The following is a 144179-nucleotide window of genomic DNA, read 5'->3' as shown; positions in this document are numbered from 1 at the left end:
CCATCCATAAGAAATTACGCAACTCTTTGACAAAGTCCCTCACAGGCTACTTCTGGGGAAACTGGCTGCCTGTGGTCTGAACAGATAAACACTTCTTTGGGTAAGGAACTGGCTAGAGGGCCGTGCCCAGAAGGTTGCGGCGAATGGAGTGAAGTCCAGCTGGTGACCCGTTTCAAGTGGTGTCCCCCAGAGGTTGGTACTGGGGTCCATCCTATTTAATGTCTTTATTGATGACCTAGATGAGGGCATTGAGTGCACCTTCAGTAAGTCTGCAGATGACACCAAGCTGGGAGGTGGTGTCAATCTGCCTGAGGGTAGGGAGGCTCTTCAGAGGGATTTAGACAGGCTGGATCACTGAGCCAAGGTGAGTAGGATGAGGTTCAACAAGGCTAAGTGCCGGGTCCTGCACTTTATCCACAATAACCCCATGCCGCACTATAGGCTTGGGGATGAGTGGCTGGATGAGTGTGAAGAGGAAAGGGACCTGGGGGTGTTGGCTGATGCTTGGCTGAACATGAGCCAACAGTGTGCCCAGGTGGCCAAGAAGGCCAACGGCATCCTGGCCTGCATTAGAAATAGTATGGCCAGCAGGAGCAGGGAGGTAATCATCCCCCTCTACTCAGCACTGGTGAGGCTGCACCTCGAGTACTTTGTTCAGTTTTGGGCTCCTCACTACAGGAAAGATGTTGAGGTCATGGAGCGTGTCCAGAGAAGAGCAACGAAACTGGTGAGGGGTCTGGAGCACAAGTCTTAGGAGGAGCGGCTGAGGGAGCTGGGATTGTTTAGTCTGGAGAAGAGGAGGCTCAGGGGAGACCTCATTGCACTCTACAACTTCCTGAAGGGAGGTTGTGGTGAAGAGGGATTTGGCCTCTTCTCCCAGGCAACGAGCAGCACACGGGGTAATGGCTGCAAGTTGTACCAGAAGAGGTTTAGATTAGACATAAGGAAGAACTATTTCTCTCAGAAAGTGGTCAGGCACTGGAATGGCTGCCCAGGGAGGTGGTGGAGTCGCCGTCCCTGGCAGTATTCAAGAGGCGTCTGGATGATGTGCTGTGTGATGTGGTTTAGTGCTTGTGGTGGCAATGGTGATGAGGAGACGGTTGGACTAGATGATCTTGTAGGTCGTTTCCAACCTTGTGATTCTATGATTCTATGATCCTATGACTCTTATGTCTGAACAGATTAATGTAGGAATTCTTACACAGAGTTACTGGATAATAGGATGGAAGGTTTACACTTTTTACACTTCCTCCAATTCGCTCTCCAGGAAAAATTTATGGATGCTGATTTTTGAAGTGGTCTTGACTAGGGCTGTGACCCAAATCAGAGCCTGAGTCTGGAGGTAGCCCCATTCAGAACAGACTTCTGAAGGAAAACACTACTTTTCCACCTACTTTTCCTGAATTCTGTAATGATGGGTAGAGTCACTGGCATCTTAATGAATTTCATGGTTTGCAAAAGCAGGGAACATTCCGAGCTCTTATTGCTTGTGGCTGCAGTGACTCAGTAAATGCTGAATTTGTAATATTTCTGATGAAATATGACACTCTTAAAACCAAACCAAACAGATAAGCAAAATGAAACAAACTGACATCTGATGAGAGAGAATGATGATGACTGAGACTGAGTCAGAGAAAAATAGTTCCCTGGCTGCCTGCTTATATGCGTGTGCATGTGAATCCTTAATTTACTGAGCATGTAAAATTTAAGTGTCACTCCTAAAGAAAAGAAGTTACCTAGGGAAAACAGATGCTTGTACATCTAAACATTATACATCCATCTTCTAACACTCTTTAAAGCATTTGTTAGGAACGCATTGCCAAAATGACAGATGAAATTTAGTGAATATAAGTATAACATGAAGTACTTGTAAAATTAAAAAAAAAATGATTTCATATGAAACTGTTGAGCTCCAAACCACATATGAACATGATTGCAGGTCTATAAACATTTCAGTGATATTTGCTGACCAAAAAACAAGCTAATATTAGAAACCGAAATTACTAGGAAAAAAAAAGAGTGTCATATTGTTACTGTATGGATTTCTGATTCACTTGAACTTCAGCTACTGAACAAGAACTACATCATAGACAAAATACAATAGAACTGAGAAAGAGTTCAAGAAAGGGTGAGAAGGATGGACAGCATTTGTAGCAATTCCCTTATGAGAGATATCTGAATATTCAAGGACTTGTCAAGCTGGCAAACATGATGGAAGTGCTACAAAAGTCTGCAAAACCAGGTCATGAAGAGAACAAGAAGACTTGTGAGAGCTTGTTGTTTCATGAAAACAAAGCAGCTGCAGAAACAAGAACATCGGATTTTGTTTGTTTGCTTGTTATCTCAATTATCATCTGCCTCTGGTATTTCAAATTGGCAGCAATGAAGTCTAGAGCAGAAGCCTTCAGGCTATGAGAAAGGATTTTAGGGCACTGGAGTTGATAGTTGAGTAGCTCAGGTGTTGTTTTCCTCAGTCATTTCAGTGGATCAGATTGAGATCAGATCAGGAAGAGAAGGAACATAAAAATCCACCTGATCAATATATGGCTATGAAAATGGTGTAATTGGAAATTGGAAAATTTTTCAATTTTTTTCTTCTCCCTGGTCCCTCCCTTCCCCCCCTCAGCCCCGTGGGGTGGTTTATTCAGTACCAGACAACACATGGGTTCCAACTGTCTCAAACGAGAAAAAGAATTCTAGCCCAGGAGCCCAGGCTGGGCTCATTGTGAGGGCTTAAGCTAGATCTGAAGAGGAAAGAAGATAAAACTAGACTTGATAGAGATGAGCCTTTGGGCAACATGCCTGTATTAGGGTGAGACCAATAGCCCATCTGAAGTGCATCTACATCACTTGTGATAAACTATCAGGATGGCCTACCACAATCAGAGGGGCTTGCATGCTAGTGAAATCCTTCAAATTTCTCCATGGTATGCTGGGTACAATGAAGTTCATCTAAAATGATTCTACAGCAATGTACAAAGCATGAGGAGCAAGGAAGAGCTAAAAGCCTTTGCTCAGTCCCAGAGCTCTGACATCATTGATATAAGTGAAATCTGGTGGAAAGAATCCTGTGACGAGTGTGCTTCAGTGAATGGTACAGACTTTTCAGAAGGGACTAGCAGAGTAGGAGCAGTGTGGTCTTAGCATTGTATGTAATGGAGGGGTTGGATTGCATCGAGCTGTATAGTAGTAGCAACACAGTTGAGAGCCTCTGGATAAGGATTAAGGGACAAGCAAATAAAGAGAATATCATCGTGGAAGTCTACTACAGGTAACCCTGCCAAGATGATGATAATGATTAATTATTCTTTAAATAACTAAGAGAGACATCTAGATCAGCTGTCCTTGTCCTTATGGGCGACTTCAGCTTGAGGACTTTGAGGTTTCCCCTTCCCACATGATTGTGAGACAGCAGATGATCCTCATTGCTTGAGGAGCATCTCCCCCACACCCTTCCTGTAGGAACGGCAGAGTGCAACTCCACCAATCAATACCCTTCCCACAGTCTCGGACGTTTGTCAGCCTTTCTACTTTCTCCTTTAGCTCTACCACCAGGCTGAGCAGATCATCCACCTGCTCACACCTTACACAGCTGGTATCCCGGCTGCCCTCCTGTAGCAGTGACAGGACCAGGCATTCTCTGCAGCCTGAGACCTGAAATGTGGCATGGACATTCATGCTCTCAGTCTGGGTCTCCACATCCCTTTTAGCAGCAGCTCGCCCCCGTGTGGTGACCATGGCCTGCACCTCGGTGCGTCCAGAGAGAAACGGCCTGCTTAAGTGATCTTTAAGCGCTAAGTGGTAAGCCCCCTCCTATATGGCAAGATGACCCACCCTACCTGCTCGCTGATCCGCTTGGGGTTTGCCCTGAAAATCACTCATTTCACAGCAAGATAACAACTATCCCCACTGTGTAGTCACACGAATAGGTGGTTAACTATTTCTCCTCATTTGAACGGCCCACATGATTCACACACCCTGCTCATTTCTGCTCCCCAAAACTTTTTCTAGGCAGGGGGTGTGGATGCAGAGCCATTGCCCTGGTAACACCCACTTCATGACAGCCGCTCTCGTGAGAGCTGCTGGGCTGCTCCGTTATCCCAGGGTTTCCTGGATGAAGGAACCGATCAAAACCCCTCAGTACCATGCGGTCAGTCGCTGAGCTTCTGGCCAGGACAGCTCCAAAGCAGTGAACTCAACAATCAACGTTAATAGGGAATACCACACAACTGATACAAAAAAGTCCAGGTGATTCTTAAAACACCTTGATAACAACATCCTGGTACAGGTGCTAAGAAGTGAAGAAATCAAACTCTATAGCCAGATTAAGGATATAGAGCAGATATGTTTATTCCAGTGGTGCGCATACGCTGGGTGCAAGGGGGATAGATCCACCTAACTTGCACACCATCAGGAAAGAGTGTGCTACAGATATAGGCCGAACCAATACATAATCAATTGTTTTCCAGGAATTTGGATACGTATCTACATATCTACTGGGGTCCATCTTGTTTAATATTTTTATTGATGACCTAGATGAAGGGATTGGGTGTACTCTCAGTAAGTTTGCAGTTAGTGGGGAGGTAGTATCAATCTGCCTGAGGGTAAAGAGGCCCTTCAGAGGGATCTAGATAAGCCGGATCACTGGGCAACAAACAGGACCCAAGGAAATGGCTACAAGTTGTACTAGAGGAGGTAAGGTTAGACATAAGGAGAAACTTTTTCTCTCAGAGAATGGTCAGGCACTGGAATGGCCTGCCCAGGGAGATGGTGAAGTCGCTGTCCTTGACAGTGCTCAAGAGGCATCTGAATGAGGAGCTATGAGGTATGGTTTAGAGGCTTGTGGTAGCAATAGTAGTGGGAGGACTATTGAACTAGATGATCTCGCAGGTAGTTTCCAACCTTGCGATTCTATGATTCTATGATATCCATTTCATTCCCGAGAATTCATTAGCATTCAGACCCTTCCCCCTCACACATGCATAGTGGGTCACGGGATGAAGAATCATAGACTTCTTTGCGAAGGCTTGCAGTCTTCCTTGCTGTAAACTTCTGACCCTGTGGGAGAGGCTGCCCTCAAACTGCTTTCTGCTTGCCCTGTGGACAGCTGAAAGCAAGGTCAGATGACATGGGAAGACTACAGGGATGATGCTCACCTTAGTGGGAAGGTAATTTGTGTAGCCAAAACTGGCTAATACTACAGGGAACAATAAAAAGGCTTTTTACAATTAAAAAAGAAAAAAAAAAAGGCTAGAGAGAAAATTGGTTGATTATTTGATGAGAATGGTCATCTTACAAATAGAGGAATAAACAAAATAGAGATGTTTAATGTCTTATTTGCCTTTGTCTTTGACACTGTTGATGGGTTCTGGCACCCCAGGTGGGATGGAGGGCTGTCATCACAGTAGAGATCAATTCCCAGTCAACTCTGAACTTGTGTGGAATTTATTGCTCCACCTGGATTCATACAAGTTGTTGGGAGCCAATGGGATTCATCCCAGAGTATTCGGAGAAGTGGCTGATGTCATTGTCAGGTCTCTCTCAACTATTCTTCAATGGTCTTGGGAATCTGGAGAGGTTCCCATTGACTTGAAGCTGGCAAAAGTTCCAATTTTCAAGAAGGTTGAGAGAGAATACTCTGGTAATTACAAGTCTGTCAGCCTCACTTCAGTGTCTGGTGAAATTATGGAGAAAATTATGCTTGAAGTTATTGAAAAACACCTGAAGGACAATGCAATGCAAGGACAACAAACATGGTTTCATGAGGAGAAGATCCTGTTTAAATAACTTAATTTTCTTTTGTGATAAGGTCACCCATCTAATTGACCAAGAGAAGCCAGTTGGTATAACCTTTTTGGATTTCAGTAAAGCTTTTGATGCTGTTTCTCACACTATCCTTCTGGAAAAAGTGGGCTGCATACAGCTAAGCAAAAACATGTGATTGGTGAGCAATTGGCTGATTTGTCAGGCTGAAAGGATTATAGTAAATGGAGTCACAACAGTCTGGTGGCCAGTCACTAGCAAGGTTCCCCAGGGTTCTGGTTCAGGGCCAGTTCTCTGTGATGTTTTCATAAATGAAATGGATGTAGGACTAGAATTGACCAATGTCATTTACTTGGACTTGAGCAAGGCCTTTGACATGGTCCCCCACCACATCCTCATCTCCAAATTGGAGGGATGTGGATTTGATGGATGGACCACTCGATGGATAAAAAACTGGTTGAAAGGCCTCAGACAGAGGGTGGTCATCAATGGCTCTATGTCCAGGTGGAGACCGGTAATGAGTGGCGTCCCCCAGGGGTCTGTCTTTAACATCTTTATCAATGACATCAATGATGGAATCGAGTGCACCCTCAGCAAGTTCACTGATGACACCAAGCTGAGTGATGCGGTCGACACAGTGAAAGGAAGGGATGCCATTCAGAGGGACCTCAAAAGGCTGGAAAGGTGGACCTGGGTGAACCTAACGAGGTTCAACACAGCAAAATGCAGAGTTTTGCGCTTGGGCCAGAGGAATCCCAGGCATTTATACAGACTGGAAGGAGTGGTCCTTGAAAGCAGCCCTGTGGAGAAAGACATGGGAGTCTTGATAGATGAAAAACTTAACATGAGCCAGCAATGTGCCCTTGAGGCTTGGAAGGTCAATGGTATCCTGGGGTCCATCAGAAGAGGGGTGGCCAGCAGGGACAGGGAGGTGATTGTCCCCCTCTACTCTGCTCTTGTGAGGCCCCATCTGGAGTATTGTGTCCAGATCTGGAGCCCCCTATACAAGAAAGACAGAGAGGTGTTGGAGAGGGGCCAGAGGAGGGCCATGAAGGAGATCAGGGGACTGGAGCATCTCCCCTGCAAAGAGGCTGAGGGAGCTGGGCTTGTTCAGCCTGGAGAAAAGAAGGCTGCGGTGTGACCTCATTGCAGCCTTTCAGTACCTAAAGGGAGCCTACAAACAGGAGTGGAATCAATTCTTTGAAAGGGTAGATAACTGCAGGACAAGGGGAAATGGTTTTAAGTTTAGGGACAGAAGATTTAGGTTGAATGTCGGGGGAAAATTCTTTACAGAGTGGTGAGGTGCTGGAACAGAGTGCCCAGAGAGGTTGTGGATGTCCCATCCCTGGAGATGTTCAAGGTCAGATTGGATGGGTCTAGTATTAAGTAGGGAGGTTGTTGGGCCTGCATGTGGCAGAGGGTTGGAGATTCGTGATCCTTGAGGTCCCTTCCAACCCTGGCCATTCTGTGATTCTGTAATATAAGTTATTTGAGTAAGTTTGCTGATTATACTAACCTGGGAAAAGGTATTCACTGCATTGAGGGCGGAGAGGCCTTTCAGAGAGATCTAGACAAAGTAAAGAGCTAAGCAATCACCAGCTGCATGAAGTTCAATAAAAGCATGTGGCAAAGCATGTGTCAGATTCTGCACCTGAGAAGAGCTAATCTGGCTATATATACAGACTGGGGGATGTGATCTTCATCTTACTCTCAAAGGGCAGTGGAAGATGTCAAAGGTTTACGTGCTGGTTCAGCCCAGTTCTGTGACTAGCGGGGTGGAGGGATTCTGCAAAGTCTGTGCCTCTGGAAAAGGGAAACAGGGGACCCCAAAATATTTAAAAACAGTGGCAATGATCTGAGGAGAAACAAATTAATTTACTAAGTATAGTATCGGAATGCAAGATAGCACACTATAATACAATATAATTAGAATTGAAGGTAATAAATCAAATGTAATGAAAGAGGGAATGTCTGAAAGGTGGATAGGCCTCACAATAACACTGCGGTGAGATGTGCAGTCCAGTTGAGCAGCAGGGAGACAAAAGAAGAGCAGACAAAGAAGAGTGCATCAGGTGATCTTGCCAGGAGTTATATCTCTCCTCTGACTGCAAAGCCCCCTGGGGAATGTAGTTCTTCTCTTCCAGACAGGTACCCAGAACTTGAGCATTAACGGTTAAAACTCCCAGTGCACTATATGATGTTATGATGTGGAATACTGACAACCAAAAATCATAAAATCATGACAGAAGGACACGCAGAATTCAGACTTAAGAAGTGAGTGATTTCAGAATATGGTTTTGGTTGACTGATGGAACTGAAATACAGTAATTAAGTAGCAGACCTCTGAACACTCATGGGAATATCACTGGGTATTTTCAGAATACTTGTTTTGAATTAAATATTATCAAAACTTTCTTTTCTTACCGTTAGACATTATCAATACATACACATGATATATCATTGCTTAGAATCTTGACTCTACTAGTCCGACTTTGACCAAATTAAGCATTCTTGTTAGGTTTTTAATGAATAGCATTCATTGGGGAAAAGGTTATCGGAATTTTTGTATATAGTGGGATACTGGAATACACATTTATAGGTACACATAGACACATATGCCTCTGTCTATCTATTCATTTGCACACTTACATACTTCCATGCATGAGCTTTTATTGATAACATAAGATATTTGGATAGATCATTAAATGATAATGAGGGAATCACAAAATCACAGAATAACATCACAGAATCACAAAATCACAGAATTGAAGGGGTTGGAAGGGAGCTCCAGAGATCATCGAGTCCAACACCCCTGCCAAAGCAGGTTCCCTACAGCAGGTTGCAGAAGTAGGCATCCAGGCAGGTCTTGAATATCTCCAGAGAAGGAGACTCCACCACCTCCCTGGGCAGCCTGTTCCAGTGCTCCATCACCCTCACTGTAAAGAAGTTCTTGTGCACATTTGTGCGGAACTTCCCATGCTGCAGTTTCCAGCCGCTTCCCCTTCTCCTGTTTCCACACACTGCTGAAAAAGACTCTGGCCTCGCCACTCTGCCCCCCACACCTTAGATATTTATAGACCTGGATCAGATCCCTTCTCAGCCTTCTTTTCTCAAGGCTAAATAGACCCAGTTCACGTAGCCTTTCTTCATAGGCGAGATGCTCCAGGCCCTTCACCATCTCTGTGGCCCTCCGCTGGACTCTTTCCAAGAGATCCCTGTCTTTTTAGTACTGAGGAGCCCAGAACTGGACACAGTACTCCAGATGAGGCCTTGCCAGGGCAGAGTGGGAGGATCACCTCCCTCAACTTGCTGGCCACGCTCTTTTTAATGCACCCCAGGATGCCATTGGCCCTCTTGGCCACAAGGGCACACTGCTGGCTCATGGCCAACCTGTCGTCCACCAGGACACCCAGGTCCCTCTCTGCAGAGCTCCTCTCCAGTTGGTTATCCCCCAACCTGTACCAGTGCGTGCAATTATTCCTTCCCAGATGCAAGACTCCACACTTGCTTTTGTTAAACCTCATCCGGTTTCTTACTGCCCAGCTCTCCAGCCTTTCCAGGTCTTGCTGAATGGCAGCACAGCCTTCAGGTGTGTCAGCCAATCCTCCCAACTTCGTATCATCAGCAAACTTGCTGAGGGTGGCCACTATCCCCTCATCAAGGTCATTGATGAAGATGTTGAACAAGACCAGACCCAGCACAGACCCCTGAGGAATACTGCTAGTTACAGGTCTCCTACCAGACTCTGCACCACCAACAATGATCCTCTGTGCTCTGCCAGTCAGCCAGTTTTCAACCCACGTCACTGTCCACTCATCTATCCCACACTTCCTCAGCTTTGTTATAAGGATGTCGTGGGGGACGGTATCAAACACCTTGCTGAAATCAAGGTAGACTACATCCACTGCTCTTCCCCCATCCACCCAGCCAGCGACAACATCATAGAAGACTACCAGGTTGGTAGAGAACTTAAAGAAATCTAAGAAACTTGGTGACTTATGAAAATTGCATGAAAATTGGCAGATAACCAGCTTTTACTTATTTGAGCTACAAAAACCTTTTTACTGTTGTGCTGGTTATGCTTGTCACTTCCATTTGGTTCTCATTTTGACTATAATTTATTGTTTCTTTCTGGATTATGGTGCTGCTACTTATACTGATAAGCAAGGAAACTTGTTGAAAACCAGAATGATCACTGGAATTATTAGGTTTCATAGATGTTAGCAATGCAAATAAAGTCAGTGTGCCTGATAGCCTACCTTTACTTTAATATTGCACAATAATTTATGTAATAATAATTTACTACTGTACAAACAATACATCAATATTTCATAAAATGCAATTATGCTGAGAACTGAAATTGCACATTATTGCTAACTATCCACAGCACAAAATAAAAATGCATGCAAATAATTTTAGGAAATATGCAAATGTTATCATCTTTCTGACTCAAAATTTTCATTTAAAACAGCAGGGGAAAAGGGAGCATCTACATGACTTCTCCAGTCAGTTACATTAAACATTTGCCAGCCAAGGTGTAATTTTAAGTTTCAGTCATTAATTAACATAAGAAATGCAAACAGTATATCTAAAATGCAGGATTTACTATATACATTCAAGTCTAAATTATTTTGCTAATTAATGACTTGTTGAAAATTTAAATGTTTCAGTATATTTGGTATAAAGGAATGGAGCTTATATGGTTGTAAGCCAGTTTATGACATGCATTCATAAATCCCCACAAGGTCATTATTAAGCACATACCATAATACACACTTCATGAGATTTTTATGTGAAACGCAGTTTTTAATTATCTAGCACAAATCATATTGAGTGGAACATATATTATTTGACTTTAAATATCTTACATTATCATTGTGGGCATCTTAGTCACTCTTGGTTTCTGCTCACTTCATGGAGGCATAGGTACTTGTTAAAGTGCTATTTATCTGACTAAATGTAGACGTCAGAAGAAATTCTTTTCATTAAAGAATTCTGTATTTCTCCATTAACTGTGGGGAAAAAATAAACTAACAGAAACAAACAAAAACAAAACAAAACAAACAAAAAAAGTTCAGCAGCACATATCTACACTGTAAATGTCTAAAGTAAAATTAATAAAGTATATGTCATGTCAGAAACGAGAGTTGACAAGAATTCCTTTAGAAAAATATACCTTGTCTTTACATAAAGACTTCAAAGAACACAGAATTCATCATACACCTTGAGCAGTTACATCATGGCTGACCACAGTACAAAAGGTTTCAGTACTCCTATTTTAGGGGTCTTCGTAACTTCACGTAGATGGGATTATGCCTAACTGTCAGCAGATTACAAGCTGCTTCAGTCCAGTTCCATGACTAAAGTGGCGGGGGGACCCACACCCTGGGAAAGGGGAAAAGGGAAAGGAGAAAGGCAAAGTGTAGGGAGACTGGCCTAAAAACAAAACAGCAGCAACAGTTTGAGGAGGAAAGCTAATTTAGTAGAAAAGATAACAGAATGCAAGATAACACAATATAATTGGAATTCAGGCTAAAAATCAAATAAAACTGGATTAAAATTTGAAGGCCTTACTCTAATGCTGAAAGCAAAACACACAGGCTGCACAACACAAACTATAAACCATTCTATGATTCTATGAAAATATCAAAATCTTGACATAGAAGCATGGAAGCATAGAATGCTTTGGGTTGGACGGGAGCTTCAAGATCACCTAATTCCCATTCCACTGCCATGGGAAGTATACTCTCACTTTGCCCAAAGCATTGTGCAACCTAGCCATGAGCACTTTTGAACAGAGCACCCACAACTCTGCTTCAGTGCTGCAGAGCAAATAATTTCATTCTGGTATCTACTTAAACAGTTCAAAACTAAAAGAGGAAAGATTTAGATTAGATGTTATAGGGAGAATTTTTATGCAGGTGGTGAAGTTGTGGAGTAGGCTGCCCAGAAAAGTTGTGGATGCCCCATTCCTGGAAGTCTCAAGACCAGGATTGATGAGGCCCTGGACAACCTGATCTAGTGCCTGATTTTGTGCTGGCAACCCTGTCCATAATTGGAACTAGATGCTCTTTAAGGTTCCTTCCAACCCAAGCCAAACTACAAGTCTATAACAATACAAATCTACCTTCCTATATTTAAAGCTGTTACCCCATGTCCAATAATCGCATACCCCATCTATCTTGTAGGTCCCTTTTAAGTACTAGGAGGACACAATGAGGTCTCCCCAGAGCGTTTTCTTCTCTGGGCTGAATAACCTTGACTCTCTCCCTTCACAAGGGAGCTGCTCCAACCCTCCAATTATCTTTGTAGTCCTCTTCCGGACCCACTCTAAGAGGTGTCTATATTTTGCTGTGACCATCAGAGTGGAGTGGAGTACTCCATGTGAGGTCTTGTGAAAGCAGAGGGGAAAAATTAGCTCCCTCAATCTACTTGCCATGATTCTTATGTTTGATTATCTTTTAGGGCTGTAATCATGCATTGTTAGATCAAGTTCAAATTTTCTTCCATGAACAGGGCCAGTTCTTTCTCCTCAGGCTGTTCTCAATCCATTCATCCCCCATTCTGTATTCATGTTTGGGATTTCCTCAACTCAGGTGCAGGAAAGGGTGGTTAAGTGTAATGGTACATAACAGCTTAAATATGACTGATTAATTGATTACAAACATAAAAAGAAGTGGGTGGGAAAAATGGATATAAAAATTACTATGAAAATACATGAAAAATGTGGTTTTTTTGAACTGCTTCAGTTTTCATCTTTGTGGAAAACATCAAAAAGGTGCTATTGCTGTAGTGAAAGAGATCTGGTTTTCTCTTCTCATGCTCACACACAATAAATTACCTTCTAAAACATCTGCTTTGCCTTTGAAATTTTGACAGTAATGCTCTGATAAGTTGTAATTTTATGTCATAAAGCACACATGCTCTTTCTGTACAGTTTTTGTTCATTGACTTTAGTTACTGTGGAATTCAATTAAGTGTGGAAAAATTCAGCAGATGTCATGTATTTAAAACTACTGTGATTCTGTATTTCAAAACTCTGAGACTCAGACAAATATTAAGTTTACTTTTTAGAGAAATTCTTTTTATATAAGTGAAAATCAGGATTATCTGCTCATGCTGCCATATCATCGTGTCTGTTACTGAAGCATAATGAAAATACATTTTCATTTGTGCTAAGTAATGTAAGGTGTTACAGTTTTTCTATGCAATATAAATTGCAGCATTTATTCAGTTTGGAAATATGTCTCAATTTTAGTCTGTAATTAATACAGTTCATTTTAATTAATAATCACTACATTGATATATTGATCTTAAATTTAAATGATGTGATGTGTGCACATTTCTTAGAGAGATGCTTAACAAAAACTGAATAAATACCAGTACTATGAGAAAAGTGTTAGCAAAATATTTGCATATAAAGGTTTATTCCATGCCACTGTCAACAATAGAGAGATGCACTTTTTTGTCTAATATTTTTTTCCATATTCCTTAGCTCTGAGACGTCATACGGATATTTCCACATGATGGGGAGTCATCAACAACTAATACAGAGCATTTTCAAAATTGTGCTTCATTTCCAAAATTGAGCCCTCTCAGAAGGCACATGAACAGCCCATCTGCTGGCCTTCAAACACATATCTCTCTGTCTGGAAACTTTCTAGATATTGCAGTAGACAGTAAGTCTGTTCCATACTCATTACAGATACTGATCTGACAAGAAACTCTACTTATGGTTAAACCTGATGATGTAAGCACAGACTCTTCTCAGCAATTTTAAACAGTCAAATAGTTAAACCCTTTGAAATGTAACATGAAATCTCCTCTAACAATCCAGTGACTAGTCTCGGGAAACAATAGATGTATCTAAAAAAGATTAATTCAGTGGTTGCTGCTTAAATTTATACTGCTCTACTGTGACTCAGCTCTGTTATATGCAAGAGTGCTTTGCTCTCTGTGGGTGCAGATTAGGAAGCATAAACTGAAAATCTGAAAGGTGAGAACTACTTTTGTATTATAAGATAAATAAATGTGCTTAAATTCTGAGTCTTTTATATTGTGTTTATAAACAAGCAGAGCTGTTTTCTGTTGGCTACATTTGGCTAATCAAAAGATTTGTTGTAAACAGAATATGTCTTAAAAAAAATAATCCAAAGAGATGAAGTGATTAAAAATGTCAGATTTCTTTTATCATAGAAAAAAGAGAAAAAATATATAATTTTGAAAATAAAGCTTAAATCAGCTCTTTTGCACTTACCTTAGTTTCATCTTGCTGACAACTGATTTGCTATATGAAAAAATATCACAAAGACAGCTATTAGCATTGGTAAAAGGTCACTGTTCTGAAATGCAAATAATGTGTGTCTGGAATCTGGTGCAACTAAAAGAAATAGTTAATTGTATGTCTTTCAGCTTTCCAATTGTTCAGATCTAGCCACTACTGCTTCACAAAGTTACTCTCTACTATGAAAGACTGTAAATACGATGTCATCTTATTTTTGCCTTCATAAACCCTATTTTTTTTTCTGAAGAAAATCTAAGGAATGAAAAATAAAAATGTAAAGAAATTGACTTCAGTCAATCTTCATATATTATTCAATAGTCTTCTGTGCATATGCAGTATCTAGATACTCTAATTAGCTATTTGGGGCAGAGAAAGTCTGGTTTAAAATATTGAAAATAATAGGTTTCAGAGTGCAATTAAAGATAATTATGAGATTAGTATACCTAGTGCGAGGTGACAAGCACCTCAAGCTAGTGTGAAGTGATAAGCATCATATCAGTTACAGACACACACGTTATTTAAGCTGAGATAAAAAATAGTATACTCCAGAGTGATTTCTTCAAATTCACTTTCATAGGTATCTATGTATCTATAAAATGTATCAGTAATTTCTATAGATATCACTTATTTAGATATCTATCTCTACATAAATATTATATAAAAATAAATAATATAATATTTAATTTTAATATAACATTATATAATAACATGATATTATAAATATTATATAGAATATCTATTATATAAAATTATATTTTTATATATTTGATTATATAATATTATGTATTATATACAGATATACATTGAAGTGATTTTTTTTTACTTAATGTTTTCTTGTTGAGATAAATTTTAATAATCAAAGATAACTATTTTCTTGATAAACTTGGATCTATCTAGATAGATATAAAGATACATATATAGAGATAGATGATATAGATACATACATAGAAGTATAGATGATACAGTTCTTACAGATACAGATAGTAGTGACAATAGTTGTCTCCAACAGTCCACTACTACTATAAATATACTGAAAATAGATGCAATTATTTTTGTCGTATGTTTTTTACAAATATTTACAATTATCTTACTATATTGTATGCCTATGCATACTAACTAATGGAAGAGAAATACTTCAGTTTGAACCTTACTAATCTTAATTGCAAAATGAGGTTTAAATACTATCTATATTCATTACTTTTCATCCGTCAATTGCATTTCAATGAAATATGCCTAAAAACGGTGAAGAAACATTGTCAAATTCCACCCAATAGGCACGCATTAATTACATATTTAAACAGTTCTATAAATTTGGAATGCAGTGTTTTGCTTTGTATGGGAACTGCTGAATCATGGCCTGAGACTCTGCTGGATCACCTGAGATGAGCAATGAGTCAGCCAAGGGAGCACAAATGAAGGCAATTCACCTGCCCTGCTGGAAGGGGTGCAGCCTGACCCATTTAAGAGCTGACTGCCACTGGGAAAGGATCTCTTCTGGAGATCCCTTTCTCTGGAGTTTTATAACAAGCCCAGGATACAGGTAAGCGTTCTATCTATTCTGTTTTGGTATAATAACTGCATAGCCAAGTTCTGTGGTATATTTCATAACTACACCATCTGTACATTCTTTGATTATATACTCAGTGAGCCAGGCAGACCAAATATACCAAAACTTATGTCCTTTCTATGGAATTTCTATAAATGGGTCGGGGGGGTGAACATCACCCCCTTAAATAAAATCTATCCCCAGAACATCTCAGGTTTTCTTGTTACCAGTTAACAATGGTAGCTGGCAAATGGTGTCCCCTGCATACTATGGGGAAGACTTCCCCTTTCTGCATGATGGAATACTTTCAAGGATTAGGCAGAGACATCCTCGTTACAAAAGAAAGGCAGTTAGCTGCCTCCACAGTGGCATGGCCACTGTTAAATGACTGAAATCAAGTTGAAATAAGATCAGACAGCTTAGAAAGTGAAAATCAGCTATTAAAAGATAGCATTGAAAAACTGGAATAGGAATTTAATGTATTAACAGGGGAAAGACCAACTTTACATTCCCTGATAGGTCAGGTCTGCAATATTTCAGTAGATAATAACCACACCTCTGAAGTAATGGACTTGCTTGAACAGGAAAATAAAAGCTCAGACTTAGAGGTTCCACTTAACAGAGTTCTAAGGAATCCATCTTATATTATAACCCAAAAGACAAAGAAAGTACAGGATAGCTGGGCAGGGTGCCCCCTGCCCAAATGCATTTACATGAAACAGGTAGGCCATATACACCAACAGAACTAATGGATGTGGTGAAGTGATTTCAGTGGAGGCCAAAAGAGAGTGTACCCACATGGTTATTTAGATTATGGGATTCAAGGACTAATGGGCTAGTATTAAAGCTAGCCACTATGATGGTACACCCTGCCCTCAGGCATAGACTGTATGCTGCTATTCAGTAAAAGAATGAGAACCATTCAATAATAGACTGGTTAATGGCAGCGTGCTGCATGGTTTGTCTGAGCAAATCAAATATTCCATTAAACACAGGATTATAGTCCTCCATGGAGGGCCTTCAAAATTATATTTGTGAATTGGGCATAAGTGATATATGAGGATTTGTTTGAAAGCCCAGATACGGTAAAATTTTTGGCAGGTATGCAAGATTTAATCTTACAGCAGGCCCCTTCTCACCTATATGGGACCTTAGCTTCATATGAAAACCCGTGGTGGTCTCAGAGGCAATATTCAAGTAGTAGAAGAAACAGAGGTGCTTCCAGTAGTTAAAACCAAGAAGCCACCTGTGGGGAATCCTCAGTCAGGGCCTGTAAGGGTCTTGCAAAAACAAACATTTAACGATGTTATTTGGGCTGGGGTCCAATTTGCAAAAATTGACTGCCGGCCCAATCACATCCTCCTTCAGCTGTCTCCACATTGGAGATTCCCAAATTATTCTAAGAAACCAAGGGTAAGAGTTGCAGAAAGAGTACCAGTGATGATGTGGAACCTAGAGGACTTCATTGTTCCCAATAGAAAAAAGAAGTCTCCTTTAGGTGTATCGAGCTACAATGCCCAAGACACCTGAAACAAAAGACTTGACTTTGGCTCGGTTCATGGTGTGACGAGGGATGTTAGTCCCCCTAGGACCCCCAGAAGGGACCGGAGGCCCTATGTAAGGTTGACAAGATTTTGGTCCTGGAAAAATGAGAGAGTTATGGCACTTGTTGATACTGGAGCAGAAACATCAATTCCCTATGGAGATCTGTCCAAACTTGATGGAGACAGAGTGATTATTGGTGGTTTTGGGGGACAGATTATTCCTGTCACACAAACATGCTTGAAATTGGGGGTTGGGCTTGAAATTGTGAGTGTAAGGTGTCTATTTGTCATCTTTGAGAGCACTTGGAGAATAGGGGAGGTGCCTGAACTAGCAACTATCATTGAAAAATGGGGTCCCCTGCGTGTTATGGGAAATACCTCCCCATATTGCATGGCAGATTACTTTCAGGGGCTCAGCAAAGATATACTTATCATGAAAGAAAGACAGCTGCCTACAGAGTGGCATGGCCACTAGTAAATGCTTTAAATTATGCTGAAATGAGGAATAATACTTTAGAAAATGAAAACCAACTTTTGAAAGATCGTATTGAAAAGTTAGAGAAAGAACTTGTCATATTAACAGGGAAGAAACCAATTCTGCATCTTCCAATTGGTCAAGCTTGTAACATTTCAATAGACAGTGACCGGACTCCTGAATCAACAGACTTTGTTGATCAGGAAAATAAAAAATCTAAATTAGATCTCAAATCTCCAATTTTGACAGGTTTGCTAGAAGTCCATCCTGTTATAATTCAGAAAAACAAAAAAAGTACAGGACAGACCGGCAGGGGTGCTGCCTGATCAGTGGCCCCCTGCCCAGACTCATTTGCACTTAACAGCCCGGCCATACAAGGCAATGGATTTGATGGATTCAGTACAATGATTTCAGCAGAAACCTAGAGAAAGTGTGCCAGCTTGGTTATTAAGACTGTGGGATTCTGGGGAAGAAAGTGTTTTGGTAAACGGTCTGGAAATAGCCAAGTTGGCCACTATGACTGTCCGTCCTGCTCTTAGGCAGAGATTATATGTGGATAATCAATATCTTAATGAAAACCATTCTATAATAGAATGGTTAATGGCAGCCTGCCATATGGTATGGCCGAATAAATCTGATATACCTCTACATACAGGAATGTGGTCCTCCACTGAGGACCTTCAAAATCATATCTGTGAACTAGGTGTAAGGGAAGCAATTTATGAAGACACATTTGATGGCCCCGATACGGTCAAATTCTCAGTGGGGGTGAGAGGCTTAATTCTACAGCAAGCCCCCTCTCGTTTGTATGGTACTTTGGTCTCTGTATTAAATCCCCTGGTGGCCTCAGAAGCTGTAGTTCAGCAGGCTGCCCAGTTAGCCACCTATTCATGCAGCCATACCCAATATTGCCTCCCTGATTTACACATCAAGTAGGGAGATGAAACCTATCTTTGTGTTCTAGACTTATCAAATGCGTTCTTCAGTATCTGAATTGCTGAGGATTCGCAAGATCAGTTTGCATTTACATGGGGAGACAGGCAGTGGACCTTTCAGGTCCCGCCACAGGTGTATGTGTATTTACCAACATACTGTCATAACCTAGCAGCGCGTGATGAGGCTAATTGGAAAAAACACGATGATGTTAACTTATGTCATTATATTGATGATCTTCTGCTGACATGCAACTCAATGGAGGCAATAGGACAGGCGGTGTATTCATTAACTGCCTATTTGCAACAGAAAGGATGGGCCATAAATCCTCAGAAGGTGCAAGGTCCGGGCCTGTCCGTAAAATTCCTGGGGGTGGTTTTGTCAGGAAAGACCAAAGTATTACCCAGTGCTGTCATAGATAAGGTTCAACCATTCCCAGTCCCTACATTATTGAAGCAGTTGCAAGAGTTTCTAGGTATATTGAGTTACTGGCGTTCCTTTATACCTCACCTAGTGCAGCTGCCACTGTACAGACTCGCAAAAAAGGGGCAGCTATGGGACTGGGGGAAAACGGAACCTGGTGAAGGTATCCTGAATGTCTGTACAGATAGTTGGCCTGTATACCAGGGGCTCAGTCTTTGGATTGCAGTGGTCTGCCCAGTAATGGACTATCCATGCCTGGCCAATCTGGGGCAGAGATGTGTGGTTAGACATATGGAATCCAGTCAAACACAGGACTGTATGTGTTTACCATGTTTCTGGCCATCAGCCCCTACAGTCACCGGTAAATGATGAAGTTGACACGCTGGCCCAAGTTCGATGGATTGAGAATTTGCCAGCTGAGAACATTGCCCATTGGTTACTTTGGAAGCTACGGCATGAGGGACAAAAGACAATGTGGGCAGCTGCTAAAGCATTGAGGCTGCCCATACAGATACCTAACGTTGTCCAGGTATGCCAGGATTGCAATGCTTGCTTGAAGATGAGACCGAGACCATTGCCCGAAACAACAGCCCATCTTGCTAGAGGACACAATCCTCTCCAGCGATGGCAGGTCAACTACATTGGGCCCCTTCCTCAGTCTGAGGGGGTGAGATATGCCCTGACCTGCGTTGACAATGCAAGTGGGCTACTGCAGGCCTATCCAGTGCCGAAAGCAAACCAGGCATATACCATCAAGGCCCTCGCTAAACTGATGTCTGCCTATGGGACACCTCAAGTCATCGAGAGCAACCAAGGGACTCATTTTACTGGTGCAATGATACAGCGCTGGGCAGAAGAAAATAACATCAAATGGCAATTCCACCTGCCATATAAGCCAACAGGGGCAGGCCTCATTGAACGTTATAACGGTATTCTTAAGGCTTTCCTGAAGACAGACTCCCAGTCCCTGCAGGGGTGGATGAAAAGACTCTATGAAACGTTGTGGGACCTGAATGAAAGACCCTGAGATGGCAGACCCAGTGCCCTGAGAATGTTGGAGGCAACATGGGCCACCCCGCTTGGGATCCAAATTACGGGCACTGATAATCAGGTAAGACCCCAGATTGGTAATGAAAATGCTCCCTGTCCCTGAGAATTTAGATCCGGGTACCCATAGAATAAAATGGCCTTGGAAGGTGCAGGTATGACCCAAGTGGTGTGGCCTACTTGCACCTTGGGGGAGATTATTCAAGCTACTTACCATGAGTCATCAGCCATTTGCTACATTTGCTACAGAGACTAGCTTCGAGCAGGTAAAACTGTGGTGGGCAAGGGATCTGGAGTGAAGAAAAGTGACCAAAAAAGCTCTTTTTTAGACTTTTTTGGAGCCAGCAACAGTGCTGTGCCTGGGCAAACAGCTGGTAGCTTGTGGGCGGGCTCCTGACTCACCAGGGGCGGAGCTGACACTGCCTGCTCTCTATCTCTGGAGCTTGACCTTGACCCATTTGTTGTGTGGATAAAAAGAGACCAGGGACACACAACGCAAGCCAGAAGGTGTGGAAAGCTGCTCTGACCGCCTAGGGTGGAGGTAGTCAGTGTGTGAGGGCCACTAGCACTGCACTGCCCGTTCATTAAGGCAGCAGTGGGAGCGGAGGCTGTCTTGTGTCAGCACGGGTGAGTGCTCTTGTCTTTTTCTCAGGTGACTGGCTCTCCTGTTGACAGGCCCTGACACCACCTCTTCAGTCATGGTCCTCACCAGGAAACGTGCTTCCCATGCATAGACTGTGGCAACTGAGACAGAGGGTCTGCTTAATAATGTGGCAGTTCAGGTCTCTGGCTGCCAGGAGTGCCTCAGCCTGCTGCTGCAGGGAGGGTGGGAAGGATTCCACTTGTGTGCGGTGTGAGCAGCTGGACAAGCTGCTCAACCTGGTGGTGGAGCTTAGGGAGGAGGTAGGTAGACTGCAGACCATCAGAGAGTGTGAGCGAGAGATTGACTGGTGGAGTGACTCTCTGTGAGAAAGGTGCAGAGATTGCACTACCCAGACTGAGGGAACAATGGACCCTCTCTCTCACTGTAGTCAAACAGGGAGAGACAGCTTGAGAGAAGAGGAGGAATGGCAGCTGGTCTCATCCCGGCATCGCAGGCAACCCCCAATTTCCCAACCTACCTCGGTTCCCCTGGTCCCTCTCTGTAGTAGGTATGAAGCCCTGAAACCAGAGGGAGTGGTGACTGATGATAACGTGGGAGCACTGCCGCCAAGCTTGCCTAAGGTGAGGCGGTCACCTCCGCGTTTGAAGACTGCCTCCTCCAAGAAAGAAAGGAGAGTGGTAGTTGTAGGTGACTCTCTTCTGAGAGGAACAGAGGGTCCAATATGTTGGCCTGACCCTACCCGTAGGGAGGTGTGCTGCCTTCCTGTGGCCCGGGTCAGGGATATTTCTAAAAAACTCCCCAGCCTTATCTGCCCCTCTGATTATTAACTTCTATTTATAATTCAGGCTGGCAGTGATGAGATCCCTGTTAGAAGCCTGAGGATTATAAAAAATGATTTTAGGAGACTGGGGAAGTTAGTTGATGGAGCGGGCATACAAGTAGTGTTTGCCAGTATTCCCTTGGTGGCAGGGATGAGAGCTGAGATGACCAGGAAAAGCCATCTTATAAATTCATGGCTGAGAGGCTGGTGCAAGCGCAAAAATTTTGGATTCTTTGATCATGGGGCGGTCTACTCGGCACCTGGCCTGAGGTCTGCTGATGGGAATTGCCTGTCTCCAAAAGGGAGATGGATACTTGCCCAGGAGCTGGCGGGACTTGTAGAGAGAGCTTTAAACTAGATAGGAAGGGGGAAGGGGATAAAGCCAGGCCTGCTAGAGAGCAGCCTGGGGAAGTGGTATTGGGATTAGGTGAGAGGCGAGGGGCTCAGCTGAGGTGCACTATTATCTACACTAATGCACGCAGCATGGCCAACAAACAAGAAGAGTTGGAAGCCATTGTGCAGCAGGCAAACTATGACCTAGTTGCCATAACGGAAACGTGGTGGGATTGCTCCCACGATTGGAGCGCTGCAATGGATGGCTACAAACTCTTCAGGAAAGATAGGCAAGGAAGGTGGGGTGGTGGTGTGGCTCTCTGCGTTAGGTAATGCTTTTACGCTACTGAGATTATGAGTGGGGACGATAACGTTGAATCCCTTTGGGTAAAGATCAGAGGAAGGGCTGACAAGACAGGCACCCTGGTGGGTGTCTGTTATAGACCTCCAAATCAGGATGAAGAGACAGACGAGGTATTCTATAAGCAGCTGGCACAAGCTACACAGTCACCTGCCCTTGTCCTCATGGGGGACTTTAACTTCCCTGACATATGCTGGGAGTACAGCACAGCACAGAAGAAGCAGTCTAGGAGGTTTCTGGAATGTGTAGAGGACAACTTCCTGAGACAGCTGGTCAGAGAGCCCATGAGAGGAACTGCCCCACTAGACCTGCTGTTCACAAACAGGGAAGGTTTGGTGGGGGATGTGGAGGTTGGAGGCTGTCTTGGACAGAGTGACCATGAAATAATAGACTTCTCGATTCATGGTGGAGCCTGGAGGGGGAATAGAAAAACTGCTACCTTGGACTTCAGGAGGGCGGACTTTGAATTGTTCAGGGGACTAATAGGGGGAGTCCCCTGGCATTCAGTCTTAGCGAGTAAAGGGGTCCGAGAGAGCTGGTTGCTCTTCAAGAAGGAAGTCTTAAGGGCGCAGGAGCAGGCGGTCCCCCTGAGCTGCAAAATGAGCCGGCGGGGAAGAAGACTGGCGTGGATGAATAGGGAGCTATTCTTGAGGCTCTGGAAGAAAAAGAGAATCTACCGCCTGTGGAAAGAGGGACAGGCCACTCAGAATGAATACAAGGAAGTTGTTAGGATGTGTAGAGGTGAAATCAGAAAGGCAAAAGCCCAGCTTGAATTTAACCTAGCCGCTGGGGTGAAAAGGAATAAGAAACTCTTTTATAAATACATTAACAGCAAGAGGAGGACAAAGGAGAATATCCACTCTTTGCTGGATGAGGCTGGGAATGTGACAACTGAGGATAAGGAAAAGGCAGAGGTTCTGAATGCCTTCTTTACGTCTGTCTTTAAAAGTCAGACCAGTTATCCTCAGGATACCCCTCTCTCTGACCTGGTAATCTCGGATGGTGAGCACACTAACCCCCCTGTGATTCTGGAAGAAGCAGTCAGAGACCTACTGCTCCAGCTGGACTGTCACAAGTCAATGGGGCCAGATGAGATCCACCCGAGAGTGCTGAGGGAACTGGCGGAGGTGATAGCCGAGCTGCTTTCCATCATCTGTCAGCGCTCCTTGTTGACTGGTGAGGTCCCAGAAGACTGGAGGCTTGCCAATGTGACTCCCATTTATAAGAAAGGTCGTAAGGAGGATCCGGGGAACTACAGGCCTGTCAGCCTGACCTCGGTGCCAGGGAAGGTTATGGAGCAGATTGTCTTGAGGGAGATCATGCGGCATGTGCGGGGTGACCGGGAGATCAGGCCTAGCCAGCATGGGTTCATGAAGGGCAGGTCCTGCTTGACCAACCTGATCTCCTTCTGTGATCTAGTGACCCATCTGGTGGATGAAGGAAAGGCTGTTGATGTGGGCTACCTAGACTTCAGTAAAGCTTTTGACACTGTCTCCCACAGTATTCTCCTGCAGAATCTGGCAGCCTGAGGCTTGGATGGGTACACTCTTGGCTGGGTGAGGAGCTGGCTAGAGGGCCGGGCACAGAGAGTGGTGGTGAATGGAGTTAAATCCAGTTGGCGACCGGTCGTGAGTGGTGTTCCGCAGGGGTCGGTGCTGGGGCCTGTCCTCTTCAATATCTTTATTGATGACCTCGATGAGGGCATCAAGTGCACCCTCAGTAAATTCGCAGATGACACCAAGTTGGCTGGAAGTGTGGATCTGCCTGGGGGTAACGAGGCCCTACAGAGGGATCTGGACAGGCTGGAGAGCTGGGCTGAAGCCAATGGGATGAGTTTCAACAAGGCCAAATGCCGGGTCCTGCACTTCGGCTGCAACAACCCCAGGCAACGCTACAGGCTTGGGGCAGTGTGGCTGGAGGACTGCGTAGAGGAAATGGACCTGGGGGTATTGATTGATGCTTGGCTGAACATGAGCCAACAATGTGCCCAGGTGGCCAAGAAGGCCAATGGCATCCTGGCTTGCATCAGAAACAGTGTTGCAAGCAGGAGCAGAGAGGTGATTGTTCCCCTATATTCAGCCCTAGTGAGGCTGCACCTCGAGTACTGTGTCCAGTTTTCGGCTCCTCACTGCAAGAAAGACATTGAGGCCCTGGAACGTGTTCAAAGGAGGGCAACAAAGCTGGTGAGGGGTCTGGAACACAGGCCATATGAGGAGAGGCTGAAGGAGCTGGGAATGTGCAGCCTGGAGAAGAGGAGGCTCAGGGGAGACCTCATTGCTCTCTATAACTACCTGAAGGGAGGTTGTAGTGAGCTGGGGGTCGGCCTCTTCTCTCGTGTCATTAGTGATAGGACCAGGGGGAATGGTTTCAAGCTACGGCAGGGGAGATTCAGGCTGGACACTAGGAAGTATTACTTTTCAGAAAGGGTGGTCAGGCACTGGAATGGACTGCCCAGGGAGGTGGTGGAGTCACCGAGCCTGGGGGTGTTCAAGGAAAGGCTGGATGTCGTGTTGAGGGACATGGTTTAGTGGGAGCTATTGGGAATAGGTGAACGGTTGGACTGGATGATCTTTTAGGTCTTTTCCAACCTTGGTGATTCTATGATTCTATGATTATTGGAGGTGGGAGGCTCAGTAGTCCTTCCAGTAATAGGTACATGGCCTACTGATATTGTGATCAACACTCCAATCTTCATTGCTAAAGGGACCCCATCATGTCCCCGTGGCAGATCAGGGCACCCCCTTTGGTGCCTGATATAATTATGCAGTTGCAGACATCTGGCCAGAAGATGTGGTATGGGTGACCGGGACATGCCCCATTACAGACGGAAGTGTTGACCCAGGATAGAAGTATGGCCTGTATCTTGCCCTGGAGAGCAGACCTTACCCTCCTGGTACCTCTGAAACATCTGTATCACTCCCTGTAAGTTTCTAAGCCTTCAGGATCACTGGAAGGAACGAAATGCCATCAAAGCATTCCAGTGTTAATGTTAGATCATGTGCAACACCTGGTGACAGTCTACAGGGGACTGATGGAGCATAGGACGGACCTGAACGGACTTTCTGACCACGTGCTTCCAGTAACATCATTGAGACTGGCCCATAAAAGAATATGGATGTTCACTAATCACCACTTGTCTTGAATTGTATCAACATGTTTCACGATGGAAATCGTATAAGCATTGTGATGTATCAGATCTCTGTATTAGAGAAAGCTTGCCCTTTAGTCAACTCGATCAATGCCATGAAGGGGTGGAGTGCTGAATCATGACCTGAACCTCTGATCGATCACCTGAGGCAAGCAATGAGTCAGTTGTGGGAGCATGGGTGTGGGCAATTCAGCTGTGTGTCCAGAACCTGGCACCATCTCTCCTAGACCCCATTTAAGAGCTTACTACCACTGAGGAAAAAAAGGATCTCTTTTAAACATCACTCCTCTTGGAGTCTTCTCATCCGTTCTTCTTTAGTGTGATAACCTAACTTTCTAATTTTAATTAGAACTAATTTTTTTAGCCTAACTTTCCTGTATATTTCTTAATTGTAACATCTGTATATTCACTGATTATACAGTAGTAATGTAGCCCACATAGAAAATCCTCTGTTTTGCTGCTGCTGGTTTGACTCTATGTAAGTATGTTTCTCTGAAAGTCGTGCCTTTGTTTATTTCCATGGAAAGAGAACAATAACACTACCTGATAGATTAAAATGTTCAGCTACAAAACAGTGTAATTCAATGCAGTCACTGCTATTAACTCAACACATTTGCCATTGATGAGCAAGAGCCTGTGTTCTGCACTCATAAAAATCTGCACCAGCAGAGGTGACTCACTGTCACTGCTGAAACACACTACCCACTACTTCACTGTTCTCACATCCTCTGTTGCTCTCCATAAATGTTGAACAGGCATCAGTGAATGTCAATGGAAATAATTTTTTTTTTCCAAATGGAGGAATTCCATAACACACTTTTGCTTCATACACACTTCTATATCCATTCTGTCAGGCTGTCCCTCGGCTACCATCTGCCACATGGCAAGTAAATGTAGTGGCAGGATGTAATGTAATGTCAGAAAGGTTTAACCTGTAATGCCCTATTGCTGACAAATGCCTGTGGCGTTGTAGGCAAAAACAATAAAATAGGAGGCATTACTTTCATAGCTATCTTTATAGAGTAGAATGATAATGCACCAAAAATAAATATATAGAGGAAGATAATTTTATTTAGGTAACTGGATTGACACATAAAATCTAGAAAGTATCACAAGGGAGGATTCACTATCAATTATTTTTTTTTTCTTTTTAAAGAGTAAGTCACAGCAGAAGTTGACATTTCCTATTTAAATGTTAATTGACTAACATGCAAATATTTTTCCTATGTTGAAGTACCTTCTTGCCACTTACAAAATACTGTAGTATTTTTTTTCCCTTTTTATTTTTGTACTGTAAATTATCTGTTTACTCATGTTTTACTTTTATTTAATAAGTTTGTAATATATGAATACAAATTATATATGTATATTTAAAGCCTAAAACTCTGAATAGAGGAAGACAATGTTTCTGTATTTGTTTCTCAGGGCTACAGACACCCATCCAGCAGGTATGAAAATGCTGTTATTCATGGCAATGTAATAGCTATAAAAGTCTTGTGAAGAAGACATCAGAGTAAAAGTATGCCAAGGAGATATTTCAGTCTTAAAAATAAAAAGCACTAAAGGAACCATACAAGGATGAAAGGATTTTAGGATATAAACTAGTTTATTACTGAAGTAAAAATTATTGTGTACATCAAACCCACAAAATAAGGGCTAATGTACAAATGGTATAATCATGCCATTCTGTGAAGCTGCTCTGTCCTTCATGGCAATGACTGCTGAGCGTCATGAGCTTTTTGTATGATGTCTTACTCAAAACGCAGGAAAGTTTGTGCAGAATCATTTACCACTATGGAATGACAAATTACTTTTTATGTTAGAAGCCTTCTGCTATGTTAACATATATGTAATGTGCACATTCTATATACATAACTGCTTGTGAAATTGCTTATATGTGCAAATTTTAATAGAGAAATCTTAGTACTTTGAAAACAAATATGAAGACTCAGTTCTCACTTCAATAAATGTACAATCTGAAAAACATACTGAAATTCCTTTCTTATGTCTGCAACTGTTACTCCAAGTGAGTTAAGACTTGGTTTGCATAACATTAAGCACACACCATGTCTTCTGTGGGTGGTAGGTTTTATAGCAGATGGAATGTGAATTTGTTTTTTCTTTCATAAGTCTTTTAAAAGAAAAATTAATGTTAAATTATAACGTTATAATATTGGCAACATAAGACTTAGTTAAGTCAATGGTTTAAGTACTTTTAATATGTAATATTAACATGAAAATTCACAGCAGTAGTTGTCTGAACTGCCTTTCTTTTGATTCATATTCAAATTAAATTCAATGTCATGTAATTAGATTACATTTGGGGAATAATAGTTTTTAAAATAAATTCAATGTTGATCAATGAACAGGAATCTTCTAAGATCTGATAACCGAAGGACAGAAAGGAATGAAGTTGTAGCAAACTAATGGTTAGTTTTCTGGATTTTCTTTTATATTTTCTTAGTATTTTGTACGTAAACAGGCCCTAGACTTTAAAAAACTTCATAAGTCAAATCCTCTTGAATCTGATCATTGCCATGTTTAATATGTAAAGATTATTTCCCACTTAGTTGAAATTCTTCTAGAATTTAGAAATATGACTATATCCTCTCTTTCTTTCTTGACATTCTTTAACATCTAAATTTCCTACCTAAAATTAAAGTACCTAACTAAAGGATGGATATTAAAAATGCAATCATTCTATTCTTCCTGGTGAAATAAAGAAGCTTCCGGAGCTTTACTGTATTAAAATCTGAATTAACTTCTCAAGTTATTAAGCCCACTCCATTGAATGCTAGTAGAACTGACATTATATTCCCAAACTTACATGCTATTCATAAGCATATTAAGTAAGATGGAATTAATTTATAGTTTGACTGTTACATCACCACTCTTGTCCGTTCCTTTGTTGTTTGTTTTGTTTTTTCAAATTGCTATGTTATCAATCATGTAGAATATTCAATAAAAATCAGGGAGGATCAAGTTATGGACTGTTATTTCTCTAACCACAGCACGCATGCTAGAGGAAACAATCTTTTATGTGATCTTTTTGGGTGTGGAGGGGGAGGGGAGGGAGGGAAGTAATCATATACCAAAACACATTTGTTTATGCTACAGAAATATGATTGATAATTCTTAAGTACAAAAATGCTGGTTATTTTAATTTTTAATTACCTTTCAACAAGCAAATTATATTGATTCACATTTTTTATTTCCAATTTCCAGGTGTGGTTTTTTTCTGTCTACTGTACACTGATAATTATTCTCACTACATAGGTAGCAAACTTTTCACCATTTAAATATCTTAAGCATCTTTATCCCTGGTGCTAAATATCAGCACATGTTTATTAACTTTGCATCTTAGGGGTTGTAAGCCATCTGTGGTGGGGCGGAACTGAAAAGGAAATATTATCACATCTAATATCCCTGTAAGATTATCACATCCATATGCATATAACCTCAAGGAATTCCACCAAAGTCAACAGGATCATCATATTTTTAACTGAATCATCTTCTTAAGTATACTCACAGTTAAGTATGCTTTCACTAAGCTCATCTACTGGATCAAGGCCAGATTCTCTACCACTTAAGAGATCAAGGTCATAATGAGCATATATCCGGAAAGATAAAAATCCTTGTGATCATGTGTTGGTTTGCAAGAAGGCTAATGAAATGGAGAGAATGATAATACACACAGAAGTTTCAGCAAGCCTTTCTTCCTTAAAAGCTGTTGAACAATTTCTTTTTTGTTATAGTTGTTTTTTTGTTTGATTGCTTATGTTTCTCTTTTTTTTTTTTCATATTGGCTGAACAATATACATATACATCACAATCAGAAATCTGAATTCTCAAACTCTTATCTTTGAAAGACTTTTCCGAATTCAGCATTAAAAGTAATTATGTTGGTGAAGAGAGAAAAAAAGAAGACAAAGTAAGTATTTTCAGGGAAAAACACAGTTATATTTTAGGTCATACTTTTAAAGAAATTGAATGTCAAGAATTGTAGCGAATGGCAAGTTCAAAACAAAAAAAAAAAAAAAAAAAGAGCAGAAAAACTTGGTCCATGGCCACATATTCACAAAATTAGTAGCTACTGTACAGTTCATGTATTTGGAGCTGAATAACTCAAGGCTTAATGAAACACTGCTTTTTGCTTTTAGATGGTTATTTTATTTATTTTTTTTTTTTGCTTGTTCACAGCTCCTTTATTTCATTTTGTTTTATTTAATTTAGTGTAGCAAATTGCAAAACCTTGAACATCTTCCTTTAATGAACTTTTGCCAACTTTATTAACATTATTCATGTTTGACCTTACTGATATGATCTGGACTTAGAGATGTGGACAGAGGAATTGAAAGCCATAGATCCACAATATATATGGTGTGGAGGCATGAAAACCTATATTCTATTATCCATTCGGAAAAAAACACACTTGTTACAACTATGTGTATATAATTTGCAGACTGTAAATCAGCGCAAAATAGTTGAAATTTCTGTGTATTCATGGAATGACTTTTAGCTAAAGACATTGTATGGTTGTATAAACTCAAATCTTCATTTACAGTGTAAATAATGTATATTTTCAGCTTGATGAAAATTTCCCTGACTTCAGTCTGGCGATAAATTCTTAAAATTCCAGTTTTTTAGGTAAAAGTAACAATTTACACTACTTCAGCTAGGACAACAGCTCATATTAAGGTTGTTTATTTGCATAAATAAGATTCACTTGCACACTATATTTAGATTTTTTTAAACAGATTGCAGCCTGCAACTATGAAATCTTCCCAAAATGACATACAAATGCTCCCAAATCCATTATTTCCAATTATCCATTATTTCCAACCCACTTATAACGTTATTTCAGGAAATACATTCATAAAGAATCCTTAATAAAAGATCACTAGAAGTCAACAAATATTCTTATTTTAAAACTTCTGCCAACATAACTTCTCATTGATTTTTAAAATATTATTATTATATCTGCTTGACAAGTTAACTTCATTGTTTTTTATAAATATGATCTGCTTGAAGAACAGGAAATTACTCCAGCGTAGCCTTATAAACAACAATACCGAAAGTTACATCTATTATCAGTTCACTGGTCTACGTTTTATAAGAAAGATGTAAACAAAGCAACACCTGGCCTTCATACTCTGTATAGACATGATCTTCTCCTATTACATATCCAGAAATGCAAAAACAGTTAGATGTTGACTCATAATAAATAATCATAAGCATTTATGCACTTTTGCTTTGTATCTTATTTAACATTTCCATTTGTGCACGAAGACCTTGATTAAGGTCAGGGTCTCTATGATATTTTTTCTCTGTATAAACATAAATAGTTATTTCCTAAGAAGTTTATAATATAAATACATACAAAGTCATCTTTCCAGAAAGAACATTTCTAACTTGGAATAAGAAAACATCAACTACAAAAGAAAAATGAAGTGCACTCTGGGATAACATGTTCTTCTCACTAGCAAATACAATGACATTGAGAACAATATGGCTGCAACCTTTGCACTAAAGCCAAAACGCAGTCTAAAGATTAGAACACAGAAAATGAAGACATCACAAGGCAGATCCTTAAGCAGCACAAACCATTGTTTCTTTGCTGAAGTAACTGACATTTTCCATCAACTAAGGGTCTGTCCTTAGTATTTTGCAGCTTCTTAAAACAGGAAGGCAAATATTGATCACACTGGGAACAGCTCTAATTGAATGTTTTAGCACTATTGAATTTATCACAGGCACACAAAGCAAAACAGCATTAAAGATTCCAAATACATTCCCCTTTCTTTTCATCAGGAATAGTAAAAGGATTACAATTGATGCATAGAAACATTTCAATGAGTTGTCTATGAGGTGGACTGAACTAACCATAAAACTTACGAATGCACTAACCTTTGTTCAGTGGCATATTTCACATGTGCTTAACTTAAAGCATGCATGTTCCACTGAAATCAACAGAATACTCTTGTGTTTAAAGGTAGGGAATATTTTTAGATGTTACGCTAGAATTGATCTTCTTTAAGGACTGCAAAGCTACTGCTAAAAAATTTAGGAATAGCCCAGGTTTCTTAATGTAATGACAACCAACTAATCATCTTTCCATGATACTGCAGTGCTCAAATTCTGTTGGAGTTTATTTTACATTCAGGTAAAAAGTTAAACTAGAAAGGAGAATCTGCATTTTATAAATCTTGAGGAAAGATATGCACTACAGTCCACAAAATGCATTTACAAAATTTGCAATCTTCCTTCATTGTCGGTAAGAACTGTAATGTATAAAATAAGTTTCACATATACAATTTTATAAATACTTATTCATTCTTTCTCAGTTCCGCTGTGATCAATGCAATTAACATCCTTCAGCTATCTTTCCTTTGGCTTTGGCTTTGGTCAGAATCATTTGCAAATGTATAATTGAAATAAAAATGTTTTCAAAGGAAACTAATATTTCATTTCATATTAAAAAGCCAGTGTTGGCATGTTTCTTCATTGAGTGTCTTTGATGTTTTAGTAATTTTTATTAATAGATACTTTTAATATCACAATTTTTCATTCTTAACTATTTCACAGAATTTTAGCAGAATTTACATTGTCAGGATTATTTTACATGTATAGGTATGTGCATATATGTATTCATGTGTATACATAGCAGGTATTAAAGTTAACATTATAGCTGTTCTTCAACCCTCATTTGTTCCTGAATTTTAACTTGATTTCATTTTAGATGAGCAGGAAAGAAAGGAAAAATCATTACACACAATGCGCACACACACACACACACACACACACATATATATATATTTTTTTTTTGTGATGTTAATAGAGAATATATTATATGGAATTATTTACTAGTATGTTGATAGATTCTTTGCTCATAGTCATCCAGTCTCAGTAGCTCCACAAAATAAATCTCATTCCACATCTCCGAAATGTTCTCTTTATTGCAACATGGTAGTCATCATCACTCAACAGAGGGAAATACAGTGATAGTAGTTCATAGAATCATAGTGTCATAAAATGGCTTGGGTTAGGAGGAATTTTTGCAGCCAGATCTACACCCGGCACCCTGGAATAAGCAGGGTTGCCAAGCATTAGATCCATCCAATACAACCTGTCCTTGAACATCTACAGGAATGAGGCATCGACAAATTTTCTGGGCAACCTGTTCCAGTGCCTCACTACTTTCTGAGTGAAAAATATATATATTCCTAATACCTAAATCTGTACCACCTCCCTTATCTAGTCACTACCAGACTGTAAAAATTTGGTCATAATTTTCATACTACTGTTCATAAGCTACTTTCAAGTACTGGAAGACCACAGTGAGGTCAGTCCAGAGCCTTCCCTTCTCTAGGCTGAACAAGCCCACCTCCCTCAACCTTTAGTTGTAGAACAGGTACTCTAACCTCTGATCTTTTTTGTGGTTCTGCTCTGGACCCAGTTCAAAATCTCTGTAATTGTCTTGTGCTGAGGGACCCAGACTGGGATTCAGTACTCCAGATGGGGCCCCATGAGAGCAAAACAGAGAGGGATTATTACCTCCCTCTCCCTGCTAATCATCCCTCTTTTCAGCCCACAATACTGTTGGCCTTCTAGACTGCAAGTGTATACTGCTGGCTCATGTCCAGCTCGTCATCCACCAGAACGTCCAAGATCTTCTCTGCAGGGCTGCTCCTAATGAGTTCTTATCACAGTATGTACACATATCTGAGATTACCCCTGCTCAAAATCAATTTTTGGCTATGTTGAACCTCATTAGGTTCCTGTGGGCCCACTTTTCAAGCTTGTCTATGTCCCTTTGGATGACAGCCTTTCATTCTGTTGTATCAGCTGCATTACTTAGTTTGGTGTCATTAGCAAAGTGTCTGAGGGTACACTCAATACCACTATCAAGGTAATTGGTAAAGATGGTGAAGAACACTAGTCCCAAGACAGACACCTGGGGAATACCACTCATCACTGGCCTCCACCTGGATATAGAGCAATTGACAACAACCCTCTGGCTATGAAGCCAATTCCATATTCACTGAACAGTCCACCCTTCAAATATGTATTTTTCCATTTTTAGGATAAGAATATTATGTGGAACCATATCAAGACCTTGCAGAAATTCATGTAGATTTTATCAGTTGATCTTCTTTTGTCTAATGTCATCGTTCTATCATAGAAGGCCACCAGATTGCTCAGGCACAATCTGCCCTTAGTGAAGCCAAGCTGACTGTCATGGATCACCTCCTCATCTTTTATATGCCTTAACGTAGCTTCCAAGAGGACTGATTCCATGGTCTTCCCAGGCACAGAGGTGAGGCTTACCAGCCTGCAGTTCCCTATATCTTCCATTCTAATTTTCTGTCCTGAATTCAGCTGGGATAAAGTTGGTTCATGCTGTTTTAGCTTTGGGAGAAAAACAATGATTACACAACAGTGTTTCAGTTGCTGCTGAGAAGTGGCAGCACAGTTTCAAATACATTTCAGCTGCTTCTACTGTTCTACTGTGAGCAATTCTATTGTGTATCACTTGTTTTGTAACTGTATATTATATTAGTATCATTACTATTATTAGTCTCCTTTTCTCTTCCTCTTATGCCTTAGACAGTATTTTTTTTTCTCAACTCACAGGTTTAACTTTGTTGGTTTGTTTTTTTTCCCTGATTTTCTCCTCCATCCTACTGGGAAAGGGGAGTGAGCAGGTGACTATGTGGTGCTTAGCTGCCTGTTGAGTTGAACCAGAATACCTTCTTAAAAAATGGGAGTGGCATTTCCCTTTTTCCAGTCACTGACAATTCATCAGACAGCCATGACTTTCCCAATATGATGAAATACAGTGTTGCCAGTTTTTCAAAATGGGACTTTCTGGAACTGTTCAAATAACTATATATATATAAAAAAAAAAAATCTATCAAACAAACAACAACAACAACAACAAAAACACGATGAAAAAGCACATAAGAATGAAGTAAACAGTTCAATCAGTACTAGAAATCATCATGCAGCGATTGTCCAAGGAATTGTTAACAGTCTACCCTGACTCTACTCTCGGGCCTACAAGACAAACTGGGACAGTCAAATTTAGCAGCTATCTGGATATTTGTCTCGTCATTCCATGGATGTTTGATATAGATTTTACCTGAACACCCATTGCCAGACCTCAAAATCTGACTTTTGCTAGAAAAGCAATGTCTCAATTTCTTTTTTTTTTTTTTTTTTTATTTCTTTTTATATATATATATATTATTCTTTCAGAGTCCACTGAATTCCCAGAAGCCACAGGGCACAATTTGTGCAGTTGTGAGTGACAGCTATAGAATCAACTTTCAATTTAGAATACTTCTTTTTCCCTTTATTCTCCTGTTACCATGACAATAAGGATTACTTGAACTGAAACTTCTTCCCACTTGAAATAAGATGTACATCATGAGAGATCTTACTTTCACTATAGTGAAAGTATATACATACATACTATTTGATGACCTTAAAGACTTGCTGCAAAGCTCAACTGTTTGTTGAAGCTTTCCTTCATTCAATTGTCAGGACTGTTTGGAAAGCTGGGTAAAGTTACCTATGGTTGGACTGAGGACATATTGTTTCAATGGAAAAGATACTGCAGAGGATACAAAAGTAAAAGAGAAGATAAAAGATTCATGAACTTTTCATACTTTTTTTTTTTTTTTTTTTTTTTAATTCTTCTATACACATTTTATTGCATGTATGGAGCCCCAGATACGTACTATGAATAAATCTAAATTAACAAACACTAAAGCTTCAGAAAAACTTTACAGTGTCCATCTCAAGGTGTCTTCGTCTTTTTGTCTTTGGATCATTGTCTTAGGCAAGAGGTCTTATTATTCTTGAATACTCTGAAGTACTTCCTCTTTGGAGTTTTGAATTAATATGACTTGCCCTAGCAAGTCATTCTCTTGCTTCATTGAAGACTTAATCTCTCTAGCAAACAAGGTGTTCTGGTAGTCTATTTCTGAGGAACAAAAAAAGACACAGTATTATGGTATAAGATAACAGGAGATGCAATTTTCAGTTTTGTGGGAAGAGATTATCCAGACCATGTTTACTGTTTCCTCTGATGAAAAAATTCTTCTCTTTTCACAATTCCTGGAGAATTTTACAGTCAAAATACGGAGAAGACAGACTCCTTTTATTTATTCTCAGCTGAGTGCGCCATGTGAGAGACAGTTTGGAAGACCGTGTTCATCACAGTGTTCAACACAGTATTATTTTAATCTTCTTTTGTTACTGTTTTTGAGAAGGATAACAATCTTAATTTAACACCTACTTCTTCCTTATTGTTGACTTAAATTCCAATTCCAGTTCCTGGAAGAACTTCCTTTACACAAATATGTAAACTAATATCTGTAATTTACTTTACTCAGATAAGAACTTACCCACTTACCTGGGGAATGCATACAAAAGGGAAATCATTGATATGTTTTCTAGCGACCCTAGAGGAGTATTTTAAATATTTAGCACAGTGCCAAATTTATCCTATAATGACGTGGCTTTATGTCTTAACAGATTTATTTTGGAAAGATGAGATCAATGCTTATCTTTCCCATCTTTCTATCCACTGTTCCTCTAAAATAACTGTGCTTCAAACCCCTTATACCATCTGCACATCTTTCTATTATTTTGTCCTACTGAATTCAGAGAATCAAGGTATAATTTGTAACAGTAATACATAGGGTATGCAGCTAAAAATGTCACTAGTTGCATATGTCCCTCATCTAGGAGGAATAAATAGAACTACAGTCCAAGGTTTTATTTATCTACATAAAAAAGCTTCCAACCTTTTATTATCATTATTGTTTATTTTATTTTTTGTTTGTTTCTTCAATAGTATCTTAGTGTATATTTAATTGGGCATTAAATTTCAGCCATGATAAACTACCACCAAATGAAGCAGTTTTCTTCTCTTTGAGGAAAGAACAACTTTGTTGCCTTCAGTGGAAGGAAGATGAAGAATTAGAAGTTTTGCAGTCTTCCCAGTTTCTTAGACTCATTTTTCCATTTCAGGTTTTATAACCTAGTTGTTTTTATAATCAATGTATTATTTTGTAAATATATCATGATACTCATTTTAATTTCTTATAGGGCCTTAACCATCTGAATTCACGGTGGGTGGTAATGTTGACTTGTGACAAACAAACAGAAATCTAACAGAGTAACTGAAACAAAACACAGATGTTGTAATTATAATATATGGTGGAAATCAATGGAGATGAAGCCTTTTATACTGAGTTTTACTTTGTATCTTATTTCTAATTTCGTGATGAAATTTTTGTCATCTGTGTTCTGCCACTTAATCTGTGTTCCTTATCTTCAAAAAGGGTGTACAATATTCATTTCACAGAAGTGTTGTGAAACTTAATAACATTTGCAAACTCATCTGAGAATGAAAAGTACAAACTACTATTCTCATCACCCCATAAGGTATTTTCATCTGGTTCTCTGATATTGTAATGTTAGGCCTAATATAACCCTCTGTAGAATGAAATTCTGAATGTAAATCTTAACAGCTGCAATATTTAAAAGTTATTTAACGTAAGACTGATAGGAAGAAAAAAAATTCTGAGGAGATATTTTTTGAGGAGATTTTTTTTTTTTTTTTTTTTTCCCCAGAGGAAAACAGTTGAAAGAAGACAAAACCAAGAAACTATACATAATTGTTGGGGAGTAAATTGAGATTTAGATGTTGCCATCTATTTCACCAGCAAACACTTCTAGGCGCAGAAAATGTCAAATAACATGTACTGATGTAGTCTAGAGAAATCTTGTGAAGGAGTCCTACCCCTGCCATATATAGTTGTTACACTGATGTTGTTTATCTAGTGATTTAAAATTTATTTATTCCAAGAATGTACTGATAGGTAATTCCACATTTATCTCCTCACCACACTGTTAGATTTTCAGTTATTCTGATTTGGCATCATGCTCAATTATCTCCCTCCATACACTGGTTTGCTTTCTTCTTTTTATGATGGTGAATATTCTGTATTTTTCAAACAGTTCTCATAATTATAGCTGATACAGGATTTCTCTGAAACTGTGGCATTTATTTTTATAACGCCTCTAGGAAGAGCATTCCAGGAATGGACTTGATCTTTTCTCTATTCTCTGCATGTCTACATGATAGCAAAATAGGCGTGGTAAAAATAGCTACAATTTCCCGTGCCATTTTGGACCACTTTAAGAAGAAACGCACATACTCGAATTCATGTATTGGATATTGGCTGCATATTGCCTGCATGGACATTATGTAAGAAAGATTTAAACTGTTGGCCAAGGCCTTATGAACTTGATGCCTGTTTCAGAGGAAGTAGGCAAATTAGACTCAAGGTTCTTTTACCAAGACATGCTGTTAACACAAAAACTATGCTTATTCTTCTTTGTCACAGACATTTCCTTTTTCTGAACAGAATATATTTAAAATACATACTATAATTATATCATACTTACAATTTTTCCTTTAGCTTTCTGTTTTAGTTCTTTATAGTTTTCATGGTTTTCCAATGTTAGTTTCATATTAACACTTGTTAGAGATGGTATATCCTTGCATCAAAACCACTTTTCAAGAGAGTAATTCAAAGTTATTGCCCTTCAGTATTTTCCATTCTAATAAGGATACACTGAGGGAAACTGGAGAGTGCTAAAATACATTTTACCACTCTTACAATAAAATGAATTTTACTAGAACACTATGAGAAAGAGAAGTAAAATGTTACCTGGAAAGACAATTGTTTAAGGAGATTTATGTTGACAAGAAAGAAAAAGAAACAAATCAACCAAACCAAGACACAATATACCATGTATGAACTAATATGCATGTATGTACTAATATACTTTTTCCTCAGTATACTTCAAGTTAATTTTAAATTTAAATGTCCTCGTAAGAAAGGATATATTCCATCTCACAATTTTCAAATGTAAAAATATAAACAGGATGAATGAACCTTTACTTGGACTACTTTAGGTACAAAACAAGTATAAAATGTACAAAACAATCTTAAAAACTGATGTATGCTGTGAAAAAAAAAAAAAAAAAAGTTCTCTGAAACCTTCAGAATATCTTCAGCCAGTGTTGAAGAAGGATGGACTGAAAGAAAATCTCCTATAGTCTACGAGAATTTTCTGCATTTTCATATCTACAGTGTAATCACACAGCTGTCTACTGAAGTCCTTGTAAAGATACATTCTGTATAGACAATTTACATACAACACTCTCAAATTTACAAACTTGAATATACTCATATATCAATCCAACTGCTTATACACTAACATCCTGTTTGTTTGAGAAGACCTACAGTGTCAGAGGCAGCCATCTGGGACTGGAAGATACAATTCAAGAGTATCAGGAATTCCACGCACTCCCGGAAGACACATTGTTAGACTGCCATATTTAAATAGCAAAGTAGAATTCAAAGTTTCTATTTTGGTCTTGTATATGTGTTATATATGAATATACAATGTTTTGTATGCTATTTTATTTAAATATATGTATGTATATATATATATATATATATATATATATATCTTCCTGACCTTCTGGCTATAGCAGTAGTGTGGCATTATAGATAAGGATATTGACGAAATAGTGAGTAGATAACTAGTTTTTCTTTTTTTCTTCATTATCACGTTCTCAGTCTAATATATAAATATTAGACATACACATCTTCACACTACTTTCAAACTTCTAATTACTTTAATGAAACTACATTTTTTTATTACAACAGTAAAGAATTGGGAAACTATTTCAGATGATAGCATTGCTCTTATATTTTCAAAAACATAAAAATGTCAGGGTATATTATTTTCCTGCTACTTAAAGAACTTCTGCATTGTTGCAGCAATGTCATTCATGTTTTTGTTATTTCAAGATTAGATTATTGCAATTCCCTCCTAACTGCTTGCCCAATAAGATGCTGCATACACTCGTCTGGTACAAAAACCTGCTATCACATTTCTGTTGTAAAAGAGAAAATCCAAACATATTTCATCTTTTCTGAAATCTTTGCGTGTATTGCTGGCTAAACAGAATATCAACTATCGATTATCCCATCAATAATCCCATTTTGCAATAGAAATATGACTTTTTTTCTAACACACTATCAAAATTTTATTTCAATTTCGTGTCTAAGAAGCAAGATTCTATAAGGAAGACATTCAGTTTGTTCAACTTAAAATTATAGTGAGGTCTTATGCAGTATCACTTGTGCTGCTGTTTCCACTTAACATAAATGATCCTATCAGCATATATTTTTACACAGAACCACATATTTATGTCAGTTGAATGACAGTTCTCACCTGCTGGTAATTCAGTCCTTGATTTCAATATCTTTTTTAATTGCCATTGCATTCCATCAGACTCATTACAAATATACCTTTGGTCCCAGGAAAGAATCCCTAATTCTAAACCACGTTCATATATTCTCCTGCATCAGGCTGCATTTTCACCCTTGTGCATATCTTAGTACAGGTTTCCAATGGGTTTAACCTGCAGATCCAAAGGCTCAGTATATACAAATTAATGTAGATATTTATTCATTATTTTCTTCAGAGTTGGCAATTTTGGTTGAAATTGTAGTGAAGACTATATAGGCCTCAGAAGAAAAGCTTTTTAATGGAACGGAATTGAAGACATGACACGCCTTATGGAGAGTGCATATTTGTAGAAGGGTAGTTAAAATCACAAGACATTGTATCTCAGCTGGACAGCTGAGAAGTATGCATATAGCATGCATGTTTCATCCTGAATTTCTTTTAAGAAAGTGAATATTCATTATGCCATACTGAATGTACACATTTTACTAGACCCCATCATGGACCTACAACCACAGTCTCAGTTGTTAAAATGTTTTAGCCATTGAGATATCCATGTTGTTCACAACAGGTATTTGTTTGCCTGTTTTCTTATTTCTTAATAAAATCAGTTTATGAACTTTGTTGCTCATTTTTGGCACTTTAAATAGGAGTAGTTGCCTAGTCTGATATGGATATTTCTTTAAAGTTCTATGGCTCACTGGAACTGTTCTTTCTTTTTTCCCGCAGTGGCCTTCTTTCCTCCAATTAATATGTGAAAAATTAAAATAAAAGGGCTCCCTTTGAGCACTCATTTCATTTGTGCTGTGATTAGCCAGGAAGTCTTTTCAAGAGAAGATTATGTTTATTTGTTTTCAAACAGTTTTTTAAAGACAAAATCTCAGAAACAAATTAATATGACAACTTTTACACAGTTCATTGCACAATTTTACAATATCTTGCTCTGCAGGTTTACAGAATTTCAGATATTTATTCAGAAAGGGAGAAAGCCAATTGTTGACTCTTGTCAATGTGGTGAGGTATAAGAATATATACATGAGAAATGCCACCCACTACTAATAGTATTCATTTCTCTAAGCAAATTACCAGTATCTCAGTTTTATTTACATCCCATGAAACTTCCATTCCATTTAATATTCACAATAAATTACACCATGTTCTACTCTAAATTTATTATCATGAATTTGAATTACAGAAATAGGAAGGCATTTCATTATTTCTTACATACTGGCAATAAAAACTCTTACTAGCTGCCAGGAAATACATAATTTCTTTCCAATTTTTGGGGGGGAGAGGGGTTGATATTTTTTGGGGAGGGTATGGGTGGGAAGAGTGGCAAGGAGAAAGATTATGCACTTCTCTCTGATCATTTTTCATAGTAATTTAAGCAAAAATGCATTTTATTGCTAGCAAAAGCAAAAAGGTCAATAAGTGTTATTTAGATAGGAAAAGGAAAATATTTAATTGAGGGCATAAATTGACAAGACAATGTGGTAGGAAAATATTAAACATGGCATACTTTTTAAAGCATTCTGTGTACATGTGTGTTCGTATTATATACACCACACATACAGATAATGCTACAATTATATGTTTTATTTTTTCTATCATTATGTAACGGTCTAATTTTTTTTTTTTTTTTTTAATTACATTGTATAATTTGATCAGATACTAGCAATAACTGTACTTAATGAAAGCACCCAAAATACGACTATATGGTTAAAACAATATTAGTAATATACAACTAAAACTACAAGAAGGATTGGATTTTGTATATCAGGGATAGAGGTGTGAATTATCAGGTAGCATACATCCAGACATGCTATGCTAAACAAAACTACAAATGTATCCTGATATATATATATCTATATCAGTGCATGTGTGTATATATATGTATATATATATATATATACAAACACACATACACAAACATACACACACCAAAAGCAATACTGCCCTTTATTTCAAATTGTAAAAATATTGAAAAGTATTGATACTATGTTTTGCCTGCATTGCTATTTCACTTTCAGTCACAAACAATCTGTAACCTTTTTCTTACATTTTTTCCCCTCAAGTCTACACACTTTTTCAAAATGTTTTTGTTTGTTTGTTTTCCCTCATTGTAGTCGTCATTTTCCTTCAAGTTTTATATCAGCGTAAAGGCTCCAAATTCAGGAAATGTGATTAAACTAAAAAACATAATTTCTTGTGTTAGGTTCATATTAAGAAACAAAAGGAACTGCTTCCTTCCTGCAATAGTATGAGCACTTAGAGTAGTCAGAGCACTTATCCATACATTTTATTGTTTATTTGGTCTGTTTCAACATCTTCATCAATGACCTTGATGAGGGGATAATGGCCACCCTCAGCAAGTTTGCCGATGATACGAAGTTGGGAGGATTGGCTGACACGCCTGAAGGCTGTGTTGCCATTCAGCAAGACCTGGATAGGCTGGAGAGCTGGGCAGTAAGAAACCGGATGAGGTTTAACAAAAGCAAGTGTAGAGTCTTGCATCTGGGGAGGAATAATTCCATGCACCAGTACAGGTTGGGGGATGACCTGCTGGAGGGGAGCTCTGTGGAAAGGGACCTGGGTGTCCTGGTGGACGACAGGTTGGCCATGAGCCAGCAGTGTGCCCTTGTGGCCAAAAAGGCCAATGGCTTACTGGGGTGCATTAAAAAGAGCGTGGCCAGCAGGTCAAAGGAGGTGATCCTCCCCCTCTACTCTGCCCTGGTAAGACCTCATCTGGAGTACTGCGTCCAGTTCTGGGCTCCCCAGTACTAAAAAGACAGGGATCTCTTGGAAAGAGTCCAGTGGAGGGCCACGAAGATGGTGAAGGACCTGGAGCATCTCTCCTATGAGGAAAGGCTGAGTGAACTGGGTCTGTTCAGCCTTGAGAAAAGGAGACTGAGAGGGGACCTGATCCAGGTCTATAAATATCTAAGGTGTGGGGGGCAGAATGGCGAGGCCGGACTCTTTTCAGTGGTGAGTGGAGACAGGACAAGGGGAAACGGCTGGAAACTGCAGCATAGGAAGTTCCGCACAAACATGCGCAAGAACTTCTTTACAGTGAGGGTGACGGAGCACTGGAACAGGCTGCCCAGGGAGGTGGTGGAGTCTCCTTCTCTGGAGATATTCAGGACCTGCCTGGATGCCTACCTGTGCGACCTGGTGTAGGGAACCTTCTTTGGCAGGGGTATTGGACTCGATGATCTTTTGAGGTCCCTTCCAATCCCTACAATTCTGTGATTCTGTGATTCTGTTTCAAGGAGCTTAGCAAAATGCACTGAAGTATATGCACTATGCTGACACAAGACTCATTTTTTATTTGCACACAACATAATATTCATAATTTTATCATTTGGCACTTAAACAGAATCATAAGTTCATATAATCATAGAATCACCCAAACTGGAAAAGTCTTCAAGATCATCCAGTCCAGTCATTCACCTACCACCAATATTTGAACATCTCCAGGAATGGTGACTCCACCACTTCCCCGGGAAGACAATTCCAGCAATTGTCCATTCCCTCAGAGAATAAATTTTTCCTAATGTCCAGCCTGAATCTCCTCTGGTGAAAATTGAGGCCATTCTCTCTAGTCCTATCTCTAATTACTTGGGAGAAGAGACAAATATACACCACTCCACAGCCTCCCTTCAGGTAGTTGTAGAGAGTGATAGGGTCTCCACTGAGCCTCCTTTTCTCCAGACTTAACAATCCCAGCTCCCCCAGCCACTCCTTATAAGACTTGTGCTTCAGATCCTTTACCAGTTTCATTGCCATTCTCTGAATACACTGAAGGGCTCAAACAGTACTCAAGGTGTGGCCTCACCAGTGTTGAGGACAGAGTGACGGTCACTTCCTTGTTCTTGCTGGCAACAATGTTTAATGTTATTCCATTTTTTACACTTTCTAATTTTATGGAAATTATTGTGTTAGTTTTTACCGTCTGAAAAATCATTCACAAAAAGTCTGTAGAAGCTAATATCAAGACACGATAAGTTTTATCTTCTAAGACATATGTTGTCCTCATTTTTACAGTATCAATTTCATGTTATAATTGTCTTTGTTCAGAATAGCATAGATTCAGATTCAGAATAGCCTTGATTCAGCAGTTCCCATACACTCCACCCCTTCATGGCATGAACCAATTATCAGGTTGATAAAGGGCAAGCTTTCTCTAATACAGAGATCTGATACATCGCAACACTTATACGGTTTCCATCATGAAACATGTTGATACAATTCAAGACGAGTGACGACCGGTGAACATCCATACTCTTTTATGGGCCAGTCTCAATGATGTTACTGGAGGCATGTGGTCAGAAGTGCAGGTCCATCCTACGCTCCATCAGTCCCATGTAAACCATCACTGGGTGTTGCACATGATCTGACAGTAACACTGGAACGCTTTAATGGCATTTTGTTCTTTCCGGTGATACTGAAGGCTCAAAGATGCACAGGGAGTAATACACATGTTTCAGAGCTACCAGAGGGAAGGTCTGCCCTGCATCAAGCCCTGCATCCCTAAACCTCTAGGTGGGGACCGAGGCGACAAATCCCTCCCCGCTGTGAGGACAGAGCAGGTCCGAGACTGCTTCATGAGACTGAATGTGTATAAGTTTATGGGGCTGGATGGCATGCATCCCAGGGTTCTGAAGGAGCTGGCTGAGGTGGTTGCCGAGCCACTCTCCACCATTTTTGAAAAGTCATGGCTGTCAGGTGAGGTCCCAGATGATTGGAGGAAGGGTCACGTCATTCCCATTTACAAGAAAGAGAGCAAGGAGGACCCCGGGAACTACAGGCCGGTGAGTCTCACCTCTGTGCCTGGGAAGATCATGGAACAGATCATCCTGGATGACATGCTCGACCACATGAGGGATGGGTGTGTCATCCGTGACAGTCAGCACGGCTTCATCAGAGGAAGGTCATGCTTGACCAATCTGGTGGCTTTCTATGATGGAGTGACAGCATCGGTGGATAAGGGAAAGGTGACCAGTGCCATTTACCTGGACTTGAGCAAGGCCTTTGACATGGTCCCCCCCCACATCCTCATCTCCAAATTGGAGGGATGTGGATTTGATGAGTGGACCAGTCAATGGATAAGAAACTGGTTGAAAGGCCGCAGACAGAGGGTAGTCATCAATGGCTCTATGTCCAGGTGGAGGCCTATAATGAGCACTGTCCACCAGGGGGTCTGTCTTGGGACCAGTGCTGTTTAACATCTTTATCAATGACATCGATGACAGAATCGAGTGCACCCTCAGCAAGTTCACTGATGACACCAAGCTGAGTGGTGCGGTCGACACAGTGGAAGGAAGGGATGCCATTCAGAGGGACCTCAAAAAGCTGGAAAGGTGGACCCGGGTGAACCTAACGAGGTTCAACACAGCAAAATGCAGAGTTTTGCACTTAATCCGGAGTAATCCCACGCATCCGTACAGGCTGGAAGGAGCGGTCCTTGAAAGCAGCCCTGTGGAGAAGGACATGGGGGTCCTGATAGATGAAAAACTTAATATGAGCCAACAGTGTGCTCTTGCGGTTTGGAGAGCAAATGGTATCCTGGGGTCAATCAGAAGAGGGGTGGCCATCAGGGACAGGGAGGTGATTGTCCCCCTCTACTCTGCTCTTGTGAGGCCCCATCTGGAGTACTGTGTCCAGCTCTGGAGCATCCAGTACAAGAAAGACAGAGAGGTGTGGGAGAGGGTCCAGGGGAGGGATACTAGGATGATCAGGGGACTGGAGCACCTCCCCTATGAGGACAGGCTGAGGGAGCTGGGTTTGTTCAGCCTGGAGGAAAGAAGGCTGCGGTGTGACCTCATTGCAGCCTTTCAGTACCTAAAGGTACAAACAGGATGGGAGTCAACTCTTTGAAAGGGTAGATATTGGCAGGACAAGGGGACAAGGGGACAAGGGGAAATGGTTTTAAGTTGAGGGAGGGGAGATTTAGGTTGGACATCAGGGGGAAATTCTTTACCCAGAGAGTGGTGAGGTGCTGGAACAGGCTGCCCAGAGAGGTTGTGGATGCCCCATCCTTGGAGGTGTTCAAGGCCAGGTTGGATGGGGCCCTGGGCAACCTGGTTTAGCATTAAACGTGGAGGTTGGTGGCCCTGCATGTGGCAGAGGAGTTGGAGCTTCATGATCATTGAGGTCCCTTCCAACCCTGGCCATTCTGTGATTCTGTAAAGGTAAAGATATAAGTTAACATCATCAGGTTTTTTCCAATTAGCCAGGTCATGGGCTGCTAGATTATGACAATATGTTGATGAATGCACGTACTCCTGTGGCAGGACCTGAAAGGTCCACTACCTGCCTCCCCAAGTAAACGCAAACTGATCTTGCGATTCCTCAGCAATCTGGATACTGAAGAACACATTTGCTAAATCTAAAGCAAAAAGATAGGTTTCATCTCCCTACTTAATGTGTAAATCAGGGAGGCAATATTGGGTATGGCCGCATGAATAGGTGGCATGACCTTATTTAATTGTCTGTAATTCACTGTTATTCTCCATGTGACATCCGACTTTCACACTGGCAGATGGGGGAATTATATGGGCTGTGTGCAGGTCTTATAATGCCCACTTTTTCTAATTCCTGCACCATTCTCGATATTTCATCCTTTCCCACCTGGGAATCTATTCTGTCTTACATTAGTAACCCGGCGCAGTTTCAGCAGGCAAATAGGCCCACATTTCTCATGGTTTCTTAATATAGCCTGCACCTCCCAGATACTAATACATCTCTGTCGAAGTCTGAACTCTCCCACAGTTGTCGGGAGAGCCAGACCCCATAGAATATCTATGCCCAAGATGTATTCCTGGACTGGGGCAATATTCTACTAGGAACAATGAAATCTTCTAGGTTCCATGTCACAGCATTACAGAATCACAGAATCACAGAATCAAAGGGGTTGGAAGGGACCTCCAGAAGTCATCGAGTCCAACCCCCCTGCCAAAGCAGGTTCCCTACACCGGGTCACACAAGTAGGTGTCCAGGCAAGTCTTGAAAATCTCCAGAAAAGGAGATTCCAAAAACTGCCTGGGCAGCCTGTTCCAGTGCTCTGTCACCCTCACCGTGAAGAAGTTCTTGTGCACATTTGTGCGGAACTTCCCATGCTGCAGTTTCTGGCCTTTTCCCCTTCTCCTGTCTCCACACACTGCTGAAAAAAACTCTGGCCTCACCACTCTGCCCCCCACACCTTAGATATTTATAGACCTGGATCAGATCCCTTCTCAGCCTTCTTTTCTCAAGGCTAAATGGACCCAGTTCACGTAGCCTTTCTTCATAGGGGAGATGCTCCAGGCCCTTCACCATCTCTGTGGCCCTCCGCTGGACTCTTTCCAAGACATCCCTGTCTTTTTAGTACTGGGGAGCCCAGAACTGGACACAGTACTCCAGATGAGGCCTTGCCAGGGCAGAGTGGGAGGATCACCTCCCTCAACTTGCTGGCCACGCTCTTTTTAATGCACCCCAGGATGCCATTGGCCCTCTTGGCCACAAGGGCACACTGCTGGCTCATGGCCAACCTGTTGTCCACCAGGACACCCAGGTCCCTCTCTGCAGAGCTCCTCTCCAGTTGGTCATCCCCCAACCTGTACTGGTGCATGGAATTATTCCTCCCCAGATGCAAGACTCCACACTTGCTTTTGTTAAACCTCATCCGGTTTCTTACTGCCCAGCTCTACAGCCTTTCCAGGTCTCGCTGAATGGCAGCACAGCCTTCAGGTGTGTCAGCCAATCCTCCCAGCTTTGTGTCATCAGCAAACTTGCTGAGAGTGGCCACTATCCCCTCATCAAGATCACTGATGAAGATGTTGAACAAGACCGGACCCTGTACCGACCCCTGAGGAATACTGCTAGTTACAGGTCTCCAACCAGACTGTCCTGCTAGTTACAGACTCCAACCAGGCAGTAGGGGAGTCACATTTTCCCTAGTCTTCCTTTTACTGTTAACATACTTAAAAAAGCCTTTTTTATTATCCTTTATCCCTTTTCCCAGATTCAATTCCAGACGGGCTTTATCCTTCCTTGTCACATCCCTGCAGTCCCTGACAACATTTCTATATTCTTCCCAAGTGATCAGACCCTTTTTCCACATTTTGTGGACCTTCTTCTTCCCTTTGAGTTTGTGCATGAACTCCTTGCTCATCCACACAGGTCTCCTGTCACCCTTTCCTGATTTCTTCCTCACAGGGACGCACTGATCCTTAGCTTGGAAGAAGAGCTGTTTAAATGCTGACCAACTCTCACAGGCCCAATTACCTTCTAATACCCAAGCCCATGCGAGAGCTCCAAGTAGGTCCCGGAAGAGATGAAAGTAGGCTCTCTTAAAGTCCAGGGTAGCAATCCTAATTTTCACTTTGCTTCATCCACTCAAGATCTTGAATTCCACCATCTCATGGTCACTACAACCCAAGCTGTCCCCACCTTTACTTCCTTGACAAGCCCATCCTTATTAGTGAGAATAAGGTCCAGCAATACCCTTCCCCTTGTCAGTTCCCCCTCCACCACCTGCATCAGGAAGTTGTCTTCAACACAGTTCAGGAACCATCTGGACTGTGTGTGCCTGGCCATGTTGATTATCCAACGATAATTGAAGTCCCCCACAAGCACCAGCACCTGGGATCACAGAATCACAGAATCACAGAATCACCCGGGTTGGAAGGGACCCCAAGGATCATGTAGTTCCAACACCCCTGCCTAGCAGGGCCACCAAACATACACATTCAGATCAGGTTGCCCAGGACCCCGTCCAGCCTGGCCTTAAACACGTCCAAGGACGGGGCATCCACAACCTCCCTGGGCAGCCCGTTCCAGGGCCTAACTACTCTCCTAGTAAAGAACTTCCCCCTAACATCTAACCTAAATCTTCCCTCCTTCAACTTAAAACCATTTCCCCTAGTCCTGCTGTTGTCAGCCCTTTTGAAGAGTTTATTCCCCTCCTGGGTGTAGGTTCCCTTCAGGTACTGATAGGCTGCAATGAGGTCACCCCGCAGCCTTCTCTTCTCCAGGCTGAACAAGACCAACTCCCTCAGCCTGTCCTCATAGGGGAGGTGCTCCAGCCCCCTGATCATCTTAGTCGCCCTCCTCTGGACCCTTTCCAAAATCTCAATGTCTTTCTTGTACTGAGGGCTCCACACCTGGACACAGTACTCCAGGTGGGGCCTCACAAGAGCCGAGAGGGACAATCACCTCCCTGTCCCTGCTGGCCACCCCTCTCCTGATGGAGCCCAGGATCCCATTTGCCTTTCGAGCTGCCAGAGCGCACTGCTGGCTCATATTCAGTCTCTCGTCCATCAGGACCCCCAGGTCCTTCTCTGCCGAGCTGCTCTCAAGGACCACTCCTCCCAGCCTGTACGGGTGCCTGGGGTTCTTCCGGCCCAAATGCAAAACCCTGCACTTTGCCGTGTTGAACCTCATCAGGTTCACCCGAGCCCAGCCCTCCAGCCTGTCGAGGTCCCTCTGAATGGCATCCCTTCCTTCCACCGTATCAACCGCACCACTCAGCTTGGTGTCGTCAGCAAACTTGCTGAGGGTGCACTCGATTCCCTCATCGATGTCATTAATAAAGATGTTAAAGAGCACCGGTCCCAAGACAGACCCTTGGGGGACACCGCTTGTTACCGGCCTCCACCTGGACATAGAGCCATTGACCACCACCCTCTGTCTGCGGCCTTTCAACCAATTGCTTATCCATCGGGTCGTCCACCCATCAAATCCACTTCCCTCCAATTTGGAGATGAGGATGTGGTGGGGGACCATGTCAAAGGCCTTGCTCAGGTCCAGGTAAATGACATCGGTCGCCTTCCCTTCGTCCACCAATGCCGTCACTCCATCATAGAAGGCCACAAGATTAGTTAGGCATGACCTTCCTTTGGTGAAGCCGTGCTGGCTGTCTCGGATCACATGCTCATTCTTTATGTGACCGAGCATGTTGTCCAGGAGGATCACGATCCAGGAGGATCGTGATGCTACTTCCAGTTGCTTATGGAAGCCCTCATCAAACTCCTCCTCCTGATCAGGGGGCCTGTAGTACACACCCACAACAGTATCCCCCTTACCAGCCCGCCCCTTGATTCTCACCCACAAGCACTCCACTGCTACACCACTCTCCCCCAGGTGGAGTTCAATACATTCTAGCTGCTCTCTCATATAAAGAGCAACTCCACCACCCTGCCTCCCTGGCTGATCTTTCCTAAAAAGCACATAGCCCTCCATGACAACGTTCCAGTCATGCGAGCTGTCCCACCACGTCTCTGTGATTGCAATGAGATCATAGCAATGCGACCACACACAGATCTCCAACTCTTCTTGTTTATTTCCCATACTGTGTGCAACAACAACTGTCATTGTTGGCATTTTCTCTATAAGCCTTACCCTTGGTTTCTTAGGATAGTTCTGAAATTTGTGATTGTCCTTTCATTGTCTCCAAAGCTGGAGCAGGACATAATTAGGCTGGCTGTAAATCTTAGCAAATTGGACCCCAGCCTGAATTAAATCAGTAAACATCTGTTTTCGGGAAACCCTTATGGGTCCTGATTGAGGAGCTCACATAGCCGGCGTCTTGGTTTTAATCACCAGCAGGACCTCAGCTTCTTCTAATGTCCGAATATTGCGCCTGGTTTGCAGACATTCTGTTTCTCCTAGGTCTGCCACTAACTGGGCAGCCTGCTGAACTACAGCTTCTGAGGCCACCAGGGGATTTAATACAGAGACCAAAGTACCACAAAAACGAGAGGGGGCTTGCTGTAGAATTAAGCCTCTCACCCCCTCTGAGAATTTGACCATACTGGGGCCATCAAATGTGTCTTCATAAATTGCTTCCCTTACACCTAGTTCACGGATATGATTTTGAAGGTCCTCAGTGGAGGACCACATCCCTGTATGTAGAAGTATATCAGATTTATTCGGCCATACCATATGGCAGGCTGCCATTAACCATTCTATTATAGAATGGTTTTCATTAAGATATTGATTATCTGCATATAATCTCTGCCTGAGAGCAGGATGGACAGTCATAGTGGCCAACTTGGCTATTTCCGGACCGTTTACCAAAACACTTTCTTCCCCAGAATCCCACAGTCTCAATAACCAAGCTGGAACACTGTAAGATATTACTCTGTAAGATATTACTCTGTCAACGTCTGTGTCTCAAAGTTTGCTGGGAACACAGATGGACTTGTTCAAGTCCAGACAAGTCCCAAGCAAGGACCTCATTGCACTGTACAACCTCCTGAAGGGAGGTTGTGGTGAAGAGGGATTTGGCCTCTTCTCCCAGGCAACGAGCAGGACACGGGGCAATGGCCGCAAGTTATATCAGAGGAGGTTCAGGTTGGACATAAGGAAGAACTTCTTCTCTCAGAGAGTAGTCAGGCACTGGAATGGCTGCCCAGGGAGGTGGTGGAGTCACCATCCCTGGCAGTGTTCAAGACGCGTCTGGATGACGTGCTGCGCGATATGGTTTAGTACTAGTGGTGGCAATGGTGATGAGGAGACAGTTGGACTGGATGATCTTATAGGTCGTTTCCAACCTTGTGATTCTTGTGATTCTTGTGACCGTGAAAACCTTTGTCTTAAGGACACAGATGGACAAGTCCAGGCAAGCCCTAGGCAAAGGTTGTGAAATCCTTTGTCTGGGGGAATGCAGATGGACAAGGCCAGGGGCAACAAGAGCGAGATGAACTGCAGCTAAATAGCTGTGAAGTGCTCCTTTGTGTGGACCTATCTCAAGATGATGGGCCATCTTAGAGGGTACTCAATGACTCTTGCTCGAGGCCCATCCTGGTCACATAGGCAGGAGAACAAGGAGGATAAAAGAGGAACTGAAAACCACGAGGGTAGAGGGAATCCTGAAGATTGAGGTGATTCCTGCATACTGTCGAACTCTCCTATGCCTGCTGCCTGACTGCTGTTGCTGCTTCAAGAATTGGCTCCTTGACTTCCTCGTCTACCTGCCTGCTGCTCAAGGCTGGCCACGCTGCTGCTCCCCGTCTCCTGCTGCGTCTGCCCGGGACCTTCCAACATCGTGCAACGGGACCGCTGCTGGATCCTGCTGGTGATTATCCTCGCTTTACGCAACTCCTGCTTCTTTTCCATCTTTTCTATCGCCCTCCTTCCCTTCCCCGTCTTCCTGATTAGGTTTTAGTAATAAACTGGATGCAACAACATATGAACCGTTGTTTCTTAATCTCACACCGGGTATACAGATATTAAAAGAACCTCATCTCCCTCCTCTAAATTGGAGTGAGACACACACTTTCTCTAGGTTTCTGCTCAAATCATTGCACTGAATCCATCAATTCCGTTGCCTTGTATGGCCGGGCTGTTACGTGCAAATGAGTCTGGGCAGGGGGCCACTGATCAGGCAGCACCCCTGCCGGTCTGTCCTGTACTTTTTTTGTTTTCTGAGTTATAACAGGACGGACTTCTAGCGAACCTGTCAAAATTGGACATTTGAGATCTAATTTGCATTTTTTATTTTCCTGATCAACAAAATCTGTTGATTCAGGAGTCCGGTCACTGTCTATTGAAATGTTACAAACTTGACTAATTGGAAGATGCAGAATTGGTTTCTTCCCTGTTAATATGCCAAGTTCTTTCTCTAACTTTTCAATACGATCTTTCAAAAGTTGGTTTTCATTTTCTAAAGTATTATTCCTCATTTCAGCATAATTTAAAGCATTTACTAGTGGCCGTGCCACTGTGTAGGCAGCTAACTGTCTTTCTTTCATGATAAGTATATATTTGCTAAGCCCCTGAAAGTAATCTGCCATGCAATATGGGGAGATACTTCCCATAACATGCAGTTCATAACAGGGAGATCCCAGAAGTTCTGGGATCTGCCCTGGAATTATTTTATCTAGGGGGGTAGCATTCTCTCCCCTGACCCCTTTATAGAAATTCCATAGAAAGGACGTGATGTATGTTTTAGTATATTTGGCCTTCCTGGCTCGCCAAGTGTATAATCAATGACTATACATGTGTTACAATTAAGAAATACACAAGAAAGTAAGTAAGGTCATTACAGCAAAAAAAGAGTAAATAAAGGGCTTAACCTTATCCTGGGCTCACTGGAAAACTCCAAAAGGAGGGATCTCCAGAAAGAGGTCCTTCCCCACTTGCAGTCAGCTCTTAAATGGGGTCTAGGAGAGGTGGAGCCAAGCTCCACCCCTTCCAGCAGCACACCTGTTCTTCCAGGGCTGACTCATTGCTTGCCTCAGGTTATCAGTCAGAGGTTCAGTCCGTGATTCAGCAGTTCCCACAAAGGTTTGAATCTTAGTGAACATATCTCCATGTGCCAAGCATATAGTAGTAGTCCTATATCTTATATTTTTTTTCTTTTTTTCTTTCCTTCCCTCCCTACCCCCCCCCCCAAAAAAAAAAAAAAAAAAAAAAAAAAAAGTGCTTCTTTCCAGTTTAATATATACAAAGCAAGGAAAGAGCGCAGTCATTAATCATTATTATTTTACATCTTCCTTTTATGCTAAAAAATATGCTGGACACATCTGCTATGAAACTATATATCAAATTAAAACCGCTTGACCTGCAAATGCCTTCTTCTCAGTGTCCTTGTGACAAAATGGAGCACTAACTTTTGGTCAGATAGTGAGACATTTTTTGATTTCTGTAGTCATGATTGTTATGCTATGAAATAAAGGAAAAAAATAATAACATCTCTACCTCCAGCTTACCTTCAAGTCAAGTATAAATGTAAATAATTAGCCAGCATGAGATAAAGTCATTGATCTAGCAAATGCACTGTTGTGAAGTTAACATTGAAAGAATGTACAAAACTTTCTTTTCCTATGGGGGCACAAAAGGCTAGCATATATGAGAAAAGAAAATGCCACTGCTCTTTCTGTTTTCCTTTGTCATAATTTGTAGCTTTTTCACGTATAGTTTTGACATTTAGTTCCAAATGCTCTGTGTTAAAATGACCCTGAAAACAATACTTCTGTGATTGTCTTTCTTGTATATTTCTTCCTTCTGTTTTTTTTTTTTCTTAGCAATTTGATATTTCTTTCTCACATACAGGGCTTTAAATACAGATACTCCTGTATGTTTGGGTTTGTCACTAGATCATAGCAAACCTCTCTTTTTAGCAACACACTGGAAAACAGCAAATAACTCTTAATGCAAGCCCTTTGTGCATTCTTTTAAAGGCAGAAGACGTTACTGTTTCAGCTGTCTATGCTGTAAAGGATATAGACCGGCTTGGATGTTTTTTTCACACTTTATCTGGATGAGAGATATTACATTTCTCAACTTCACTAAGGTTAATCTAATTCAGAACAAAGTGTTGAAGTGGAAGATTTAACTGTGAATACAAGCTACTGAACAGACACCTAAGGCAACTGGACTCTTAACTCATACAAGTTAATTACATCTCTAAACCTGGTTGATACGAACTAAGAGGTAAGTATCCTGAATAATTCCAGTTGCCTTTTAAAACAAACAAACAAAAAGCAACAAATAAGCAAGCAAACAAGCAAACCAATTTCCCCAGAGATTAAAAACATAGTATCCATAGTGCTTTTTTACTAATTAGATACAGAAATGTGTTGTATTTACCAAATTGCTAAGTAACCACTATCAAGCTCTTGCCTTACTTTGACTGCTATTCCTCAAGCTATTGATTACTTGAATTTATATACAAATCCACAAACATTTGTGACCCTGAGAAGAGGAGGAAAAAATTTCTATGGAAATTTTGTTTTGGATAGATGTTTTTCTATCCACTCCTTTGTGGTTTCCCCTGCAAAGATGTTCTATTTGATTCTGTTTGCAGTAGCCAAGACATGACAAAGGAATAATTTTGCCAAACAGAAATACCCCGCTATGAAACATAACACATCAAAAGAAGAAAAAAAAAAAACGGTAACATTGCTGACAATAAAAAGATGTATGTAGTGTTTCACAAAGCTGCAATATATAAATTTACTTCCAAAATGAACTATCTTTGTACTAAAGATTTCATGGCAAAATATTGTATGGTTTTGTTGTTTTATTAACACTTACTTTTTCAAAATATACTACGGAAAATTTACAAGTCATTATGAATAATCATAAAGCAGTAAAACAAAATTATTCTTGCCAAATAAATGAGCAATGTAATGCAATGAGATCTTGCATTCTCATTCTCAGAATTCCTTGCCTCGTAATAGATCAACATGCCATCATTAGTACAATTAGTAAAGATATCACAGAATCATAGAAACCTTAGCTTTTGAAGAGACCTTTAAGAATCATCTAATCCAACTGCTCTGCAATGAACAGGTACATGCAGAGCTACATCAGATTACTCAGAGCCTGATCCTGGATGTATTCAGGGACATCCACCACATCTCTGGGCAAGCTGTTACAGTGCCTCACAACCTTCATCTTTTTTCTTATATCCTACCTTAATCTACTCTCTTTAAGTTTGAAAGTCTGAACATGAGCCAGCAGTGCGCTCTGGCAGCTCGAAAGGCAAATGGGATCCTGGGCTCCATCAGGAGAGGGGTGGCCAGCAGGGACAGGGAGGTGATTGTCCCTCTCTACTCGGCTCTTGTGAGGCCCCACCTGGAGTACTGTGTCCAGGTGTGGAGCCCTCAGTACAAGAAAGACATAGAGATTTTGGAAAGGGTCCAGAGGAGGGCGACTAAGATGATCAGGGGGCTGGAGCACCTCCCCTATGAGGACAGGCTGAGGGAGTTGGGCTTGTTCAGCCTGGAGAAGAGAAGGCTGCGGGGTGACCTCATTGCAGCCTATCAATACTTGAAGGGAACCTACACCCAGGAGGAGAGTAAACTCTTCAAAACGGCTAACAATAGCAAGACTAGGGGAAATGGATCCAAGTTGAAGGAGGGAAGATTTAGGTTGGATGTTAGGGGGAAGTTCTTTACTAGGAGAGTGGTTAGGCCCTGGAACGGGCTGCCCAGGGAGGTTGTGGATGCCCCGTCCTTGGACATGTTTAAGGCCAGGTTGGACGGGGTCCTGGGCAACCTGATCTGAATGTGTATGTTTGGTGGCCCTGCTAGGCAGGGGTGTTGGAACTACATGATCCTTGGGGTCCCTTCCAACCCAGGTGATTCTGTGATTCTGTGATTCTGTGATTCTGTGAAAGTTTCCCCTTGTCCTATCACCACAGACCCTGCTAAAGAATCTGTCCCCTACTTTCCTGTAACTCCTCTTCAGATGATGAAAGGCTGCTATCTGGTCATCTTGATGCCTACTTTTACCAGGCTTAACAGACTCAGCTCTCTCAGCCTGACCTCGTAGGAGAGGTGTTCCATCCCTTGAATCATTTTTGTGGCCCTCCTCTGGGCATGCTCCAACAGGTCCATGACTCTTCTACACTGAGGATTCCACATCTGGATGCAGTACTTCAGGTAAGGCCTCACCAGCATAAAGTAGAGGGGCAGGATCACCTTACTTACCCTGACGGCCACACTTCCTTGGATGCAGCCCAGAATACTGTTGGTTTTCTGGGATGGGGGGGCACATTGCTGGCTCATGTGCAGCTTACTATTCACCAGTACCCCCGAGTACTTTGCAGCAGGGCTGCTCTATCCTTACACTAGCTTGTATTGGCAGTAGATGTTGGCTCAACCCAGGTACAAGACCTTGTACAAGGATTTGTTGAACCTCATGAGGCTCACCTGGGCCCACTGCTCAAACCTGCCTAGGACCCTCTGGATGGCATCCCATTCCATGGGCATGTCAACTGCACCCCACAGCTTCATGTCATTAGCAAATTCGGTGAGGGTGCACCTGACTCCACTGTCAATGTAATTGATGAGGATATTAAACAGTATTTATTGGTCCAAGAACTGATCCCTGGGGGACACCATTCATCACCAGTCTCCATCTAGGCATTGAACCATTGACCACTCTCTGGATTTGATCCTGCAGCCAGCTCTTCATTCATCTAAAAGTCCATCCATCAAAACCATATATTTCCAATTTGCAGAGAAGAATTTTGTGGGGTACTGTGTCAAAAGCCTTACTTAAATCCAGAGGTATGACACCAGTGGCTTCTCCTTTGTCCATTGATGCAGTTACAGCATCATAGAAAGTCAGAAGATTGGTCAAGCAGGATTTGCCCTTGGTGAAGCTGTGCTGGTTCTCCTGTATTACCTTACTGTCTTTCAATGCCTTAGCATAGATCCATGAGGATCTGCTCCATGATCTTTCCCAGTACAGATACAAGACTGACAGGTCGGTATTTCCCAGGGTGATCCTTTTTGCCCTTTTTGAAAATGAGTGTGAGGTTGCCTTTTTTTCCAGTCACCAGGAGCTTCACCTGGCTGCTGTGACCTTTCAGATATCATAGAGAGTGGCTTGGCAATTACATCAGCCAATTTCCTCTAGATTCAAAGATGCATCTCATCATGACCCAGAGACTTCTCAATATTCAGGTTCCTCAAGTGGTTATGAATCTGATCTTCACTTACAGTGGAAAGGATATTGATTCCCCAAAACCCTTTTTCTAAACCAAACATTCAGCTGTGTGATGAGCAGTTATCAGAGAAGACTGAGGCAAAAATATTGTTGAGTACCTCAGCCTTCTCTTTGTCTGTTTTTACCAGCTTGCCAGTGTCTCCGCTAGCGGGGTATGACCTCCTGGACTTTTCTGCCTCTTGACAAGTTTAGTTCAAGTTGGGCCTTGTCTTTCCTGACCTCATCCCTACACAGGCTAGCAGCTTTTTTTCTCTCTTCCCATGGTAACTGTCCCTGCTTCCACTAGTTGTGCATTTTCATCTTGCTCTTCAGTTTGGCCAGCAGGTCCTTGTTCAGCCATGGCAGTCTCTTGCCTTCCTTTCTTGACTTCTTATACCTGGGGATAGAGAGCTCTTTTGCCCTGAGGAAAGCTTCCTTAAAAAATGTGCCAGCTCTGTTCCATACCCTTGTCATTTTACTCTGTTTCATATCCTTCAGGTGTATGAACTAAATCATGGCATGGTCACTAAAGCCAAGGAAGCCTCCTATCCTGATGTCGCTGATCTGCATTGGCTGTCCCGGCCACAACCGCAGCAACTGACTGTGAAGAACAGATGGATTTCAATTGGTTCATTCATTCAGGGAACCCCGAGATAACAGAGCAGCCCGGCAGCTCTTGTAAGAGCAGCTGATATGAAGTGGGCATTGTCAGGGCAATGGCTCTGCATCCATGCCCCTGCCTTGAAAAAGTCCCAGGAACAGAGAGGAGGAGTCAGGGTGAATCACATAGGGTGTTCAAATGCAGAGAAATCATAAGCCACCTCTTTGTCAGGACTGCACAGTGAGGAGGGTTGTTATCACTGTGAAGAGAGTAATAAGTGCAGGGGCACCTGCTAATGGCTTGGTAATAGGACGAGGGCAGTGCCAGCACTACCAGCAGCAGGGCAGGGCTGATCAGTCACTGCCCATCAAGGCTGTCCAAATAGTGCTGGTGAGTCTGCTGGATTGCCATGACTGCACCCCGGTGGAAGGCTACTGCCAGGAAAAATGTGGAGACCCAGACAGAGATCCCATGTTCACACAAAAGGAAGGCTGCAGCCAAGAAGAATGTAGAGACCCAGACTGAGGTCCTGAAACAAGATGCTAGTGTGCAGGTCTCTGGACTTACTAAACCTTCTGGTTAACCTGAAGGAGGAGGTGGAGAGGCTGAGGACCATAAAGGAGTGTGAGAGGGAGATTGATTGGTGGTGCCAAACCCTATCGGCCCCGAAATCTTGGCACACAGCTGAGGCTTCACATTGGAGCATGTCACCCTCTGTCGTCTTGCAAACAGGCAATAGATAGGAACCAGCAGGCAGGCAGTGTTCCTGCTGCCATGAGTCCCCTGTCCTCTCCTCTTCCAAGCAACAATGGTGAAGAATCAGGGGATGTGGGGAAGTGGCAAAATACCCCTGCTCGGCAAGACAGGCGTACCTTCCTAGAGATTCCCCTGCCTCCCCAGCTGCCCCTGTGGAACAGGTACAGTGCTCTGCAGGGACAACTGGACAATGATGATGGTTCTCCCCAGTGGTGGTGTTATCAGTGTCTAACCTGACCTCACTTGGCATTAAAACCTTGTCAGCAAAGAAAAAATGAAGGTCACTGTCATTGGTAATTCTCTGCTGAAGGAAGCAGAAGGGCCAATATGTAGACCAGACCCTCTACACAGAGAGGTCTGTTGCCTTCCAGGAGCCTGGGTTAAACATGTAAGGAAGAAACTTCCTTCCCTAGTTTGGCCTTCAGATTACTATCCCCTGTTTTTGTTTCAGGTAGGTGGCAATAATACAGGAAGAACTTCCCTAAAGACTATGAAAAAGGATTTCAGAGCCTTGGGGCAATAGATAAAGGGTTTGGGAGCACAAGTTGTGTTCTCTATCCCTCCAGTTATAGGGGATATTGAGGGACTAAATATGAAGGGTCAGTGGATTAATAACTGGCTTCAAGCCTGATGTGCCTGGCAGGGTTTTGGATTTTTTGACCTTTGCTCTGTTTCCATGAGACCAGGCCTGCTGGCAACTGATAGGAGTAGCTTCTCCCACTGGTGGAAAGGGCTCATAAGATAGGAGTTGGGAAGGTTCATTGATAGAGCTTTAAACTAGGTACAAAGGGGGGTGGGATGTAACTGGGGTCACCAGAACGGAGCCTGTATGTAACATGCCAGTGCTTGTAGGACATGGATCTACATGGACTACTAAGATCCCACAGACTTGTGTCATGGTGAAGGAGGAGGACAACTCACTCTTTTGTAGAAAGAACACAAGCATTGTGTCTCGCTCCAATTTATAGGAGGGAGAGGAGGTTCTTTTATTATCTATATACCCGGCGTGAGATTAAGAAGCAACGGTTCAAATGTTGGTCCGACCAGTTTATTACAAATCTTAATCAGGGAAATGGGGAAGGGGAGGACGGACACTATTATGAATTAGGGTAATGGGGAAGGGAAGGAGGGCGATAGAAAAGATAGAAAAGAAGAAGCAAGGAGTCTTTATAGGCAGCAAGAGGGAGATGGTCACCACCATGGATCCAGCGTGGTTTGTAGTTTCGTCTTTGATCCTCAGTAGTGGTGGGTTGTCAGGCATTGTTGTTCTGTTGACAACGACGACGGTGAGAAGGACGACAACGACCATGGTGATGATGGCCCCTTTTCAATGGTTTCAAAGTGGTGAAGTCAGCTATCTTTGGAGTGACAGCTCAAATCCAAAGTGGTTGAGTCAGCTCTCCTTTGAGTGGCAGCTTCTGGCTCTGGGATCTCAGCAGAAACTCCTTTGTTCCCATCTTCCGGGCCTTGCCAGCAGATAAGAGGGAGCAGGGGTACCCATCTGCATCCTGTTTCTCACAGAACACGATGGTATCATTCCCCAGTTTTACCACACCTAGCTGAAGCTGTTTTGTCACAGGCCAGATCTTCCGCCAGTAAACACTCCTGAGCATTCTCATCCGCTCTTCTACAGAGGAAGCAGTTCTGGGGGAAGGGGCTTTCAAATGTTCCCAAAGCGATATCCATTGTCACACGGTTAGCACCCATTAGTTGCCTCCTCAACAAGTCACTCAGAGTCTTATCACAAGAAATACCTCAGGAAGCAAGCTTTGAGCCAAAAAAACAAAGAAGGATTCTCACACATTGCTTTTAAGGTTGGTGGCTATGACTTGAGTATGGTCCTGAGGGTATTAGGACTACTGCCACTCAAAAGGAGGCCCAGCTCAGGCTTTTACACTAATGCATGCAGCATGGGTAATAAACAGGAAGAGCTGGAGACCACTGTGTGGTAGGAAAGCTATTATATAGTTGCCAACACAGAAGCAAAGTGGAATGACTTGCACAGCTGGAGTGCTGTGATGGATGGCTACTGACTTTTCAAAAGAGATAGGCAAGGCAGGAGAGGTGGTGGTATGGCCCTCTATGTTAAGAAAGAATGCAAATGTATAGAAATTAGTGATGGTGATAGGGTTGAGAGCTTGTATGTCAGAATAAAAGCGAAGGCCAATAAGACTGATATTATCCTGGGAGTCTGCTACAGGCCACCCAACCAGGATGAAGAGGTGGACGAGATGCTTTATAAACAGTTGGGTGAGGTCTCTAGGTCACTCCCCCTTGTTCTGGTGGGGGACTTCAACTTCACAGACATCTGCTGGATTTATAATACAGCAGACAGGGAACAGTCCTGTAGGTCCCTAGAGTGTGTGGAAGATAACTTGACACAGCTGGTGAAGGAGCCAATAAGGGGAAGCAAAATCCTGAGCCTGCTGTTTGTTAACAGAGAAGGTCTTGTAAAGGATGTAAAGGTTGGAGGCCATCTGGGGCATAGTGATCATGAGATGCTAGATTTCTCAATCCTTGATGAACCACAAAGGGGAGTCAGCACAACTGCCACCTTGGACTTCTGGAGGGCAGACTTTAACCTCTTTAGGACCATGGTTGAGAGGGTCCCTTGGAAGGTAGTTTTGGAGAGCTTGGGAGCTCAGGAAGGCTGGGAATAATTTAAGGAAGTAATTTTAAAGGTGCAGGAGCTGACCATCCCCAAGTCACGGAAAATGAGCCAATGGGCAAGGAGGCCGGGCTGGCTGAACAGAGACCTTTGGCTGGAACTCAAGAACAAAAGGAAAGCTTATGGTCTGTTTATGGAAGTTTATGGAAGAATGGGCAAGCTACTTATTCTGATTACAGGTACATAGTGGAGCTGTGCAGGGAGAAAATTAGAAAAGCCAAAGCCCAGCTAGAACTGAATTTGGCCACTAAAGTAGAGGAAAACAATAAATATTTATATAAATACATCAACAGAAAGAGGAAGGCTAGGGAGAATCTCCATCCCTTGTTGGATGCCGAGGGTGACACAGTGACCAGGGATCAGGGTAAGGCTGAAGTACTTAATGCCTTCTTTGCCTCAGTTTTTAATAGTAAGACTTGTTACTCCCTAGGAACACAGCCCCCTGTGCTGGTAGATTGGGATGGGGAACAGAATAGGCCCTGCATCATCCATGATGAGATGGTTTTGGATCTGCTGCAAAAGCCGGGTGCTCACAAGCCCACGGGACTGGATATGGAATGCACCTAGAGTGCTGAGGGAATTGATGAATGTGGTTGCCCAGCCACTCTCCATCATTCTTTGGCAGTCCTGGCTATCCAGGGATGTCCCGGCAGACTGAAGACTAGCAAATGTGATGCCCATCTTCAAAAAGGGCCAGAAAGATGATCCTGGTAGCTATAGACCTATCAGTCAGTGTGAGGGAAGGTTATGGAATGGATAATCTCGGGAGCCATTATGGACCAGTTAAAGGTCTACCAGGGGATCAGGCCCAGTCAGCATGAGTTTATGAATGGTAGACCCTGTTCGGTAAACCTGATTTCAACCAATGGCAGAATGGCCCGCTTAGTGGATGAAGGTGAAGGCTGTCAGTGTGGTTTACCTGGACTTCAGTAAAGCCTTTGACACTGTCCCCCATAATATTCTCGTGGAGAAGCTGGCTGTCAGTGATTTGGATGGGCATATGCTTCACTGGGTGAAATACTGGCAGGATGGTGGGACCCAAGGAGTTGTGGTCAGTGGAGTTAAATCCAGTTGGCAGCCAGTCACAAGCAGTGTCCCATAGGGCTTGGTACTTGGGCCACTTCTATTTAACATCTTTATTAACGATCATAGAATTATAGGATCACAGAATGGCCTGGGTTGAAAAGGACCTCAAAGATCATCTAGTTTCAACCCCCTTGCTATGAGCAGGGTCACCAGCTGCTAGACCAGGCTGCGCAGAGCCACATCCAGCCTGGCCTTGAATGTCTCCAGGGATGGGGCATCCACAACCACCTTGGGCAACCTGTTCCAGTGTGTCACTTCCCTCTGTGTGAAAAACTTCCTACTAATCTCTAAACTAAACCTACCCTGTCTTAGTTTAAAACCATTCCCCCTTGTCCTACCACAATTCACCTTCATAAACAGCCATTCTCCCTCCTGTTTATAAGCTCCCTTCAAGTACTGGAAGGCCACAATGAGGTCTCCCCAGAGCTTTCTCTTCTCTAAGCTAAATAAGCCCAGTTCCCCCAGTCTTTCTTCATAGGGGAGATGCCTTCTGATCATCTTAGTTGCCCTCCTCTGTCCCATTCCAAGAGCTCCACATTCTTCCTGTACTGGGGGCTGCAGGCCTGGACACAATACTGCAGATGAAGCCTCACAAGAGCTAAATAGAGGGGGACAATCACCTCCTGCTCCATGCTGGCCACCCCTTTTTTAATGCAGCCCAGAACACAATTGGCCTTCCAGGCTGCAAGCACACACTGCTGGTTCATGTCCAGCTTTTTGTCCACCAGGACCCCTAAGTCCTTCTCCGCAGGGCTGCTCTCAAGGAGATCTTCCCCCAGTTTGTGTAAATACCTGAGATGCCAGCACCCTACACTTGGCCTTATTGAACCTTATTAGGTTTTCATGGGCCCACTTCTCCATCTGTCCCTCTGAATGGCTTACCTTACTTCCAATATATCAATTGCACTGCTCAGCTTGGTGTCATCTGCAAACTTGCTGAGGGTGCTGTTGATGCCATCATCTACGTCATTGATGAAGATGCCGAAGAGCACTGGTTCCAAGACCAACTCCTGAAGGACACCACATGTGACGAGCATCCACCCTGACACAGAACCACTGATCACAACTCTTTGGCTGTGTCCAGCCAGCCAATTCCTAATCCATCACACAGTCCATCCTTCAAATCCATACCTCTCCGATGTAGAGAGAAGGATGTGGTGAGGGACCATGTAAAAGCCTTTGCAGAAGTCCAGATACGTGACATTTTCTGCCCTTCCCCCATCCACCGAAGCCATCACTTCATCATAGAAGGCTACCAGATTGGCCAGGCACGATGCCTTTGGTCAGCCACTGCCCTTGGTGAAGCCATGCTGGCTGTCTTGAATCATCTCTTTATTTCGTGTGTGCCTTAACATGGATTCTAGGAGGATCTGCTCCATGATCTTCCCAGGCATTAAGGTGAGGCTCACCAGCCTGTAGTTCCCCAGGTCTTCCTTTCTCCCTTTCTTAAAAATAGGAGTAGTGTTTCCCTTTCTCCAGTCACCAGGGACTTCACCAGACAGCCATGATTTTTCAAATATGATGGAGAGCATCTTGGCAACCACATCAGCCTCTTTCAGAGCCCTAGGATGGATATCATTTGGCCTCATTGATGTATACATGTTCAATTTTATGAGAAGGACTAGGACTTGTTCCATCGTTACAGTGGAACAGAAACCACTCCCCACACCCTCACCTAGAGGCTCATGGTCCTGGCAGACACGGGAAATCTGATCACCTATGAAGTCTGAGGCAAAGCACTCATTGAGTACCTCAGCTTTTTCTATGTCTGAGGAAGCCAGCTTCCCCATTACCTTTCATCAGAGGGGGAACACTCTCCTTGGCCTGTCTCTTCCTGCCTATGTACCTGTAGAACCCCTTCTTGAATTCTTTCACATTCCTCACCAAGTTCAGTTCCATCTGCTCCTTGTCTTTCCTAATCCTATCTCTAAATGGGGATCTCAATCTCAGTGAAGATCTGAAAAGGAGGTATCAATCTCTTGATGAGGGGATTGAATGTACCCTCAGTAAGTTTGCAGACAACACCAAGTCGGATGGGATTGTTGATCTGCCAGAAGGGAGAAAGGCACTACCGAGGGTCCTGGATAGACTGGATCGATGGGCCAATGTAAACCATATGAATTACAATAGGGACAAGTGTCGGGTCCTGCATTTTGGTCACAACTCCAGGCAACCCTACAATGAGTTTCAATAGGGCCAAGTGTTGAGTCCTGCATTTTGGTCACAACAACCCCAGGCAACCCTACAGGCCTGGGGAAGAGTGGCTGGAAAAATGTCTGAAGGAAAGGAACCTTGGTATACTGATGGAAGTCAGTTGAATATGAGCCAGCAGTGTGCCCAGGTGGCCAAGAAGGCCAATGGCATCCTGGCTTGTATCAGGAACAGCGCTGTGAACAGGACTAGGGAAGTCATCCTGCCCCTGTATTTGGCAATGGTGAGGCCTCACCTCTAGTACAGTGTTCAGTTTTGGGCACCTCAGTACAGAAGGGACATTGAGATGCTAGAGCAGGTCCAGAGAAGGGCAACAAGGATTGTGAAGACCTTGGAGAATGTGCCCTATGAGGAACAACTGCAGGAGCTGGGGTTGTTTAGTCTGGGGAAAAGGAGGCTGAGGGGAGACCTTATTGCTCTCTTCCAATATCTGAAAAGTGCTTACAGCGGCAGCGGGGTTGGTCTCTTCTCACTGGTGACAGGTGACAGGACGAGGGGAAATGACCTTAAGTTTTGCCAGGGTAAGTTTAGGTTGGATATCAGGAAGAACTTCTTTATAGAAAGGGTTGTTGAGCACTGGAGTAAGGTCCCCAGGGTGGTGGTTGAGTCACCATTCCTAAATGTGTTTAAAAACCATTTGGATGTGGTGCTCAGGGACATGATTTAGCGGAGGGTTGTTAGAATTAGGGTAGTATGGTTAGGCTGTAGGTGGACTCAATGATCTTTAAGGTCTTTTCCAACCTGAGTGATTCTAGGATTCTAAGTGCTTGTGATCGCGACACCTGTAGCTGATGGGTAGAAGGTTTCATCAACAGGCTCTGCTTGATCAGGTATCCTATAGTAGGCACCAGACACAAGGCTCCCTTGCTGCCCTGGTCTGTCACCTGTAGGTTTTCAACTTACTTATGGCTGTCTTTAGGGAAAGCTCTTCACATTCTATTCCTTTCCTAATATAGATAGCAACAATCCCTCCCCTCCTTCCTCACCTGTCCATACTAAACAGCTTGTGGTTGTTGGTACCTATTATCTAGTGTTGCTATATATAATCTAACAGACATTTTATGATCTTTTTACCAGTGTCTCTGGGCCAGTGTTTCATACACTGTAGCCTCCTTGAATTCAGTGGAAATACAATATTTTTTACTGAATGGTAAATTGACCCCACATATTTGCAACAAGGAATTTCAGAAGACTGTAACAAGCACCGAAGAAACTTCTCTGGTCAAGGAAAGATGTTTGCCTTCTGAATGGTGCATTTTCTAAGCTATTTTCTACTCAGTGCTGTGACAGTTCATAGCTATTAATAATAATGTTGGTGGCACAATTCCATCTTACTACAAATGCAATTTTTTCTACATTTAAAATAAATGTATGATGTTAAGAATAACAGAGAAGGGAAAAAACAAGGAAATAAGCCCTGAGGGAGAAAGTGGAGCTTGAAGTCACTATTCATGTCTGAAGGTCATCTAATCTACTCCCCATGCGCAAGCAGGGACACCTAGAGCAGTGTCTGATGTCATTTGAAGCTCTTTAAAAAGGAGACTCCACAACCTTTCTGGGAAACATGTGGAATTTATTTAAGAGAATCCCAGCTTTTAGCACAGAATGATTAGAGGATTTTATATTGTTGAATTTTAAAATCTCTGCTATTTTCAACAGTGATGAACAGCATTGGAAGAAAATTCATCTCCAAAGAAATGAAACTATGACCCCCTTAATGTGTCTGGATCATCTCCTAGTTACTGTAGGGCATGTAGTACAGAATTTTTTTTTTGCTTTTAAGGGACAGAATCATTGCATATTGACATTGAAGATGCTGACTGTTCATCAGTTGTTATTCTTGCATAGTAGCATTATTCTCATCACACCACCCTTCTGGATCCCAGGTATCCAATTGCAAAACCATGCCTACACTTCTTGAGTTATTTTATAATTTACTGTGGTAAAAGCAGGCAGATACATAGTATGATTAGACCTTGACAGAAACATCTTACAAAAAACCTTTGTCAGAAGCTCTAGAAATGCATTATTTCCTCAACAACTCTACCTTCTTTTCGCTCATATTAAAACATTGCGTATTTTTAGAGTTAGTTTTGTATTCCTCTGTTGTGTGATTTTAGAATATCCTCCTTATCCAGTGCTTTGCAGGAAAATACTGCAGTTTCTAGTTTGGTTTGAAGCAGAAGCATCAGTCTTACATAGGAGGTTATTTTTCTTCTACTATACACCACAGCAAGAACTACTCGCACAACTGCATCCAGTGGAATGTCATTTTGCTGTGGTCATTTTTTAAGGGAAGGAAGTATTTTAACTAGTTTTCAGTTTCACATTAAAAACAAATTGAAACAAAATTTGTTGCTTGATTGAAAATTCTACAAACCAGTATAATTAAAACTCATGAGCAAGGCAAAGCTAATCCTTTACAGAAGAAGTACATTACCCACAATAAGTAATAGTAGTACTAACTTGACTTGTGTTTCTCTAGGTTTTAATATCCCACCATCAGCTACTGGCTTTGTAACCATTTCATCACTTTCATATCCTTCTGAAAAAGAGAACTAGTCATTCTCCAGCGCAATTATCTCTGCTTTAAGCAGTCAAGATAAGAGGCCATGCTAATTTAAATCTGTCTTTGGAGGTAATTTATGCTTTAACCTTGGTCTTGACATTTATTCTGTATTCTTCCTCTTTATTCTCCCTAAACTATTCAAGCTGTGTCCATAAAACAAAAACCTCATTATATAAACCTCAGTTTTCCAGTCCTTTAATGGAATGCTAGACAGTTGTGACAGTTAAATGTCCATGCTTCTTTTGAGGATTACACATTTTACTAATGAATACAAGATGACTATTTAGCACTTTATTAATAACTACTTAACAATGTAAATAATTATGCCAAATGTTTAACTATTTAATAATTATTTCAGAATTTTAATGACTTTGAATGTAGAAAAACTGACTACATTATCTAAAGATTAGAAGGAAAAAAAAAAGAATGGATAAACTCCAGATTTTAAAATACTTTCTGAAATAATGATGCTTTCATAAGTAAATAATTATCTCTTTCCATTTAATACATTTCCCTATAAGACGAAGAATGTTCTGAGTACATGTAGCTCAAAATACATTTTTAAAATGAATTAAAATAAGATTTTAAAAGGAGGAAAAAAAAAAAAGGTATTATTACCAAGTGTCCTTGATGTCCAAAAGGATTTTTTTTTTTTTTTTTTTTTGCAATTATTAATGCTTTTACTCCCATTGTATAGCAGCCAATAAATAAAAGTCAGGTCTTTGCCTCCCGGCAATTTTATGGCAAAAACAGTCACAAGTGGGATGGGGAGGAGAGCTGGAAACAAAATAGTGCTCATGGGTTGATATAAAAACTATAGAATAACTTCTTGCCTAATCCACCAGCTGTCCTGATTCTGCTTCCCCAGCATGTTGCTGCTGTGCTATTCCCTTCCAAGTGGTCTGGCCTGGCACACAACCATTATTCAGCAGTAACCAAAATGTCAGTTTGCTATTAACACAGTCTCAGCTGAAACCAGGATGGTAACAAAACAGGAGTATACATTTGAGCTTTACTCTCAGTTTAGGGTACAGATTATAAAATGTTGACCCAGAATAAATGTATACCTGATTTTTATTTATTATATATATACATATATATATATATATAATATATATATATAGGGAATGTATTATCTTTGGTTGGGATGGATTAAGTTCTCTTCATAGTAGCCCATATGGTGGTAAATTTTGGATTTGTAATGAAAACAGTGCTGATGGCATACTAACGTTCCTGCTATTGTCAAGCAGTGCTCAAAAAGCCAAGGTAATTTCTCCTTATGCTGCCCTGCTACTTAGTAGGTTGGGGGTGCATAAGAGGTTGGAAGGAAACATAGCCAGGGCAGATAATTGAAATTGGTCAGAGGGATGTGGAATCATAAAATATTTTGAGTTGAAAGGAGACTTTAAAGTCCAACTCTCCTGCAATGAACAGGGACATCTTTAGGAAGATCATAATGGTCAGAGCCCTGCCCAGCCTGGCCTCGAATGTCTCCAGGGAAAAGCATATTCCACATAATATGCTCAGTAACAGAACTATGGGGGAGTTTCTCAAAGACAGTCATCAGTCAGTGACTGGCTGCCACTGGTCTGCTGCTGCTGGTGAATGATTACTTTTGCATCACTTGTTCTCTTTTTTTTCTTTTTTTTGTTCTATGCTTTTTCTTTTCTTTGTTTTCTTTTCCTTTCTCCCTCACTTTCTGTTAAACAGTTTTGTTTTTTTTTCTTGACTCAGGACTTTTTTCATAATTGCCCTTCCAATTCTCTTCTCCATCCTGCCAAGGTGATACGTAAGCAACTGCATAGTGTTTCTTTATGAACTGTGTCAACAAACTGCAGAGGGTAGCAGGTAATGTAATTATATCCTTTTTATGTAAAATAATCCATATAAATAGCCTTGGATTAATTAAATTATATATCTGATTCACCAAGGGTTGGATAGAAGATTTTATGAACAAAGTAATAAGATGATGCTATATTTAAAATTGAATAACTTTGGCAAGCTTCGAATAAACCATGTTTTTCAGTGAAGGAAAGTTTTCCAAAGGAAATTGCTTTGCTAATGTTTGGTACATGAGATATCATTTGAAGCACTTTTTTTTTTTTCCCTGTAGAGCAAGTTTTGAAACCTCCACCTACTTATCTTTCATTAAATGGTTTTGCTTTTTGCTTTGATTAGCATTACTGTTTAGATGTTGGTAAGAAACTGAATGTTGTTGTGTTTGTTGACAGTAAATGTTAGTAATAGATTTTTTTATAAACTTGACACTAATTAAGTATTTGGAGTATTATGATAGTCAGAGCTAGTAAGAGTATAAACACAAATTTCTATTAAATGTATTCATTTATTCATTTCCCTTTCCTGACAGGTTGTTTCTAATGACTAATTATGCTTTTGAAGTCTTTAACTTGAACATAAAAGGAGTCATAAAACCATTAATATTATATTTTCCTGGATTTTTTCTTTGTTGATGTTTTGTTTTAAGCTAGAAAATAGCATCTGATCCTGAATTGAGTTCCACTGAAAATATTAAAATTTACTGTTAACATCTAAAGAGATAAGAAAGGCTTATGATGTTATGAGAGAGTTAGCACTAAAATTTGTTTTTGCTCTTGATCCTGTTAGTTGATGGATCTTGCCGCCCGCCAATATTATGCTTACTTTCTAACTTCAACCTTTTGTTAGACAGAATTTCTTATTTACATTTAAAGTATGTTAAGTAATATTGAATCATGCAAAATGGAAATGTGCTAAAATACAGTTAAAAACACACAGTTAAATCACGCTTTCATTTGAAGAAAAGTTTGTAGTATATAAATAACTCCAAGGAGCTACATTTTTTTGTGCATTTCAGCAGAATATTTCACAGAATACTGGATTTATTTATTTTTTATTCATATATATATCTTGTAATATATCCATACGAAAATACTTTGACATACAGTGATGTTACTGATACATTCTTAAAAACAGCAGCTCTGATGTAGGTTTTAAATATACTTAATTTGTGGAAAACAAAATCTTGTGTGAAATTAATAGCTTGATTAGCTTATCTAAGTATCATTTATCAAGTATGTTTATCCTGTGGTAATCTGGAAAGGAAACAGCTGTTGGTGCTGAAGATCATGCTAGAAACATGTAACTTTGGAAAAACTTACCTTCAGTTCCAATTCTGAGCTGTGATACTTTACATGGCAAAATTTCTGTAATGGAAATGTCTACCTCCCTCATGTTACATAAAAATCAGTTCCAGCAGGATCAAAATGGACCTGCCAGTGGCCAAACCTGAACCAATGAATGAGTGATGTTTATTGTGCCTCCATGATAACATAGTTAAGTAAATGGAAAAAAAAAAAAAAAATGGTGCAACCGCAAATGAGAGAGAACAGGGAGAAGATGTGAGAAAGCCATGCAGATGCCACATTTAGTGAAGAAGGAGGGCAGGAGGATTTTCAGACCTTTGAGCAGAAGCCTGTGGTATATCATAGCAGTGCAGATCTCCAATTAGCTTGTTTCTTCTCAGATCATTGCCTCTGTTTTTAATTATTTTGGGGTCTCCTGCTTCCCTTTTCTGGAGGCGCGGATTTTGTGAAATCCCTCTGCCCTGCTAGTCATGGAAACGGGCTGAACCAGCTCATAAACCATTGACAGTGGGCCAAGATGAACCTAATGAGATTCAACACAGCAAAGTGCAAGGTTTTGCACTTGGGCCAGTGGAATCCCAGGCATTTATACAGACTGGAAGGAGCGGTCCTCGAGAGCAGACTCACAGAGAAGGATCTGGGGGTCCTGTTGGATGAAAAACTTAACACGAACCAGCAGTGTGCTTTTGCAGCTCAGAAAGTAAATGGCTCTATCAGAAGAGAGGTGGACAGCAGGGATAGGGAGGTGATTATCTCCCTCTCTGCTCTTGTGAGGACCCATCTGGACACCCCACCTGGAGCACTGAGTCCTGGCCTGGAGCCCCTGGTACAAGAAAGAAGGGAGATGTTGGAGATAGTCCAGAGGAGAGCCACAAAGATGATCAGGGAGCTGGAGCAACTCCCCTATGAAGACAGGCTGAGGGAGATTGGCTTGTTTAGCCTGGAGAAAAGAAGGCTGCAGGGTGACCTAACTGCAGCCTTTCAGTACCTAAAGGGAGCTTACAAACAGGAGGGGAGTCAACTCTTTGAAAGGGTAGATAACAGCAGGACAAGGGGAAATGGTTTTAAGTTGAGGGAGGGAAGATTTTGATTGGATGTTAGGGGGAAGTTCTTTACTTTACAGAGAGAGTGGTGAGGTGCTGGAACAGGCTGCCAGGAGAGGTTGTGGATACCCCATCCCTGGAGGTGTTCAAGGCCAGATTGGATGGGGCGTTGGGCAGCCTGGTCTAGTATTAAATGTGGAGGTTGTTGGCCCTGCCTGAGGCAGGGGGTTGGAGATTCATGATCGTTGAGGTCCCTTCCAACCCGGGCCATTCTGTGATTAGTTTGCAAAGGCTGGCATCCTGGGGAGGGAATTCACACTGGAGCAGGAATGGGGAGAAGGTGTGATCACAAAGGAGCAACAAAGTGTTATGAATTGATGACAGCATCTGTTCCCTGTTACCTTGTTGTGCTTGAATGAAGCAGAAGAGGTTGTTTTTAGTTTCCTTTGAGTTCTTACTGCCCTAATCTGTTATAGGACACAAACTATGTTAATCTTCCTACATTGTCTGTTTCTTCCATAACAGTAATCAATGGGTGATTTCACTCTCATCTCAGACCAGGAGCTTTGTTTATGTCCTACCCCTGTCCTCTACAGATGCAGAATGAGAGAGCAGTATGATATAATCTAGCTGTCCATCAGTGTTAAAGCAATGCAACTGCAGATTGGAGTGAGATAAAAGAACAATAGTCCACAATGCACAGGTGGATGAGGAGGTATATTTCAGATAAATATGATTAATAATACTGAAGACCACCTTGTAAAAGAGTGGAGAAAGGATGTCTTTGGTGTTACATATAACACCTGGAGAATAAAGTTAGGTGAAAATATTTCAGTTGTTTTAAGACAAAATGCAGAACTCAGAGAAGGAAGCTAATGCAAAGTAGGAGAAAATGAATGAAGAAAGGAAGGAAAGTTAAGGAAGTAGGTAAGAAGGAAAGACTTCAGACATCAGTTTTCAGTTTTATCAAATGATGGGTTAAAAAATTGCAATTGTATGTACATGTGAATTTATTCTTACAGGGATCTTAGGATAATGAAAAATCTATGATTGTCATGTTATGAAAACAAACAAAAAACAAACAAAAAGCAAGCAAGCAAACAAACAAACAAACAAAAAAACAGCACCAAAACCCTTATAAATCTTGAAAAACAAAAAGGATTTAAAATATATATATATATATAGTTTTGATAAATTCCTTTTGTTTCAGGGACAAATGCAAAATTTGTTCCTTTACTTAAGATCAGATTTATCCTTTGTAGGGAAGTTATGTCTCTCCCTGTCCTTTTTGCCCATAATCTGTGTATCTGCGATCAATGATGGGCTCTGATGAGTAAGTGAGGTAATTTGAGATAAAAGTGAGATGACTGTCTTTAATGTAGTACATAGAATAAATAACTAACAGAAGTATGAGAAGTAAATATTTCTGGGATAATTCCTATGGAACTTGACAAAGATACTGTACTCCAGGGGAAATTGTATGTAGTCAGACTCTCACATTTTATAAATAGCTTTAGCTTTGTTAAAAATTGATTACAATTGTTGAGAACATTTGAATATCATCATGGGTTAATGTTAAATAATAGATAAATCATCTATATGCAAAAATGAAAAATAAAGAGAATTTCTAGCAACAGGGCAAGATATCCTGAATTTGCATCTAATAAGATTGAACCAAAAGACAGATACTGTTAAGGACAGTTAGAATCATTGACCATAAGTAATTCCATTTAAATCTAGTAAGAAATGTAAGGGTTCACTGAGCTCAGTGTTAAAAGGATCAGTGGACAATGGTGCAGTAGCTCAGAACTCAGAACTGCTCAAAACCCCAGAAGACCTGGGACTTTCATAAACTTTTTGAAATTTACTCCCATTTAACATCTCTGGCAATGTCCACAAGTTTATTGATGTCTCTAGGTGTGGTATTTACCTTTCTCGTTTTTCAGAAGGCAAATCTGTGGAAATTTGGAATATTCTGTTCCAAGTTTTTCCAAGAATTAGCTACAAACTCCGAAGAAGGAATCTAAAAAAAATTTAAGATTCTATCTTAATCTTATCAGATTCTAGAAGTTTTTCTTAAAAATAATTCAGATTTTATCCTTGATAATTGTACTTCTGGAGGTAATTTAGGCAGCTATTATCAATATGCTCATTATTATCAGTATGATCCCTCCCTGCTCTGTGGACTGCTATGAAGTCAATGACTGCTTATAAAAGCATTCCAGAACCAAGGCTTAAATAAGCTGCAATTTAAAAGCCATGTGAGCACAGAAGTAAAAGTTTTCTATATTTTGTAGGCATATACAAGTATACATATTTACACTTACTGTGTTGATCCTTACTTCAACTTCCTGTTGAAACAAGGACATACTTGAAATAAAATTGAAGGCATTGCTTTCAGAGCAGGCTTTGTTTAGAGGAAGTTATTTTTGTATTCTATTTTCTGCATTTTTTGAAGATTTCAAATAACTACATTAAGCTGTTCTCAGGGTAGGGGGTCATACATTTTCACCTCTTATGTATCTTCTACATAGTACAGAGACAGAATGATCTTTTAAAAGTATAAAACTCTGATATATAATTAGATTAACTGTATTCTCAGCAAAAGCTTCAAATTTGGAATATGAAATTTCAAACTACTATTTGTGTGAAAGGGGGCTTAATTATCCTACCAAACGCCACAGATCTCAATCAGTATTGCACATGATATTTTAAAGATGTCATTAAAGTATCAGATTAGATCAAAATCCAAATGAGGCAGGTCAAACAAAAAGACATTCAGTCAGTTAATTTTTACAAAAAGAAAATAAGGAAAATAATAAAGTAAGGTTTAAATAGTTTTTACCAAAAGGAGGTATTATTTATAGGAAAATAACAAGTGAAAAGTAAGAAGGTAAAAGAAGTTATAAGTGATGAATGGATAAGGTACTGAGATTTAAGGAAAAAAAAGCCATCTAAAAACTAATTCTACCACTTGTGTGGTAGGAGAATATATTCTCTTCTTGGAGTCACCTGTACAAGCTGAAAGATTTACAGTTCAGACAAATGTAGAGCTCCTGTTACACAGACCCTTTCATTCTTGTAATGTTTCACAGACTTGCTAAACCTGTCAAAACCTGGTAACTTTGAGGAGTACCCCAACAGGACTGTACATACCAGGCTTAGAAGCTGCCCCTGTTAAAGATCCCTATTGCAACAGAAGCTACAGACAGACTGCACTGCGGTAAACAATCCTAATAGACTTCATACTGCCAGCAGCACAGTAGCAGTGAAGAATTAGACAGGGAAATAAATTATCAAGTTGAATGGATCAGAATAAGGAAATAAATCCAAAATCACTTGAATATTTTTAACCATTTTTAATGATCAATATCTTTATGATAGCCAATTGTCTCTGTCAGGGCTATCTCACTACTATCAGATATGAAGTGTTACCAGTGTTTACCAAAATCCTCCATGTTGATTATACATTACATATTTCCTAAGATAGGAACAAATCTAAAATGGAAATTGAAAATAAAATGAGAATTAATTTGCTAAAAGGAATATTTGGAATCTGGATAAATGCATTGTCTCAGTCTCTCTTGCTAATTCTGTCTCAAGATGAGTGAAGAAAAAGATCTTGTGAAGAAAGAAAATCTACTGGAGACTATTTCATTACTGTTTTCAGGTTTTAGAATACATTTGCTTATTTTCTTGGTATTCTGATATTGATATCTATGAGACGGTGTTTCACAAAGTTCTCTGATTAGTAAAAATAACTCAATATAGTCATTACTCTCTGGCGACTGTCTGGCTGTTGCATATCTGACCTGATTGAATGCCAAGTATAATACTCCACTGCTCTCCCTTTCCACTGTCCCCAAATGTTTAATAATTTAAACTACTGACAATTTAATTCAGGTTGCTAATGAATGAGAAGCTAGATTTTCAAATAGCCACAAGGAAAACTCAATGACTTAAAACCAATACCAAATACAGAAAAAAATCTTGCCTCTTTAAAACAATTTCAAGAACGATTTAGTAAAGGATTTCTTAGGGAAAATACTTTAATACATATTTTATTTTCCATTAAAATTAGCTTATATCATTTCCGTAAGGTAAACTTTTTAAAAAGTAGAAGACAAACCATTCTGTTCCTTTTCCTGGGGAATAAGCTATTGTTTGCAAATGACTCTTCTTCGTCCTCTACACATTCTTCAAAATTTAGAACCTCAAAGACAAAATATCTTTTTAATCTTTGTGAAGGAAATATCCTGTGTCACCTATTGTAAGACTAATGTCTGCTTTAAGGCAAAAATTTATTCTCTATTAAAATTGGTTTTTGGCCAAATTTGAAGTTAGATTCTACATTAAATATAAATTTCTATTACTTTTCAGAAGAACTCTGCACAATTTTTTTTTTATTTTATTTTTTCTTTTCTGGAGAGTTTTTAAGCTATATGTTACCTATACTGTAAAGATGGGCTGAAATAAAAAATAAAACTTGAAAAATATTTGCTCTCATAGCTGTGAAGTTTAATGGTCCTTGCTGTATTTGACTGCTTAAGATGGCTTATTCAGAAATCAAACAAACAAAAGATTTGGTATTCTCATGGTTTCTTGCACTATTTTTTCCATGTATGTAAATATTTAAAATTATTTCAGATATCTGCTTATTATTATTGCTTTGATTATGTTGACATAAAAGGTTTCATAAACAAACTGAACACAGGAAATTGTGGTCTTCTAGAATTTTCATTGTCAGAAGAAGAAACAAAGTGAATAAAAGGAAAAAAAAATTGCTGTGGTGTCATGGGGAAATTCTGAATCTTCAGAGAGAGATAAAAATGCAACACAATAACTTGCATGTCAATTTATACTGCATCAAAACTGCAGTATATAATCAGTTGGTAACCCGCTATCAATTTGAATAAAAAGAAAAATTGTTATGAGACTTGATTGAAAATCCAATCTGCAGGATTTATTAGCAAAAATATTGATAATAAGAAAATTAAAACAAAAATTTTAAAAAGGATCAGGAATTAAGCTAATCTGGAAGTCTGTTAAAACCTAACCCAAAGCCTATCTCAATCAATTTTACTGTTTTAGGTATTTTTTGGTCAGTCCTTCAAAATGGCATAGATGTCACTGAGATATTAGAGTCATCACAACAGGTTAAAACAGAACAGATTTGAAAACAATATACCTTAAATAAGAGAAAGCCCTCTTCATATATATTACTCACATTATTTTCTGTACTTCATAATATATTTTGAATTTCAATTTAGGCAAGATTCCTCAAAATTGTATTATGTAGTGCTTTATGCTTTTCCAAAGACTTCAGGGTGATCTCAGAATGGAATCTTGTTTTCAAACAAATAGAACAGAAGTGAAGTCATTGAAAGGGAAGTAGCATAAAGTACAAAAGCTGCTTTTATATTTGTGCATGCTGGTCAGCCCAAAGAAACTTGTATCAAAAGGGCAAATTCGACCTCAAGCACTGTGAATGTGATTGTCTCATAATCTATTTCTTTAGAGAAGAAATTGTAACAGCTCTTTTGCCCACAGACAGGAATTTGTTGGTGTAAGGAACTTTTTATCCATGCTAATGTATCTATTTCCACAAAATAGGTCACCATTTATATGGAATGTCACCAAGCAGACTTTATTCTTAGGAAAGTTTACTATTTGAGTGCATTAAAGTCTTTATGAATTAATAAATCACAGAAATACATTCAATTTTTAGCTGACAGAGCTACCCTTATTTCCCTAGAAACCCTCTACAACAATTTCTATCAAATATAGTGACATTTTAGATTAATTGCCAGTTACTCCCCTGCTGAACTCAGCCAACAAACTACCTGTGACTCAAACAGATGTTTCTGTATTTCAGGAAAAACTATAACATGTTTGTATTCCCTTTGCTCCCTCACCTAGATCAGCTGTGAGAAACACTTTTAGTGGAGATATTGCAGGGATTTTACTCAAGAAAAACAAGTTTCTGTCTCACCAGTATTGCTGCAGCATAGTCTGAGTTTCCATTGGGAAGCATGTAGGGGAAAACAAGGGATGGAATATTATTAAAAGTAAAGGTTGGTTTCACTGAAGTAACTATATTGATAGTGCAAAAGCAGGGAGGCAGGAAGTGAGAACTGGGGGAGGAATGTGTTCTTAAAATTAGAAAATATATTTTAGTTCTGAGATCATTTCCATAAATATTTTTAGAAAGATGGATAAAAAAGTAGCCATTCAAGGCAAAGGAGTCCTGAAGGGAGCTAATCTGAGGCAGAGTAAATGCAACACACAACAATACAACAGTACTGCATGACAGTAAGACAAAATGTTAGGACCAAAGCACTGTGTCAAGTCTCCCTTTGGATTTTGTTATGGTCTTCAGGCACCCCAAGGAATTCTATCATGGGGGGAAGATGAAAATGTTTTTCCTGCAGATGCTTTAGCAAATGCTACAATTCCCCAGCTGGAAAGAATTGGAACAATGGCTGGCACCCACAGCTGAATCTATACGTACTACCTCTGCTGTCCTTTTATATCATTTTTCTGAGCATCAGTACCCTCCTAACTCTCCTACACGTACTCCTGTGGTGCCCTTTTATTCTTCAGTTTCTGCTTTTCTTAGAGAGATGGGAAAATATGTCTAATAGTCCACTTTAGCTGCATCTCATTTTCTATCTCAAAATACTTAATCACCCAAATAAAATTGGATTAATGAGAACTGTGGAGTTCTGCACATTATGCATAGACAGATCATAAATTATCATTTCTTCTTGAATACTTTATTTCTTCAGTAACATTCAATTTCTATTTCAATATAACTTTTTTTTTCCCCAAATCCACCATTTCTGCAGGAAGACGTAGAAAAGTATTTTATATGGGAAATATTTTATCTATATGCAGAATTTGTAAGGTGTGTGTGTGTGTGTAGTTCTAACTCACTTCCCTTCCCATGCGATAAATGACATTGATTGTGGGTTTTTTTTGTTTTTTTTTTAAACTAACACTCTCACTCCAGCTTTCATCTGATTTATCCTCTACTGTCAGACTTCATTTTAAAAACTATAAAGCTTTCTAAACTTTTTGTTTCATTCCTTCCTCCTCAGCAGTAAGAGATTTTAAGTAAAGTCTTTGTCTTTTTTGTTGTCTTCCACTTCCATGCTGTCTATGGATCAATAGCTTAGGGTCACTGTGATCGCTTGAATAATGTGCTATTTCTACGCTTCTATGCATCAGTTTTGGAAGAATGGAGATGTGGAACCAGTCTCAAAGGTCTACCTGGAGGACATGCTGTGGTGAAAGTACATCTATATTTGAAGTTTGAAGGAGTTCCAGAAGCTCTGGGAATAGCATTTATTTGTTCTGAGTGGGACTATTCAAAGCTATTTCTTTAAGCATTAAAACTAGAAAGTTTGGATATAATAAAGCACATTAGGATAAAACTGTCTCAAGATCCTGGGAGATATGTCTAATACAGAGAAAATAGTGTGTTCGTATTAGTTACTGCTCCTATACAAATATTTCTGGATAGAAAATACTTTTATATGGATGTCTTTTTTTTTTTAATTTTTTTATTTTTTATTTTTTTTTATTCATAGCTAAAAATTTTGAATTTGAAATTCCAAGTAATTTTCTGTGCCTTGGAAAAAATCTTTGCTTTACATCTGTTGTGCAATGAATGAAATTTATCTCTTTTTTCTCCTTTGCAGCCTCTGAATATATAGACAGAAGGCTAACAGTACATTATATCTCCAGAACTTTATAGTCAAGGATCATTGATATAAATTCCTCAAATTCACATAGAAAGTATCATGATTATAGTACTTTCATAGGCACTTATGATTCTTTATACAGCCTTTATACAAAGGATTTTAAGACAAATCTTTGTGTTCTTGTTGTTAAGGTTTTTCTTTGTTTTGTTTCCAAAGAAATTAGCTACAACAAGCCTGTGTACACACCATATTTTTGTTAATCACAGGAAATGCCTTCTTGCTTTCTTATTACACTGCATGGTACTGCTGTGATTGAATCAGTGTCACTCACTAGATATAGCCAAAATGTCAGCAACTGTAGTAAAAGGAAGAGAAAAGAAAGAACATGCTATATAAAGTCTTAAGCTGCAATATTTTGTAAAGATGCTACTGTCATTCAATACCCATCAGTGTTCCTAGTGCAAAGCATAGTGTTCATTATAGATTTAATTAATGTGAATTGAGATGAAATTAATTTATACAGTGCAATAATCCACATGAAATTCACAGAAATTCATTGAATTTGTTGTGAGAAAGGGAAGATGGAAAAATGAATGAACGGGAAACAGTCCTTGTGCCCAGTAACTGACAGACTAACAGATCAATTCACATATGTATTAAGCATCCGGGCAAAGTGTTCAGATGTCTGAGATGGAATATTTGTAAAATATATACAGTGACTCAGTTGCAATTTTTCTTTCTATTATAAGGTGATTGGAATGTGACTGGAGACAGGGACAGCAAACATCAAGGAATAAATCAGATCAGCATTTGCTGTTGTGTAGTTTTTAGAGAAACAAGACTTAATATAATGACTTTCAAATGCATACGCTGTTTAACTAAAAAGATCATAATAAATGGCACAGAAACACATTTATTAGGCTATTTAGGTAACTTGCTTAGAATCATAATATCGTAGAATGACTTTAGATTGGAAGGCATCGTAAACATCATCTAGTCCAAACTTCCCTACTATGGGCAGGGTTGTGATCCACTAGATCAGGCTGCCCAGGGCCCCTTCCAAACCTGGTCTTGAGCACCTCTAGGGATGGAGCATTCACAGTTTCTCTCAGAGTAGCCTACTGAAGCACCTCAAGACACTCTGGATAAAAAATTTCTTCCCAACATTTAAATCTCCCCTTTTTTAGCTTTAAACCATTTCCCCTTGGTCCGTCACAAGATATCTGTGTAAATGTTGGAATTCCCTCCTCTTCATAAGCTCCTTTCAAGTACAAGAAGACTGCAATGAGGTCTCCCCTGAATTTTCTCTTCCTCAAGCTAAACAAGCCCAACTCCATCAACCTTTCTTCCTAGGAGAGGTTCTTCAGCCCTTTGATCATCTTCGTGGCCCTCCTCTGGGCCCTCTCCAACAGTGCCACATCTTTCTTGTGCTGGAGGCTCCAGATCAGGACACAGTACTCCAAGGGCTCACAAGGGCTGAGCAGGGAGGGACAATCACCCTTTTTCCCTGCTGACACCCGTCTTTTGATGCAGGCAAGGAGAGTTGGCCTTTTGGATTGTGAGAGAACACTGTTGGCTCGTGTCAAAATTTTTGTACACCAGAACCCTCAATTCCTTCTCCCCAGGGCTGTTCTCAATGAATTATTTCTTTTCCTAATCTGTACTCATTTCTAGGTTACTCCAACAAAATTTTGAGTCTGATTTTATCTTCTGTTCCTTTGCATGCCTTTATTATATTGACTGACTCTTCAAAAATGAATGCATATGAAAAGAATATCTAAAAGTTCATTTTTAACTGCAAGAAATTAACTAATTCTCTTTCCTGCCTTCAGCATATGCCTGTGTTTTAATCTTCATATGTGTATGAATATGTGTGTCTGTATCGTATGCCCACTAATTAAAATAGTATCAGCATTGCACAAATTCGCTTATTTTAACAAAGATGATCTCAAAAATCTCGTTTTGGATTGAAGCTTTCTGTAAATAATATGCTATTAAATCTTGAAATATGAGGCATACTTGGACAAGTACAATATTAATGACAAATATTTATGTTGGCCTAGTTCCCTCATTTTATAGCATCACTGCTTTAAAATTATCGATGAACTAGTAGTAGAAATCACTCTTTCAAAGTTCTTCAACTTCTGGCATGGGAAAATGTTGCTGACTTTTTTTGCTAGGAGGCTGCTTGTGGAACTTGTTTCAAACCTTTTTACCCACCTTCTTGGCAGCAGCTCAGGTCTGCCATTTAACATTAATGCCAACTTCTAAGTCTCCATGTCTGATATAACTATTTCCACATTCAGTCATAGACAGTCCTACTGTAGCTTAAAAAGTTGCAGCAGGTTCTATGGATCATATGAAGGCCAAGAAGGAGTTTTATGTACACAAATACATATATATATATACACTTATATACACATGTATATATACATGATTATAATGACGCAGTTATATGTATGTATATGTATTTATATGCAAATATGTGTTCATATATGTATTTATATATATAAATCTAAAATGACAATTGGATTAAAACATGATATACTAAATGATACAAAAAATTAGTTAAGCAGCTTACTTTGAAAATAGATCAATTGGAGTAAAATATTTTGGAAGTATAAATATACTGTTCTTTTCAAGATTATAATATTATCATATCTTCATACAGACCGCAAATGTTTGCTTTTATAGGAAGGGATCAGGGAAGCAACGTCCCTCCCACTGTAAGAGATCAGGTTTTGATCACCTGAGGAATCTCATCATCCACAAGCCCTATAGGTCCCAGTGAGATTCATCCCATCCCTAAGGGGATTAGCTGATGGAGTTGCCAAGCCACTCTCAGTGATATTTGAAAACTCATAGCAATCAGATGAAGTCCCTGGTGACTGGAAAAAATGCAACATCACACCCATTTTTAAGAAGGGTAAAAAGGATGACCCAGGAAACTACCGCCCTGCCAGTCTTATTTCTATGCTGGGGAAGATCATGGAACACATTCTCCTGGAAGATGTGCTAAGGCACATGGAAGGCAGGGAAGTGATACGGGAGAACCAGCATGGCTTCACCAAAGGCAAATCCTTCTTGACCAAGTTCTATGATGGTGTCTCTACATCAATGGACAAAAGGAGAGACACTGATGTCGTCTATCTCAACTTCAGTAAGGTCTTTGACACAATATCGCACAATATCCTTCTCTCCAAAGTGGAAAGCTATGGATTTTAAGGGTGCACTGTTCAATGGATGAAGAATTCAGAGAGGGGTGGTCAATGGCTCAATGTCTGGATGGACAGCAGTGATGTGTGGTGTTCTTTAGGGGTCAATGCTGGGGCTAATACTCTTTAATATCTTCATTAATGACATTGACAGTAGGCTCTAGTACACCTTCAGCAAGTTTGCTGATGACACCAAGCTGTGGGGTGCAGTCAACACATCAGAGGGATGGGATGCCATCCAGAGGGATCTAGACAGGATTGAGCAGTGGGCCCAGGTGAACCTCATGAGGTTCAACAAATCCAAATGCAAGGTCTTGCACTTTGGTCAAGGCAACCCCCATAACCAACATGAGTTGAAGGATGAAAGGATTGAGTGCAACCCTGCTTAAAAAGACCTGGGGGTACTATAGTGGATGGGAAGCTGGACAAAAGCCAGCAATGTACCCTTGCAGCCCAGAAAGCCAACCATATCCAAAAAAGTATGGCCATCAGAGTTGGTGAGGTGATGCTGCCCCTCTTCTCTGTGCTGGTGAGGCTTCACCTGAAGTATTGCATCCTGATGTGGAGTCCTCAGCACAGGAGAGACATAGATCTATTGGAGCACATCCAGAGAAGGGCCACAAAAATGATCCATGTAATGGAAAACCTCTCGTACAAGGCCAGGCTGAGAAAGCTGGAGCTTTTCAGCCTGTAGAAGAGAAGGCTTGATAGCAGCCTTTAAATATCTAAATGGGAACTAGAGAAAAGAAGGGGACAGACTCTTTATCAGGGTCTGTGGTGATCGGACAAAGGGAAATGGCTTCAAATTCAAAGAGGGTAGATTTAGGTTGGATATAAGGAAAAAAAATCTTTTACAGTTTGGGTAGAGAGGCACTGGAATAGATTGCCTAGTGATGTGGTTGATGCCCCATCCCTGGAGGCCTTCAGGGCTGGATAAGGCTCTGGGTAACCTTATCTAGCTGTGGATGTCCCTGTACATTGTGCAGGAATTGGACTAGATGTCTTTTAGAGGTCCTTTCCAATTCTAAGGATTCTGTGATTCTTTTTTGATTTTCTTCCCCCAAATTTTAAGACTCATTTGTCTTAAAGAAGCAAGTTGAAAAAACTCTTCATGTTGTATCCTGTACTCTTGCTAAAGAATTTTGTCAGGAGGCAGCTGAATATGTAGCGTAGAGATGTTAACAGAATTTCATTTGTGCAATTATCCTATTTTGGCTCAGAGTCCAGCTAAAAAAACAAAGTGACATGATAGACACTTCATAAATTTCATTTAAGTGACCGAGACTTCACTGAAATGTTCCAAATCCTTATATCTTTGATATCTGGACAACATACATGGAACAACACAGATACACTATTCTATAAGGGATAAGATGACAGCATGGTGGTAATTTGTGATGAAGAATGTAACAGAGAATCCTCTTTTGATGATAAAAGATAGACATAAATAAATGTTTATGTCCTATACTACTGGCAAATTTCTGCTGTCCTTTTAGTGAAAGCCTCCTGAATATTACACAAGGAAAAAATAAAAATAATAAAAAAGGATTTGTCAAATAAAACAAGCAAGTCTTCTTAGCATTAAGTGAAGGATTAACAGAGGGGCAGACACAACTTGAAGAATGTCACAAAAAATCACAGAGGAGGAAATGAGGTCTTCATACATGCACGAGGTAACAAAATTAAGATGACCTTTAGTAACAATAAGAGTTAAATGCTGCATGGCTTAACAATGATCATCCAAATTGCCTTGATTATGACTCTGGGCCATACTGAGATAGCTGAGAAACTCAAGATGTCCCTTTTGCTCAGGGTTGTGGTTAATCTAGTGATTACAGAAAGCTACAAAGAACAAGGAAAAATTACTATTTTTATTACATCCTCTTCACTAATGTCTGCAACTGGCTAGTGCCAGAGGCAGGATAACAAATTAAATATTTTTTTTCTTCCTCACAGGGATGTTCTGATCTTACGACACAATGCATCCTTCATTTTTTTTCTACCAGTATTTTAACGGACAATACCTTTGAATAAAATAATTTTCTACAGTAAATATAAACTCAGTAAAGATTATTTCCTAGCACTATTTGGGAAGCCTTGCAAATTAACATAAATATTTCAGAAAAAAATTCTAGCAAGATTTTACATTCATCATCTACCTGTGGAGCACAGTAGCAGCAACCTAAAAACTTTATTTCATGTTTATCTTGTAATTTTGTCAGTGCTTAATTTTGTTCTTTACCTCTAAACTGCATTGTTCTCTTGTGTCTTCTATAGTTCATAGTTAAATATATGTTTGGCTTCACAGAAAAATAGAAATATAAATACTGCATTATTTACTGTATGTTTGAGACCATTTATGTAGAATAACCAGTGTAAAAGAAGCCTATATTTCTTTGGTTAGTTATATTCCTTGGATTCTTACAGACACTGTGTATTGCTTGCTGATGTTATTTTCAGCAAAGTATTAGTAAATGTCCAGTTTATTATTCTAACTTACATCCATAGTAAACTCGCTGCACTTTTAACAGAGTAATCTTAGAGTATAATATATCTCATAATTTATTTTTAATTTTGTAGCATTAAAAAAAAAGAACTTCTTTGCTTTATATCTTTTATCAAGACCTGCTACATGAATCACCCATCTTTGTAGAATGTAAGCATTAATTTCATATTTACTAAAAATAAAATGAAAAAAATATTCATAGAAACCTCTTCCTTCTTTCATTTCTGCAATGCATCTTTGATGATGTATTTAGAGCACATTTGAATGCAGCATTGACACATACCTTTTCTCCATTCTTAATAGAATCATAGAATCATAGAATCACAGAATGGCTGGGTTGAAAAGTACCACATTGATCGTCTAGTTTCAAATCCCCTACTGTGAGCAGGGTTGCCAACCACTAGACCAGGCTGCCCAGAGCCACATCAAGCATGGCCTTGAATGCCTCCAGGGATGGGGCATCCACAATCACCTTGGGCAACCTGTTCCAGTGCATCAACAACTTCTGTGTGAAAAACTTCCTCTTAATATCCAATCTAAACCTCCCCTGTCTTAGTTTAAAACCATTCCCCCTTGTCCTAACACTATCCACCCTTGCAAACAGCTGTTTCCCCTCCTGTTTATAAACTCCCTTCAAATATTGGAAGACCACAGTGAGGTCTCCCCAGAGCCTTCTTTTCTCCAAGCTTCTGTTTTATTTCGTTTGCTTCCCTTTGTCACACATTTATATATACGCATCTTGTAGTTTAGTAATACGAGTTGAAAACAGAAAAGAAAAGAAGAAAAACCTGTATTGAAATTTTAAAATGGTCCCCAATGTACCAGGATTTTTATTCTGAGGTATTTGCAACAGTACAGAAGAGTCGGAGCAAGGTTAGTTGGCTGGGGAAGAAAATATGCACCATCTATTAATACATCTAGAGATAGGAAGAGAGAAAAAAAGCAGTTTGAGTACAAATAGAAGCACATATAAGTAGAAAATCATCAAATAATTAGAAAAATAGGAGTCATGCAAAAGAGTAAATGTACAGAAGAGTGCAACAAATGTGTAAATATACAAAAGGTTGAAAAAGATCAAACACTCGATTCAAAATACAATAAATGAATACAGAAGAGAACAATAATAGTCATATAAGAGTGTCTGAATGAAGAGAAACAAACAGAAAATATTTATTTTTATCTAGAGAAAAAAAGTAATAACTGTACAGGGAAACTGTAAAAGAACTGTAAAGGGAAAAAAAGCAACAACAAAACATTATATGAATAATATGGAAAAAAAGAAGAGATTACAAAGAATGAAACTGCAATAGCATATTCTACGTTAACTCTTCTTTACTGTAATGTTTGTTGAACTCTTCTTTTATTGGATTAAATGTTAAAGTTGGTATTTTGTCTGCTAAACCACATCCAGCATTATCACTCCAGCAATAACTTCAGTGTTCTCCCATACTTACACAGTTTGCAAGATAACTGGATCACTCTCACTTCTCCAGGCTAATCTTTGCTGTTTCTCAAGGTTTTTAACTACTGCAATTGTTTTAAATCCTAGCAGTATATGCTGTAGAAACATCAGTGTTACACACATTATATATGTCTATGTAGCACAATGCCTTGATCTGCTAAAACTTCATCTTTGTTGTGGAAAGTGCTGAGCAGCTTCAAACATATGTTTCTAAGTAAATGATTAATGTCTTGTTTAATTGCTAGATAAATATTTTGCACTTTGAATCAAGCTATTAAATGTGAAAGGACCAATTCTGTAATATACCCTATGAATTTTTATCTTAAACTTTAACACAAAATTATGTCTCTCCACGTAAGAGCTCAATGCAGATGCAAAACATTTTCTGAAAGAAAAAAGACATTTTGAAAATAGATCAATCTGCTCTGTTCTTGCAGATACAGTGCAGTGTGTTTTGGGCTTTTTTTTTTTTTTGCTCTCTGGTAAGAGAGGAACTGAATATAGTACAAGATAGCAAAGTAGCTCATCACACTGACAGCTTCTGCTTCAATCCATGAATTATAAACTGCACTTCAAAGTAACAATCAATAGCAAATGTGTCCATAGGAGGACTGTGAAGTTGATCAGAGGTCTGGAGCACTTTTTCTGTGAAGAAAAGCTGAAAGAATTGGGATTGTTCTGTCTAGAGAAGAGAAAGCTCCACAGAAATATTATAGTTGCCTTCTAGTGCTTAAGTGAAGTCTACAGGAAAGATGAGAGACATAATCAGGGAGTGTAGTGAAAGGAAAAGGGATAACAGCTTTAAACAGAAGTATAGTAGTTTTAGACTAAGAAATTTCATTACTCAGAGAGTGGGAAGGAACTGGCACATTTCCCAGAGTAGCAGTGGATGCACCATCCCTGGAGGTGTCACATGCCAGGGATGGGTCCCTGGGCAGCCTGATTTGGTGGGTGGCAGCCATTTCCATGGCTGGGGGATTGGAACTAAGTGATGTTTAACGTTCCTCCCAATCTAAACCATTTTATGAAGTCCATAGTATTATTCTAATTATTTTGCTAGAAAACATATCAAACTAAATGTAAATAATTTATGACATAACGATTAAGTAAGGAACAGTTGTGATATTTTTAGAAAAATGTTTTAGAAAAGCCTGAAAAATGTATTTGGAATAGATTAAAAAAAAGAAGTTTAGTTAGTTTTCAGGAAAAAAAAAAAAAAAAACTTTTCAGATGTTCACAGTGTCCACATAATCATTTGGATTTGGATACTTCTCACCCAGGTTTGCTTGTTTTCATTGTAATTATTTTCCATCTAAGCTAGTCACAACAGATGTTTTGTTCATTGTAGATAAATAACAGATATTTCTGGGATAATACATCCTGAAGAAGTATTTCAAAACATTACAGATGACCTGCAGACTTAAAGGTATCCTTCCTTTTCTTTCCAATGTACATAGAAGAAGACTGCATTGATTAGTTTAGGCATAGGTATCTGCAGAATAGTTCTGCTTTTAACTAATTAGATCACAGGTGCAAAAGCTCTTTCTACACACTAGCTCAAACTGAGAATAACTGGTTAATTTTGGTTTCTTTTGAAAATGTGACTCTCAGTTTAATATTCAGTGAGAAGTTGTAGTGGTTTGAGCAATTTTGGAAATTCAGTTTTTCAGTAAGAAAATTAGATTTTTCAGCGGTTCTGTTTTCATGAGTTAGCTTATCTGATGTAAATAATTTACAGTAGTATATGTGAGAACAGCAGGTCTGAGTGGGTTGGTGTGAGATTCAGGTCTAAAATGAGGGCTGTCTTTTCTAATGAGGGACAGTTGAGAGCTACCGTATGCTCCTAACTTTCAAATTAGTAGTACCATCTGTTAAACAAGTTATTTCTTTTTTCTTTTTTTCTTTTTTTTTTCCATTTCATTTCTTTCCTTTTATAGTTAAACTTAACTATTAATCAATGATCTTAGTTCTAAACTCTTTGCCTGCAATTTTCAAAGCTTTTAAAATTAGATTCATCAGGTGTTTACAAAGATATTGATGTTCTTGAAAAGTGTAAAGATCATAATGCTCTCCACCTACCTAGAAGTTAGTAATTTCACGTTACAGAAACCATGAAAACTTGCAGATCTCAGTTCCGCTAGAACCCATGCTATTTTTATATTTATGTTTGAAGCCTATTAAATGCCCATAATATTTGCTTTCATGGCAAAAAGTGGCAGGTGTCAGAGGACTGAAGAAGTATAGATGTATAGAAAGCTATTACCAAAACTATCCGTACTGCCAATGTCTTTCAAAACTTGCTTGTAAATATTTCATGCATCTTTCTTTAAATTCCTTCCTCTATAGTAAAATTGTATGAAATGCCTAAGCACCTCCACCTTACTCATCCCTTGTTCTTCTTTATTTCTGCCTCTTCTTCTCCCCCAGCTGTATTGCCTTTCTGTTGCTTAAAGGAGTTACAGGTAATATAAATTAAACAAGTTGAAGGGAGTGACGTTCTGACCATGTTGCTCACTGCACTACCATAAATGGAAGAGAGATCTTTTCCCTCATTGCTGTGCTATGCTACCTCTTTTACTCAGAATTGGAAGTCATGTGTGGCATTCTGGAGACATATGGGGACTGTAGTTTCTATTCTCAGTGTATCTTCTTCTCGGAGAGCTGGAGAGCTTTACAAAGGAAAGTTCCCCAGCAGTATGTTCTATGGTTAAAAGAGCTTGCTGCATGATGTCATAATATGGAAAATTGACAAAACCAGGACACTAATGTAGCAGAAAAATATTCCTCCCTCTCCCTTTTTGTTAAGTCAACTTAGTAGATATTCCAATGTTTTAATGAGTTGATTCACTCAGCACAAGTGAAAATAGGAGGTGACTTTAGGGAGACATGAATATAAACAATCAAGGGGAAGGGAAGGAGAAATAAAGAAGAAATAAAGAATAATTTGAAAAGGTAATCTCAAAAGATAGATCTGAATTTCCCTTCAGCTGCTCCCAGAATACATTTTTTTTATCTTCCCTCCCTTCCTCCCTTTTTCCCTTCCTCCCCTCCTTCCTTTAATATTTTAGTTAAAATCTCCCTATTACATTTGTAATATTTAGCCTTTTTTCCTTGTGGAATGGGAGGAGTTAATGTGTTATATTTTCTCCTAGTTATGAAACTTTTCTTTTCTTGCTCAAAGTTCTCGTTAATTTGTAGCTATGTTTAACTCCAATATTTTCCGAACAGTCAGCAAAAATTAGAAAAATATCAACAAGAAGGAATGGTAATATGAATGGTGAAGATGCTTTGATTATTTTCTGCACTAGGTCAAATCATTAAAAAAAAAAAAAGTTAAAAATGAGGTTATAATTCTTGTTAAAATACAAGCATTGGAAACATAAAAAGCTATCCTTTCCTTTGATGTGTATTAGGAAAAAGGGGGCAAAGGCTTATCAGCTTCTGTGGATTGTATTTTCACTGTGAAAAATTTAACATAACTGTAGATCTGGTTCACTTGAATAGCAGTCTTCAAAAGCCAAAAATCAACCATGGAGTAAGTTATACACTTGAATTTAATAAGCCAAATGGCAGAAAAGATTTAGGTTCCTTCCTTAGATTCTCTCCAGTGAAAATGTGGTAACTTTCAAATTCCTGTGGAAGAAATGAGAATAAGCTGGTTTGTTGCGTACACTTTTTAGACCTTAACAATACAGTTGTTGTTGTTGTTGTAAGTTAGCAGAATCTTGGTGTAAAGTGAAAAAAAGAAAAAAAAATCAAATGCATTAGAAACTCGATTAAAAAAAAAAAACAAAACAAAACACATTGAGGAAATATTATGAACCATATTCGGATGACAAATCTACAAGAAACCTGATCCTCTTTGCAGCAATTAATTGCTTTCTTGGAAAAACAATATGAAATTGATTCATTTGTTCTGAAAAGAAAACAAGGATTAGAAGGACCTTTGCTTTCTCCTGTGATTTTTAAATATTTGTATGAAAAACATCTTTTTAATGAGATATTCTTTAAAAATAAAAAGACAAAAAGTCACTCTTTTGCTTTCTTGAAATTAATTCCTATAGAATTGAAAATAATTATATGAGGCATTTTCCTTTGATTTTTGCATCATTTTACCAAACAGATAAAGTTTTACCACACCTACAGCAGTGTTACTTGATGGACTTAAGTTACAATTATCATTAGAGAAAGCAGCAGTTATTTTGCTGTGCACAGTGAGGGCTGACTACTACTCTTTAGTGAGGAAAAAAAGGAATAGGTGGTCCTGTAAGGCTCCTGTTGCCTGAAATTAGGAAAAGTAGACTTACTAAAATGAGAGATGGCAGAGATCCCCTTTTCTTCTGTTGATGACACAGTCTTTGCAAAAAAATCTGTCTGACTGAAAAAATATTGATGTTGAAAGATTCAGGGCAGTGGAGATTAGCACAAGAAAGATTTCCATTAAGAAAAAAATAGCTAATACCATGAGGTTAAATATAACTGATGTAACAGAAACTGGAAACTTAAGAATAATGTTAGAAAAGGTTAGTATTAGAGACCAAGAAAATTAGATGTGTCTGAAAACTGAAATTAGAAATCTATGGAAGTAGCAACTCATTTGGTAGATGTTAATATGTATAATGTCTATTTTTTTCTGATTGTTCCCACCGCCTTTTTGTTAATTTGAACTACAAAAAGCCAGCAGGCATGTATTATAAGTCAGCTACAGCTTGAGGCCAAATCAGGATCAAACTATATGTCTACAGACAGTGAGGACACAGTGAGGTCTATTTGTTTTCAAGAATTCATTCCTAACATCTGTACAACTAAAGAAGGCAAAGCAGATATGCCTTGATAGAAGACTTAAATTGCTGCCTCAATCTAGTGAAAGTTTTTCTGAGAAAGCTGGTGAATTAAGCCAAACAACCTGTGTAGACTGAATCAAGCTGTTGTTACAGGGCAAAAGTTCTATAAATCCTTCCATATATATACGTATATGGAAGACAGCTATGAATATTGAAAACAAGTTATTGTGAAAAAGATTTATTCAGAAACTTTTCATGTTTCAAAGGAAAAATCAGAACAAGACATTGCATTAGGAATTTATATAGTTGGATATTAAATTTTTTCAGAAGTTTTTGAAATGTTGAGTCCCAAGTTACTTCAGAAACTCTGTGACCATTACTTAAATTCTCACATTTAGAATGAGACCAAAGGGATACAAAATTAACAGCAGCTTTTTAAAGATGGTCCAGCAGCAAGACAAAGATGAAAGCAGAGTGACCTTCCAGAAGACCTAGCTAGGGGAATTAAAAAAACAAGTAAGAAACAGTTGAGAAGTTCAAAGATAAATAATTTCAGTCTTTACCAGATTACTCTGAGGTCGCATATATAGATTAGCATCTGAAAGAGCAAGTCAAAACTATAAATATGGAAAACATTATAAATGCTGTCTCCAACGATCCTACATAGTCATATCTTACTGAACTGTAAAAATGCATTAATGGGAAGAACAAATGGAAAGAATCATAATAGACCCTTCATCATCCTTTATGCATTGTGTATGACATATCTCTAGTGACCCACATCAGCATCGAGAAGCAACAGACATCATTAGATAGGTACTAAGCTAAAATAACGATACTAATCTTCAAAACTTAACTGACTGGATCACCTCTTTAGTATTTTGGAGAGAATGGAGATACACTAAACCTTAATGAACAGCTGTGAAAGTGGAAGAAGTGGGGAGAAGAGATTAGAAGAATCATAGATCTACCAATTCTAGAAATATCTTTTCATAAACAAGTTTATTTATTAACAATATTGCATAATCAGGAATCTTTGCATAATAAAAACAGAAAATAGGACAGTCTTTGCAAAATTCATTCAGATAAAAAAATATACATAGCAAAAAGAGAAGAAATAACAGAAATATGATGTTATTTAGAATTTCCATTACAGACAAGAACATTATGACAATGGCATGCAATTAAAGTTCTATCAATACTGTACATTTACAATCACTTTCTATTTTAAGTTCCTTCCACCTCTTCCTCCTCTTTCTTCTTTCTTCCTTTCCTCCCTTCTTCTCCCTTATTTTGTGAGGAGAGTGGGTACATATTTTCATAGTCAGGACCATAGCTAACAGGAGAATATCCAGAAAAACTGAGTATCCTGGTATCACCATGCTTGCCCTAAGTTTGGGATAATCAAAGTCTATTCACTACTGCCTAGGTTGTTTTAGTGCTTCTTTAAAATTTTGCATTAGTTGTAAGGACTCAAAATCAGAAAATGTTAGAGTTAACAGCATCATCCTTTTGCATTTTGTAGCAGGAAAAGTATCACAAGCAAATAATCCATGATTACTCACTGAAGGCATACGGAATGATTACACTTGTGTCCTTTTAAAAAGTTCATTTCAAAATACAAATTCTCCAAGAGTGTATGAGTCAGAAAACAACTTTTCTTGCAGATGTTTTGAACCATTCAGTACATTCTTGTACTGAAAACTACATGTGTTAGAAAATCTCTCTAGAAATCCTTCTCAGGATCCATTGTCTCTGGTTTGTCTTAATGAACAAGGAGGAAAAATAATATTATTACAACACTGTCAATGTATTAATTTCTGAGAGAACTGAATTCCTTTATGCTAAAATGAGTTAAAGCATGTTAACCAGTTCTATAGACTGAAAGTCAACTTTCAGCTTTTTAGCAGTCAGATACAAGGAAGCAGTGTACCTCCTCCCCTCTTCTCTTTCCTCCTCCCCCACTTTGATGAGCAGTGGGAGAACATCCTCAGCATCATCAGGTCTTATAAAGAAGTTTCTGAACAGAGCTCTATATGATTCAAAATTCAAGTTTCAGTCAAGCTTGAATACGAAAATTATCCAAACCTCTTTCCATATGAATAACTTGACTTTTCCTCAAAGATTTCCTGACAGCTATTTCAATGAAATAAGCACTTTACTAATACTAATGGGTCCAGACCTATCACCAAGTAATCCTTTATTCTCTGGGTTTTATTTGTTGGTGGTGGTGGTTGTTTTTTTTTTTTTTTTTTTTTTTTTTTTTTTCCTGTTAAAGGATACTCATTATTTGGTAGAGAAACAATACATGAATCCTGATAAAGAAAGAAAAAATTAAAATAATACTCGAGGTAACTAAATACAATTAGTTTACAGAGAAGGTAGTAAGTTGTCATCTCTTTCTTTTGCTCTCATAATATGCCAAAGACATAAGATGCCACAATACTAGCAAGCAGGTTGTCAGAAGATTCAGAGACATTAGTTTCATTAAAAATAATAATAAAAAAGAATCATATTGTATCTTCAAATACAGATAATTATGAAGAAACATAAAGAAGTTATGAATAAGAACTTATTGTTCTTCCTGTGCAGAGTTAATTTCACCTGTAGAAAAGGTTACTGTATCTGAGCCACTTACCCTAACCTTTGCCTAAATGCCACATAGAGAATTAGTAACCAAGATTGCTATAAAGCCAGCATAAGATCATAAAAGCTTTGTCCCACAGAAAAAAACTAAAAACAGAACTATCATCTATTCAATTGTTTACTATAATTGTATATTATGTTGGATGATTTTTCAGCTTCATACCAATATGCATCAATATGGAGCTTTCATTAACCGCTTTTAAGATGCATAAACAGCAGTATAATTTAGAAATCAAATATCTTATATAGCTATAGTGTCAGTTGTCTCCTATATGGCATTGATACCATTATATTAGTGTTAAAGCATTTGATTTTGGGGATAATTAAGAAAACTTAAAAAAGAATTTAACTCAGCCATTTCAGAAGAGAAATAAAATTATCCCATCGATTCATTTTTCAGGAAAAAAATAATCCTCTGCAGGAAAACATCTCTCATGATGGCAGTCACACCATCCACTGTAGCAAGACAGTTTGCTTGCTTGTGCATCAAAGTACAAATATGCACTTGAGATTTGTTGATAGAGTGAAAATGAAATACTGCATGTTTGTGGCAGTATGCAGATCTGCATACATTTTCTAAATCAACAGATCTAAAATATTCCTATTCACTTTGTGTGTCCTTCTTCTTGTTATTTATAGGATTTATCTCAGGAAGATAAAATAGACTAGCAATTTAATTTTAGAGAATTTAAAATGTATTTTAAGAAATCTTAGGAAATTGATACTTTCAATGCCTCAGAATTTGTTTCCTAATTTTCAGAGTTTCAGGAAGATTGAAAACAAATGAAACAAAGTAGAAGTAGATTCAGAGGAAATGTCTTTCATTACAGAAAATGTTACGTAGCTCACTGAAACACTAGACACAGTTTTGAGATTTTTTCAGTTCAGACATATTTTCTATTCTCCAGTTCAAAAATGTAAAAATGAAATAGAGAGGCTATTTTGTGGTACAAATTCATAATTTTATGCACTAAAATCAATGCCTCAATGTTTTTACGAACATCTGAAAAAAAGTCAAGAACACTATTTTCTCTGACTCCATTCAAAGGCAGAGTATCTCAGTTGTTAAAGAATATCTTTTATTCTTAAACTTGCTTATGGTAGTATATCTATATACATTGCAGCAAATTAAGCAATCTATTATTTCAAATATGTGAAGAGTATCTGTGTCTCTATAACATAAAAATTGTGTGAATCAAACAAATAATAAAAGAGCTTTTATTAACAGCTCAAAGCTGCTATTAGAGTTTTTGAATTATGAAGAAAAATGAAAAATAGATATTATGACATTCTGGGGAATTTTAGTTTTTATCCGACAGCAGATTTTTATAGAGATACAATAAAAGCTAATAAAAGCTTTATGTTATCTGGTTAATTTTTTAATATATATTTTTTTAAAGAAAAAGTTCAAGATTCTGAAGCAGAAAAGAGTCCTGGAAGAGTCAGATATGGACAGTTTAAAGGAAAGATAAAGATGTTATAACTTAGATAATAATAATAATAATAATAATAATAATAATAATAAAAGAAAGAACACTGACCCTTATTATGGTTTTGGTGTGGGACTGTCATTTTCTATGACTGAAATTTATTGAGGGTGGGTGTATAACATTTCTTTGAGAATTTCACTCAAAAAGACTTCAGATTGGAATTTCTGGTCCAACAGAGAGCAAGTAGAAAGTTTGCAAAAAAGCCTCACAGTCAGCACTTTTTGGGATAGTGCCACACATGCACAGATGATCGGTCCTCTTTTATTCCAAGTGAATAACATCAAATTTATATATCACAGAAACACAGAATTGTAGGGGTTGGAAGGGACTTCCAGAGATCATCGAGTCCAACCCCCCTGCCAAAGCAGGTTCCCTACACCAGGTCGCACATGTAGGCATCCAGGCAGGTCTTGAACATCTCCGGAGAAGGAGACTCCACCACCTCCCTGGGCAGCCTGTTCCAGTGCTCCGTCACCCTCACTGTAAAGAAGTTCTTGCGCATGTTTGTGTGGAACTTCCTATGCTGCAGTTTCCAGCCGTTTCCCCTTGTCCTGTCTCCACTCACCACTGAAAACAGTCTGGCCTTGCCATTCTGCCCCCCACACCTTAGATATTTATAGACCTGGATCAGGTCCCCTCTCAGTCTTCTTTTCTCAAGGCTGAACAGACCCAGTTCACTCAGCCTTTCCTCATAGGAGAGATGCTCCAGGCCCTTCACCATCTTTGTGGCCCTCCGCTAGACTCTTTCCAAGAGATCCCTGTCTTTTTTGTACTGGGGAGCCCAGAGTTTTAATTTCCTGAGGTGAGACTCTGTTTCTAATTCTGGAAATATAATGTGTTTTGTCTGTTCATTTTGTGATTTTTTTTTTTTTTTTTTTTTTTTTTTTTTTTTTCTGTGATGTGTTTTTATTTGCTGTATTTCAGAATGGAAGGGGAGAAAGCGTGGGAGTTTTGCAGATGAACTTTTATTTCAGTTGTATTTTCCTGTTCTCTTTTATCACTTATTACTTAATGCATTCCAGGTACTTCAACTAATTTAACTCCAAAACAATTATGCAGTTATATCTCTATATATGTGGAAGTCTCAGATGTATGGCTATCACTATAATACTTCTTTCAGAAGACTAGATCAAGAATTAAGGGACAATATATATGGAATATACTTTTAGGATGAATTACACAATTAACATTAAAAATTAACATATCTTAGTCCATTGCTAGATATTTAATTAAAGTAAAAGCAGTCTGATTTTGTGCAAGTTAGATTCCGTTAAAACCTAAACAAAAGTGCCTCACCCTGTTGGATATAGCCTGAATACAGTTTTGGAAGTTCAATCAGAAACAGTCCTTGAATTAAAACAATGAAGTGTTTAACTGGGAATCATTTGAAACTGACTTCTCTGTGCTTCCTGGAGAATTATCTGACTTTTACAAGAAAAAAAAAAATACAGAAAAAAGATCTGTATAGTGTTTTTGTGTTTGTATTTAATTTCTAATTTTATTATTCCAAGGTTTTTTTTGAAGTAGGCAAAATCAATGTAAATAAACTTATTCTCATTTATTTCTCTTTCTCCTACTCTATAGTATCCTTTCTGTCTTCCTACATTTTGCCACGATTCTCTTCCTTCAAATATCTGTGGTACTACACTTTTCCATCACCCTGTGTATTTTAATATTCTTTTTTCTTATCTTTACCTTTTCTTTCTCTGTTCATGTGAGTGCAGGCCTGGCAAAAAGTACTCAGGATCCTGAACTGCAGGAGAGCAAACACTTAAGGAATTGCTGGGGGGATCTCCTGTGAAAGTGTCCTTAAGGGCATAGGAATGGAACAGAGTTGGCAACTCTTTAAGGACACCCTTCTGAAAGTGCAACAGCTCTCCATCCGCCAGCAGAAGAAATCAAGCAGAGGAGGTGGGCAACCAGCATGGCTGAGCAAGGAGCTGCAGCTTAAACTGGGGAAAATGTACAGGAAGTGGAATCAGGATTGTGTAGCCTGGGAAGAACACAGGGACGTTTTCTGCATATGTAGAGATAAAGTCAGGAAAGCCAATGCACAGCTGAAGCTGAACTTGGCAAGGGATGTGAAAAATGATGAGAAGGGTTCTACAGGTACATAGGCAGGAGGAGACAGGCCAAGGAGAGTGTTCCTCTCTGGTAAATGAGGGTGAAGAATTGGCTTCTTCGGACATGGAAAAAGCTGAAGTGTTCAATAAGTGTTTTGATTGTCTTCACTGGTTGTCAGTCTCCTTCCCATGTCTGCCTGGACTCTGAATCTCTAGGTGTGGGTGAAACTAGCATTCCATCCCATTGAAACAGTGGAACAAGTCCAAGACTTCCTCATAAAACTGAATGTAGGGTTTTGAGAGAGATGGCTGATGTGGTGGCTAAGCCACTTCCATAGTAATAGAAAAATCATGGCTGTCTGGTTAAATCTGTGGTGACTGGAAAAAGGGAAACGTTACTCCCATTTTTAAGAAAAAGAGAAAGGAAGAGCTGAGGAACTACAGGTCAGTGAGCCTCACCTGTGTACCTGGGAAGACAATGGAGCAGATCCTCCTCATTACCATGTTAAGGCACAGACAAGATGAGAAGGTGATTCGGGACACCAGCATGGCTTCACTAAGTGCAGATCTCACCTGACCAACCTGGTAGCCTTCCACAATAGAGTGACAGCTTCGGTGGATGGGGGAAGGGCAATGGATGTCACCTGTCTGGACTTACGCAAAGCCTTTGGCATGGTCCCTCACCACATCCTTCTCTCTATATTGGAGAGGTATGAATTTGAAGAATGGACTGTTCGATGGATTAGGAATTGGTTAGCTGGTCACAGTCAGAGAGTTGTGATCTATAGCTCTACGTCAGAGTGGAGGCTGGTCATAAGCTGTGTCCTTCAGGGGTTGGTCTTGGGACTAGTGTTCTTCAACATCTTTTTCTATTACATAGACGATGACATCGACAGCACCCTCAGCAAGTCTGCAGATGACACCAAGCTGAGTGGTGCAGCTGATACACTGGAGGAAAGAGAAGGCATCCTGAGGGACCTGGACAGGCTACAGAAGTGGGACTACATGAACCTAATGAGGTTCAACAAGGCCAAGTGCAAGGTGTTGCACTTGGGCCAGAGCAATCCCAGGTACTTATACAGACTGGAGGAGGAACTACTTGAGAGCAGTCCTGTGAAGAAGGCATTTGAGGTCCTGGTGGATGAGTAGCTGAACATGAGTCAGTAGTGTGCACTTGCAGCCCAGAAGTCTAACTATATCCTGGGCTACATTTAAAAAGGGGTGGCCAGCAGGGAGAGGGAGGTGATTGTCCTTCTCTACCCAGCTCTTGTAAGGCCCCATCTGGAGTATTGTGTCAAGGCCTGGGGTGCCCAGCATAAGAAAAACACAGAGCTCTTGGAACAGTTCAGAGGAGGGCCACTATGATGACCAGAAGGCTGGAGCATCTCTCCTATGAGGAAAGGTTGAGAAAACTGGACTTGTTTAGCTTGGAGAAAAGAAGGCTGCAGGGAGATCTCATTGTGCCTTCCAATACTTGAAGTGAGCATATAAACAGGAGGAGGAATGACAGGGTGGATAGTGACAGGACAAGGGGAAATGGTTTTAAACTAAGATGAGATTTAAGTTGGGTATTAGGCAGAAGTTTTTCGCACAGATGGTGGTGACACACTGGAACAGGTTGCTCAAGGAGAGTGTGGATGCTCCATACCTGGAGGCATTCACGGCCAGGATGGATGTGGCTCTGGGCAGCCTAGTCCAGTGGTTGGTAACCCTGCCCACAGCAGGGAAGTTGAAACTAGATGATCTTTGAGGTCCTTTTCAATCCAGGCCATTCTGTGATTCTATGACAGACATACATAACTGTCTGTGCTTCCTTCTATTCTTTACCAGCCTCTTCAATTTAGCTTCCATTTCCTCCTTAAGACAAATCCAGTACCACTGAAGATTTCTCCTCTAACACCATTAAAGTACTGCATTAAAACTCTATTAGTGGTAATTGAGCTAATGTAAAAACACAGATTGCCTATAGTTTATGACAAAGTAACTGTGTCTGAGGCATTGTAATGAATCACCATTTTAATTTAAATGCATTGGACACTTACCAAACCTCTCAAAGTGATGTTGGGAATGCTTGAAAGAATATTCTAAAAGTTCTGACAACTAAAATCCAAACAGTACAAATCCAGAGTCTTTCAGTACAACAGAGTCATTCTGGGGCTGATATTCATGCTGTTTTCATGACCGTGAGGAAGATTAAGGCTGTCATCCATGTGTCATACTTTTTTTTATCTATTTAATCAGTTTCAATATTTTTGGAGAAGCCAAATGAAATTTCAATCCTGAATCATGGATTTTTGATGGGATCAAGCAATAATTATTGTACATACATTGTTATCTTGTTATTGTACTTAGGTTGCATATTTTTGTCACTGGTGTCTGTTTCTGTTCTATATATCAGAAACAAATTTAGCTCAACAATTTAAACTCAGACATTTTCACAGTTTAATTACATTAAATATGCTGTGCAAACATGAATGTCTAAATTCTGAGAGGTTTAGCAGCGTCATGAAACTGAAAGAAAATAGACTCTTAAATGTCTGAAACTAGAAAAAGGGGAAATATGCAGCTGATCAGCAAATCTCTCCTTCCCATTCTATTGTGTTGCATTTGCAGGAAGTGCATTGTCATAGTGGTCAGGTACAAATCAGTGTTTAACTGCACTGATCATTTTCCTGAAGTTAGCTTGTTGCTTTTGATCTTGAAGATGACAGTAGATATTTTTTATCAGTGCTGTCTCAGTAAATCTATTTCATTCAAATCTGAAAATACTCAGATGTATTCTGAGATGTGAAGGTAATAAATCTGACCATATGGACAGTGTAACCACATTGAAGTCAAATCAGCCCACCACTGCCATTTTCCCCTTTCATGCTCTTTCTATTCTGGATTCGGTTCTAAGACTATGTTAAATAAAGGCAGGTTATAAATTATTAATACTAGAATTAATAGAGACCTGTTGCTAAGAAAGTAAGATAACACACACACACACGCACACACATACATATAATTGAGTTGATTTGCACTTAGAGTGTTTCTCCCCCTCCCATTTCTACTTTTAGTGTTTATCTTCGTATTTGTCATCCTTTCCTTCTTTGAGGGGGTTGGAGATGATGGGAGATATGCCTGAAAAGGTTTTTTCTTTTGTTTTAACTTGGAAATGTATTTTTCTAAAAGTTTTATATTTTCATAACTTACACTCAATGAGCATGCATTGCATGCTATTATCCTTAGCAAAGCATTTTAATCTAACAGTTCTGCATCATGTTCACATTAATATGCAAATAGAATAAGAATACAAAATTAAATGGAAATGAAAGTTGGAAGTTAATTGACATTTTTGTCACAAAAGCTCAGAGAAACAGTACTTACGGTTTAATGGCCAAAAGCTAATGTGTCGTCCTAGGGAGGGCTGCATCAATTTAGAACCAGGACAATTTTACTGGGGAAAAGTGCAAAAGTGCTGTTTGTATATGCAGGTTTTCAGCTCAGCCCCATGCAGGTGGTCCCATCACTGTAAACCTGGACTAAATTGCTGTCATCCATTAAACACCGTGACTGGCTGGATAGCTGCCTAGAGCAGACTTACAACAGGCCATCTATTCTTATCAGCAATAGGATATGTCACTGACAAAAGCTTAATTACTCCATTAATTAATAGGACAATTTTCAACATGCCTTGCAATGCAGTTTGACACTCATTAGTGCCGTTTATGAATAATTCCTCCCAGTGTATAATACTCTATAAAATGTAACTTGAAAGGGAATAATACATGTTTAAAGCCTACATGTCTGTGAAATCAAAATACAATCTTTGCTGAACTAGTCAGTTTTATGAAAAACTCAGACCCATCTACTGAATGCTTTGAAAAATATTTATCTACATCAAAATGCTTTTGACATAGAACAGCAAGCTTGTTCTTTACTGAAATCATTCAGAAGTCCAGAAAGGTCTTCATTGCCTGTAAGGTGTCTTAAGTCTTCTCTAGCTGGACTCTTACCTTCAGTTCTGCAGGAAGGCTAGGGACACTGAAATGTTTGAACTTTAACTTTACTAGACCCATTGACATAGGTCATTCCAAAAGTAATGCCTCCTATTTATTTCCATGAAAACTACAACAGCAACAATGAGCATAATAATGCTATTTGATAGAGCAAATTCTTAGCTACAATACTCTATTTTATCCACATAGACACCACCATTACTTAAACATTTTTACTAGTGATGAATAAGAGCCTGTGTGCCACACTTGTAAAAATCTGCACTAATAGAGAGGACTCACTCTTTCACAACCTCTAGCATCATTGCTAGCAAAATGTTGCCTACACCATCCACCTTTCATGAGCTTGAATATAAGTCAGAAGGTGCCATATCTTGACTATGTGCTAAGTACTGTAGGAAGTGCAGCCAAGATAGGCAGTGTGCTCCATTGTCTTCCTGCTGGTATGGGGCTGATATTTCCTTGTTGAAAACGAAAAGGCTGTTTTCTTCTCTGGCCTGACTCTGGAAGTTCAAGCCTTCAGCTTAGACAGCGTCATGCTGTAGTTGTCAGAGTTAATGATGTGTCCAGGTTCCAGAAAGTCCAGAAGGATTACCCTTTCCTATCCCAAAATACAGTGCATATCACTTTACCTACTTAGGTATTTAAAATAATTACAAGATACTTTCTATAGATGGTACAGTATGATAGGCACTCTTATGAGGATGCACAATTAAATCTACAGTCTAAAATAAAAATCTGAAGAAGTATTCCATATTGCTAAACTGATATTGTGTGACATATGATTTTTGATTACTATCCATAGACTTTACTGTTCAAACAGGATAATCTGCAAGAGGCTCAGAATTTGCTGAGTGTTCATCTTCAGAAAAGTCATCTCCATAGGGCATTTTTCACTGTATGTAGGAGGATGATGTAGGTTGGGAAGATAAAAAAGTTACCTCTCCCCTTTACCTGCCCTATTCTTCTGCACATTTTGCTTGTAAATCAGCTTCCTGAAGAAATTAAGCTGCGGTGCAACTGCCATGGTTCAGGATACGGCTATAGAACAGCAGGCATGGAGGACACAATAACCTTTTCAAACATCTCAGTCTTAGCCTTCTTGTCAATCAAAATCCTAAGAATACTCTAAGAAAACAGATTTTCTGAGGGTGGGCACTCACCAGTTTCTAAAAATTGAGCTATAAAGAAATTTCAACTAAACATCATAATTCTGAGACCTTAAAAATGGTCTCACAGTCCTTAACTGACAAATATATCTGTATCAATATCTATATTTATATCTATATCTAGTTATACAGCTTGGGCATTTGACATAAAATGAAGTGATGGCATTGGTGGATGAAGGGACAGCAACTGATGTAATCTACCTCAATCAAAAGTATAGCGGCCAGCAGGGAGAGGGAGGTGATTGTCCCTCTCTGCTCTGCCCTTGTGAGGCCCATATGGAGTACTGCATCCAGGCCTGAGAACCCCAGCACAGGAAAGATGTGTTAACAAAATAAGCAAAAACTTGCGTATTTTGTTAACTACAGATGTGGAGCTCTTGTAGAGGGCCCAGAGGAAGGCCACTAGATGACTAGAGAGATGGAGCACCTGTCCTATGATGACAGGATGGGGGAGCTTGATTTCTTCAGCATGAAGAAGAGTAGGCTCCAAGGAGACCTCATTACAGCCTTCCAATACTTAAAGGGAGATTATACAAACAAGAGGGAAAACAATCTTTTACATAGGTAGACAGTAATAAGACAAGGAGGAATGGTTTGAAACTAAAGGATAGAGATTTGGATTATATATCAGGAGAAACAGTTTCACTGAGATGGCGGTGAGGTGCTGGAACAGGCTGCTCAGAGAGCTGGGGTGTCCCATCCTTGGAGATATTCAAGATGAGATTGGATGGAACCCTGGGCAACCCGATCTAGTGCTTGATCTAGCAGTCATCAACCCTGCCTAAGGCAGCAGAGCTACAACCTGATTATCCTTGACCCACAGCCATTCTATGATTCTATAACTTGCTGGGTACTTCAAACTTTTAAATGCCCTAGAATCGTAAGTGGCTTAGGGTAGAAAAGACCCCTTGGCATGGGCAGGGTTGCCAACCACCAGATCAGTCTGCCCAGGTCCTCATCCAGTGTGTTCTTGAATGCCTCCACAGATGGGTCAACAACAACTTCTCTGGACAGCAGATTCCAGTGTCTCACCACTCTCTGAGTGAAAAATGTGCTCAAAAGAGCTAACCAATGTCTACAATCATTCAGTTTCAAAACATTCTGAATATCATTTCAGTGACACTACAACACTGCAAGGTTAACGCTTCAGGCATTTTTTTTTTTTTTTTTTCTGAACTGAACTGAAACCTACTATTATAGATTAATTTGTTATTTAGAGGAATTGAATTGGTTTTCCTCCCTGGTCCTGATGAAGTCTAATATCCTGAAATATTATAGAGGTAGTTGGCTAGCATTTCTCAACTGTAACAAAGATATTTTCTCCCTTCTCTATAATTAGCAAATAATGGGCTGCTTTGATTTAAAATGACCTTTTATTTGGTCTTGGAAATATAATCTTTTCAACATGCACACCTAAGCAAAGATACATACTTCAGAAAATCGTAAGTACGTCTTACAAATTCCCATTCACCTAAAAGTATAAACTAAGTAACTATCTACAATGTCTCTCTCTTTCTTGCGTGAAAAAAAAAAGAGAAATCCTTTATTGTCACATTGACTTAGAATTCTGTATGTCTCTTCAACTCCAGAGAACATCTGTGTAATGGAGGAAAGAGAGTTTCCCTTCTAGAAAGAAAACAATATTGTTTCTTCTTCAGGTTGCTGGTCAGAATGATCAATCATGATAATGGGATGCATAAGGTCTTAGCTTGACAAGTTGAGCTGCCCTCAACTTACATTATTCACATTGCATTTTACAATATAAGACTGTAAGGACTGTAAGAAAGAATGGAAGAAACAGCCTTGTAGATGAGTTGCTGCGTTGCCAAGAACATAAGATTCCTAGGGACAGAAGGAGTAATGAGAAGGGGAAATTTGAATCTAACTCAGGAGGAAGCAGGCCTCTGCTCACTGGAGTAGGATTGCAAATAATGTACAACCAAGACAGGCTAAAAATTTTAAAATGTCCTGAGGGGGGGATGGGGTGGAAGAGGGGAAGAAAAAAAACCCAAACAGATATTTACCTCTTATATTGTATCATACTCCCTCTCTCTCCCAGATCTCTTAATGGTACTCTTTCTTTCTTGCGTTCCTGGCTGAGTGCTGACCCATCTGCATTTGTAAGAGTAAAGAGGTTTCTGATCCAGAATATACCATAATGAGGTGTTATCATAGTAGCCTATCATGTCTGCAAGCAGAGTTAACTTATTTTTATTTTTTATTAAAACAAACTTATTATTCTTTCATTGCTCAGATCATTTTTACCTCTTTTAATTATTACCACTGCTTTTACCATTATTCAGTGTTCTGTAGTAGGGAAGATGTGGGTACTAGCTCTATCATCTGAGAAGGACTTAAATCCTCATCTGCTTTCCTATGCTTAAGATTATTATCATCATTTCCTCCTGACAGTCATAAGAGATTAATTGATTGCCTGTGTTAACCTGAATTGTCATTGTATTTTCCAGAACATATGTTTGTATATATGAGTAAATAACTATAAATGACCTATGTATTTATGGAGGTGGGTGATTCTCAGATTCTGAAAAGCAAGACAACCACTGGGGAGTTAGATTGTCTTTTATTTGTTTTATAAATTACAAGGCATAGGTGGACTATAATGATATATAATGATGCAGATGCTTTTTTCTTTTTTCTTAAAACATGAACAAGAACACCATCATTTCAATTATAATGCTAAGATGGCAAAGGAGAACATGCTTCTTCTTCTTCTTTTTTTTTTTTTTTTTTTTTTTTTTCCCCCTTAAAAAAGGGCATCCTGTTTCTTAAGCTCTTTGGATTCAATTAAAATGATGTTCCTGATGTAAACTTTCCTAGATCTTCTGCATGTAAAGCTACTATTTCTCTATAATAAACTAATGATTTCTGGGAATGAGAGAAAAATGAATATATCCCAAAATGAAAGTTAGACAGGTTTGGGGAACTTTTTTTAGCCTTTACAATGAATTATGATGCCATTCACAGAAGTCTTTTAAGTTTATCCTTACTGCTGTATTGCTTAAATTCAGTATCATTGGTACTTACATGCTTATTATTCATAAGACTAAAATATCAAACATGCTTAGGTATCAAAATACAAGTTCAGCAAAGATGTATTTTGTTCTGCTAGTTAATTCCATTAACATGGAAGGCTTAAAAAACTTTCATCTTTTGAAATATTCTGTAAAATTGTTCTAAAGCATCTCTGCAACTCTGCATATGTTAGATATCCCTAGTCTTTTGGCTAATAACTAGGGTACGTTTGTCTTTTAGAATAGGCTTCAGGAATTTTCTGAAGATACTATTATGGTTCGTGCTACACTTTCTGAGGAATATATTCTTCTGTATACACTGTTCACTGAAATGATATTCAGTATGTCTCTACGATATTCTGAAAATATCTTCACACTTGAAGCTGATATCCAGTGGCAGATGTCTGTGCCACTGAAATCCCTATCAAATTTCTGGAATTATGCTTGAACATACCTAACCACCCCACAGACCTCATTATATTGCATTATTCATAAAATGGAAAAATTATCAAATCATTGAATGGCTTGGGTTGGATGGGACCTTAAAGATTAGCTGGTTTCAACTGCTTTGCTCTGGGCACGGTTGCCAATCAACAGATCAAGTTACTCTGTACTCCACAGTCTAACCTTGAACATCCTTCAGGTGTGGAGAATCCACGACTTCTCTGGGTGTCATGGCTTTATGATTTTTGTTATCAGTATTTCACATCATAGCATCATGTAGTTTGCTGGGAGTTAAAGAGTTAATGCTCCAATTCAGGATACCTGTACTAAGAGAAGAAAAACTGCAGCTTTTGCAGAAAAGCAGAGTTTGCTTTTCTGTTATCATTTCCACTCAGAGGGAAAGATAAAAACTCTTCACAAATCACTTGCCATTCCCTTTTTCTATCGGCTGGCTCATCTCTGTTGCAGACGCCGTATTGTCCCAGCTTACTTAGAGTTAGGCCTCTGGTTTTTCAAACACTCTCATTCTATTTGACTTACTAACTTCAAATCTAATTGTATAATATTGTATTATAGTGTGTTATCTTGCATTCCAATATCTTCTTTAGTATATTAGTTTGTTTCTCCTCAGATCGTTGCAGCTATTTTTTTTCAGGCTCATCTCCCTATCCTTTTCCCCTTCTCCTTTTTTCCCTTTCCTGTGGCATGGGTCTGTGGGTCCTGCCACCCTGCTAGTCACAGAACCAGGCTAAACCATCCCGTAAACTATTGACACTGGACAACTTTTACCAGTGCCTCACTATCCCCTGAGTAAAGAATTTCTGCCAATCATAGAATCACAGAATACCCTGAGTTGGAAGGGACCCACAAAGATCAAGTCAAAGTCCTTATATTGAACCCAAATCATCCCCTCTTAAAGTCATGCCCCCATGTCTTATCAAACCATGTAAAAGACAGTCTTCCTCCTGTTTATATGCTCCCTACAAGTAATGGAAGACCACAGTGACATCTCCCCAGAATCTTTTTTTTTCTTTAAGCTAAACAAGCCCAGCTCTCTCAACCTTTCTTCCTAGGAAAGGTACTCTGGCCCTCTGACCATCTCTGTGGCCACTTCTGGATCCACCCCAAAAGCTCCACTTCTTTTTGTGCTGGTGGCCCTAGGCCTGGATGCAGTAATCCAGATGGGTTCTCAGAAGGGCAGAGTAGAGGGAAACAATCACCTCTCTCACCCCACTGGCCACTCCTGTTTTGATGTAGCCCTGGATACAATTGGCCTTCCAGACTGCAAGTGCACAACGTTGGCTTAAGTCAAACTTTTCGTCCACAAGGATCTCCAAGTCCTTCTCCACAGGACTGCTTTCAATGAGTTCTCCCAGACTGTACTCATGATTGCCCAGACCCGAATGCAACACTTTGCACTTGGACTTGCTGAATTTATTTGGTTCACAAAGGCACAATTTTCAAGCTTGTCCAAGATGCTCTAGACAGCCTCCCTTCCTCAGTTATACCAACTGCACCACTCAGCTTTGTGTCATCAGCAAGTTATTGAAAGCATACTTGATCCCATCAAATAAAGATCTTGAGGAGTGCTAGACTGAAAACAGACTAGAGGACACCACTCATGACAACTCTTCACCTACACATAGAGCCACTGACAACAACCATCTGGCTGTGATCTTCCAACCAATTCCTTATCCACTTAGTTCACCCTTTAAATGCATATTACCCCAATTTAGAGATAAGGATGTGGTGTGGGACCACATCAAAGACCTTGCAGAAGACCTTGCCTTGTATCAGTTCTTCTTCCTTTGTCTGCTGATGTCATCACTCCAAAGTAGAAAGCCGCTGGACAGATCAGGCATGATTTGCCCTTGTTGAATCTGTGATGACTCTTTCAGATCACTTCCTCATCTTCTATTTGTCATAACATAACTTCCAGGAGCATCTCTTGCATGATCTTCACAGAGGTCAGAGTCAACAGCCGTAGTTTCCTCAGTGTTCCTGCTAGTCTTTTAAATGGGAAGGATATTTCCCTTTTTCCAATCACCAGGGACTTCCCCTGACAACCATGACTTTTAGAATAAGACGAAGAGTATCTTGGTAAGTCTATCAGACAGCTTGTTCAAGACTCTGGAATGCATACCATCCAGCCCCACAGACTTGTGCACATTCAGTCTCATCAGGTAGTCGCAGATTTGCTCTTTGCTTAAACTGTGAGGGATTTTGTTCCCCTAGCCCCCATCTAGATATTCAGGGATATGAGAAACATATTCCATTTACGGAAACAGCACATTTTCCAACAAATAAGTCTTTAAGAACTAAACATACTTTCAATTCTAAAGTGAAACTCTGTAAGACAGATGTCTAGTCACATAATTCATAACCAATTATAGATCCAGGTGATTAGAATTTATGTTTAAAGCCTTATAACATGGAAGTAAAGGCACATCATATGATCAGTTTCTGAAGGAGACCATATACTTAGTGTAAAATATTTTCACAATATTTGAAGTGCTATTCTGACTTGCAAAGAGTTTTTACTGGAGTAAGTTATTTCAGTCTGTGCTCAAAGTAAATAAGTAAATAAATAATCTAAGGTTAATTGTCTAAAGCAGAGAGCAATTAAATTGAATCAATATTTCTGGCTACAAAATATTCTTAAGGAAGAAAACATAATTCGTTTTAGATATAAGTGCACTTACCTTGGCAGATGCCATTAGGCTTGAAGATGAGCACATTCCAGTGCTTTACATCTTGCTAATACATTCTTTACATTCTTGCTAATAAACTAATTCATAATTTAATAACCTGCTAATTCATAATTGTTACTACTACTCTTCCAAGAATTCCTAAGATCTTCAGGAGATCTCCGTCTCCATTAACACTGGTTATTTTCATGATGATAACTATGCATAAGCCCTCAATCACTTCATTTTTAAAGGAACTGACATTTTCTGATGTACATAAGTAGATCCTTATTTGGATCTTATTTGGATAAGATTCCTTATTTGGTGGTACAATATATGTAGTTAAATCTACTAAAATGCTTCAAAAATATTGTAAGTAAATTTGGAAGTCCTTCATCAGAGAAACTGAGCTTTAAATTCTTATGTATTTGGAAATGAAATAATTTTCAATATGAACCAATGCATTCATATATTTAAGAATGCTGGTCTATATTCCCCGATGACAGTCATTTAGGAAGTGAGAAATAAAGACATAAAGACAGTCATACTATTTAATAGAGAATGTGATGGGTAATGAAGCAAGATTATAACTAAATTCTAGCATGCTGTGTCCTACAGGAAAAATCAGCTCTAATGTTTTTAACCTTTATTGGCTGGCAACACTACAGTTCTGATCTCATAAGTAGCTGTCTATTCCGTTTTTATGGTGTTGACCAGGATTAATGCTGCAAGACAGTAATGGAATTAATAATCTAAATAATCTTAAATGTGTAATGCTGCATGGTGATCATAGAACAGCAAAAATGCTCTATGGATTGCTACTTCACATCATCAGAAATATTTATTGGAAACATTTGCCCAATGATGAAGTCTAAAATTAGGAACTTGAAGTCGTATTCTGTTATCTCACTGTGCAATCTTACTTCTTCATAAGTACTGAGCAATTTTGACCTTATTAATTTTAATGAGACCTGAAAAACCTCTGAAAATCTGGAAACATTTTGTATGGCTAACTAATTATTATCTGAATGTAAAAAGAAAAAAATAAATTCAGGTTTACTTATAAAGTAGAGAAAGATAAGATCAGTTTTACTTTGTATGAACATTTTAATTTTTCCTACAAAATGCAGCATTTCCACTGGAATGAAAATTTCTTAAAAATTTATATAAATTTGTAACACTGACATTATATTTTATCATTTATCTTCATCTTCTTCCTGTTCTTCAATTTTTTTCTTCTTTTTAAAATATATTTCTTCATTTGTTCATTATGATAACTTCATTTCTTTTCCCTACAACAACCATACACTGATCCCTTTATTTCTTCCTTGTTATAGCATTAAATATCCATTTTTTAAATATTGTTATTATCCACAAAACTATGTACCAAAAAAAGAATGCAGAAAGTACAAGCAAAGTAAAACAAGTCTTATTCTTCACATTCTATCTTTCTGAAAGAAATTAAGGATTGTTTCTCCTCTTCACATAGTGTCACCTGAGGTTTAAGCAAGATGCTTTTGCAGTGTCCCTGCTTTGTACCATTGTTAGGAAGCTGTGCCTGGTTCTGCACATTGTTCTTGTGCACCTGCATGGTGAATCAAGGTTTTACTGGGGTTTAAAAAAAAAAATAAATAAATTGCTTATGGAGAAAATAAAAATGAAAACAGCAATAAAAAGCCATGGGAATTTTCCTTCTATAAAGACAGTTCGAACTGGCAGAAATCTCTGGGAACAGAATTTTCTAGGGAAAACCAAAACCAAACAAACAAATAAACAACCACGCTTATATTACAGGGATATTTAAATTGCCATATCAAATCAAAGTTAATGTTCATATTCAACAGTAATTAATATGAAGTATTCAGCTGGGAAGAGGGCTCCTCTCTCTTAATATTCTTTGTTTCTGCCACTTAGATTGTTTCACTTAAAGCTGGCATTGAAGCTTAATAGCTATTTGTAGAAAGTACTGTAGGATTTTGTTTAAACCTCTTTAGTATACAAAACGTTCTCTTCTGAATTCTGGTCTGTTGCTATGTTTCCTCCAGCTTAAAGATGCACTGTTATCTTTATAGCAGAACATAGTTAAATTTTAAGAGATTCTGTTTACATCTGTCAGGTATATGTTTTAAGAGATGAGAATTGCATGCTTCCTGAAAATACCTAAATACTTTTTTTTTTTAATAATGATTTAGTTTTTATTATGGAAAAGGCTAAGGGAATTAAAGACAAATTTTCAATTTTTGAAGTTGTATACATTTTCTCTGTAAAAATACAATTTTGGAGCTTAAAATATATTTTTGGAAGGAAAATATTTCATTTTAAGAAGTTTAATGAATGAATTCACTTAAACAAATTTATTCTGTTTAATTAAAATAATTTTATTGTTTTAAGTGAATATTTTCAATGTGTGAAATTTTTAATTGGGAACAAGAAGTTAAAATTTCTTTAATAATAAAATAATATTTAAAGTCTCTGGTTATGTGATATAAAATACAGCTTATTTTTCTCCTTTTGCCACTGAAAACTAACTGTGATCTCAGCCTCCCAGTGAGGCCTGGATGTAGCTCCTCTGCTTGAACAAATTGGATTAATCTACTACAGAGTGGATATAATAGTGTAAATTATTTATCTATATATCTGTTTATATATTTATTTACATATTTATATAAAAATATGCTATCTTTTAGGGGAACATTTTAGGCCAAATCCAGAGGTCAAGAGAGGCAAACTTAAGCACAGGCCAGTGCTGATTGCTTTGGGCTAGCTGTTTAGTAACGTATTTGACAGCTAATGTCAACAAATTAATGTAATTGTAATTGTAACGAACTTACAAGTTAAACAGGAACTTTTTAGGGAGACACTATAGGTAGACATCCAAAAATATATTGAAGTTATAACTTAAAGATTACTGTTTTGTCAGACATTTCCCTGACACATCAATGGAGAACAGCAATCGTCTTGTTTTCCTGGGTGGAAATCGTGTTTGTCTAAAGTACAAAGTACAAGACTGTCTAAAGTACAAGTACTGGTAGAGACTAAGGTTTGTTTTGTAGGGATGTTTGTAGAAAAGGAATTGCTATCCTGATAAAAAGGACTTTCTTAAACAATTTTGTGAACGAAATAAGATTAGATTAAGTCAGTGTAAGAGATTTTCTTTTGCATCTTTGTCTCAAAGTCCAGGCAAGTCCAGGTCAAAGTTGACGAAATCTTTTGTCTGAAGATTTGCAGGCCAGGGACAATGAGAGAGAGATAAGACACAGCTTAATGGCTGTGAAAGTCTTCTGTGTAGGCTTATCTCAAGGGAAATAGCCATCTCAGGGGGCACTGACCCAAGTGTTCGAGAATGCCTACATTGGCAGAAGAAGAAAGATAAAAAAGGGACTAACAACCATGAGGGTAGGTGTCTGATATCAGATGCCTCACAACTGATGTCTGCCTGATGATGGACTTTCCTGGGCCTACTACCTGAGACCTGCCTCTTTCTCCTGGACTCATTGTCACTGTACCTGCTTGCTGCGTAAGGCTGGCCACGCTGCTGCTGCTCTTCCCCTGTGCTTTTGCCTTGGACCATCGGAATGGTGTGCAACAGGACGCTGCTGGATCTTGGTGGTGACTATCTCTGCCTTATGTATTCTTGTTTCTTTCCTATCTTTCCTATTGCCACTTTCCCTTCCCCATGACCCTAATTTGTAATAGTCACTGGCCTCCCCTTCCCCATCTCCCTGATTGATTAAAATTTGTTAATAAACTGGTCGGACCAACACTTGAACTGTTGTTTCTTAATCTCACATCGGGTATACATATATCAAAAAACCTCTTATTCTCCTATAAATTGGAGTGAGACAGTCAGTGAGTGTTGTGGTTTTATTCCAGTGACCAAACCCCCCAGTTTTCCTCAGGTGGTTTGCAGAAATATTTCATCCTACTTGTTTATTTTTGTCTTTACCTTGCAGAATGAAGTGCTTTGAAAAGAAAGCTCAGTCATCATTAGGAAATGGTAGAACTGCTTAAAACTCTCAAAGCTTTGAGCCAAAACTCATAGAAGAACTGTGTGTGTCAGTAAAAAATGGTGAGATTAGCTAAAATATACCATTAATTTCTAACACTTTCCTAAATGGCACTCTGATTATACATAAGAACTGAGTAAAGTAGCCAGATCCCTGCTTCCTGTTGCATAAAAACTACTGCAACTAAGAAAAAGCAATGGGTGATAGGGTTGGGTGACTCTCTTCTGAGGGATAAGCATTTGTTGCCCTGACCCGCTACCTAGAGGAGTCTGCTGTTGCTAGGAGCCCACACCAAGGAGATGACAGAGGCTGCCAGACCTTGTATGTTCTACAGATTACTACCCACTGCTGATGTTTCATGTAGGCACTAGTAACACAGCTGTCAGCAACCTGAAGAACATCAAGAGGTCTACAAGGAGCTGTAACCTGGAGTCCTCCAGGTTAGGGGAGGGAGAGGATTATGACAGAATTATGAAAATCAGTAAATGGATTTTTGTGATTATCCAAACGAGTTTCATGGAATCATAGATTAGAATAATAGAATGTCTTGGGTCAAAAAGGACCTCAAAGATCATCAGGTTTCAAGCCTCCTGCCATGTGCAGGGTTTCCAACCACTAGACCAGGGCAACGAGAGAGAGAGAGATGAGCTGCATCTTAATAGCTGTGAAGTGCTCCTTTGTGTGGACTTATCTCAGGATGATGGCCATCTCAGTGGGTACTCACATGACTCTTGCTACAGTGCCCAGGGATTTCAGGTAGGCAGGAGAACAAATAGGATAAAAGAGGAATCGAATACCACGAGGACAAGTGTCTGACATCAGATTCCTCACACTACGGAATTCCTGCATGCTGACAAACTCTCCTGGGCCTGCTACCTGAGCGCTGCTGCTTCCTCCTGGATTGGCTCTGCGACTGCCTCTGCTACCTGCTTGCTGCCCAAGGCCCGCCATGCTGCTGCTCCCCCTCCCTGCTGCGTCTGCCTCAGACCTTCAAACACCATGCAACAGGACTGATGCTGGATCCTGCTGGTGACTATCCCCGCTTTATGCAATTCTTGCATCTTTCTTATCTTTTGTATCACCCTCTTTCCCTTCCCCATCTCCCTGATTAGGATTTATAATAAACTGTTTGGACTAACATATGAACCATTGTTTCTTAATCTCATGCCGGATATACAGATATTAAAAGAACCTCATCTTCCACCCATAAATTGGAGAGAGACAGTAGGACCAGCTTCTGCCAAATGCTACTCCCAGTGCTTAAATGTTCCACCACCCATTGCTTTCAGCATAGTTTTTAACAACCCATTGTAGCATTCAGTTTTACCATAGGCTTGTGCATGATAGGGGATGTGATAAATCCACTCAATGCCATGATCTTTGGCCCACGTATTTACAAGAGAATTTTTGAAATGAGTCCCATTATCTGACTCAATCCTTTCTGGGGTGCCATGTCACCACAGGGCTTGTTTCTCGAGACCCAATATGGTGTTTCAGGCAGTAGCATGGGGTACTGCAAATATTTCAAGCCACCCAATGGTTGCCTCCACCATGGTAAGCACATAATGCTTACCATTGCGACATCGTGGCAAGGTGATATAATCAACCTGCCATGCCTCCCCATATTTATACTTTTGCCATCACCCCTCCCCCTAGAGAGATTTCATCCTCTTGGCTTGTTTAATTAATGACATGTTTCACAGTCATGAGTAACCTGTGCAATGGCATCTATAGTTAAGTCCACCCCTCAGCCTCTAGCCCACTTACATGTCACATCTCTTCCTTGATGAACCAAGGTCTTGTGGGCCCACCAAGCTAGAAATAATTCACCCTTGTTCTGCCAGTCCAGGTCTATTTGAGCCACCTCAATTACGGCAGATCAATCTACCTGATGGTTATTTTGTTGTTCTTCAGTAGCCCAACTCTTGGGCACATGAGCATCTACATGGCACACCTTTACAACCATATCTTTTATTTGGGCAGCAATGTCTTTCCACAGTTCAGCAGCCCAAATAGGTTTACCCCTTCTTTGCCAGTTATTTTGCTTCCACTACTGTAACCACCCCCATAAGGCATTTGCCACCATCCATGAGTCAGTGTAAAGATAGAGCATTGGCCACTTCTCCTGTTCAGCAACATCTAAGGCCAGTTGGACAGCCTTTACCTCTGCAAACTGGCTTAATTCACCTTTCCCTTCAGTGGCCTCTGCAACTTGTCATGTGGGGCTCCACACAGCAGATTTCCATCTGTGATGTTTTCCCATGATACAACACAATCCATCTGCAAACAGGGCAAATTTCTTTCCATTTTCTGGTAGTTCATTGTATGGTGGGGCCTCTTTAGCATGCCATACCTCTTTTCCTGGTGATGTTCCAAACTTTTTGCCTTCAAGCCAGTCCATGATCACCTCTAAGATTCCTGGACAACTGAGGTTCCCCATCCATGCTTGTTGTGCAGTCAGCGCAATCCACCTACTCCAAGTGGCATCAGGGTAGAGGGTACCTTTCCTTTAAACATCAGTTTTCATCAAGAAAGGATTAAATTGGACGTTAGGAAGAATTTCTTCATGGAGAGAATGATTACATGTTGTAATAGGCTAACCAGAGAAGCGGTAGGGTCTTCAGACCTGTATGTGGGCAAGATGCTAAGCGTCATGTTTTAGTGCTGAGACTCGGTAAGTCGGGTGATGGTTGGTTTTGATGATCTTGAAGGTCTTTTTCAACATGTGACTTCATGATTACACCTGAGTTTAGTATGAAGAGCTACAATATGGTTATGCAGTTTTTATTTATTTTCTGGGCAAGTATTAGCAGCATTTCATGCAATTTTGTCCTTAATGTGCATTGAAATGCTAGAAACTGCTAAAAGTTGAAAAAAACTGACTTACGGTATAAAACTATAGCATTGTCTAACAAGTACAAGAAAGTATTTTTCATAATAGACTCTCAACAAGAGCATATATAAACGTGAAAAATAGTGCTTATCTTCTTAGTACTTCACTACCAATCAATCAGCTTTAACTAAGTCTCAGATGATCTAAAAATCTCAAAATTTCAGTTACAATTCTGCCTTAGCTTGTATGACTGAAAAAAGTATATATGCTATGCTAGCTTTCTCTCTATGTGCATAACACAGATGAACTGATCCAGTTGGGAGTTACTTTGTCTTCAATATTCAGTTGATTAAATGAAATTCTAATCTGAGTGAAACAAAGAAAGAGATAGCAATGATAAACATGCATACAACATGAATAAAAGAGCATTGAACACCACAAGGGAGAATCAAATGTATTTTCAATCTTTGTCTAAATATTATATATATTTACTAACTATACTAAGACAGAAAATAAAGGATACAACTGCATTAAACTGTTGTACCTATATTAGCAGGACTATGAAATCAATTTCTCTGTTTTATGTTTATATTTTTGCTCAGAAATTTCTTTACACCTTCTCTGTAGTATAATTCTATGGTTTGCATGTGTGGAGAAGTCTGTGAAAATATTTTCAGACACAAGACCTGGAACAATAGACTACAGAAGTTCATACAAGAAGGAATGCACTAGTTAATATAGTACAGAAGAGATAGTAACATATATCAACCTTATTTTTTCTCTGGGACATAATTAATTGCTATAAATCCAATGGCTCACAAATTTTTACAATGATAGATGTCTTTAAAATAATTTCATATTTCTTTTAGTAAGTATAGCTTGAAGCATCCTGCATTTTCATAGTAATAAAGAAATCTGTAGTTCACAGTGAGATCACAAGATAATACCATATATCAATAGCCTGATTGCCTTGACATTTTGAGTTATTTCATGCAGTGTATTTTAAACCAAAGAGCTACTCTTTCAAATGCATCAGTGCTTCATATTTTAATCTGTTGGTTAGGTTTTCTGTACGCAATGAGGAAAAAAATACATGGTTATAGCTATTAATTAGCAAACAGTAAGACTTAATCCTCTTTCTGCCTCACCAGCATAAGTTTTAACTATCTGAATATTCATATCTCTACCACTTGGCCTCATGTTCCACCAACTAACTGTGTGTCCATCATAACATCATGTAGTGCACTGGAGTCTCAGAAGATAAGAGATGTATTACAGCTCCTAGAAAACTTTGCTGTTCCATTTTCTGGTCGGTGGGAAAGTCAAAACTGACTGGAAGTCACAAGACTATCTCTTTTTGCTCCCATTCTACTACATTTTTAAACTGATTGAAACTGACTGACTGACAGCATTAGCAGGTGTCTCCTATTTTTCTCTTTTAAGATATGACATTTGTATTTGAGAGAATATGTGTGTTTACCTGTGCTAACAGCAGATAGACATTGATTTGAGAAGTAAATGGAGAAATTGATGAGATGTTATCTTGAGAGCTTTTCTGAAATCTGCTGATTATAGTTTAAAATCTTTCAAATGCAACAGTACCTTACTTAGATTAGTGTTGTTTGTGTCCTTTCTTTTAGAGTAATCAGTGTTTGATGCATGGATGTATAGTAGGAAGACAAAGTATCTTTTTGTTTTTTTTTTTTTCCTAAGATAAAAACAACCTAGAAAGATAAATATTGATGTACTGCTTAGGTATGCAGTAAGCAGAAAAAGTTTAGCTAGTCATGAAAAACAAAGACTGAAAGACTGCACCATGAAAAGAATTCTGAAGGCTGGAATTAGTCATCTGTAGCGGTAATGCTTCGGGTAGTTGTCAAAAGACAGGGTTATTTAAAGTAAGAGAAAATGGGAAAGGTGGGAGCCTGTGCAACATTTTTAAAATGCTGCTTAACATATTCAGCTACACTCTAAAAAATCTGTGCTCCCTTTGAAAGAATCAGAAGATCTGTGATGTGGCCTGTACATACAAACTCACCAGCAATACAATCCTTGATCAAGACATTGGCAGCCTTATGCAAGAGACTGAGACCTAGGAATTAAAAACAGCCTTTTTCAAGAAAAGCTTTTGTAGAATACCAAACAACTATATTTGTGATTATTTAGAAAAAGGTACAGTATTGGGAAGAAAAGAGATTTGGACTGGGGAAAAAGGTTTGATTTTGAAACAATCTAACATTTTATTCTTGATAGTACAAGCACAAAACACAACCTGTTTTTCTTTTCTTCTGATCAAACCACTGGTCACCACTGTGGTGCAGTCCACATTATAGAGAGAATGGATGCCATACAAAGAGACTTTGGTAGTTCTTCACATGGACCAGGGCAATTCCAAGCATGAATACAGGCTAGGCAATGAGTGGACAGAGAGCAGGCCTTCAGAGAAGGGCTTTGGGATGCTAATGGATTAGCTGGCAATATATGCTTGCAGTACAGAAAGCCAAAGTATCCCGGCTGCATCAAAAGAAGTGTAGTTAGCATGTCTGAGGAGGTCACAGAATCACCTAGGTTGGAAAAGACCTATAAGATCATCCAGTCCAACCATCCACCCATCACCAATAGTTCTCACTAAACCATGTCCCTCAACACAACATGCAAACGTTCCTTGAACACCTCCATTGTCAGTGACTCCACCACCTCCCTGGGCAGCCCTACCAGTGCCTGACCACTCTTTCAGAGAAGTAGTATTTCCTAAACATCCAGCCTAAATCTCCCCTGTGCAGCTTGAAGCCATTCCCTCTAGTCTTATCACCAGATACACAAGAGAAGAGGCCAACCCCCAGCTCACTACAATCTCCCCTCAGGTAGCTACAGAGAGCAATAAGGTCTCCCCTGAGCCTCCTCTTCTCCAGACTAAACAATCCCAGCTCCTTTAGCCATTCCTCATAAAGCCTGTGGTCCAGACTCCTCGCCAGCTTTGTTGCCCTTTTTTGAACACACTCCAGGGCCTCAATGTCTTTTTTGCTGTGAGGGGCCAAAATGGAAAACAGTACTCAAGGTGTGGCCTCACCAGTGCTGAGTATAGGGGAACAATCACTTCCCTGTTGCTTCTGGCAACACTGTTTCTGATGCAAGCCAGGATGCCATTGGCCTTCTTGGCCACCTGGGCACACTGCTGGCTCATGTTCAGCCGAGCATCAATCAATACCCCCAGGTCCACTTCATCTACACAGTCTTCCAGCCACTCTGCCCCAAGCTTGTAGCGTTGCTTGGGGTTGTTGTGGCCAAAGTGCAGGACCTGGCATTTGGTCTTGTTGAACCTCTTCCCATTGTCTTCAGCTCAGCCATCCATTCTGTCCAGATCCCTCTGTAGGGCCTCGCTACCACCAGGCAGATTAGCGCTTCCCGCCAACTTGGTGTCATCTGCAAACTTACTGAGGGTGCACTCAATGCCCTCATCTAGGTCATCAATAAAGATATTGAAGAGGATAGGTTCTAGCACTGACCCCTAGGGAACACCACTCATGACTGATTGCCAGCTGGATTTAACTCCATTCACTGCCACTCTCTGGGCCTGGCCCTCCAGCCGGTTCCCACACAGCCAAGAGTGTCCCTGTCCAAGCCATGCACTGACAGCTTCAGCAAGAGAATACTGTGGGAGACAGTGTCAAAGGCTTTGCTGAAGTCTAGGTAGACTACATCAACAGCCTTTCCCTCATCCACCAGATGGGTCACTAGATCATAAAAGGAGATCAGGTTGGTCAAGTAGGACCTGCCTTTCGTGAACCCATGCTGGGTAGGCCTGATCCCACAACTGCCCTGCACATGTGATATGCGGAATCAAACTCTGTAACAAAGCAGGTACAGTTTTACTGTGCAGACGCTGTATGCAAGGGGGATAGATCCGCCTAACTTGCACACCGACTGGAAAAATCGTGCTGCAGATATAGGCCAAACTAATACATAATCAATAGTTTTCCTAGAATTTGGATACATGTCCATTACTCCCCCGAGAGTTCATTAGCATGTAGACCCTCCCCCCTTGTGCGTGCATAGGGGGTTGTGGGATGAAGATTTGTTGTTTTCCTCGTGAAGGCTTCTGACCTTTTTTGCTGTAAACTTCTGACCTTTTGGGGGGGGTGTCCCCCCAAACCGGTTTCTTCTTGCCCTGTGGACATCCAATCACCTGTCTGCCAGATGTCCTCGGGCTGTTCTCAAACCCTTATCTTTATAGCCTTCATCCCCCTCACTATCCCAGACCCAGTGTCTGCCATCTTTTATTTTCTAATAAGCTCTACATTCTTGCTTCTATAAACTATTCTAACTAATCCCTTCACCCCCCTTATTCTCAGTCACTGTGAAGCCTTATTGCCTTTTTACTTTCATTTATGGGGCCCTTCTCACTTTTCACATGCTGTGTGATCTCCCTCGAGACAACCTGTTCCATAACCTTCCCTGGCACCAAGGTCAGGCTAACAAGCCTGTAGTTCCCCGGATCCACCTTACAACCCTTCTTGTAGGTGGGAGTCACACTGGTAAGCCTCAAGTGTTCTGGGACCTCACCAGTCAACAAGGAGGGCTGATAGATAATGGAAAGCAACTCGGCTATCACCTCTGCCAGTTCCCTCAGCACTCTCAGGTGAATCTCATCCAGCCCCATGGACTTATGACAGTCCAGTTGGAGTAGTAGGTCTCTGACTGTATCCTCCTCAATCATGGGGGTTTATTCTGCTCTCCAGCCGAGACTACCAGGTCAGAGAGTGGAGTACCCTGAGGATAGCTGGTCTGACTTTTAAAGACAGACATAAAGAAGGCATTCAGAACCTCTGCCTTTTCCTTATCCTCAGTGGTCACATTCCCATCCTTATCCAGTAAAGAATGGAGATTCTCCTTGGTCCTCCTCATACTGTTGATGTATTTGTAAAAGAGTTTCTTGTTCCTTTTTACCTCAGCAGCCAGGTTGACTTCAAGTTGGATTTTTGCCTTTCTGATTTTCTCTCTGCACATCTTAACAATCTTCTTTGTATTCATTCTGAGTTGCCCGTCCCTTCTTCCACAGGAGGTAGATTCTCTTTTTCTCCTGGAGCCTCAAGTATAGCTCCCAATTCATCCAAGCCGGTCTTCTTCCCCACTGGCTCATTTTGCGGCTCAGGGGGACAGCCAGCTCCTGTGCCTTTAGGACTTCCTTCTTGAAGAGTGACCAGCCATCTTGGACCCCTTTACTCTCTAAGACTGAATCCCAGGGGACTCCCTCTACTAGTTTTCTGAACAATTCAAAGTCTGCCCTCTGGAAGTCCAAAGTAGCAGTTTGCTGTTCCCCCTCCTGGCTCCACCAAGAATCGAGAACTCTACCATTTCATGGTCACTCTGTCCAAGACAGCCCCTAAACTCCACATCTCCCACCAGATCTTCTCTTTTTCTGAACAGCAGGTCTAACGGGGCAGCTCCTCTCGTAGGCTCTCTCACCAGCTGCATCAGGTAGTTATCTTCCATATACTCCAGAAATCTCCTTGACTGCTTCTTCTGCACTATATTGTATTCCCTGCATATATCAGGGAAGTTGAAATCCACCATGAGGACAAGGGCTGGTGATCATGCAGCTTTTGCCAGCTGCTTGTAGAACACCTCATCTGTCTCTTCATCCTGGCTTGGCAGCCTATAACAGACGACCACCAGGATGTCTTCCTTGTCAGCTTTTCCCCTGATCTTATAGGGATCAACCTTATCATCCCCAGCCACAAGCTCAGTAACATCAAAACACTCTCTAGCATAGAGAGCCATGCTGCCACCCCCTTCCTCCTTGTTATCCTTCTTGAAGAGTTTGTAGCCAGCCATTGCAGCACTCCTGTCATTGGAGCAGTCCCACCATGTTTCCATAATGGCAACTAGGTCATTGCTTGCCTGCCACACAACAGCTTCCAACTCTTCTTGTTTGTTGTCCATGCTGTGTGCATTGGTGTAGATGCACTTCAGTTGAGACCCTCACCTCACTCTTAATCCCATTATCACTCCCCAGGCTCAACTCTAGCATGCCTGGCTTTATCCCCTTCCCCTTCATATCTAATTTAAAGCCCTCTCTACAAGTCCTGTCAGCTCCTGGGCAAGGATCCGTTTCCCCGTTTAAGACAGGTGATACCCATCGGCAGAACTCAGGCTAGGTGCCGAGTAGATTGCCCCATAATCAAAGAACCCAAAATTTTTGGGTTTGCACCAGCCTCTCAGCCACATGTTTATAAAATGGGTTTTCATGGTCATCTCAGTGTCCTTCCATGCCATGATAGGAATACAGGCAAATACTACTTGTATGCCTGCTCCATCAACTAACCTCCCCAGTTCCCTACAATCATTTCTTATAGTCCTCAGGCTTCTGTTAGTGACCTCATCACTGCCAGCTTGAACTATCAATAAAGAATAATAATCAGAGGGGCGGATCAGACTGGGAAGTTTTCTAGAAATATCCCTGGCCTGGGCTCCATGGAGGCAGCACACCTCCCTACAGGTAGGGTCAGGCCAACACATTGGGCCCTCTGTTCCTCTCAGAAGGAAGTCAGCTAGTCATCTATTACCCTCCTTTCTTTTTTAGACGAGGCAGTCTTCGAGCATGGAGCCAACTGCCTCACCTTAGAGGAGCTTGGAGGCAGTCTTCTCACCTCACCCTCCAGTTTCAGGGCTTCAGACCTATTACATAGAGGCACCTGGGGAACTGAGGTAGGTTGAGATGGGGGTTGTCTGTGTCGCCAAGCTAGGACCTGCTGCCATTCCTTCTCTCCTCTCAACTTGGCTCTCTCTGCTCGATTATGGCAAGGGAGAGGATCCATTATGGTTTGGGGGGTGCAGTCTCTGTGTTTTTCTCACAGAGTGTCACTCCACTAGTCAATCTCCTGCTTGCACTCTTTGATGGCCCTTAATCTCTCTACTTCCTCCCTACACTCCACCACCAGGCTGAGCAGCTCATCCACCTGCTCACACCTCATGCAGGTGGAGTCCTTCCCATCCTCCCCTGGCAGCAGCAGGCTCAGGCACTCCCTGCAGTCAGAGATCTGAACCACCACATTTCTGGGCAGGCCCTCCGTCTGGGTCACCACAGTCCTCTTGGGGCAAGCCCACTGTTTGGTAGAGACCATGTTTGAACCTGTGGTCTCAGGGTCTGTCACTAGGAGAGCTGGTCTCCTGAGCAAAGACAAAAGCACTCACGTGTCCTGCCACAAGACCCACCTCCCACACCTGCTGTTGTAGTATTGTATGGGCAGTGTGGGCTGTGCTCACAGTAACTTCCCTTCCTGTTATCAGTGGGTGTGATTCTCCCTCTCTGCTTCACTCTTCAAAGGCTGCATCTGGAATATTATTTTCACCTCCAGGGCTCCCAGCATTAGAAAGATGGAGACCCGTTAGAGCAGGTCCAGATAAGGGCCATGAAAATGGTCAGAAGGCTGAAACATCTCTTGTTTGAGGCCCTAGAACTCGAGGGAGAGGTGAGAGAGGGTCTGGAGGGAGGTCCACCTGTGAGGTTGCCTCAGGTGAAGCAGTCGACCCCCTCACCTCAAGACTGCCTCCACTCAGGACAGAAGTGTGGTTGTCATAGGCGACTCCCTGCTGAGAGGAACGGAAGGCCCTATATGTCGACCTGATCCTACCTGCAGGAAGGCATGTTGCCTCCCTGGGACACAGGTCAGGAGCATTTCTAGGAAACTTCCTGGACTGATTTTCCTCTCTGATTATTAGTCCTTATTGATAGTTCAGGCTGGCAGTGATGAAGTCACTGAGAAAAGCCTCAGGACTATAAAGAAAGACTTCAGAGGACTGGGGTGGGTAGCTGATGGAACAGGTGTGCAGGTGTTTTTTTCTTCTATACCTTCAGTGGCAGGGCAGGACACTGAGAGAATCCACAAAACCCACTTCATAAATAGATGGCTTAGAAGTTGGTGCAAACACAGGAATTTTGTTGCTCTTTTTTTTTTTTTTTTTTTACCATGGGGCAATTTACTCGGCACCTGGTGTGATGGCTGCAGATGGAAGTAGCCCATCTCTGAGGGATAAGAGGATCTTAGCAGAGCAACTCATTGACAGGACTCACTGAAAGGTCTTTAAACTAGGTATGAAGAGGGAAGGGGACAAAATGAGGGCTGCTGGGTTGAGCGGGTCGTTCAAGGGCTTGTACCAAACTTGATGGGCGAAGACGGTAGAGTACAAAGAGATGGACTAGGGCAGGGGGATGCTGGGGAAGTTGCTGTTCTAGGGGATCCTAGATGCTCTATAAAAGCAGTGAGATGGAAAGCCCAGCTGAAGTGCCTTTATACCAATGCACACAGCCTGGGAAATAAGCAGGATGAGTTGGAAACCATGGTGTACTTGGAAAGTTATGACCTTGTTGCTACCATGGAAACATGGTGGGATGACTCCCATTACTGGAATGCCGCCACTGAGGGGTATTGGCTCTTTAGAAGGGTTATGCAAAGTAGGAAGAATGGGGGAATTGCCCTCTATGTCAAAGAGTGGATAGACTGGGAGGAGCTCCCTCTGAGAAACAATCAGGAACAGATTGAGAGCCTGTGGATTAGAAATAGGGATGGTACTAACAAAGGCCAGCTGGTGATAGGGGTATACTACATGCCACCTGATCAAGGGGAGACTGTTGAAGAGGCTTTCTTTTTGCATATTCAGGAGACATCATGCTCACAGGCTCTCGTCCTGATGAGGGACTTCAACCATCTAGATATGTGTTGGAAAGACCACATAGCAAGCTGCAAGAGGTCCAGGAGGTTCCTGGTATCCACTGATGATAACTTTCTGGTCCAGGTATTGGACAGACCGACCAGAGGTGAAGTGTTGCTGGACCTGCTGCTCACCAGTGTAGAGGAGATCATTAAAGGCGTTAAGGTTGGAGGCAGCCTGGGCTGCAGCGACCACGCCTGGTCGAGTTCTCAACCAGGGAGTGGTTGAGACACCTCGAGTGATCTTGAGGGATGTAGGCAAAGAGTGGTGTCAGGACCATGAACTTAGGAAGAGCAAACTTTAAGTTATTAAATGGACTGTTGGACAAGATCCCATGGGATGCTGTCTTTAAAAACAAAGATGTTGAGGAGAGCTGGCTACTCTTCAAAGATGCCTTCCTGAGAGCACAAGAGCTCTCCATCCCTCTGAATAAGAAAGTGGACAGAGGAGGTAGGAAACCGGCATGGCTCAGCAATGATCTGCTGTGCACTCTGAGGGCAAAGAAAGATGCATACAGGCTCTGGAAACAAGGGCGTGTCACCTAGGAAAAGTACAGGGATGCCATCTGGACTTGCACATGTGGGATCAGGATATTTGAAAAGTCATGGCTATCAGGTGAGATCCCAGGTGACTGGAAGAAGGGTCATGTCATAGGAGTTACAAGAAAGGGAGCAAGGAGGACCCAGGGAACTACAGACTGGTGAGTCTCACCTCTGTGCCAAGGAAGATCATGGAACAGATCCTCCTGGATGACATGAGGAATGAGCATGTGAGCCGAGACAGCCAGCACGGCTTCACCAGGGGAAGGTCATGCTTAACCAATCTGGTGGCCTTCCATGATGGAGTGACAGCATTGGTGGACAAAGGAAAGGCGGCCAGTGTCATTTACGTGGACTTGGGCAAGGCCTTTGACATGGTCCCCCACCACATCCTTATCTCCAAATTGGAGGGATGTGGATTTGATGGGTGGACCACTCGATGGATAAGAAATTGATTAAAAGGCTGCAGACAGAGTGGTCATCAATGGCTCTATGTCCAGGTGGAGGCTAGTAATGAGCGACATTACATGAGGAAAGGCTGAGTGAACTGGGTCTGTTCAGCCTTGAGAAAAGGAGACTGAGAGGGGACCTGATCCAGGTCTATAAATATCTAAGGTGTGGGGGGCAGAATGGCGAGGCCGGACTCTTTTCAGTGGTGAGTGGAGACAGGACAAGGGAAAATGGCTGGAAACTGCAGCACAGGAAGTTCTGCACAAACATGCGCAAGAACTTCTTTACGGTGAGGGTCACGGAGCACTGGAACAGGCTGCCCAGGGAGGTGGTGGAGTCTCCTTCTCTGGAGATGTTCAAGACCTGCCTGGATGCCTACCTGTGCGACCTGTTGTAGGGAACCTGCTTTGGCAGGGGGGTTGGACTCGATGATCTCTGGAGGTCCCTTCCAACCCCTACAATTCTGTGATTCTGTGATTCTGTGACATCCCACAGGGGTCTCTTGGGACCGGTGCTGTTTAACATCTTTATCAATGACATCAATGGAGTCGAGTGCACCCTCAGTGCTGGTGAGGGGTCTGGAACAAAAGTCTTATGAGGAGTGGTTGAGGGAGCTGGGATTGTTCAGTCTGGAGAAGAGGAGGCTCAGGGGAGACCTCATTGCGCTCTACATCCTCCTGAAGGGAGGTTGTGGTGAAGAGGGATTTGGCCTTGCAGGCAACGAGCAGGACAAGGGGTAACGGCCGCAAGTTGTATCAGAGGAAGTTTAGGCTGGACATAAGGAAGAACTATTTCTCTCAGAGAGTGGTCAGGCACTGGAATGGCCTGCCCAGGGAGGTGGTGGAGTCGCTATTCCTGGCAGTGTTCAAGAGGCATCTGAACGACCTGCTGCGTAATGTGGTTTAGTGCTTGTGATGGTAGTGGTGATGAGGAGACAGTTGGACTAGATAATCTTAAAAGTCATTTCCAACTTTGTGATTCTATGATTCTATGATTCTCAGCAAGTTTGCTGATGACACGAGGCTGAGTGGTGGGGTTGACATGGTGGAAGGAAAGGATGCCATTCAGAAGGCCCTCAACAGGCTTCATAGGTGGGCCCGGGTGAACCTAATGAGGTTTAACATGGCAAAGTGCAAGGTTTTGCACTTGAGCCAGAGGAATCCCAGGCATCTATACAGACTAGAAGGAGGGATCCTTGAGAGCAGCCCTGCAGAGAAGGACCTGGGGGTCCTAATGGATGAAAAGCTTAACACGAACCAGCAGTGTGCTCTTGCAGCTCAGAAAGTAAATGGTATCCTGGGTTCCATCAGAAGAGGGGTGGCCATCAGGGACAGGGAGGTGATTGTCCCCCTCTACTCTGCTCTTGTGAGGCCCCATCTGGAGTACTGTGTCGAGGCCTGGAGTCCCCAGTACAAGAAAGACAGAGAGCTGTTGGAGAAGGTCCAGAGAAGAGCCACAAAGATGATCAGGGGACTGGAGCACCTCCCCTACGAAGACAGGCTGACGGAGCTGGGCTTGTTTAGCCTGGAGAAAAGAAGGCTATGGGCTGACCTAATTGCAGCCTTTCAGTACCTAAAGGGAGCCTACAGAGGGGAGGGGAATCAACTCTTTGAGAGGGTAGACAACTGCAGGACAAGGGGAAATGATTATAAGTTGAGGGAGGGAAGATTTAGGTTGGAAAGTATTAAATATAGAGGTTGGTGGCCCTGCATGTGGCAGAGGGGTTGGAGATTCATGATCCTTGAGGTCCTTTCCAGCCCTGGCCTTTCAATAATTCTGTTATGGGTTTGAAGAGACATCAAGGATCATCAAACTCCACCCCCCCACACCCCCCGCCACATGCAGGGCCACCAACCTCCCCATTTAGTACTAGACCAGGCTGCTCAGGTCCCCATCCAATCTGGCCTTGAACTCCTCCAGGGATGGGGCATCCACAACCTCTCTGGACAGCCTGTTCCAGCATCTCACCACTCTCTCTGTGAATAACTTCCCTCTGAGAGGAGCAACTGAAGGAACTGGGGCTGTTTAGTCTGGGAAAAAGGAGGCTGAATAGAGACCTTATTGCTCTCTTCCAATATCTGAAAGGCGCTTACAGCGAGAACAGAGTTGGTCTGTTCTCACTGGTGACAGGTAATGAGAGGAAATGGCCTTGATTTGCACAACTTAATTTAATGGAAAGTGTTCCTGTGCTTGCCAGAGCAGTGGATCTAGGTGATATCTAAGGTCCTTATCAGTGATCCTGCAGGGTTGTTTCATTATATGAAACAGTAATATAGTTTCTGAATATTACAATTTTTTTATTTCTTATTTCTTTTTCCATGGCAACAGAAGCATCTCACTGTTATTCATGGCTACCAAAACTCTGATATTGAAGAATGTCTGACTTGAAGGAGAAGTTCGGCATGTCGAGTCCATCTTCAAGTGTGAGGGAAGACCACAAAATGTCCTCTGATTTGTCTTCTGTTTTTCAGGGTTGAAGGAAGCGTTTTTCTTTCTGCATATACTTGTAGTATTTAATAATGCTTTCCTGCTCTTATTCTTTTTATGCCTGTCACATAGTTCACATGCCATTGAGAAATCTGATTCCTTAAAATTCAAAGTTTAAATATAAAAACTGAGTTTTTCATGTTCACACCTAGCAAAATTACAGAAGAATATTGCACTGATCTGTGTGGAAATGTATGCATATGGGCATAAGTGTTTGAAGTAGAGACTCACAAGAATAGAGTCAACTGATTTTTTCTGACAGAATATGCAAAATACAGTTTTATTTATGATACTGATATATATATATACACCTGTCTGCCTATTTCAGACAAACAAGAAAAGGATATGAAACTTAAACATTTTTATGAGATGAAAAATTTCTAAATAACTGATTCAAGAATTTGAGGTTGACATCTGCTTTCATAATGTTTACTACTCTCAGTAAAATATACATATATGAGCAGTTCAATGTTACATTTACTAATAATAGTCTATTTTTATGTTAACATCCTGTGATTCACTTTTTTTTTTTCCTTCCCATAGTTGAACAATGATCTTGTGTCCTACCAGATAGCAGAACAAATCTTATCAGATATGAGGAAAGGAGTACTCACAACAGCAGCATTATCAACTTTCCAGGAAATTTCTGTGAAAATTCTGAGTGGCTGAAGTCTCACTTTTGGAGAAAATAGATGAATTTTTTGCCAGTCCTACTCTAAATATGACTTCATTTGCCATATGTTAGCTCAAGCTTTGCTGTCACTAATTCCATTTCACTGCAAGTAATTACGCAGTTTTTAAAATACATTAAGTACTTTACACCCACCCGTAAACATGATGACCTACAAAATGATACATTCTGTTTTTCAAGCTTTGTAACTTAGTCTTTGATTCTTCAAGGGCATGCTAAGGAATGCTACCACAAGCTGTTTCAAATCTTCATTCCAAAATACACGCACATTTGCATTTGCCTACTGGTTCAAGTTATTCTACTTGAACATGGAATTTTGAATATGAAGACCAAGTCAGCTGATAGAAAAGATTTATTTTTAATGCTATAATTTTCAAAGCTTCAGTCTGGAGCTATATAGTAAAATTAAAAATGTATAAAACAAAGACTTTAACTATATAGCTCACATTAACTTTGATCAAAATGTGTCTAAAAAAAATCTTCAACAGAATGAAGTTAAACTGCAATTGCATTCACTGCTAGCAAGAAAATCTGCCACACATACAAAGGTGACAATTCCCTGTTTACCATAGTGAAAGGCAAGAATTTTCCAAGAATAGTACATATATGCTGAATCTGTATTAAATCCTTTGTATCCTTTCAGACCTATAGTCTGGAATATCTCATACACTATCTATCTATCTGTCTATTTATTTATTACGTAATTGGCGGAAGAATATTTATTTATTTTCCGGTTTAACTGTAGTAAAAGGCATTGAGAGAACTATGAACAATATAGACTTATAATATCAGAAAATAAATATTTTTTTATCCTAGAGATCTGTGAAAATACCAAGGACTGCAGTATTTTCTGAATCTTTAACATCATTACATTTTTTAACATGTTAACAAAGAATGAGAAAGAATTTAGATGAAAAGAAAATGTTGTATTTATCAATAGTTTTACAAATCTTGTTTTCATGCTTCCTGCTTGTGTTTGATTTGATATGTAAATAGAATCAGCAGTATTCTTGGAACATGGAATATGTGTCTGCAGCTTGCAGTGTATTCATTGTACAATTTAAATTGGTAAGGATGTTTTCTTTTTAAATCTATTTACAACTCTCTTCAGAAAGGATTTTCATAGTTTGTTTGTCAGGAGAGGTAAATTTCCTTCAAATCCATAGTTCCTGCTGAAAAGAAACTTTTTAATTCCTTAACAATAATTTCCTGCTGAAAAGATCCTTTTTAATTCCTTAACAATAATTTTGAAATGGAGACATTGTAATCATTATCAGGTATTATGCTAATCTGTCATTATTTCTACCTGTTATAGACTAAGACTATTCATGAAACAAAATGCTTTCTCAGAAATAAGTCAAGTTAAAGTTATCAAAGGAATTCATATGAAAATAAGAAAAATAGTGCGTATTATACAATTTGAAGATTTCCTGCTACAAGGACATAGGCAGGTGCCCCTACCTGGAATAGTGTTGCAACTGGATGATTCTATGATTCTGTAATCATGTAAAGGGAAAGACAAGCAATGTTAGGAGCTCTTTTCTTTGGGGAAAAAAATATATATATAATATATAATAATATAATTTATGTAAGTTATATAATAAATATAAATATATAAATATATAAATATATTTAACTACAGTGAGGAATTTGGTATCTCATATTAATTCTTATTTCTCCACTTGACATAATTGTGAGGGGCCTTGCCAGGCTACGTGAAGCAGGTTTTCCTGGAAACCACCTCATGTACTTAAGTAGAAAAGATATTATGTGGATATCAAAGATAGACTTCTATTTGTAAATTATTTAACTATGCCATGAAAGACTTCTGTTCCCTCTATTTCATGGAAAGAAAATTTATTTTATACTAAGAACTCTAAATTTTCTTCACGTATTTTAGAGAATTTCCTGCTCTCTCAAATATTATATATAAAAACAAACAAACAAAACCAAAAAAACCCAAAAAACAAAACCACCTTACTATTTTTCTTTTTAATACAGACTAAAGAGAATGTTGGAATGCAGTATTTCATTTATGGAAATATACTGCATTTTTAGGATAACAGATGAGGAACTATTCACATGTTTGTACTGAATATGTCACTTAGTGCATAGTATATGTCACTCATACATGGTTGCTCTGAAAGTAATGCCTCCTGTTTATTTCTAGAGAAGCCACAACAGACAGAAAGAGTACAATTACACTATTCGATAGAGAAAATTCTCAGCTATAAAACACTGTTTTTCAACGTAGTCAGCACCATTAGCTATGCATTTTCAAAAGTGATGAACAAGAACTTGCACGCCATACTAACAAAAATCTGCACCAGTGGTGAACCACTGTCAATGTTATCATTAATGAAGCACATGAAATGCATCGCCTACCACATCACTGTGCTAACATCCACTGTTTGGTCTCCATAAATGTTCAGCAAACGTTAATGAATATAAATGGATTCCATTTTTTTGTGCAAAGAGGAATTCAATTACATTGCTTTTCTTTATATACACTTCCATGTCAGATCCCATTTTCATAGAAGCATAGAATCATGAAAGTTAGAAAAGATCTCTAGGGCCATCTAGTCCAATCATCAAGCCATCACCACCTTGCGTATTAAACTGTGTCCCTAAGTTCCACATATCCTCCGTTCTTGAAAATCTTGAGGGGCAATGATTCTGCCACTTCCAATGGATAACCCGTTCCAGCACATTACCAGCTCACTGCAGAAAAAAACACGTGCTTCCCTCGCGCCATTGTGGTTTGACTCATATTTTGGATACTCTTGTCTCTCTTGTTTTGTTTGATCTGATTAAATTCAGAAAATTACCGTTCCTCCTCAAGTTGTAGCCATTGTGTTTTCTCTCTGTTAAAACTATCTGCTAGCTCTCTGCTCTTCCCCCTCTCCCGAAGAGCATGGGTCACATGGGAAGCCATTAGTACCCCCTTCCTTTTTTTTTTTTTTTTTTTTTTTTTTTTTTTTCTTTTTCCCAGGGCGTGTGTCCCTCTGTCACGGACTTATATCTAGGGATAACACCGTGGCATCTATCCAGACACAGTACATTAATAATTTCTTGCTCTTGCTGGACTTTTACATATTAATTCTCAATTAAATAAATGCATAGGAAAGAATAATTCACTATGGCTACATGATTTTTTTTTTGTGACCTTTTATAGTCTAAATAATATTTATTTACCTCTGTAGCATGAATTAATTCTGAAAGGCTTGGGGACTCATCACCTATGTCGTTAATCAACATTTTCAAGCATATAAATTGGACTAGATGCAGCAGGAGTTGCTTCAGACAATTTCTTGACTTGTCCAAAATCCTATCTGGAGTGCTACTCTAGTAATCAGTCAAAAACCTAATTCTAAAGGTTTAATTAATTATGTAGTTTCAAGTCAAGACACTCTCATATGAGAGTGTCATATGTCTCATATGAATCCATCATCTCATCTATGCAGGTGACTATCAAAGGAATTCCTGGACCAACCAAGGAACTAATGACTCAGGTGCAATGTGTGTGTAGACATGAAAATCCTAGCTATCTAACCATACCACACAGCATGCTTGATTCTGTATTTAGAGTTTACTTATAATAAAACCTGTAGCTCTTGCTCCACTGTAAAGCATTCCATAATAAATGCTGATTTTCCTGTTTACCATACTATGAGAACTCCACTGAGTGATATGCTGTCTTTTCTCAGCAGAGTTCCTGTTTTGGTCTGGGTATCAGTCAGTAGTGCTGATTCTTCCTCTCACACACCCTCCCTTCCCTTCTTCTGTTTCAAGCTCACCCACACCTGGAAAGGTACAGCTACAAATCTGGGAGTGCTGGAGAAAGGCAGAACTACTTGCAGGGCTCAGCCTGTGGGTAAGATGTGAGGATGCTCATCTTTCCCATTCCTAGCACTGATGAGGAGAAAGAACAGAGAGGAGTGAAAGAAGAAACATACACTAGTAATAAGGAAAACACCAAAGAAGCCTGTAATTGTCAAAATCAAATTGCTCTTAGCACAGACTTAATTGTACTGGTTTTCAGTGGATAAGAAGGTGGCAAGAGCAGAGACAAATAGTGGGCAAGAGACAAGAGTAACGAAGAACAGAGAAATGTTTGCATAAAAGCATGAGGATTTCAGAAGACCTTTTTCTCCCTAAAACAAATACTTTATCCAGAATTAATTTGCACAGTGCTATTTAGACAAATATTATTTCTGATCAGCTTCTGAGAGAAGATAATACACTTCTGAAAGACCACAAAGAGAAAAAGGTCTTCGAATATATTAATTATTTTGTATTTCAGGATATAATACAAGGTTGAAAACTTGATTAATTATGGATGCAGGCAAAAATTTCATTATCCACAACTGGAAGACTTCAGGGTGCTTAACGATGTTTTTTTTCAAAAATGCAGTTATCTAAAAAATGTATGTAATCTAAGTTTATGAAATGTTCCATATTATGCAGTACTTAATGAGGAACTGAGCTCCAAAACATACTCTGTAAGATGACTATAGGTGTGAGATTTGTCTTAAAGTAAATTTGATAGCACACTGAACATTTGTGCATATACAAATTAATTTACTGATGCAAAGTTCATGCATTCTGTTATTTAGAAAAAGAAAGATAAGAAATATATATTTGTTTGTATAATTAAACAAAATTAAATTAATTGAAAACAAATTAACTATAAAATATTCTGAACTAAAAGAATATCAACTTTTATATATATATTGATTTTATTTGCAAATTATTTATAGAACTGCCAAAAACAAGTTGTGGTTTTAATGAATGATCCAAGCATTGAGCTGGGAAGTACAATGTTCATCTGAGCTTGAAGAATACAAGCTCCTCTCTTTAATCTCTAACATTTGGATTCACAATATATAAATACATAATATAAAATACATAATATATATAATATATATAAAATATATAATATTATATATTATATTATATATATATTGTGAATCCAAATGTTAGAGAAAAATTATATATATAATATAATATATATTATATATATATTTTTTTAACACAGTAAATTACATTTTTATGAAATTTTCATAGAAATTTTCATACAATTTATCTTGTTATCACTGTAGGGTGCTGCTCTACAGAATGTAGCATGCAGGCAAAAACTTAGTGACAAATGCAAATCTCAAGGAATTTTTACTAAGTATTTCCAAGTCGCACAGGAATTTTACTGGAATCTAGCTTTAAAATGCTGTCAGTAGTATGAATTAACCCCTTTGGCCTCTACCAAACTTCCTCCAAAGAGAAAAACTCATCCCTCATTCTAAAATAGATCATTCTTTAAGCCTATAGATAATTCTTTAACCCTCTGCTGTCCTAAAAATCTCTGTACTATGTTTTTTTTTCTGAAAGGAAAGGAGTGAGACAGTTATTGGTAGCAAAAAGCTCAAAAATATTCAGATTCTTCTTCATCTCTGATAGCTTCAACTGACAGAGAAATCTACTGAAGTTTCTAACAGATCCAGTTTGTTTATGGCTGACCAATAAATCTCCTGGTAGTTATAAATGAACCACTTTTCTCTGTCTTTTTGTCATAGGATAGATTCCAGAAAGTTTGATTGGAGATAGCAGGTGACATTGTTTTCCATTTGACAATAAGCAGCTGGAGCTTAAAATGCATAACAGATTTGCTGAAAAAAGTGTGAACATAATTGTTTAACATTTCAAGGTGCATTCTAATACAAAGATAGAAATGGAGATTATCTGCTGTGGGCTGTGTGCTTAGCTTTAATTTATAACACTTGTTTTAATCAACAATCAATTACTGAATACTGTGGAGGTTGTTTTATGTTAAATTAAACACAAAGAAGAGACATAATTCATATGGATATCCATCTGTGTTAATCATCTTTCTGAGAGAAAGAAATTGGCACAGTAGTGAAGGATCAGGATAAAACATGACTTAGGTACAGTTCATTCGATGTCTAGGTCAGGAAGACATTAAAAAACAAACAATAATAACAGCCAATGCTCATCTCCAACAAAATTGCAAAGGATTAGAAACTTTGTCAAGTTTTTGGTAAAAGTTTTCTGTTTGTCTTGAAGCCCTACGTATTATTTATTGCAGAAGACAAGGATTAAGGGACAGTCCTATTTTGCTCAATAAACCCTTTCATAGAACCATAGAACAGCTTGTTTGGAGGGGACCATAAAGATCAGACAATTCCAACTTCCCTGCTATGGTCAGGGTTGCCAGCCACTAGATCATGTGGCACTGGACCCCATCCAGCCTGGTCTTAAACATCTCCAGTGATAAGGCATCCACAACTTCTCTGGACCTCTTCCAGTGCCTCATCCCACTCTTAATGAAATATTTCCTCCTAACATCTAATCTAAATCTCCCTTCTTTTAGTTTAAAACTCTTTGGCCTTGTCTTATCACTACCTATGCAAAATGTTAGTTTCCCTCTTGATTATAAGTTTACCTTAAGTACAGGAAGGCTACTATATGTTCCCAGTGCCTTCTCTTCTCTGGACTGAACAAGACTAGCTCTCTGCCTGTCTTCGTAGGAGAGATTCTTCAGTCTTCTGACCATCTCCATTGCTCTCCAGTGGACCTGTTCCAACATCTTTCTTGTGTTGATGGCCCCAGACACGGACGCAGTTCTCCAGATGGGCTCTCACAAGGGCAGTGTAAAGGAAGACAGTCACTTCCCTCACCATGCTGGCCATCTCTCTTTTGATGCAGACTACAGGATAATGTTGGCCTTCCAGGCTGCAAGTGCACACTGCTGGCTCATGTTAAGTTTTTCACCAACTAGGAGTCCCAGGTCTTTCTCTGTAAGGCTACTCTCAGTGAGTTCTCCCAGTCTGTATATGCATCTGAGACTGCTCTTACCCAAGTGCAACACCTTGCACTTGGCCTTGTTAAACCTCATTAGGTTCACATGGGTTCACTTCTGAAGGTTGTTCAGGTCCTCTGGATGGCATGTCTTCTTTCTGCCGTAGCAGCTGCACCACTTGGCTTGGTGTTGTCCACAAACTTGCTTGCACTTGATCCCATCAGCTATGTAATTAATAAAGTTGTTAAAGAGTATCAGTCCCAAGACAGACCCCTGGGGGAATACAGGCCTCCAATTGGATAAAGAGCTGCTGGCTACAAACCTCTGCCTGTGATCATCCAGAGAGTTCTTTATCCAACAAAGTGTTCACTCCTTGAATCAGTATATCTCCAATTTAAAGATAAGGATGTGGTGTGGGGTCACATCAAAATTTTTCCAGAAGTCCAGGTACAGTAAGACTACATCTGTTGCCTTTCCTTGGTCTCCTGATGCTGCAAGTCTATCATAAGACTGCCATATTAGTCAGGTGAGATCTGCCGATCCACCCTTGGTGAATCTGTGCTTACTGTCTCAGATTACCTGCTCATCCCTCATGTACCTTAACGTAGCTTCCAGGAGGATCTGTTCCATGATCTTTGGAGGCACAGACATGAAGCTCACCTGTCTGTAGTTCTCTGGGTCTTTGTCTCTTTCTTAAAAATGGGAGTGAGATTTCCTTTTTTCTCATCACCAGAGACTTCAGTTGATGTCCTGCCTTAGTTTCTTCTCCTTACATGGACTTAGGACAGGGCTGTCAGCACATGTTGGTTTAGAACGTCTCTTATTCTTCCTCTCTCATTCCAAGGTGTTTCTCAGCCTGACAGTTTTGTCTCACAAACTGATGCTCAGTCTCAGCCTCTCTCTTTGGCCAGCTACAGTTAGGAGAGACCAGAAGGAAATAATTAAATTAAAGAATCATAAATGTCAAATTCTGCACAATAGAAAACAATATAAGAAACATTACAGTTGTTTGAATTCATTTAATTTCTCTTTCTAGGAACTGAACTGTTCTCATAGTATGACTTGAAGTCAGTGGTGTTTCAGCTAGTAAGGAAATGCAGCTGTTGAAAAGTCCTATTCCCTTTATAGTGTATGCAGGAATATTCTACTAAAGTGCCCCATAGCCTTTTCCTTCCTCTGTTTTTGAACTCCCTCTCAGTGACAGTAACATGCAAATGATAGTGGAATTGGCCATGGTGCACATCAGCTCTCATCCAAATGCACAGTTGTGATGTGGCTAGAGTACACATTTGAAAACACTCATAGACTGCCATTTAGAAGTCCTGTGAGGAATCTCTCTATCCTATTATGTTGGATGCAGATGCCCAGGTGTTTGCAGTGCCTGGGCTGCAGATGCAGCCTCAGTGAGGAGGCCAGATAGAGCTGGTTTCATTAGGCTTCAGTGGTCTCACTGCAGGGTATGACTGAGCCCATCACTAGAGCTTGTGTTGTTTCTGTGAAAAAAAAAAAAAAAAGGAAAGAAAGCACTGGAGTGCACTGCAGACGAAGAAGCATTTCTTTAGCTCCTTAGAAAGAAATAGTTCTTGCCTACACTTGAAAATTTTGAGATACACACGTATAAGCTTCTAGGAAAGTATGATTAGGACATCAACTATGTGCAATTGTTTATACTGCTTTGTGTTCAATAAGGCAAGTGTCTGTCTCAAAATGATTAAATAGTGAAATTAAATTTGTATGTTCTTAACTTCACAGTTTTTATTTTGCTTTGTTCTCATTTTCTAACATCTTATCTTCATGTTTGGGTATAAGAAAAATTGAATGTGCAGGACCATTTTCCTTTTTCATAGTTTGTTACATAAAGAAAGATGAATCATATCTGTCTGAATTGGGTACTTCTTTGAGATAAAGGTCACGATTTGCTCTATAGAAAAAGAACTGTCTTTTTCCCTGAAATTCAGTTTCTTAAACTTGATGACCATGAAAGACTGATTTACATTGCTACAGTAGAGTAGTTTAATGTTGTACTCAGATTTGAACAACAGAAAAAAAAAAAAAGAAAAAAAAAAGGGAAGAAAGAAAGAAACATGCTTTCAGTATGCAGCAGAACAAATTAGGAAAAAAACCTTGAAGTTGAGATAGAAACAGTTCTGAAAAAGCTCATGATTTTAGCAAAAGAAATTCATCTGTATCTCAGTGAAATACAGTGCAGTATAGCCTACTTTAAGTGACATCAGGCAAAGTTGTTTGTCAGGCTGAATGAAGAAGGAACATTTTGTTAAGAGTAGATTCTAGTTTACTAATCTTCAGCTGCAGCTATGCACGTGTGATTTTGGTGGCACTAGGAATTTACTTTTTACAAAACAAAAAACTGGGGATGATTTCTGTTTCTGTCTTTAGAAGAGGTGCCTCAGAACAAGAGAGTATGTAAGTGCGATAACCACTGTGAATTCAGTCTTCTGAAAAAAGATAAGAGCTTTGTACTGAAACACTAAAGTTCTGTAATAAGATCTACCTCATGTTGGATTTGTCAGAAAGAGAAATAATGAAATAAAATGAAATAAAAACAAAACAAAAAACAAATGAAGGCTAAGTTAAATTTGACATCAGACTAGAATGATGTAGGTCACTTGCTGGGAGAGGACTATGAGTTCTGTGCAGGATGATGATAAGTTCTTGTACCACGTACTATATGTGACCTAAAAAAATATTCAGCTACAGAAGTATATGTGGTGGTTTAACAGTGGTAGACTGTAGCTGTTCTCAAATTCCTCATCCCCAAGTTAATAACTTATTAGATAAGTGAGAACTAAAACACCTTTTCCAGACCTGCCTTCTGCCTCTTGTCTCCAGGTGGCACAGGGGAATGGAGATTGGGGAAGTCAGTTCAAAATGCTTCATCTCTGCTTTTCTTTCACCATCAATCTCTTCTGATTCTCCTTCAGTCCATGTTGCTCCAAAGTGGAGCCACACAATCAGATGCATTGCAGGCTCTCCATGGGCTGCAGCCTTCTTCAGGCCACATCCACCTGCACCATACACTCCTCCACAGTTTTACTTCTCATTGATGCAGTTTGGTATTAAATGGCAATAAATTACATCAGTTTTCCCCAAGCTCAGTTTCTTTTGCCTATGACAGTAATTGATTAGCGCTCTCCCTATCCTTATCTCAACTCATGAACTTTTATCTTCATTGTATTTTCTCCCCTTTCTGTCCTACTGATACTCAGCTGCTGATAAGTATTTAAACCACTACAAAATAAAATTTAAGATTAAGATATTCTAATTTGTTGACTAAGTTTTGAAATGACAAAAATTACAACGGATGAGTAAAATGTTTGAAATATCCAGATCTTTTCCTGTTTCATTTGGGACCATTCAAATAAAACTCAGGTAAAACTGACTCAGGCACTGACTTAATAATATCTCTGGAAAATTTAAAGAACATTTAAAGAAATGGGAAGAAGTTAGAGAAAATTTAAAGAATTTTTTTAAAAGATGACTAAAGTAAGCAGAATGAAAAACAACTACAGGGAGACTGAAAATAGAAAAAAAAAAGTATTGTGTTGTCATGAAAGAAAGGAAAAAAAAAAAGAAAGAAGGGAATATTACATATAAATTGTAAGTATAAAAGTTTATTATGCTTATATATGTGTTTTTTAAAGAAAAAATATAATGTAATAATAATTTGTTTTATGTAACAAACAAATGATATACAATATTAACTTACCTAAATGAGTAACATAAAGATGCCCTGGACTATTAAGAATTGTATTTGTGTGTTGTTTTATTTTAATGTGTGTATTAACCCTTAATAAATAATTCATACATAGAATTCCTTTTTTTAGAAGAATTTCTTTAAGAAACATCTGTGAGACCTAATCAAGGAACAAAGATGTTATAACTTATCTCACAGTATCTAGTACCTTATCCTTAGGAACACAGACATTTTGTAGAGAACTATAAGATAGAAGCAAGATTAATGAGAACTGACATTTATGGTTTATTGATTCTATTAAGTTCAACAATGCAGTTCCCCCTCTTTTCTTTGCTATGCCCTCCCATCAGCATGTAGCAAAGGTAATCAAAGCTCATTGATCTGGAAATCAAATTGGGAAATGTGGGATGTTGGAGTGATTTATGTAATTTATTTTCTAGGTTTTTTTTTTTTTTTTTTCTTTTTTTTTTTTTTTTCCCCTAGGAAAGAAATATTAACAGTCTTTTGGCTGTTCCATTTCTACTCATGCCTTGACCTAGGATGCACAGTCATGGAAATTCATTATCTGAGCATGTTGAACCTCAAAAGATGTTACAGTTCACTGAAACTTTGGGATTAAATTTTAGGTTATTTCCTTTTTTGTTTTTAGAACACCTTCACCTATCCATAGGTCTGATACAGTATATCTGAAAAAGACTGGGGAAGATTTAACAGCCTCATTCCTACTTCATGAAAAACAAACAAACAAAAAGGAAAGAAATCTAGAACAAATAAGTGTTTCAAGATATGCTTTAAACAGCAGGATACTTCACAGAATAATTAAAAATATAAAAATGGATTTAAGCTAAGCTAAAGACCCATTTAACATTGGCTGTATGTTTATGGAAGTTCAGAATAGCACTTCTGCCAGCATGTAACAGTTCTTGGCAAGCTCCTACTGAAGACCTTTCTAAGCAATTTACATTCATGCCATAGTATTTAATACACCTTGCTGGATATTTCTCCTATTAATTTGTCTAATGTAGTTTTTGATCCTAGTTGGACTTAAAACCATAGAATCACAAAATGGCTTTGATTGGAAGGGACCTTAAGGATCCAACCCCTTTCCCCTCACCCTCCTCTTCCACCACAGGCAGGGACACCAATCTCCATATCTATTACTAGACAGGGCTGCCCAGGGTGCCCATCCAATCTGAACCATATTGGGGATATAAGAATACCGCAGATATATTAATATTATAAACTTTTGTTTTGTTTTGTTTTGTTTTGTTTTGTTTCTGTTTTTCTCCATTCTTAATAACATCTAATGTCCAGTTTGCTTTTTCTGACATCAAGTGAACACTAAGCTGGCTTTTCCAAAGTGTTATGCTGAAGTCTCTCTTAACTGATTAAAAGTAAAATTTAAGCCCATCAAAAGATAAAATTGTATTTTCCCATGTGCCTTCATCTGCAATTTTCAACACTGAATTTTTCCAGCATTTTTTTAATTTAGTGATATTCTTTTTTTTCAGTTCTTTAAGTTAGATTATATTCTTTTCTTAAAAATGTGGTACCATTTCTGTCATGACACTACCCATCCATCAATTCTATGTTATTTGTTGATAATCTGAGTTGCAGAAATCCTGAAATACTACTTCTGCTACCCAATCTGACTATACCCTTAAAACCAATCATTTATCCCTATTCCTCTTTTAAAATTAAATAACTATTGTTGCACAATGCAGCATTTATTTCCTCTGACAAAATAAAAAAAAGGATCTAATAAGTTTGTAAAAATAAACTAAATATTTTTTACATTACATTTCATTTACCTCATCTCCTAATTCAAAAATTTTGATACATTTTATTGCTGAAAATTCAAATCTATGTATATGTAATATAGAAATATTTTCCTGATTTGTTTGTTTGTTTGTTTGTTTGTTCGTTCGTCATCAAGGAACATCAGTTGCTGCTTGTGCTACCTTATATCTTTAGGAAAGTCTTATATCTTTGGAAAACTCTTCAGAAATAGTTCTAAAAGGAAACAAAAACCACTCCCTATTGTGTCTGGTGAAAAAAAGACAATGTTCATTGCGCCCTTGGGGCCAAAAAGGCCAATGGCATTCTGGGGTGCATTAAAAAAAGCGTGATCAGCAGGTGATCCTCCTCCTCTACTCTGCCCTGCTAAGGCCTCATCTGGAGTACTGTGTCCAGTTCTGGGCTCCCCAGTACAAAAAAAGACAGGGATCTCTTGGAAAGAGTCCAGCAGAGGGCCACAAAGATGGTGAAGGGCCTGGAGCATCTCCCCTATGAGGAAAGGCTGAGTGAACTGGGTCTGTTCAGCCTTGAGAAAAGATGACTGAGAGGGGACCTGATCCAGGTCTATAAATATCTAAGGTGTGGGGGGCAGAGTTGTGAGGCTGGACTTTTCAGCAGTGTGTGGAGACAGGACAAGGGGGAACGGCCAGAAACTGCAGCACAGGAAGTTCCACATGAATGTGCACAAGAACTTCTTTACGGTGAGGGTGACGGAGCACTGGAACAGGCTGCCCAAGGAGGTGGTGGAGTCTCCTTCTCTGGAGATGTTCAAGACCTGCCTGGACGCCTACCTGTGCGACCTGGTGTAGGGAACCTGCTTTGGCAGGGGGGTTGGACTTGATGATCTCTGGAGGTCCCTTCCAACCCCTATGATTCTGTGATTTGCTGATTCCGTGATTCATTACAAATTATTATATGATACATATCTTGATTTCAGTAAAATATTTGACATGGTCTCCCACAGTATCTTCATAGCTAAACTGAGGAAGTGTGGTCTGGACAATTGGGTAGTGAGGTGGATTGTGAACTGGCTAACGGAAAGAAGCCAGAGAGTTGTGGTCAATGAGACAGTCTAGTTTGAGGCCTGTATCTAGTGCTATTCTAAGTATTAATCAACAACTTGGATGATGGAATAGAGTGCACTGTGAGAAAACTGTGAGGTGTGGCTGACACACTAGAAGGCTGTGCTGCCAACCAGCAAGACTAGACAGGCTGGAGAGTTGGGTGGGGAGAAATTTAATTAAATGCAAGGGCAAGTGTCAAGTCTTGCATCTGGGCAAGAACAACTCCAGTTATCAGTATAGGTTGGGAACTGACCTGCTGAGAAGCAGAGTAGGGGAAAAGGACCTGGGGGTCCTGGTGGATGGCAGGATGACTGTAAGCCAGCACTGTGCCCTTGTGACCAAGACAGCCAATGGCATCCTGGGATGTATTAGAAGGGGTGTGGTTATTAGGTTGAGAGTGGTTCTTCTCCCCCTCTACTCTGCCCTGGTGAGACTGCATCTGGCGTATTGTGTCCAGTTCTGGGACCCTTAGTTCAAGAAGGAGAAGGAACATCTTGAGAGAGTCCAGCACAGAGCCACAAAAATGATTATGGGATTGGAGCATCTCATTTACGAGGAAAAACTGAGGGAGTTGGGTCTCTTTAGCTTGGAGGAGAGTGAGGGGTGACCTCATTAATGTTTATAAATATGTAAAGGGTGATTGTCAGGAGGATGGAGCCAGGCTCTTCTCAGTGACATCCAGTGATAGGACAAGGGGCAATGGGTGCAAGAGGAAACATAGAAGGTTTCACATATATATGAGAGAAAACTAGTTCACTGTGAAGGTGATAGAGCACTGGAATAGGATGCCATGAGAGGCTGGGGAGTCTCCTTCTCTGGAGATATTCAAAATCCACCTGGATGCATTCCTGTGTGACCTGATCTAGGTGTTCTCACTCCGGCAGGGGAATTGAACTAGATGATCTTTCAGGGTCCCTTCCAGTCCTTGATATTCTGTGATTCTCTGATTCAGTGATAGCAGCCATTCCAATTAAACTTTAAACTCCCTGCTACATGTTGGACTTAGAAAACTTTTCATTTAATGATGATCCAAACATGGTCTTTCTAAGTAGTCTTTATTGAGTTTAATTATTTTGTCTAGCAATCAAGTGGGCCTTTCCTATACCATCTTTCTAGTATTAGCAATTTCTGGAATCATCACAGTTAGCCAAAGAGAAACAAAAGGACTGGGAGCAAATTTTCTAGATTTGGGGACCATAAAATATTAAGATTTATTTTTCTCAGAAATTTCATGTGAAGCTTTGACTTTTCATGAATGAATACATGTTACTTGTTGGATGAAACTAGTTCTTCCCACCAAAAAATGCAGTTTATTTAAATCAACATCAGTTTATGCTGTTTCACTTTTCCATCTAAAATTCAGAAATATTAATTTTCAAACTATGTTTAATATCTTCAAATGCTTTGGATTTTCCTTATTCTTATAGGTCATAGACTCTGAACTTTTGTTATTTTTGGGGGTTAAAAATTGTAGTCTACACAAATTTTGCTTTTGCATGAGTATAAACTAAATTTCCTCAGGCTCAATTAATATCTTTAGTGGTGCAATTTGTAACAAAAAAGCTCACAACTTTTTGGCTATATTAGGCCTTTGATATAATATGCTAATTATTGCATAATATTAAATGATTTCAACATAAAAATCTCAAAGAAATGAAGTTGAGATTTTAGCAATTATATCTCCATAGTTGTACTTGACATCTAAAATTATTATATTTTCTCTGATAAGTAAATAAAGAGTTTTTCTTAATAAAGCTAAATTACAGGAAATTGAAGTGTTATTGAAAAGAAAATTGAAACAGAATCTTGTCTTCTAGCAAAAGCACTATCATGTAGATGTCTAAATCTGTCTAGTTACCATGATAAATAGTTTGGGGTACATGTATGCTCTAATTAATAACAGATAAGTCTGCTGAAATTGAAGTATTGTTCATGGAAAGAGCTATTACTGTTGAAATGACCCATTTAATAATAACCTGTGATATCAAAGTATGGATTTAAATTGGTAATTAATGAAAGTCAGTTTCCAAAAATGCTAACACAAGAGCTCAATAAAAATGCTAACTATGTCTCAAATACCACAGACAGTTTATTGACATTTTAATACATGTTACTTATGCTAAATACTTTTATACACTCAGAACTAAGGATGATAGCATAACAATAGGCATATTCCCCAGCTAGCATTTAGGAGATCAGTGGTATGTTTAGTAGACTACTTCACTTTGTAGGTTTTAATCCTTCTTAATAATGGAGGAACATGGCATGATTTTTTTTGAAGTTGCAATTTCAAAATGAACTATTTTATCTCAGACTGTGGAGAAAAAGAATCCTGGTTAAAAAAGAAAAAAAGAAAAAGAAAAAAAGAAAGAAAGAAAGAAAGAAAAAAATAAGTAGTTCTCATTGGACTATGTTTTAAAATCCAGGAGATGTGTTAAGTGAGCTTTCTTCATTATTATTCAGTATCAAAACTGTTGGTGATGGTATAAAGATGCAAGCTGATACATTATCTGTCTCGTTATTTTTATTTCTACATCTAGCAACTAATATTTCAAAGGCTCAAAAGCATCTCATAAAATCCTGATTGCACATGCCAGACAATGCAGAATTTTGTCCACTGTTCTGTAGAAGAGAAAGTATATTTATTGAGAAAAATACAAACTTTTTTCAAATCGCTTTCAAATTAGAGCTTCTTTTTCTTAGAGAAAATTAGCCCAATTCAGCAAAGTATTACAATGCATGT

The sequence above is a fragment of the Lagopus muta genome, chromosome 1 (assembly GCF_023343835.1).
Source record: "Lagopus muta isolate bLagMut1 chromosome 1, bLagMut1 primary, whole genome shotgun sequence".
NCBI lineage: Eukaryota > Metazoa > Chordata > Aves > Galliformes > Phasianidae > Lagopus > Lagopus muta.
Note: the sequence above shows the minus strand (reverse complement) of the source record.